The sequence below is a fragment of the Anas acuta genome, chromosome 4 (assembly GCF_963932015.1).
Source record: "Anas acuta chromosome 4, bAnaAcu1.1, whole genome shotgun sequence".
In the NCBI taxonomy this organism is placed as follows: Eukaryota; Metazoa; Chordata; class Aves; order Anseriformes; family Anatidae; genus Anas; species Anas acuta.
Window position 1 is genome coordinate 58,472,629 of NC_088982.1, and position 124,367 is coordinate 58,596,995.

General features: G+C 41.0%; 1 protein-coding gene and 1 long non-coding RNA gene across 10 annotated transcripts; one reads left to right on the forward strand and one right to left on the reverse strand.

Moving 5' to 3' along the window:
• Window positions 1-2,038: 2,038 nt before the first annotated feature.
• LOC137856271 (uncharacterized) lies at window positions 2,039-8,304 on the reverse strand. 2 transcript variants are annotated; one of them, XR_011096321.1, is made up of 3 exons: window positions 5,842-8,304; window positions 4,188-4,254; window positions 2,039-2,193 (listed from the first exon to the last, which is right to left on the reverse strand). It is a non-coding gene; the product is annotated as an uncharacterized lncRNA (long non-coding RNA). The 2 variants fall into 2 exon arrangements; XR_011096322.1 differs by having other exon boundaries at window positions 5,552-8,042.
• A 6-nt stretch (window positions 8,305-8,310) lies between these two features.
• Window positions 8,311-120,162, forward strand: MTUS1 (microtubule associated scaffold protein 1). 8 transcript variants are annotated; one of them, XM_068681473.1, is made up of 16 exons: window positions 8,311-8,510; window positions 35,286-37,517; window positions 39,141-39,330; window positions 51,307-51,489; window positions 55,948-56,082; window positions 58,108-58,212; window positions 59,467-59,514; window positions 93,185-93,402; window positions 104,402-104,468; window positions 112,415-112,629; window positions 113,144-113,249; window positions 114,211-114,284; window positions 114,390-114,485; window positions 117,387-117,503; window positions 118,509-118,606; window positions 119,479-120,162. In XM_068681473.1, the coding sequence occupies exons 2-16, from the start codon at window positions 35,463-35,465 to the stop codon at window positions 119,693-119,695; spliced, it is 3,924 nt and encodes a 1,307-aa protein (XP_068537574.1). In that variant the 5' UTR covers window positions 8,311-8,510; window positions 35,286-35,462; the 3' UTR covers window positions 119,696-120,162. The 8 variants fall into 8 exon arrangements, with proteins under 8 accessions (XP_068537574.1, XP_068537573.1, XP_068537579.1 ...); XM_068681472.1 differs by having other exon boundaries at window positions 8,311-8,460; XM_068681475.1 differs by lacking the exon at window positions 8,311-8,510 and adding an exon at window positions 8,532-8,707.
• Window positions 120,163-124,367: the final 4,205 nt, after the last annotated feature.

The window sequence follows — 124,367 nt, forward strand, 5'->3', positions numbered from 1 at the left end:
ACTTATCTTTTCCTCCTACTGTCCAGGACTACTGGGCTATCAGAAAAAGGAACTGAAGTGAAAACAAAGAAATAGACTGCCCAGACAATGTAATGTTTTGTAACTTCACGTTAGACTTTTCTTTTGTTACAGTTCATTATACTTCCAATTAATCCCTGAATCAGCACAACAGCCAAAAATAACATATGCCTAAAATATTACTTCAAAATTTATCTAGTTTATTTTAAACTTTGTTTATTTGCGCTGTCTTAATGGTATGAAATACCAATACCACAATTTCATAGTGAAATCCTACTGTATCTCGGGTGAAGAGTGCTGTACAAACCTAACACACGCAATACCTTTCTCATTCACCTGCAGTTTTCCAACAAGATAATATTCTTCTCTGTTTCAGATGTACCTGATTCAGCAGTAAGCCTTGCCCATTTTGGAAGGTCAAGTGGTTTGAAGGGAAATCCTAGACAGGACTAAATTTTTTTTAATGTAAGGCCTGTCCAGCCATTAAAACCACACCAAGAGCAACAGTCTTCCAGGCTGTTGCAATTAAGGTGGTTTTTGTTTGGTTAGTTGGTAGGCTTTGTTTTTTTCCCAAGCGACACTTCTTTGGTTAGTTAGAATGAGTATTGAAATGTGGAGCAAAAATAATACTTCATCAAACCTGTTCTGAGGAAACTAGGGATTGTTTCAGACATGAATTCACATAAGACCTCTAAGTGATCCATGCTGTAGGAAAAACATGGACTAAAACATAATAAGTGCAAATTAAAAATAAAAATTAAAAAAAGTATTTTTTTCTCCCATTGGATTATTTTCACTCTAGATTCCATCCATACGGATTTTCTCATTTTCTTCTTTTGGCTTGTCTTACTACCCAGGAAAGAAAAAATCTTAAAATTACATTTATTTTCTTGCTCCCATTGGATGCATACCATTTCTTAAAAATGACATCCACAGAAGGCTTATTTTGTGTTTTCTTTGCTCATTTTCCCCCAATCTTTTATTGTATATACAGCAACCTTTCATACATCCAGACCAGCATTCAGTTTCCCTCACAAAATCAAAAGCACATGCTGTCCCTTCGTTAACACCAGAATTCATCCATCCATGTTAGAGAGGGTGGGGAAAGAGAAGAGGAAAGGTTTTTATTCTCCAGTTGTCAGGCTTTTCACCTTTAACAGATCCCTTTTGAGCAAGTAGTGCAGAATCCTGCCAAAAGCTGCTGTAGTGCAGCTTCCTCGCAGAGTTGTTCTGTTGCCTCCTCTCTCATTCAGGCTCAAGTGGGGATATTTTGTTAGATATCCCCATAGAACTGGTTTCAAGCTTTTGCTCATTATTTTGTTGGGGCAAGTCTCTATTTTTAATTAACGATTTTTATGACAGTTACTCCCGTTACTCTGTTGTTTCTGCCCTGTTACATACAGTGTAAATAATTCTAAATAGGACTATTCCAGCTAGCATGAATCTTGGCAGAACTGGCAATATTAAGGAGTTGTGTGTCTAATGCAACACATATTTGCATACATAGAGATCTGAAACCCACAGAAGACAAAAGAGAAGAAAAAAAGACAAGAAGAATCCCACTGCTGATAGAGCAGGGCTTAAGCAAAGAGACATGTGTGTGGCACACTGAACTGTCTTGTGAGCTCAGAGGTACCATCAAGTTAGTGCATATTAACAGCTCATGCCTCAGCTGACCTGCAGAAATTGTCAGCATGTATTGCTTTGGTTTTGCTATAGGCAAAATGGGCAAGTTAGCTTAGCCTTCCCTCCTGTCAGTACAAGTCACGTCACCACATCTTTGCTGCAGGCTAAGAGCCTGTTCATCCCCATGTCCACAGTTGCCACAGTGCAAAGGATACTTGCTAAATCCTGCTAACCTAAATCTCACTTCCAAGCCTCACATCAGGGAGATGCTGCAATAGCAAGATTTGTTTCTTAATCGTAGGAAAGTCACCAAAGCAAGTAATTTTCAGCACCATTTAAACAGCTGACTTGCTATGGATAAGAATGGAATTCTCAGAACTGGTGCAGAGGCATAGCCCTCAGAGGCTGGGAACACCTGCTCCTGGCAAGAAACAGTTTCAGGTAGGTCTGCACAAGTGTATTCCTGGAATTTTATCTTCACCTTGCTTTCTACTTCATTTGCTTTCCCACAGACAGGTTCCTTGAACAGAAAGATCTTAAGGAGGACTTCTGGAAGAAAAGGTGTTTTATTTAAATGGAAAAACAAAGAAACAATAACAGAAACACAAAGGAATGATCAATGACAGAAAAAAGTAACAATATGTGGTGCTGGCTGCTTGTCACTCTGCACTCCAAACTAACGTCTCTGCTCCTTGTTTACTGTTTGTAAGAGTTTAGATCATCTTCCACTCTTCTTATTTCTCAGATGCCTCTACCAGCAACTGGTCAGGAGAGTTCCTCCATTTCTCCTCTAACTTGCAGTGGTTCCCACAGGAATTTGTTGTCAGCCGTCTTATCTTTGTCACAGCAAACAGTCCCACCTGCAAAGAGATCAAGCTACCATCTCTAGGCACTTTTTTCACACATCTCTACTCGGTCAGAGTCATTTCATTGAGCTAGTGCCCTCGTGGTAACTTAACCATCAACTCCAGTTCAACGTGGCTGAAAACCAGGATTCTTAATTTCCTTTGTGTTCAATCATTTCTTGACATCTACAAAGATCACTGGTCTCTTAGGAACTGGGCAAGTATGACTGGAAATCTTCATATTCTGGCAGTATATGAATCTCGCAAACATCTTCTGCATATACTCGATGATTTAACCTTTCCTAGTAGCTACCCTTCCACCCAGCACGCTTTTGCAAAGTTTAGCCACCCCCATTTTTGTCATAACCCTTTCTGTTGCCTTAATTGCGCTCATATGCATTGAAAATACCGCTATGAGGATCACTTTGCTGGGCTCTCCAGTTCACTATATAATCTTTTTTTTTTTTTTTTTTTTTTTTTTCCCCAAGCAGAATAGACAAATAGCCATATCTGGTATTTTTGCATAAATTTGCTTATATAAAAGTTGGCTTAGAAATAGAATACCTGGAAAATATCAAAAGGTAACAACGGCAGGTACAAAGTAGTACATCATTCTCCATGAGGCTATACAAGCTCACGATTATGACACCAAAGAAGCAAGGGAGAAAAACAGTCTTTTTTTTCTAACTAGAAAAAAAAAAAAAGTAGAAAAGTAATTAAAATAGTCTATAATATACAAATTCAATCATTAGTATCAGGAAGAAGAAAACAACTCCCATCTAGATTTCTCAAAATACTCATAGGAATAAAGTAGTTAAACTGTTATCTTAACTCCACAGAAGATAAAATTTACCCTTTTCCTTATTAATTTATTTGCCCTGAGACAACATTTCCAAAAATTACAGAGTTGTGCTTCAGAATTGTGCTAGAAGCCATGAGCCAATTCTTTAATGTGCATTTGGAAATAATGGAAGGAATAAATTATTAATAACACATACAATGCAGGGGGTTGTCTGACTGATAATGGCCTGGGAAAGGAAGAGTTTTATTACATTAGGGAATCAAGTGAACTCCAATTAGTTTAATGTTTAAAGCTTTAACAATATTTTCTAGTTCTCCACCAATGCTGCTTGTAGGTATAGCTCTGTTTTGGTGAAACCATATGAAGAAAATGTTTACTTAAGGGATTAATTTAGGGCAGAGATCCGTGATCTGTTCACCAGAACTTTTTGTGGGTGTGCCTACAGTCTGACTATTTTCTGAAGCGTGGATGAGAAATACCAAAGATTCTTACAGAGAATGACTTTACTTGTAGCCATTACAGGTAAAATCACCGCTAAGATTACAGGATTGAGCCCAAATTACCATCCAACAACATTTTCAACATTTTCAGGAGGGCTACTCCTAATGATTTTCTTTTAATGAACATCATTAGTGTGTTGTCAAAGCAGGAAGTACACAATTTTACTCAAACAGGCCTTGGGCGGAAAAGAAGTCATATGAACGTGAAGTGTGTGGTAACAAAAATTAAAGAATGCTCATTAGTAATTGAGCCTCAGAAGATAATGAAGACTTTCAGCTGTGGTGCTATACTTTTCTTCAACCAAAATTAGCACTGGCCTCCAGAAAGGTTTGCTTTATATTAAGCAGCACTTTAAATGTAGTCTGCATGGGCAAACAAAGGGGAACAGTACTTACCGCTTGCCAAAGAACTTAAATGCAGTTATCGCCATTCATTACATGTCTCCACTGGCCCTCTCCCCACCTCAAAAAAAAAAAAAAAAAAAAAAAAAAAGAAAATCAGAACAGAGGACATTCGCTGCCCACCCGCTGGAATCTTATCTGCCAGAAGTCAGCCTCGCCATGCCGCGAATTACCGGTGAGCATACCTCTGAAGAGGAACAAATCCACAGCACAATGCTCTCCCAAACACAGCTGAGATAAGACTTATCCCAGACTACATGTACAACAGGACTCACTGTTGGAGAACAGTCAGGAACCCCATGATCTGGCACCGGTTTCCTAGCCCATAGCTCTGAGCCAGGCACCCCCACATCCTCGCACCACGCCAGAAGTGTCCATACCTTGGACCAGAATCTTTAGCAGAGTGTGAGAAGCACCTGAGCTGCCAGCTCCTGATGCTGCAACGACAGCCTTCCTGGCACCTAACGCAATCAGTTCTTGCGTTATGCTGGAGCAGGGTCTGCCCTTCGACTTTGGAGTCTTTCAAAAGCATGCTGGCAGGAAGGAGAGGGACTCTCTTAGCAGCTCAGCAGGTAGAGCTTAGAAACACGGAGAGTCCTGAGGATGACACTGAATCCCTATCTCTCATGTCCCAGGGAATTCCCTTTGTCACCAGGCCAGAGGCTAGGTGAGAGGAATGCCTTTCATTGTGCCGGCTGAAAAGCTGTTATTCTGAGACAAACTAATCCACATTCATTGGGCCAGGGGAGCAAAGCATCATTTTGCAATGCAGCAATTAAGGTACATGGCTGGGAGCAGAGAAATTTGAATTTCAATCCCTGTTACAAGACTGCTTTTATAGTCGATTACCATAGAGTATTAAAGCACACAGCAGTCAAGCATTAAGAGCCAGGAGCAGAAACCAAGTGAGCTCCCTAATAACATATCCCAAACCATCCATTACCCTGGATACCAACAGGACACAGACTTGGCCATCCTGTGCTGCTGCATTTTTACTGCTATTGATACTCAAGTTACCTGGTACCATTTCAGTGTATTTACACCTGCTGCAATCATATCTATTATTAAAGACTGTCATGCACCCATGTCAGCAGAGTTTTTCTTCCCAGTCCTTTCAGAGGCACTTGTGGAGCCTAGTCTTGACTAACTCCTTTTGACAAGGGTATGCAAAACTGTCTGTCACTCCATTTCTGCCCATTCCCATCTATTGATACACAGCCTATGCCCTTTTTCACACCTTCCTCTGGTCTCTCTAATTCTTTCCCATGCTTTATTCCTCTTCGTAGTCCTGGGTGCCTTCCCCCCTACCATCCATGCTCCATTTCTCTTCCTTTAGTAAGTTTTTTGCCCTTTCTTACCTCTTCTTTCCTTTCCCTCCTTTTTCAACATTAAGAAACATAACACTTCATTCTTCTTCATATATTTATGAAGAAAAAAAAAGGACCAGAAGAACCGAGGAGGAAAAATAAAAAAGAGAGGCAAAAGTCATTTCATGGCTACTTAACAACAGAAGGGCTGTCACAAGGTTTTGATCAGAACAACTGTTTTCTGACAGTTTTTGTGTAGTATCTCAGGAAAGAGACCTTCAAGAGCAAACAATGCAAAAAAAAAAAAAAAAAAAAAAAAAAAAAAAGTATATTATGCAGACCTCAGTGGCCTTGCTGGTTTCTTCTTCTTCCTTGCATTGAGAATCCTTGGCCATTTTTTTGAAATCTTCCTTGATTGAATCTGACAAACTTTTCCTCTGTGTATTGATTTCTACTATCATCGTCTACCTGAATTCCAGCCAAGTTGAAGGTGGGAAGATTTTAAAGGAATGCCAGTACAACTGTTCCCAAATTCCCTCATTATTATCTCAGTTTAAAACAATCCAAGCCTCATACTTGTTTTTTAATACATTTTTTTTTCCTTGATTACTATCGTATGAAAGGCCTAGACAAACAGCAAAACCAGGAAAAATGAAAGCCATCAGGGTGGAACAGTTGCATGGTACACTGAGTGCACTGTGATCTTTGGTGGGATAAAGATCAACATGACAAGCTTTCAGCTGTAGCAATCAGTCGATACTTTCCAGACCATCCCTGCGGTGACAAAGACAGAGGCATTTTCAAGTTGTAATTGAGATTAGCCTCGATACATACAGTTGGAGCCATGCCGGTGAACTTTGCTAAAAGGCTGACTATGTAAACTATCCATCACTCAATTTCACATGAGCAGTAATCTAATGACACCACAAAAATCTCACGATGTTCCTTGCTCCACACGTCCAGCCACAGCAACAGCCTCCTGACAGAGTGCTTCAGCTGCAATACCAGAGGGTTTGCCTTCCAAGATCTGAAGCGCTGCACGGACCCCGCTTAAAGATAGGCATTATTCCCTCTCAGGGTGTCAAAGTCTTGTACAATGCTCAGCCCTGTAGTCTGGCAGCCCTCTTGCTCTGATCCAGCTCTCTAGATCTGCAGTCACATGCCCATTCCGAGCCCATGCATACTGCTACTGACTCCAGCACACTTTGGACGAAGCCCATAAAGATGGGCAAGATTGCTCCTCATGGATAGGAATAAAATATTTTGTTTGTTACTACTAAGCTAACCACAACAAAAATAAATAGTTCTCTTTCATGTGGTGATGGAACAAAGCAATCATGCTATATCCCTTTTTTTAATTATTAGGTTGAAAGATTCAGTGTCTTTCTGGCATGTGTAATTCTGAATCATATTCATCATATATAAATAGCCAGCAACTGTATATAGTAGCGGAGGGTGGAGGGGAAGGTCAGGGAATTAGTGTGACATCAAGAAAGCATTTCCTATGGAGTCACCAGATCTGTACTGTACACAGACTCCCATATGGGCACACCACGAGCCCCGGGGCTGTATGGCACCATGCACCAGACACGTCATGTAAGCATCTCCAGCCTTACTGGCACTAGAAAGCTCTTCCAGCCCGGACATTACATAGCAGAACTTATCTTTTGGGGCTTTGTAAAGATGAGTAAAAGATTTTCCTTCTGTCCCTCCAGTTATGGGCAGAACCGGTTGCAGATGCCACTTTTGTGCCGAATCCCAAGAAGCAGCTCCATGAGGTCAGGGCTGTGTTGTCCTCACTGAAACCTGCAGGGCACAAGGGGAACAGGTGGTGTTATTAACCCTGGGGGAAGGATTTGTTTGTCCAGTCAAGGTCCTTCACAGCAACAGTATCATTTCTGATAAAAGAGCAACTTTTCACTCAGGGTGGCCTTTAGACACAACACTCCTTTCCCTGAACTCCCTGAGCTGCTCTGTCAGATGTGGCCTCTCTCTCCTTCCCTCTTCCGCTGGGTTTTTTAGTCCCAGGACATCACAGGAGTTATTTTGACTGATGCAGTCCCAGGACCCCCGCTGGAAGGATGCAGAGGCTCTGGCTACCACTCGGATCCCGGAGGTTAAGCGCACAGAAGTGTCAGCAACACCAAGGACGAGGTGTGTAAAGGCAGAGTTGAAGTCGTAGCACTTATGGAGCCCATGGGCTTTTTGTAACCTACTCTGCACACCGATCTCTCCTCTCTGGTGACCAGCGACAGACCCCAGGGAATGGTGTCAGGCTGTGACAGGGGAGGTTCAGGCTGGACACCAGGAAGAGGCTCTTTGCCGAGGAGGTTGTTGCACACTGGAACAGGCTCCCCAGGGATGGAGTCACGGCACCGAGCCTGTCGGAGTTTAAGAAGCGATTGGACTGTGCTCTCCATTTTACGGTCTGAATGTCTGGGTGGTCCTGTGTGGAGCCAGGTGTTGGACTCTTTGATCCTTGTGTGACCCTTCCAACTCGGGATATTCCGATTCTCTGCACCCAGAGCAGCGCAGGTGCGGCACCACACACCTTCCACCGCCAGGAAAACCGAGGCAGCCCCTGCTGGGCCTCTGGGCTCGGCTGCACAACGTGACGGTGCCCTCAGGCCCGCGGCTACTCCTGCAGGACACCCTGCGCTTTCCACGTGTGGGACGGGGAGCTCGGGGCACGCCGGGGCCTGGCAGCATCAATGCCTGGGCGGGAGGGAGCACGGCCGGGCCGGGCCGGGCCAGGCGAGGCAGGGGCCCTGCCGGGGGGAGGCGGCCGCTCCCGTCCCGCCCCGCCGCTGCCCGGGGGTAAGCGCTGAGCCCGGGCCAGGCGGCGGCTCGGCCACCTGCGCCTCCAGCCGGCCCCTAGGCGGCCGCGTCCCTGCCGGGTCCCTGCCGGGTCCCCCCCGTCCCGTTCCCTGGAGCACCGCCCAGGGGCGGCCCGGCGCCAGGTGAGGGCAGCGCAGCGCGGGGGGCCCGCGGCGGGGCTGCGGCCGGGCAGGTGCGGGGCTCCGGGGGGACGGGACGGGACGGGGCGGGACGGGGCGGCGAGCTGAACCGAGCCCAGCCCGGGCTTCCACACAAGGGAGCCGGCGGCAAGTGCGGCTGCAGCGCGGCTCTGGCTCGGCTCGGGCTCGGGCTTGTCCTGAGGGCGCAACCGAGCCTTGAGAGCAGGGGGGGTGGCGACTGCGCGCCGGCGTAAGTACCCGTTCCGGGCTTATTTTATTAAAGTTTGCGTTTCTATTTATTTATTTATTTACTTATTTATATATTTATTTATTTTCCTGTTAACGGGGAGCGGGTGAAGCCCGGTGCCGTTTGCTCGCGGCTCACAGGGCGCGGGGCGCGGGGCCGGGTGCGTGCAGCCCCTGCGGCGGGGTGGGGGCACAGCCGGGCTGCACCTCGGGTGTCGGGGCTGTGTGGAGACAGGCTCGGCTTTTGCTCCTAAAGCAAGGTCTCGGTTCCTGTGCTGTGAGGCTGGTGACAGTCTGAAGCTGAATATAACGTAAAATGCTGCCTGTGCTGTACCTAGTGTAAGAAGCCCAGCGATGCACAGCGCTGGGTATTCGTGGTTGCCCTGTCCTGGCTGGGAGGAGGGGTAGGCTGTGCACAGGGCGAAACCCAGCTCTGTGGGAGCAGGAAGGCTTTGAGCTGCTCGGTTCGCATCGCTGAGGGTTTCGGAGGGGGTGATGACGAGCGGTGTGGATGCGGTTCGCAGTCGGGACTGCTGACTGCGATGGGCTTTACAAATAGTTGGTGCGATGCACAGCACAGTGGGGTATTGTGGTGGCAGCCGCACGGGACCCCACAGCAGCCCTTGGGACAGGCCTCGTCCTCGGCGCTCACTGTTGTGGGTGAGCAGTGGTTTGTCCTTCAGCTCTGCTGTCACAGAGGTTCATTGCATGTGTGGTGGCGAGGCCGTGTTTAAAACTCATCCAGTCCCTCTTTAAAAATATCGGGGAGTTCGCATTCCTTGCCGAGGGCAGCCCGCCTCAGAGCTGTGGCTGAGGTGGTAGCAATAATGAGGTGGTTCTGGTGCTGAAACTTTGGTTAGAGCTGTTTTCTACCCAGTACAAACATCGCCGTGCGTTTTGGAAAGCTTGGACCAAATGTTAAGCCTTTAAAGGATGCCACCTTAAGGCTGGTTTCATGGTATCGTTCAGGGCAATTGAGATTAAGGCTTGCTATTTGCTTAATATGGGATGCATAACTTGGTTCCCCATTCTTTTTTGTTTTGCTTAGTCACTTCTGAGGTATTGATTTCAGCTGTAAGACTAAGTCTGCGATAATGCGATGTAAAGGCCTTGACAAAGTCAGAAATTGACAAAGTAATGATGCTTTAAATGTGTTTTGGCTCGTATTTCTAACTCTTGCATTTTGTGGTTTCTGCAAACTTTTGTCTGCAATCACACATGAAAGAAGTGGGCTTTTTTTTTTTTTCTTAGGAGGAGCAAAGATTCTTTCATAGAGCTGGATTATTATGGAAAATGTCAAATATTATTTTTTCATAAATTGCAGGGCTTAGCATTGATCTTAGCTATGTGTCAAGCAGCTAACAATCTCAGCAGTCCAGCGAAATAGAAACTGTAGAATGCACTTAAGCTGTCTGACGGTAAGGGATTGATTTATGGGATTTTATAAAATGTAATATGTTACAGTCATATAAGATGTTAAAGCATGCCCCCATTCTATTACGATTGGGCACGTTTTGTAGCTGGCTGTTGAGGTACCCTCAGAGCCTGAGTGCCACGTGGGATTTTGATCAAGCAGAAATCGCTGAAATGGTTGCCTACCCAGCAGTCCCCATTTCTCTTTAGGTCATTTTGTTCTCTTAGTTCCCTATCACGATGTATCCTGGCTGCTGTTAAATCAGGAAAATTGAGCGCTTTTCAAGTTGACTGTATCCTGTGAATTCAGGGGATTACCTGGCAGGCTTCAGGGACGCTCAGGCGGTGCAGTAGTGGAGCTGAAGCTGGATGAGGTTAATGTCCTTTAGCTGGCTTTACTGGGTATCTTTTCAAAAGAGAAACAAGACTCGGTGCTTCTTCAGTGTTTACAAAGCGTATCAGGCTGTTGTACAGTTTCTCTTAAACATTCCCACTTTTATGAGAACAGTCTAGTTCTTTTCCAAGAGAATACTTGCACTGTGGAGTGTTGTCCTTTTCCTACCTTATATATTAAGATGTTTTCGGGCTCAGCAGTTGTTCTGATAGAGGCGTGGGAAAAGTTAAGCTGTTGACTGCTTTTGTATTTTCTGTAGTTACTGAGATAACTATGCACAGACAAGGTATTTTGCAGAATAATATTTATTACTCGGAGACAAAAAAAGTGCTAGTTGATATTTTTTTGTCCTCCAAGTGACAAAACAGTATCAATAATTATTGTAGTTGATTTTCTACATTGGTACTGGAAAATAGAAACTGCTAAAATGTTATTTTGGGATGTAACTTTCTACTGAACAGTACAGTTTTTCTTTTTATCCCATTGCTAGCACCTGTATCAACTCCAGTTTTATTCCATTGACTTTTCCTTCACTGGGATGAATGTCTTTAATCCTTAATTATTCTGGCACTTCTCCAGTTAAGTTACTTACCTCAAACTGCTTCAGTGAGTATCCAGTTTAGTTGTTGCATCAGGAAGAGCTCAAGCTGCTGTTAGGGTATGGCTGTGCTGTGGTCTGCGACCACCCACTTGTAGTAGCCCTCCAGTCTCCGTTTTCATTCCTCTTTGGTTTGGTTCCCCCCTGGCTCTGCTGTTCTGGTTGACTTTTTTTTTTTTTTTATCATAAATTTTACATTAGCTCTTCCAGGTTACTGAAGTCTAAATACCAAGTTGCCAATGTGCTTTCAGCAGTCTTCAAATACTTAGAGGTTTTGTGATTTGTTTATTTTTTTTATGTTTGTAAATACCATATTAAAAATGAGCATTAACATATTTTTGCACATAATGTAGATGTGGATTACCGTGCACGTATCCAGGAGAGAGCACGTGGGAATTTCACAGGGAAATGAAGCTGGTGCACGTAGAGCACTGGCAGGCAAGATGTCATGACCTGCGGTGGGTTTGGTGAACTGGCTGCTGCTGCAGGTTCTGCTGAACGTGCACTCAACTCTTGTCCTTCTGCCTGGACTAACATCAGCCATCGGCTGCACAGGGTCAGGCAGAACAACCTGTGTGTGTGTTACTTTGTTAACCAAGTTCTCTGATGTTAAAAAAGCTGGATTTAGTTTCATGTTTTGGTACAACTTCATTCTTTCACATGCTGCACATGGAGAGCTTTGAGGAAATTGGCCTAAAGCGAGGCATTGGTGCCCCCTGGCTCTAAAATTAAACTGGTCTGAGAAGTCATCCTGTCACTGTGCACTTCAGGAGAAGAGGAAAATGGGTGTTTGTCATTGTCTACCTTGTCAGATAGCAATCATTCAGCTCCTGTGTGGCTGTTGTAGCAGTCATCTAGTATGATGTGTGTGCCTCGTTATTTCTGACTCGCACCTGAAGCTCTCAATGTCCTGTGGGTTCTTCATTAATTCTAACAGTCCAAGCATAGGAAGAGTTTCCCACTGATGCTATACCCACCAAATCTATCGCAGCTGTGTTGCATGACAGCAAAAACCTCCCCTCTGACACTGCTGGTGTACAGCTATTTGATGCAGCCACCTCTGGACGTGCTGGCTTAGCGGTTCCTGGCGCTGTAAGCAGGCTCCATGTGTTGCAGCACTCCCATCTGGTTTGTGCACTGCGTTGCTTTTCTCCCATCAGTAGTCTGGGATCCTAACACCATTACTCTTTGCCTAGCTCTTAGCTGCTCTAGGAAACCTGTTGATTGTAATGCTCTGCTGTTGCAGTGCTGCCTAATCGTGTGGCTTGTCTGCTGGTTTTGCTTCTGTGAGGCATCTTCGGCCAGCTTTAATGCTGACTGTGTGGGTTTATTGCACGGGAGGTATGTAGGAGACTTCTGTAGAACCTTAATGGTTCTTGATGCTGTCTCCTAGTACTCTATGGACAACTCACTGCTTCAGCTATGCTCTCTGCCAGATGTTTGTACCTGGGCAGCCTGTGTGGTGCACGTATCAGCTCAGCTGTACTTTGGACATCTGTAAGTCTGTGGGAGCTAATAATGCCTACTGCAGTCTTCCACTAAGGAGGGTACTTTTTGGTATGTTTGATTTATTCCTCGCTTAGTGATGCAGGGCAGACTGTGACAGTTTATTCTTCCATCTTTCAAGCAGTGTGGGCCATGAACCTTTTTTATTGTTTGTAAAATCTCATCTTTTTCACATCTCTATTAGATTATCCAGCAGCTGCAATCAACAGCTGATGTGATTTATAGTTCACAGAGCAGCCTGTCTCATCACATAACGTGTAGCTCAACTTCATGAGTTGGTTGCCAGCAGTGCCTTTTTGAGCAGCTTTCTGCCCTCGTGTACCAGAAGACTCACCGTGCACTTGTTTGGATGCAGTGAGTATCTTTTTATTTGAGGCTTACTTGCAGATGATCTTTTTTTGTCAAGGTTTGTGTCTATAGGTGGATAGCTGGAATCCTTCCTTCACAAGCTTTCTCTAAATTAAAGGATTTTATTTCAGATATTTTGGTCTAGTTGAGTTCTTACCCTTACGTCATTCTCAGTACAGAAGTGTCCCAAAGCTACAGATCTCCCCTGCAGTGCATCCATTTCCCGTGCCTTGTTTTTTGCTCCTAAATAGATCCTAGGACCTGTTCAGGACTCGGTACAGCTGACTCTTATGAAACTGAACTGTCTGGGTGTTGTCTCTTGCTAAAATATTATAATCGGCCAGAGCCTTGATGCCAGGAGATAATAATGGCTGGTTCTGCAATCCACATGGGTTGGTGGCCTCAGGCAGCTGGGTGCCTTTAAGCAACTGCACTGTCAGTATCTGCCTGGAAGGATGGCAGAGGCTTGCCAAGCGCTTTGGGAGCTTGCTTATTGCAGGGTGCTTGAACCTGGAGCTGTAGAATAAATGTTCCTGCTGTGCACAAACTCTTCTGGTGAATAGCTTATTTTAATGCTCATCTGGGGTTGTGCAGAGCACAAGGTTTCTTCGCTCCTTGTAGCTCCCTGATATTGAGGCTACATCGAGGTTTGTACAGGTGGTATAAACCTCATGAGCTTGGCAGTTTTCTCAGCAAATTTTAAAGGCTGCTGGTCACGTGCTTCATAATGTATAATGCATGTGGTGAAAGCTGTCTTCTGTATTATTAGATAAACAGAGAGATTGAGACACCTGAGCTGCTCCTGTATTTGGTTAGGACTCATCACTACCTGCCTTCCCTTGCCCTGAACTTGGGTTTGCGTGCTGTGGATTTGGTGCAATACCGGCAAGTACAACTGGGATTGCAGTAAGCGGGCTCCAAAATCAAATACTCTAAAGCAAGTCTTTCATGTCACAAGTTTCTCATAGGTTTCCCAATGGTTGTATGGGGCATAACCAGTATTTGTGCATGCTTCTCTGCTCTACGTAGCTCTGCATCTCAGTGTTGAGGTTAGTAAATCTGGTTCCAAATTTCAGCTGGCTTCAAATGGTGGTTCATTTACCAGCTTAATTGCAAGGTGATGGCTGAATAGCAGCTATCTTCAGCTTCCTAGATGAGGGTGCTGCATCATTAGCCCTTCTGAAGTCTTGCGAAAAGCTGCCTCTACTGAAAGAGGTACTGAAGCTTTAGCCATCACTGTGGTATTGCGTATGCTTGGTTTTACTTCTTTGTGTTGGAATAGTGGCTGGCTGCTGCCAGGGCGAGGCAGTGATGCCTGCCATCTTAGTTAGGGTCCCTGTGTGGCTTTTTCTGCCTGTCCTGGCCTCATGACAGTATTTTCCTTCTCTCCTCTGTGCCCCATTGCCCATAGAGCAGTGTCCCCTCTCACCTGAAATGCCACGTCCCATGGGTCACTGTGCTCTCTTGTATGCCAACGTGTAGTCACAAGCACGCACGTGTGGAAAAAGACACTTTTTACACAAGAAAAACGCTGTGGAGCCCTGCGAGGTATAATCGTAATGTACCCCAGAGCTGCTTGAGAGGAGTGCAGGCAGTGAACCGCAGTGGTGAGAGCAGCCCCTCTGGCAGGACGCTTGGCATTTCAGCTGCGTGCCTTGGCACGTGGGCACGGCTCCAGCGTTTATTCTTATGTGGGGTACGCTCTAGGTAAGCGGTCTGCTAAATATAGTAAGCCTGGGGTGATTTTTTGTTTCCTTTTGTTCCCCCCCCCATCCCTTCATGGGTTATTTTCAGTGCCAAGTAAGTGGGAAGCCTTTGTTTTCCAGCCTCGCAGCCCTTCACGTATTTCCAGTCGTTCAGCTGTCTTACTCAAGACAATGTGGAAGCTGTGGTGGGCTCTGGGCTCACTCTTCTTGTCCTCTGATCTATAATGGGATGTGTATCATTGATAAAAGCAGGCTGGTGCTGTAGAGGTCGTTCCATAGTACCCACAGGAGTTATATTTAGAGCTTGTTTATATCGCATTTATGGCAGAGCGAAGCTACTCGTAGGAGCTGCCTGCTTATTTATAAACAGCACGGCGAACGCCAGCTTCCTGCAGAGGGGCAGCCTACAGCTTGGGTCCTGTGAAAAAATTGCAGGGAACAAGGTTTCTAAGGAAAAATATGTATATAAGTTGCAATATGCTCTTGAGAGCTGTTTTGTTTTGCCAGCCAGTGGCTTTGTGTAAAGCTAGGTTTATGCTTCTCGAATGTGAGACACCACTGAACAGCAGGCTTCTCTCTCCAGGTCTAATGGTCTCCAGACCATGGTCTCCAGATAGCAGAAGTAGGTTTGCAAAGCACTTCCAAAATAAGCCTGATGGCTTCTTCCCTGCTTGTCTTTTGCTGATCTTTCGACCTAATCGTAAAAAAAAAAAAAATCATATTTGTGTTTATTCCAATTGTTATCTAGCTGTGCATTTCAGAGAAATTTTAGAGGTCAAAACATATATATATATTTGGCCTCAGAATAACATTGAATAACTGGGTAATCATACAACTTATTACAGAGGGTAAATAGCAACACTGTCCTTGTTTATTCAGGTGTTAGCTGTTTGGTAGCTGCTTCTTAAACTTAGATATGAGGTCAGTGTTGTGGTGGGTTGTCTTGCATGTTTTTGTTTTGCTTTTATTATTTTATTTTATCATATTTTTGTAAGGGGGTGTTTGAGTCCTTGCACTGTTTTATTTTTTTCATTATGGGGAGATTTTAAATATTTGCTTTGTTTGACATCTAGCCGTGCAGAGTGCTGCTTACTTCTGTCTGCTATCTGGTTTTTGGTGTAGGATAAGCAAAAGAAAAGATGCCTGTGGAATTCTTCAAAACTTCTCAACTTTCCTAATGCCAAACAGTAGATTTTTTTTAAATGCAGGAGATTAACAGAGAGAGCCAGAGAGGAAAATGTCACATACTGTGTATCTACACTTCAAAAGAAAAGAAGGCTGAAGTCTGTCAGTGAAGCAGTTACAAATACTCCAATAACTTTTCCATACTCTTCGGCTCTTCCAGAAATCATTTTCAGAGAGTGGCAAAATGGCCTTTGCACTCGGGATGCTGGCTGGAGAATGAATTTAATCTCTCTGGAATAATGGCTGCCTGTTTTTTTTTTTTTTTAAACAAACTAGTAACTGTGAGGTTAATGTTTAAATATTTAAACGGATTTGGCATGTTGCCACTTAAGTAGAACAGCGTGTGCCTAACCCTGAGACACAAACCGTTCCCAGTGTGGCCAAAAAAAATAAGAATTGCTCAATAGTGCAGTAGTGCAGTGATCTGGTAACTTCAAAGACTATAATTTAAGGCTAATCCTGGACAAGGATATCCTAAAAGGGGACAATTGACTCGATTTTTCCTATTTAGTTGAGGGGAAGGGAATTCTTGCAGATGGTATCAGAACTTTATACCGAACTCTTTAGGTTAAATAAAAGCAATGGACCGTAAATCTAAATCCAGGAAAAAATAAGCTAGTGTGGACTCTAGCAAGAATAATCCTGAAAGATACCAATCTGTATGTAGCAATTTAAAACCCTTTGAAACCTGGGTAATGTGTTAAAGAGAACAAAATATAAAATTACCTTGTTTGGACTGGAATGCCAGGGCGAAGCAAGGGTTTGATAAGCGTAGAGCTCAAACTTAATTTGGGAATCTCGGTACTTAAGGCTTGAAATGGAAAAAGTTGAAGGGACAAGCCAAAAGCAATTGCACTGAAGTTGGTTTCCAATGCTCTTTACCTTAGCCCAGAGGACTGTGTTGCCTATCCCTGGAAGAGAAGCGGGGGCTTTGACCCCGGGACTGTGTCTCTAATCTGCTTTTATTCTGACCTCACGTTTACTGAGAACTCTGCTAAAAGCATCCCCCTCCCGGGAGCTTTTCCTGACTGTCATGCCAGATGATGCAAACCCCGGTTTTCTGCCAAGCATTCTGAGTATTTTCTATTAGCAGCCTGGTCGCAGCCACGCTACGTTGGTGACGGGATGCTCTCTGTACTTGAGGGAGTGATGCAGCGTACAAGGCATGCTGAGATAAGGCTGGTGGGGCAGAGACAACTCCATGTCCTCATCTTGCTCTGCTTCACAGTTCTCATGTGCAGGTTAAACAAGTACGTGAGTTTCTCAACATGCAGAGATGCGAAACCTGACACTCTAAGAACTCTAAAATCATCACAAATCCCTTAACTTCAAGCCTATAAAACAAATACGTAAGGTTCCTAGACAGCTAGTGTTTTGTTCTACCCTGATTAAGTTGTGGAGTTGTGGGGTATTTTGTGTTTCAAGCACAGAAACAAAATACTCTGGGCTACAATTACAGGTGAGTGCTTGACCTCATGTTTGCATATCCCAAAGAAAAGAGAAGTACTGCAAATGGCGAGCACAGAAGTAACACATAAATAAAAATATACTTAAATAGCTGTTTCACTTGCTATCCCATGAGGGGAAGGCAGATGTGCTTCCGAGTGATCAGCTTCTTCCTTCACATCATTTGATGGTGGTTCAGAGGAGAAGGCCCGATCAGGCTAGAGAAAGAATACAGAATTTACTTCTGAGTGCTCCACAAGTACATAATAAAGTGATAATCTGTATTTTGGCCACGAAATAAGAAAACTTGAGGGAATGTAGTGGTCAGTGATGCCTTTTCTGCCTGAAGGTGTTTGAACTATAGCTAAGTAGAGTGAAAGTGTGTTAGTCCTCATGAGGGCCATTCTTGTTAGTGAAGGGAGGCTGATAAAAGAGGAACATCTGCACACAGCTCAGGGCTGAGGGGGTACATACCTCAAAGAGCAGCTCCATCTGAATGCCCTGTCTTTTCAAAGAGACCCTTAATGTCATGAACAAGTGGTAATGATGTCTTTGAGCAGTGATCCAGGAGGGTCAGGTAATGTTGAGGAGATGGCCAGCTCACTGTAGCAAGGGAGGAATGGCCTGGAGGTGCAAGCTTCAAGTGGTTATTTTGGGGTTGGTGGTAGCACATGGTTGTTTTAGGGTTACACTTATCCTAGTATCCTGCTCTGTCATCTATGCCAGCTGAGCAAATGCAGGATTTACCACCCTGGAAAACTGAATGGAGAGTGCCTGTGGTGCTCATGGGATCTTTTCCCAACTGGATGTCCCACTCAGTGGTTTATTGCTCTAGTTCATTCTGATTTCTGTGTTGTTTTCTTGGCTTTTCCAGTGTTCTTTTCTTCCACCAGTAACGTAGTGGAGCTGTTGTGTGCTCTGTCAGATGGAGTCTGAAGCATGTTGCTGTCCAGCTAACTTTTGCAGGGTTCTTCCAAAAACAGAAAAAGGCTTGGATTTGCCAAATCACTTTGACACCTGAAAGCATTTTAATGCTATAGAGCTCATAGGTAGAGATTGTTATCTAGGAGCATAGGTTAGCCTAAAGAATGCTTGTTTGCTGCTCTGAGAGTAGGCATTTCATTCAGTCAGTATCTGCTAAATGCTGTGGTGATAGTATAAGGATTTTCATGTATTTTTTTGTTGGGGAAAGAGTTAAATTATGATCTTTTAAGGATGACCATCTTTTAAGGATGGTCCACTGTGGATGCCCCATCCCTGGCAGTTCTCAGGGACAGGCTGGATGTGGCTTTGGGCAACCTGTTCTGGTGGGAGGTGTCCTTACCCATGGCAAGGGCCTGGAACTGGGTGGGCTTTAAGGTCCCTTCCAACCCAAACCATCCTATTACGATTGCATCACTTACTGTAATACTTACATATCGTCAAGAGTACACACATTACATTTTGTATATCTTAGGTTCTTTTCTTTGTATTTCAGGAAGTTACTTGTAACAATTCCTGTCTGTGTCATCTCAGTCACATATGTAAGTTCAGTTCTTACCAAACCCAACTTCCATCTAGATTTGGATGCAGTTTCGACTTCTGAATGGAATTGGGGTCGAACTTAGGAAACTGAGCTTTAAAAGCAAAAAGCAAAAAAAAAAAAAAATCATATTGACATATTGAAATTGTTAGTTATCCGGCATATTTATTATCTTGTTTGTGTATGAGCTGTTAAGCAACTTATTACTATTATTCTAGTTAAACGAGTAGAAAACTGAAAATTTCAGAAGTATTAGAGGCTGTTTTTTTGTTTTCTTTAATTTTGTGACCTCGTATGAGGCTTCAAATAGTTTTCATTTTCTATGCCTTGCAAACCTAGTCACGGAATTGAACGATTTAAATATACACGGAGAAAACCCCGCTTCTTCTTCACAAAGAGAAATTCTTCTGAAATGCTTAACTCGTCAACTCGGTGTGCCCAAAGCCAGTGGCTTGTCTGTTTAAAATGTTGGCAGCTCATGCTACTTGGATGCCTTAATTTGAATGATGAATATGTTATAGTAGAGGCATTTTTTTTAATACAGCTGTCATAATTTCACATTTAAATTGACTTTGGTAAACTCTATTTGTTTGCTTATTGCAATTCTTTTATACCCCGAGGAAAGAAATATTTCAGAGGCTGAAACTATCTTATTTTACATAAAAACCCAACATTTTACATAGCTAGTGTAGCTTTTTTCTTCTTTTCCTGTGATGCTGAATTAACTGGAAAAGCTACAGTAAGGAGGTGTAAAAGCAAATTATGGACTTCTAGGGTAAAGGTATGATGTGGTTAAATGGATTGGAGGGAAGTTTCCAGCTTGGCTTTTTGGAAGTATTGTCTGCTTCTTTCAGTGCCTGTAGCAGACAAGAAGAGGCTGCAGTTTGTGTCGCTTGAAACAGGTGAGGGAGAGCTGTTATTTCTCTAGGGGAAAAATGAATAATTGCTTGACATGTTGTGACATGGCTTTTCCAAATGACTGTTCTTTCCTTGGGCTATCTTCAAGTAGGCTAAAACTACATTTGTCCAAGCTGCTCTGCAGGCTATTTAATGTAAAATTGTCTCCCAGGGTAGGTGTTTGCTGTGACTCGTGGTGCATGGTGAAAGGACAATGTGGGGAAACACCTGCGTGCCTTTCTCCTGGAGACTTGGAGCACAGGTTTCCTCACCCTGGTGCTGGTTTAAAGTTAAATTATTTTTAACTTAAACTATTTTAAATTGAAATAACACGATGTTACAATCATACAGGTAGGTTTTTTGACCTTCAGGTTTCTTGGGTTTAAAGCTGTTCTTGCCCCTCCAGCCACCCGTGGCAGGGTTTCCTGGTGCAGTGGCTGCCCAGGCTCTCCAGAAGTCACCAAGTAACAGAAAGGGAAGTTCGGCAAGGCCGGCTTCCTTTTGCTCCAGGCATGGCCAGGCAAACTGACTGCTTACTTCGCTGGACAGAGCTCTCATCCCTAGCCATAAATACGATCTGAACCATTACAGAGAATACGTCTTTGCAAATGCCACCTGTGAAGTCCTCTTCAGATCTACTCATACGACGAATGGCTAGCACATGGTGAGCTTTGATGCGCTGCTGGCAGAGTCCAAGGGAAATTCTTTAGCTGGAGCCTATTATTGCTGCATGACTGAACTGAGCTTTGAAAGCTGACATCTCATGAGAGAGCTCGATATAGTCCAGTTTCCGTGTTTTATTATGTTTGATTTTAATTTTTTCCCCCCTTGGTCTTGCTGTTTACTTGTCTTCTGGCATATGGCACTGAGGAGAGCTTGTGGTGACTAATCTCGGCCTCAACTCATCTCTTTTTAAAATGTTTGGGCCTTGACTTTGGTGAGAAGTTTGTGCTGATTCTTTTCTACCCCCGTGCCTTTGTATGAGATGCTACTGTATTCTCAATAACTTCCCAGATTTATTTGGGTGGCTTATAAGAAATTGCTTGTTCGTTAAATGCAGGAGCATACACTTGTATATGGCTCTTACTCTTTCTTGTTTACTACACAGTGGATAATAAGATGACTTGTAACTAAAATGTTCGCTCTGGACTAGATTTAGATATACGACTTCAGAAAGTACAAGAATTATTTAGGAGCTGATAATCCTTGTGAGGGAGGTTTGGTAAGTTACACCAAATGACAACCACATACTGTCATTGGTTTCAATGTTCCCCCGGTGTTTTAAATTTAAGAGCTAAAACAGAAGTATTAGTGGCTTCCACAATTAATGCTAAAAACATGCCAGGCTAAGTTAGAAATGCCAAAAAAAACCCTGCAAGTGGTTTCCATATGTTGCTGACACATTATTTCCTGGAAGGCTGGGGCTGATGTGTTGGCAAAACTAGTAAAATGTGCCATTTTCTGTGGAAGTTTGGGAAGAACCATCAAGTTGCAGTTCATAAAATGGAGAGCCTGAGATAATAGGGCTCCACTTAGGGACTTTTTTTTATTATTATTTTTATTCTCAATATCTGCGGTGATCTTTGATCTGTGATCTTTGTCACGTTAAAGCATTTTTTCCCCCGTCTGTTGCTATCTTTAGCTAAATTAAGGTCCTGAAATGGGAGCTATCAGTGTTTTGATTTATAAATAGAAGGAAAGATCAATCAAACCTTGAAAGGTGGTAAAGGAAATCTAGGCAGCTTCTCTGTAGGAGGGGGGACCTATACCTAGAAGGGGGGAAGAATAGGAAATGAAGTGTTCCAAAAGGTATTTACATATTCAGCTAACCAAGTTACTGATTTGAATGTATTATCAAACTGTAATAAATACTGTTTTAATGGAGCTGGACTCTAGGTATGACTAACTAACCTACAAACGAGTACCCAGCACTTGGGAACAGAACCAGTATCAGGCACAGGCAAGCTGTGGACTGCTTAAAAAGCCTCAATTCGGATGCCAGTGGGCTGTCTTAGTACTGTTGTCCCATGGTGATTCAGGTGATTTGGGTCAAATGAACAGGTAGCCACGGCTTTGCCTGTACTTCTAGCTCTGCTGTGTTGTGCATGTTTTGTTGTTGTTTGCTTTATTTTATTTTATTTTATTTTATTTATTTTTTTTTAAACATTTCTTCCTGAAACAGATACGCAGGTAGAAGGACTGGATGTGGGAGTTGGGTCTGAATATAGGTCTCTGTTCACAGAAATTCCTGCTATTTTTATCTACTCTATTTCTATTCTAGAGGCAGCTTTTGCAGGGTTGTAATGCAACAAATAATATTTTAAATTCACAATTTCTTGGGTTGTCTACTATTTTCTTTTTACAATGTTATTTCCAGTGTCCACAATTCTAATTCTAAAATAATTATAGATTTCTAGTTTCATGCCTGTATTTCTGCCCCTCACATCTTTACCTCTGGCTTCCTGCTGATGTGGAGTAGGACTAGTAACAATACTTTTCTTAAGCTTTTTGGTTACTATTTTTTTTTTTTTTTAATATATAAAATATTTTCATCTTCTTTGCACTAAGAGGTGAGAAGTGTGAGGATTAGTGTCTAAAACAGTGGAAACTGTGACCAGAGTCAGGTGTCCAGCAGCACCAGCAAGGGTTAAGCTGTAGCCCTGTGGGCTGACATCTCCAACCAGCAGGTCTGGAGGAGTGTAAGTTGGATCTGTTTAAACATTTAACCAACTGGGGACAGTGAAACTGCTGTGAACTCTGCTCTACACCCCTCTGTGTCTGAGCAGGCATATTTTTTAAACTGAAAAGGAGAAACCATTATCACAGCTGACTAAGCCATTATCACAGGTAACTAATGTGCTGCTTTCCATTAGTCTCCCAGCTTGTCTTTTCCTCAGCAAATGGAGGGAAGGAGTGCAGCTTCATGGGGCCAGTGGGTGCTTAGGACTGCAAGCTCCCTTTCCCATTTAGACCTTTATCATGGTCTAAATGAGCATGGGATCTGAAGTGATCACACAGTGCTGGCTGGTGCCCAGCAATGGGCTTTGAGCCAGGGGAACAAATGCAATTTCATGATCCTTGCATATCTTGTGCCTTTCCAAACCTCAGATCAAGCTGTGATACTGCATCCAGGTGCCTGAAAAGCAAATGTGCCCTCCTCTGTCCTGCAGCCTGGGCTTCCTGACTTTCAGCTGTAAACTGGCTGTGCTTTGCCAGTGAGGTTTTAGCTGGTGAGAGCAGGTGATTTGTGTTTGCATCAGTACAGCTGCTGAGCTGTGTGCTGTGTAGGAAGTTGTTTCTGCCACTCAAAAGTATCTGATAGTCTGCAAACACCTCCTGTCTGGAGAAGGAGCTAGAGGCTGGTATTTCTCTGTATATATTCTTTCTAAATAATCATGACAGCATTGACATCTTGTTTCTTTCTGAATATGCTAGCTATTAAGCAGAAAGTGATCTTGTGACTCTCATGCACCTCTTATGCTTTTTTTTTTTTTTCTCCTAGTTGGTATTTTAAAAGTCTTCCCTGCAGTTCTGCTTTGGATAAGAACTCTTATTCAAGTACCTTTTACAGGCAGGATCTTTTTCTTCCTGTGCTGACTAAAGCTTTGGTAAGGCTTGAGCCAACTCCTAGGGCACAAGTAAAGAAACTACTCAATGAACTAGTTTGTAGATGGCAGCGTAGATTTTCCAGTGGTGGTAGAATAAAGTAGGACAGTATAAACTGACAGACTAGATTGGATAGAAACTGAAATCTGTGATTTTTTTTTTCTCCCCATATTTCTTTTCAGGCATCCATAGGTTTTTAAGGCTGTGTGTTTGTGAACTTGTCAGGGCTTGTGTGCCTCATGGGGAGGGCTGGTGTCAGTCAGGAGAGTCTGCATTGGGGTCCTCCCCAGCCTTTCTCCCCTTTTGCTGCTGCAGTCCTTGTAGCTGTTACTGCTGCACCTGAGCTTGCAGCTCTTATTCCTGCAGCTGCATTTCTTCAGCTGTTCCAGGCTGCTGAGGTGGTTCCTCCTGTGCCTGCTGGCTCTGCTGGCCCCCAGCTGGCTCTGTGCATCTTGGCAGAGAGATGGGATGGCATGAGAGGGTTGTCACATCTTGTGGCTCGTGTAACATGAGATGCATGAAACTTGGCAGCCTCCCTTTGAGAGAGGTCTGGTGGCAAGACCCCAGGAATGTTCTCTAAGTTGGCATTTGGTTTCCTGCCCCGTAGTGAATATTTTGAATGCATTGACCTTTTGGGGACAAGCAAGGTGAATCTCTCCAGGCTGTGGACTCCACAAATGTGGACTCCTGCACAGTGAGGTGTTGATGCTTGTGGTTGCTGATGCTCTAATTTTGAATATCACAGCCTGACTTTGAATTTGTTATTACATTGCTTGCTCAGGATAGAAGTTCTCCTGTAGTTGGTGTGGGATTTGAATTATTCACTGATCTAACTGTTAATTTGCATGTGTATTTTATATTGGATGCTTAACCCAACATATATATGCTTAGGACATATAGTTGGTGTTATTTAAAGAACTAGGATTTCATAATTCTATTACCAGAACTGGTATGTTCTCCTTGTGGAATACAAATGAGCTACCCTTTGTATCAAAGAATAAGGCAGAGATAGGCATCTGATTCATCAAGTTATCCTAACACTAAGCTCCAGTGTGTTACTGCACTAAAGCTGTGGCTGTGATTAGACTTGTGATTGTTTTGTCAAACAGCTTTTAAAATACATTTTTTCTAGTGTGTGGTTTTATGAACAAACATGCAAGCACCTGACATATAAATAAACCTGAACAGCGAGGTTTGTTCATTTTTTTTTTTTTTCTTCTGCATGTGGAAACTAATGCAGGCTTGTTTAAGTAAGCCCAGTGGGCTAGTGCTGTACCTTGTGTTCAGTCCATTCTGTGCAAAATAACTGACTCAGATTGTGTGAAATACTTCAGGAGGTTTTAGTACAGTTTAATGTTATGAAAATGTGTGTTTTTCTGCTGCCTTCCTCATCTGCTGTTCTCTAGTGATTTGTGAAAAAGTGGTCAAAGGACTTGGGCTAACAATATTTATCAGTGTGAAGACTTGTCTGACTTGCTGAAAACTCGATTTTTAGATCTGTGTGCATACCTCAGTAGAAGCTGTTTACCTGTCATGTGGTTAGTTGAGAATTTAGACCTCTCTGCTTTTTGCTTCAAGAAAAGTCAGAGACCAGCTGTAGGTGTTCGGGTTTTATTTAAAGACCGTTCTATACAGTCAGAAATGCAGTGCCCCGGCAGTCTGTGATATGGAAGATGAGAGAAGCAGAACTAATTTGAGCATTTTGCCTACAGTACCAACTGAGCTTTGGCCTTCTCCGTAAAGTTGTCCCAGGGCCCCCTTGCTTGTGGCCTACCTGGTTTCGAGTGGGAGCTTCTCTGTGGGTACAACAGATCCAGGCCAGGGCAGCCATGGTGTCCGGCGCCATCTTGTATCCGTTTGGGCAGACTGGTGTCCCTCAACTATTCAGAAGTCTTTTGAACAGTGATAGGTCTGACCACCGAATGGTACATGTTGTGCAACTCCGAAGTCGTGGATGTTGATGAACTTTCCAGAAAACTAACTGCCAGCATTCTACATGCCAGTCCCTTCTATCCCTGCTTCTTGTGAGGCGGCTTCCTCTGGAGAAAGCTCCTCACGCAGCATTAATTGCTTGCAGTTGACATTTGTGAGCAGTATACAACCCAGGGATTTGTGCAAACACCTCTGGTATGTTTGACTTGGCCCATGGAACAGAGAAACCCGACGGTGTGTTTGAAGGAAAAAAAAGGCAAGGTGGAAACTCTCTTCTGTTCGGTCTCAAGACCTGGTGTAGGAGGGACAGAGAGCTCGAATGTTTTCTGAAATTAGATAAATAAAAATGGGAGCACCAGCAAATGGAAATCTTGTGTAAGTGCTTCCTGTACGTTGTGTTCAGCTCAACCTTTTTTTCCCTCAGCATTCGGCAATTAGGCCCATGTGCTTTCCTACCAGGAGAAGCTTCGTAATTTCTCTATTTCTTTATTTTCTTGGATTACTCAGCACTGGATGTGTGTTTGTAGGTTGGGGTTTTTCTACTTTTATTTTTATTTTTATTTTTCCCACCCTGTCTAGGCAACTCATTTCAGTTTAGGATTACCCAGCATTTTGGGATTTCATTTACCAGATTACTTCAGGAAGCTGAGCTGGACATAAAAGCCTTGTTTGTGTACTGTAAATTGGTGGATTTCTAGAAGGAAATCTAGAATCTGCAATGTTCTTAACATGCTTTGAACTTGATGCCCACAGATCAAATAATTCTGTCCTGCAAATTTAAACTCACTGCAATTATTTTTTTGGGGAAAAAAAGTTGGTCACAGTTCACAGGACAGTTCAGTTCACTTTTGTATCAGCACCGAAGCAATTTTGGTGGTTAGTTATTCAGCAGTCTTCATTCCTCATTTGCACAGAAGCCTGCTATGAAAAGTTTAAATATGAGAATTATTTTCTTGTGTCTTTGAGCTGAAATGCAGGAAGCAGTTTCTCATCTACGTGCTGAAGTAAGATCAGTTGTATGAAGTTGCTTTAGTGCATTTATTTGTGTTAGCCCCCTGTGGAGTTCTCCACCTGCGTTACAGAGTGGTGCAGTGCTTGCTGTGTGAAATGCCGGCGTTTCTGACTTACTGCTGAGGTGAATGATGGTTTCATGACTTTGTCCTGTCAAGCGACTGGTTGACCCAGCAGCTGCCATTTGCCGCCGTTCCTTTTCCTCATTTGACTTCCCAGAATTAAATAATGTAGGTCAGTGACCAATATAAATCCAGAAATAATGTTCTGTCTCTGTTGCCCTCCTAGCGAAGGATGTCCTTGAAGGAGCAGCCCAGAAAGCACAGCTTTGGAGAAGTTTGCACCTAGTGAAGCTGTACATCCTGTACATGCTCTCTACAGTTTTGAGCAGGGGGAGATTTAAACTTTAACTATAGGAAAATAAATCATTTAACTTGAAAGTTTGTATTGCCTGACCTTAGGCAGAATCTGTAGAAATTGCAGTATTTCTTCCCACTAAAATGACTTAATTTTTTTCCCCTCATGGTAGTAATGGAAGATCCCTTTATTTTTATGTTCTCCTAGTTATTTTCTAAATTCAGGTTTACCTGTCAAAATGTAGTTTAGCCCAAGAAATAGTATTTTATAGGTTCCTGCTATGCAACTGGATGTGTGGTGGTAGAATGATCACTTAAAATGTACTGTGACAGACCAGTGTCCCTTAAATAATCACACTGCTATTCTTACTCATATGTAATTCATGTTTTCCTCTATTGGGCTTATAAAACTGGTGAAGTCAAAGCCTAAAGGGTTAAATGTGAGGTGAGCTGTGTTGTAGGCTGAGTAGTTTTTGCATGGCACCAAGTCCTAGAGGCTTCAGAGAGCCTATCCATGTGTGTGAGTGAATCACTTGATGGAGGATAGCATGTCTAATGTGTGATCAGTCCTTGCAAGAAAAAAAAGTCTGCCAGTTATTGCAGAGTTATGACCTAATTTTATAATAAAAGTAGGGTGCAGCTTTTTACCTCTGTAGCCCAGCAGCAGTACTTTCCCGGCATGTGGAACATCCTCTGCACTCCTCAGCTCAAGGGACAGCCGCAGCAGGAGCTGAAGCTCTCTTGGGAACAGCAGGTATGGATGTGGCGCCAGGTGTGTAACGCTTCTGTCACTGCCCCTTGCATCGATTTTGGTCAGTCTTAAAATGAAATGAAAGCTAATATTCTGGGCCACGTGAAGCTGTATTTCCAGGATGCTTGTCGAGATCTGGTTGTGTATTTACTCTTGTGGGACCTGCTTTTATCTTTGCTCTTTTGGGAAGCTGCCAAGTCAGCTAAGTAGACGAACAGGGAGAATTGTTTGTGAGGTTAGTATTTTGAAGTTGAAATAGTGTTTCAACTATCTGAAAGTGCTGGTGTAGAGGTTTGGCTGTACTGTAGAAGCTATAAAAAGCATTTGGATTTGATCTTAACGCTTCTCCTTGAAACAAGTTGCTTAAAGTTAAAGTAATGGGTTTGCATCTCCTGCATTTTAACAAAGAAATTATGATTCATTGCTAGACTGCAGCATTCCTGAGCAGTCACTGAGGGACTGATGGGACACTTTCTAGGCTGTAGCATCAAGTCCCACTGTTGCCCAGTGGATGCAGAACCCTCCAGAGAAGCGCTGCTGCTCCATGCTCAAGTGGAGCCCATTCCTTGGAGCTGAGGGCATCTGCAGAGAGCAGGGCGGCAGGCTGCACATCTGTGTCCAGCCCAGATTATGCAGGTCAGACAAATAACCCCATCCTGTCGGTCTTGCAAGCAATTTGTGCCCAGCTTCCCCTTCTCTCTGGTCCTGCCCCTGTGAGGGCCAAGTGGAACCTGAGCTCTCACAAGGCTGCCTGCATCTGTGGTGAAGCTGCATGTGGGAGTTCGTGCTTTCCAGAGAGCACTGATTGTTGTCCCCCCTGGCCTAAGAGTTGTGTAAATCAAGCTGTTTTCTCAAAGCAGCTCTATAGAACTGTCACGGCATCTTTGTTTTTGTAGCTTTTCTGCTACAGAGGTAGAGGGCTATGTTTTTGCTCTGCAGGGCCAGTCCCTGTTGGATTCAGTGTTCTGAGACCAAAAATAAACAAATAAAAAAATGTAAAAAGGAGTAAAATATAAAAACAAACTCAAGCAGCAGAACTGATCTCACTGTGGGAAACAGTTTCCTTTGTAGGAAACATAGCATTTTTTGAATATAAAAACAATATGATAGTTTTTTTTTTTCCTCCCTCTTGAGACTACAACATTTGGAACAATGGTTGTGATTCGCTCAGTTAGTCCAGATGTCAGTTATGCAGCACTGCAGGTGAAATATCAGTGACGTTGTTAGGATTTACACGTATGTGGTTTAAGAGAGTATTCAGCAATACTTGCTGAAAATCCTCAACAGCTGCTGCACCTTTAGGACTTCCAGTCATTGGGTTGGAGCTGTTTCCTATTTGGCTAACAAAATATTATTTCTGTTAACCGATTTGTTGAAGTGTTAGCAGATTTTGTTCCCATGTATGTAATCAGTAGCCTTGAGTATGAAAAAATGCATAGGAACACTTGCTCTTTAATTTGGTAAATAAAATCTTCAGAATTCAGTTCTGCTGTGACGCTGTTGCTGCGCAGTCCTAATTCAGTGATAGGATTTCTTATAAGGGAAGTGGAAACTCTTTCCTGGCTGGCTGTAGCCTTCCTTGACTGAATGACAAGTTCTGCGTAGTAGGCATCTTTGAGTCTGCAAAAACTGTGAGCTGATTAAACTTCTGACCTGGTTAACTTGAGAAATCCTAAGCATCTTGACTAATAATCTGTACTGCAAAAGGATATCGTGACAAGGATGCTACTTTTTCGGTCATTAGAGGATGTGTTGACCTGCTTTTTTCAGGTACTTAATTGGGTTACAGATTTGTTGCACAGAATAATCCACTAGAGCTAAATAATACTGCTGGACTTACTGTATCTTACTTCACTACAGATTATGTTGGAGGTATTCCAAATGCTCAGTAAACTAGTTCATATTGTATGTCGGTGTTAAATATAGCTGGTTGCTGAACTGTCTCTTGGTTTAGGTGAAGATCTGAAAGGACACGTGCATGGGAGCAGCTCAGTCTCCCTGTGGCCTCAACTACCTTATTCTAAGGACACAATTTTTTACTTGCCACAATACCAATAATGTCCATTAAATGTTGTGTAGTACTCACACTAGACACAGGGGCACAGATGCTTCATAAACAGTTCAGGAATATGAAAAATTTCGAGTCCACATATAACCTGAGGTAGTTTCAGTGTATGCTGCCTGGCATGTTGTGGTATATTTGTTGGCATCAAAACTTGAGTGCGAAGGCAAATATCTAATGCAGGAGTTATTTCAGTGGTAATGGTTAAAGCCATCTCTGCTCTGACTTGCCACGCATGACTAAGTTGTGGCTCACTGGTAGGAAACAAGAACTGTTTTCTTTTCCCCAGAGTTATGACTGGCATTTGAGCCACCACCTTTGTAGTGTGGTGTTCTGGCTCTCGCAGAGTGCTTCTGCCATTTTGGTTGTGTGCTGCTTTGTGAAGGCCTTGTATTCCTCAGTCAAGAGGAGACAGCAGCAGACAGTCTCTATTTAATCACAGGTTTGTAGACTTAATACTTGGAGGTGATTCTTTTGTTTGGGCCAGCAGCTGCATCCTCCCTCTCCGCTCCTCAGGTTGTAGTGAGAATCCAAGGTGCAATAGGTATTCTGGTGCCCTGTGTGCCTGCTTCTGGGTAAATGCACCTCTGCAATGGCAGCGATGGAGGAAAGATCAGTTTAGCTGAAATCCAGGCAACAGACGAGGTGAGCAATATTTGTAAGTACTATTCAGTTCAAAAACTCAAATGCTGGATCAGGGTTAGTGAGCATCAGGCTTGGCTGGTCCCAGTCCTGTTTGTGCTCTGCTGCTCAATCAGATCTCTCAAAAAGGAGGACTTGAACCTTGACCTTCCCGGGAAGTGTTGTAATAAACGTGCTATTTTCTTGTTTGAGTTTTAGCTCCCTGCTTTCATTTCAACCTGAAAATCAATCCTTATTTGTATAGGAACTTAGGTTGCTGCTGATAAAAATGCCAATTTTGATAAAGCTGGAGGGGCTTGGAGGGGAAACACATTAAAAACCCAAAAAATCATATTGAAAAGTTTGTGACTGTAATTTAACTGGGATGTAATAACAATGTCATTTTTACAAGTTTCAAAAGTGACAGGCTGAATACTGATCTCATGGAAAACCAGGCACAGTCCTTGTTCCTAGTAGCATTTGCTAAGCTAGTGCTAGATAAGTATATAATAGACCGTGTATTGCAGTCATGTATTGCACCCCAGTTTGAAATCCCTGTGCTGCTTGTAGCAATGAATACTGTCTTAACGAAGCTAAGAATGAGTGCCTGGTTAAGTCCCAGCAATGGAAAGTCCCAGAATATCCAAGTGAGAGGTTTGCTGGGATTCTGACCTGCATGTTCAAATAGGTGGCTTTGGTTTTGTTTGATCATGCGCTTAATCTCAAATAATAAAATACATTTGCTTACTTGTGCTGCCTTTATAGCTAGGGTTTGTCACCAGCTTGTGTGTGCTTATCTCTTACTTCCGCGAGTTTCACCTGGCCTGGTGCTGTTAAACACCAGGGAAAGGCGTGAATGTGCAGAACTTCCTCGTCAGGCAGTTGTACTTCCAAATACCCCAATGCTAGATCCCAGTTTTAGACTTTTTTTTTTTTTTTTTTTAATGTCTTTAGGTAACTAAGTAAGAGAGGCATTTATTTTACTTTTAAAAAAAGTCACTGGACCAGTCTTCCACTTCTGAATGCAGAGTTCTCCCAGAACATACTTTAATAATCCCCAACTTCTGATTTTTATTTTAAAGGATGCAAAATTCTCTTACCAAGATGCTGTATTGATCCATTGGAATGGCTGATTCTTCTTGCTTACAAACAACAGCCTGAACTTGGAAATAGAGACGGCAGCCTAACTGAACTTGTGCGTTATTTCTGCTTACCGTGGCAAGTGTCTCACATTGATCTTGATTTTTCAAATGACTTTGACTAACGCATAAAGAAGTTGCTTAGCTCTAGTGCCAACACTGATGGTATTGTGAGTTCTTAGGCACGTGGTGATACTACCAGATGAGCACTTCTTGTAATTCATTTCTAGGAGCATGTTGCACTTGTAATGTTATAAATGTTTGGGTGAAGTTGTTCCAGAAGCTTAACATCCTCTTTCCTCATAGCATGAATTAGCACAGACCCAGATTCATCAGGATGGGAAATAACTCAGGTTACGCAGGGAACACTTCTAGCCTGCCTTCCTGCTCGTAGGAGCACACCCTTGACTTTCAGATCTTCCCCCCCCACCCGCTGTGGTACAGAACATGCCAACATAGCTGCTGGGTTGGCATGAGTGCTAGGAATACGTGGCTGAAAGCACCCAGCTCCAGATGGAGCACCAGGAAAAGCCTAATTGCCTTGCGAGAGTACTGCAAGCTGACTTGCATTCTTGTAGTAATTTGGAAACTTGCAGCTTGACTTATTTATACTAATTGCTATGGTTTTGGCTCCGATTTACCCAGCACTGAACCAGTCACTGTCTGTCCCCCGTTACTTTTACAGTGCACATGCAAACTGCCCTAGCCTTGTAGATCAGTAGAAGCTGCAAAATCGTGCTCTGAACCCTGTTCTGCATGTTGTAGTGTACCTCTCCTGAATCTGGGGCCACTGGCAGCTGGTCTCTTGTCTTTTTAGAATTTGCTTGCCAAGCTCCCTTCCCTTATTTTCCACAGCAATGCTTCTATTCCCACAAGCTCTTCTATGTATGTTGAGGAAGGGAAATAACTAGAGGCTTGATAAATAAACTCAAAATGAGTTTAGTAGTAGTATTTAGTTCAGGTAATTCCCTAAGTCCATTAGTTTGTCAGGACCAATGTATTCCTGGGAAAGAATATTCTTGGGAAGGACAAATATTTTGTCTGCCTATTTGCTACTGACCACTCATAGAGGAAGCAGTTGCTGTGGTTAACATCATTTGACCTAGTGTAGCAGGTCATAAATGTAAAGAACTTCTTGCCTCCAGGAAGCTTGTAAGCCTGATGAATGTGTTTTGAACATATGAACCCTGCCTGCAGAGCTACAGAATGTAAGTTTTTTGAGGAGTAATGTTAACTTATGTTACAAATTGTTATATGCTCTAGTTAAGCCTTAGAAATGTCTCACTTTCTGTGAAAGACACTTTTGGACTCTAAATGTGGATACGAAGCAGTATTTGAAGCTGATTTAATGGATTACTGAAGTGAGAATCAGCTTTGAAATAGTTAAATCAGAAGTATGTATTTGTATATGTTGTAGTTAATGGTGGACTGAGCAAACAGAACGCTATCTGTGCATGTACACATATGTATATGCAACTTAAACTCACTTATTGATTTTTCTATTTGGTCTCAAAGCTGCTTTTATTTTTCTTGGAGCTTCTTAAGCATTGATTATACCAAGGTTTACATAGCTGCGTCTCTTGTGTTTCAAATGTTGGTGTCTTAGCAATCCATAAGGTAAGCTAAGATGTCATTCTTTAAATTCTTGAGACCTGAGTCTTGCTAGTTGGCATAGTGGAGTTCCCCATTTTCTGTAGTGTAGAAGCTTTTGAGAGAGGTGAGAATGCTCTTTGCACCTGAGCTAATGCGAAAGCAAAATGGAATCTCAACTTCTTGTTGCATGACTAGGTGAGCAAGCTGCATTGTGTGTTATGGGTTTGTCTCCAAACAAGTAGAAACTAGTTTGTGTGTCAAAACAACGGTGAAAGCAAAGCTTGCAAGCATTTTACAGAAGTTGATTCTGTGATTGACTTAAATCAATGGAAAAATATTCAGGAGAGGTTCTTGTCCTGCCTCCAGGGACGACTTTTGTGGACGAACTCTTGAACCTGTCTTACGTTTCATAATGGAGGATTAAAATAAGGGTGCTACAATTGTTCATGCGTCTGTGGGGACTGAATAATACTGGGTATGCAAAGGATCTAGACCAGCCATAAGGAACTGGGAGAGTTTAAGCAGGAGCTGTCTAGTCCAGCATTTCATCTTCAGTGCCTTTTGTTTTGGAAATGGGGTTGGAAGGAAGCAGAGAGAGGGCTGCTGTCTTATTTTGGTGGCTTGTTTTCCCCCTTCTATAGTCCTTAAGTATCTGTCTCAGAGTGAAAGTAAAAAGTTCCATGTAAAGAAAAGGTGGTGGGCTAGACGCATCTGTGTTTGGTCTGCTGTGAGCACACAACCTTCTGCAGATCTAGAACAGACTTACCTAGAGTGCTGCTTTTATACTCAAGACTTTGTGGGCCCTGCAAAGTGAACTCCAGATGTGTGGAGATGTTCAACACCTGCCTAATTTCCTTGTTCTTCAGCTGGGAAAAGCTGCCTTACGACCTTTGTCAATGAATGAGTCTTCGTCCTGGTTCCCTTGTGGATCCAGTGAACTGTCCCTCACCATTAGACACTGTTGCTCTGAGAGAGTCAGTTCTTCCTGACTGATCTGAATTTCTGCTCCACATCTGCACTGTCTTGCCTACCTTTCAGCTGTGCTCTGGTCTCATTTCTGGTACTAGGGACTTCTCATATGGACTCATGTTACAGAGCTCATTGGACTGCTTTGGGTGCTTTGTATTTCGTCTCTCAAATCTGTCTCCTTTTTTGGCCTTGTGGTTTTGGTAGGTACATGCAGTCTCAGCACTTTCTAGGCACTTGTCCTTATAGGTGCAAGGGCTTTTCTTTAATCTTGTTTTCTTTTTGCCACATCAGCCTTCCCCCTGCTCTCCCCTGGAGATCTCTTTCCCTTTCTGTAAGGTTTTAGGTGATGATATGCAGCTCTTCTTTACTGTAGAGGAGCCATCATTGGGATTGTTCCTCCACTTTGCTAGTCTTGTGTCTTCTTTATTGAAGGTGGAGGCTGTTGCTACATAGGAAATTCCTTTCCAGGGACTCTGAAAGTCCTCTGTGCATCTACCTGTTGGCTACTTCAGTAGTGCTGGGGTGTAACACTAGAGCTAACTAGGAATCTCCTTGTCTTCTCTTCAGTTCAGCTCGGGTATCTTCGGAAAACTCCATAAAGACCTTGAGTTGCTTCTGCTGTTCATGCTTCCTCAAAATGCAGGGAGAAAGGCCTTTAACACAGTAGAAAAACACTGGGCTTGTTACTGCTCACTACCATCTCATCGAGGGATGAGCCCTGAAGCTCTCTCTTCACTAGGATTCTTAGTGTTGCTGCTATGTTGCTTCTCTGGTATCTGCTCTAAACATATGCTTACACAGCAGCGTTTTGTCATTATTACAGTTTAGATCCCTCTTAATTTTCTATGTTCATGCAAATTTGTACATAAGAACACATGTATATGTGACCATGCTTGGTCAGACTGAAGATTTGCCAAACTCTGTCCTGCCCCCAGCAGTAACCAGTGCTAAATGCTGAGTGTAAGAACAGGCTAAGTGCAGAGCAATTCTTCCCTGGAGTTCTCCAAGCTGCTTGCAACTTGTGACTGAGAGGTTCTTCAGTCAGTCTGGTGCTCAGTTTGGGCAGATTTTTCTCTATAGAATCTTATTTTGAGCCTATGTAAGCTTTTGGCTTCCAAACACTACATGCTTTATGAGGAATCGTGCCCTGTTGTTAGGTACTTGCTGTTGGAAGAAGGAAAAATGAGCAGGCATTTGAACATCTGGTGTCTCAGCAGGAAGATGGTATCTGGACAGCTTAACCTTTCTTGTTCCTTTGCTTGTATAGAAGCTGAGAATCTAGGAAAGCAGCCCTAAAATCACACTAGATTGCAGAGGACCAAAGAGTTCAAAAGTTGCTTTACACCCACGGGAGGAGAAATGGCTGGAGAAATGAAACTTTTATGGTTATCGTCATTGCAAAAGCCTAACTTCCTAAAGGAAGTTGGTCAAAATGCCTGCACTTGAATCAAGTCACAAGTAATAAGAATGTATAATGTCTTAAAGTTCTGGTTTGTCTAATAGTTTTTTATTTCTTTTTAATTCTAGAACTCTTGAATCCTCTTGGAAAGTATGAAAGCAGGGAACTGCTTTTTAAATATCTTTTTGGATAGTTGACATGATCCAGGGAAAAGCTTTTGTTTTCTGCGATATTCAGTAGAGTCTGCATTCTCTGGGATCTTAAATAAGCATAAAATGAAAATAGTTTAAAATTTATCCTTCAAAATGAATATTGAAAAGTCAGATGACAAAGCAAAGAATGGCTTGAAGTCTTCCATACTTATAAGGGATGAAAATGGAAATAATTACGCATGTGACAAAGCTACACCTTCCTCAAACAATTGTGCCACCAAATTGCATGGTAATTCAACTGACCAAAATATAGCAACTAAGCATGAAGATGATACTGTTCTTGAAGATAAGAGTGACTTTGGAAGTATTCTTTTAAAACAGCAGCATATTGACACACATCATCTACAGATGATGCCTGGTAAATATAACTGCACAGGAGGTCTCTTGGGAGATACAGATGCTGCATGCAAGTCTTCTGTGACGGGGCAGACCTGTGTGTATCCTTTGAACTGTGACTTGAAAGAAATGGCAAACTTCTTGAAAGATAATGTGGCTGTGGCAGAAATGCAAGATCAGAGTCTTGAACAATTGGTGCCTTACAGTCAGTCTGACTCAAACTGTGCATTACCTCTTCCTGCTTCAGAGCAGAACGTGCAGTCCGTGATAAAAGACAGCGTACGCTGCCACCTGAGCACATTGGATGTTACTAGCGTTATAGGTGGAACTGTGGAAACTGATCAAAATGATGATGTGCATCTGAGTGAACGCTCTTCTGATGAAGTATTTACAAGAGCGAAACTTGGTGCAATCAGCTCAGAAAAAATCCCGAATTTCTCCTTTACGATAGTGGCTTCAGGAAGCCCAGATGTCTATTCTGAACTTGAAGTACCTTGTCCTGCCTCTGTAGGTGTTGAACACTACATAGAAAACACTAACAACGTTGACAGAGCATCACAGGAAGCAGAAGCACCATCTGGAAAACTAGCTGCTGGATGTATAGATGCTTGTACGCAAGATCCGTGTGTTAATACATGCGAAGATCAGCAAGCAAAATCCTCGCAGAATACTGCTGGATGTGCTGAAATTGGGAATTCCACTGCTGAAACATGCAAGGATGGTTCTGTAAATAAGGAGCACCTTTTACCAGTAGATAACGGTGATGGAGAACAAGTATCAAAGAAAAACAGTGAACCCTTAACCAAAGAACAAAGCATCTCTGGAAATGCTGCTTTTCAAGATATGCACAACACCCCTTCTGTGTCTGAAACGACACCTTGCAGCGTACCAAAACTAAAGAGGGCTGCTTTGCCTGAGCTGAAATGTGAAGCAACTTTTGTGGTCTTCAGTCCTTTGGCTGATGAAAGAGATTCTGCTCTATTTACTTCAACTCCTAAGGAGAAATCAAAAAATACAACTTTTTCTGTTCCAGCTGTGGCAGAACTTGGAGACAAGTCTACTAAACTGCGACCAAATGAGGTGTTCATAGGAGTACAAAACAGAAGTCCTTTGCTTAAAGCTAATTTAGGTCAAATTACAGGAAAAACATCGAGCAGGTCTCCTGTTGCGTCAACAATAACCAAAGCGAGGAAGTCTGAGATTGTTAGTTTTCCCAAACCTAATTTCAAGAATGTCAAGCCAAAGGTTATGTCTAGGCCTGTGCTGCAGCCAAGAGAGGCTGCACCCTTAAAACAGTCTCCTCAGTCCCCCCAGCTGTCAGCCACCTCCTCATCCTCACTAGCTGCTTCCCCAAGGCAATTGTCCCCTTCTGTAAAAGTCCTGAAAAGGAAAATAGATCTCACTAAAGATACTAAAGTGGAATTGCCTGTGAATAAGCCCCATAAGCTACATCTTAACAAACACCTCTTCGCTAGCCAAGTTGTACACGCCACAACACATCCCCGAAACGCTTCCCACAGGGCTTCAAAGACACCTGTGTTGAAGCAGAACCCGGAAGACCTTGGCAAGGCAGGCGCTACCGCTTCAGCATGCTCCTCGCTCTCTGCCGCGCTTCCAACATGCGTGGAGGGCTCCAAGGAGATGCGGAGCGATAAAATGGAAAGTTCAAACTTGTTAATGCAGCCCTCTGCTGAAAACATCCACCCGACGGGAGGTGAAAAGGAGCAAAACGACAACATGGGAATTCTTCCAGAAGCACCGTTGTTAAAAGATGTGGCAAATGAAACGTTTGACCTGTGCTCTGTTCCTGTGGTAAGCTTTTAAAATTCAATTATTTGATGATATGTTTTGTACGTTTGGGAAAAAAAAAAAATAGAAGGCCGGGGGGGGGTCTGCATTGCACAGTGCTGAATGGGAACTGAGGGATGGGTTTTGTGTCTGCAACAGCAGTTGTGACATTGATTTCTGGGCTGGAATATCTTCCTGCTAAAAGGAGAGAAGAAATACAAATTTTTTACAAACTGCTGAACTTCTATCTAAACAGTAAGCACTTAACCATTAAGTGGCTTACTTTAAGTGCTTTATAGTGTCTGTAGCCTTCATCTTCTTCCATAGTATAAAAAGCTTTACATGAAGTCTCAGTAATGCAATGCTGTCAGTAAGATTTCTAGTAAAAGCACACATCTAAATTACAGTCTAGCTAGTAAAATCATGTAGTGTTACTTCTTAAGATTTCTACAAATATAACTTCTAATATAACTTTTATCAAGATAATTCTAGTGGTACTGTAATTTTAGATAGATCTTAGAGATAAATTACTGTTTGCAGTAATATTTTTTCTTTCAAAGCATATTTTAATTCTAAAACATACTTCTAAAATTTACATATAGGAATGTCTGCATATATTAACAACATCATGTAACACAAAACCCCACGACCAACAATTTGGCGAAGCATTTTTAACTTCTAAATTTCACTGTCTGCTTTGAATAATTTGGGAGTTTGTTTATTTGAGTAATAATGGGACTCATTAGAATAGTTGGAGTAGCCCGGATCCACTCTTCATGCAGAAGGTGGATGCCTTTTTTTCGGGCAGTTGGCCAACTGGAAGGTGCGAACTTCCTGGCCGGAAGGTATGTGTGCAGGACGGGTTGGGAAACATTTTCAGACAAGTCAGCTACCTGTCAGGAGCAATGTGCTGCTTTCAAATACCTTGGAAAGAGGTTTCAAAGAAAAGGAATTGTAGGAAAGAAAGGAAGAGCTTTGGGGTTGGGTTGGCAAAAATCTCTTTACCCAATGTAACCTAGGCAGGGTATGGTACAGTTAATGATATATAAGAATTTGTATAAAAGGTAGAGGTAGGAGAAAACAACCTATAAACCAGTTGTTTTAAACTTGTCCTGAATTGATAGTTTTTGGCACCTGAATGTGAAAGGGTTTACATGTTCCTCTGCCCAGCCTTAAGATCTAGGCCAGGAAACCTGTAACAGTGGCTGGGAAGTTTTGGGTTGTATGTGACAACTAACATTTTAGTGCATTAACTTGTGTAGATGCTTGGTAAAGAATTCGTCTTGAGATTAGGTACAGTCATACAGTCAAATGGCTCAATTAAAGCTTGGAGGGGCAAGGAAGGAAGAAAGTGATATTAAATAGCCTCTGTAAGCTCTTTAACATGTTGGTCATTATCAGTGACTATCTTCAAACTTGTAGTTTTGTGTCACTGGAAGCCATTTAAGAGAGTCGTTGAAGTTCTGAAGTATAGGTGATGTTGCTGACTGCTTCTTTGGTGGACCATGTAGCAGCAAACAGCTAAGCACGTCCCTTACCTGTGGGGTCAGTTTTTCATTACAGATGCTAGAAAGGGAAACAGCTTCTCATAGTGGTCATGTTTTGTGTTTTGTTTTTTTTTTGGGGGGTTTGTTTGTTTTAAAACAGATGTCTTCTGTGAAAGACGGGACAGCAGAAGGGAAAAATACACCAAAGAAAGTCTCAGTCATGCCACGAGCTGTATCAGCATCCAAGGTTAAAATGGTGCCCTCCGTATTGAAGAGAGGAGGTGAAAACAAAAATACCTGCACAGTTAAAGCACCTTCTCAGAAAGGAACTGTTCTATCATCAAGCTCTGGTAAGACAATTTTTGACTGGAATGCTACCACTTTGACAGTTTCTTAAAGTTAAGACATTACATGCAATCTTTGTTTTGTTTTTGTGTTGGAACGGATCTGCTTTTTTGGTGTTAAATGTGATTCTATCTAAATTGGTACTTTGAGGCTTAAAACAAAGGTAGGTTCTACCTAATCATCTTAAAATCTCATCTTTTAAGGAGTGTGTTTAGGGATGTGTGGTTCTATTAGAAGAAACAGTATTGAAACATTATTTGTAGTTTGTTTATATACCAAAACTTAGTGGAAGTACAACTGAAATTCCTCAAAAGCTATGAATGTGAAAAGGAGATAATATACAGCTCAGGCACAAAGCTTTGACAATAAGCAACTGTATGCTATTCCAAGGGGAAGGAGCCCTATTTCAGGATGTAACATTTATCAAAATTAGGTTGGACAAAGTATCTGTACAGTTTCTAGGAAGGGTAGAACATGATTAGCAGCTCAAGCAGTAGTCTCCAATTAAGCTCAGACTGATTTATACTGAGGTGGGAAAAAATCTCAAAATTACTCTGTAGGCTGCTGTTCAGATCTGGTGACTGCAAGCTACATTCTGTAATTGCACTGTAGAGATTCAGAAATGCTCTTGTAAATTATGTGCTTTTTTAAAAAAACAAGTGTGGCAATATATCTAATTGCAAAGGTAGCCTGGCTATAAATGACTACACTACAAGACACTGTAATTTGAAAAGTGTGCACACCCAGCTATACCCAGCAAAACCTGTTTTTTACCCACCCAATCCAAGATTATACAAGAGTCCAAAATACTCCCCTTAATTGCATACAGGTGGTGAAATGTGATAAAATCTGTATCTGTCGTACTTTATGGTATAAGTCTCTCAAACAAAGTGGATTTAGTTCATTCTCTGATTTAAGCCTTGCTGATGTGAAGGATTTGCTTAGTGAGCTAGGTACCTGTAAGTCACTGAGTTTTTGGAAGATTTGTGGCCACACTTAAAATTTCAGTTTATAGTTCTATCTGTAACCATAGTATTAGAAGAAATTAGATGGGTATAGGTATATTTTTGTCCCTTAGGTTATTAATCCACAGCAGCTTTATGACACCATTGCTGTACATGTAAATATGTGTAGAACGGCTGGTTTTAAGTATGACTTCTGCTTCTGAAAGTACACCTGTTTATTTTTTAATGAAGGGGGGACTTGTGCTATTGGTAATAAAAACTTCTTCTCCCCGAGTTTCATTAGCTAAAGAATGTCTCTCTATAGCTCACTGTATCTTAGAATTGCAGTATTCAGTAGAGTACCTTCCAAGTTTTTCCTGTTGGAAACTGTCTGCTTAAGATGAAAGCATGAAGCAGCACTACAATATTTCAGACTTGTGCATTATGATCAGAAAAGACTGGAACCTCAGTGTTGCTCATGAGGGTAATTTTTCTTCAATATCCTTTCCTATCCCCCTGCCAATGCCCACAGCTCATAGCACGTATCGTCCTTAATTTTGCTAATGCTGTGTTTTGGTGCTGCAAAGTTGGATTTGATACATTAAATTGTATCAGGTTAACTTGCCATGTCAAGGAAACTTCCCTTGTCAAATTCTTAAATGTTTTTCCTTGCTTTCTGGTAAACATGGTACTGGTAGAAATCAAATGAGGCAAGCAGTGGTGGGGGAAGTATGGATGAGGAGAGGAAAGAGTTGCTTGGTTTTGCTATCAAAGCCCTGCTGTGTTACCAGGCCTTTCAGGTGATCAGGCCTTTCAAGATACCTTTCAGGTGAAACCCTGCCCAGAGATGTGTACCTCCATTCATTTTTTAATTTTTTTGAGGTAAAACCATACAGACACTTACTGTGGACGAGAGGTACCTTGTAAATGAAACAATTCCCTGTTAGTTTAGCTTGATGTAGGGAATAACGATTTATCCAAGTTCAAGCTATTTGAACACTTCAGTATTAAACTTGTACCTTGGTAATGTTTCAGCAGCACAGATAAATAACTTGTTCTGTAGCTGTGCAGTTGTTTGCTGTTAGGCTTTCTTCAGGCTATAGCCAGGCTAGCTAAATCCAGGATGGAAAGGACTTCTGGAGGTCACCTAGCACAGCTTCCACTGCCTGTAACTGGATCGGCACTGAATTCAGACAAGGTTGTTCTGAAGTTTGTCAAGTTGAGTCTTAAATGTATGAATCCTAGCAACTTGGTTCAGCTAATTCTTAACCAGTTGCTGGGTGTATTTGGATAGCTGGGCAGGAAAATGTGCTCTGTAGTGAGTCCATGGGATGCTTTGAACAAAAGAAGTGATGGTGTAGCTCACGTGTATCTCACGTGTCATCTCACATTTATCACAGAATTTCTAGGTTGGAAGAGACCTCAAGATCATCGAGTCCAACCTCTGACCTAACACTAACAGTCCCCACTAAACCATGGTGCGGGAGAGCAGCAGTCAGTCTGTCCAAAATGTATTTGTGTGTATTATTCTCAGAATAATAAAGAGCTTGTGAGCAATAGATTGTCATTTTGACTGGGAAGCAGGAAACTTCCCTACTACCAAGAAATAAAAGAAAAAAATGCCACCTGTAATATGCCAATTATAAGATCCTCCTTACTTGGCAGGAGTTGACACTTTAGTATTTTTTCCGCTTGTGAATAAAATGAACCTTTTGGAGGTAGCATAGTAAACCAGTAGGAAAAGTGTTCTAGGGAAATTCCCTGATCCTTTCCTGGACAGGAGACGGTAGAGGGGAAAACTCACGTTCAAGCATTATATATTTTTGGGGTTATTTGAAGAGCACATTAAGCTAGAAATAATTTTAATGACATTTTCCAAAATGGTTGATGACTACTGTTTACCCGTATTAGTGCATCTTGACTGGAATTTTGAATCTTTGATGAATTAGAAATTGGTTCTTGTTTCTGTTGGTAAAAACACATACAAAAATTGAAGACACAGAATGAAGTGTTGGAGTCCCTTGGTTCTTACTGGAGGGCGTGGGTAATTTCGGAGTCTTCATTTAGGACTTTGAATCAGCCAGAAATGAAAGCAACTATTGTTTTCATTCCCAGCAAAAGCACACAGCCTTCTAATTGGATATCCATAACCACCACAGTGGTAGAGTAATATCCCACTAATAGTCGGGGTAGTAGGGTTTGGGAAAAGTTAGGTCTGTCTTTGACTTGAAGAGAGGTCTGGGGAGACTGGAGAAGTCAAGGAGCTTTGGTGTCCCATGGAAGGTCACTTCAAATTGTACTGCCAGCTGCTATGAGCAAATGCACGTAAAGCACTGTGACAGTCTGAGTTTTAGACCTAAAGCATAAATGTCTAGCACTGCATTTTTTTCTCATAGTGCTGACTACATCGACCAGTAAGTTTGTAAAGGAATTGAGCTTTACCTGCACATATTCTGATTTTCTTCACCTGTATTTCTTCCCTATAATTACAACATGGCTTTCAGTTATTTCCCATTGTGTGAAACCTTACGTTGTTGATGATGTCTTAGCTATGAGAGCTTTGTCATGCCTTATGCATAATTGGAACTATTTGGGGATATCAGAAGTATTATTTTTCCATTTACTGTTAAGACTTCCTGAAATGAATGAAAGATGTGTAAATCACTGTTGTAACCAAATTCTTTTGTCTACTTTTCTGAGGTGTAGGTCATGATCTGACATTTATTTCTGATGCTCTAGGTACATTTTTTTTTTCTCTGATTTTATGTCAGTACCATCTAATTAGCAGAACTATTGTCCTGTTGTTTAGTTGTCTTTTGCATGGATGTAAGCCAGTGCTACTGCTTCCTCCTCTCTTGCATAATGAAAGCTTGGGTAAAGAGAAGCTTAACATTGTGAATTCTATTTTTCCTTGAAGATCTTGGACAAATGAGTCCTTCTTAAAAGTTGGTCATCCTGAGAGATTTTCTGAAGTGCTGCAAGTAGATAAAATAATTCCCCGTGTGCTACAGCAAAAGTACTTAAGTCGCATTAAACCACAGAAAGTTTTAGTGATACTTTGAAATACTGATTTGCTTGTTACTTTGTAATTGCTAAATTCCTTCTATTGAATTTTTGGCTTGATCTTACACTTAGATGTGTAATTCAGAGAAGCTTCCAAGTTAAAACTAGAACAGGCTATAACACATTAAGACTGCTGCCATTTATTGCACAAAGCAGAGCTTTTCAGATAGAAAATTGAAACCAAATGGCTTCAGTGGGTTTTTATGCAGCTGGCAACATGGATATGAACTTGGTAATTCAGAACTTCTTGGTGTAGCCTTTCACAATACTAGTGAAGCAGAACCAAAACAACTTAGTTTCAGAAAGCATTCCCGCAGTCCCTGAATTTCTTTTCTGACACTGAACCAGGAAATAAACCAAACATAGTTACTGCAAATTACTTCTCAGCTTTATCATTCCTGCTATCTACCATCTGACTTGAAGTTGTATTGACATGCTTCCAAGGGGAAACAAAATATTTTAAAAAGCAAACATAACTTCCAGGTTCTCTGCCCTGAAACCCTCGGGACTTTCTCAAAATGCTGGTACTGGGGAGTTAACCTGTAAAGGTATCCATATACTTTCCCATGAGCAAATCTGCAAATAACATTTAAGATGTAGCTACAGTCACTCTTTCTTTATGCTTCCCTCCATCCTCCCGCTTCCAAACAGTCAGCCTCTTTTTATGGATCTTAAAAGCAGGTTCCCTGTACACTAACTTGAACAAGATCATCATTTGTCCGGTTTAATTGGTCCCTTCTTCTTTCTTTAATATGCGTGGTGCTCCATTATGGTAATTAAAGCCTGTGTAAAATGAACTTAAAACTCCCATATCCTCCTTTGAAAGTGTGGGAAGGGGGAAACTAATACATGGGTTTCTGTGGAGTATAAGATGTGTCTGTAGTATCACGTGAAGCTTGCCTCTGTCTGAGCTCAGTGTTATCCAGCCAGAGCCTGCTAACAGAGGGGACCTTGGGGAATCCTTCCTGCTGGAAGGACAATGCTGTGACATGTCCATGGGGAGAAACTTGGTTTGTCTGTAGCAGGCTTATAAATGACATGACCTGCCTTGTGTTTTTTCACCAAGAGCAGGTGACTTCTCTGAGCCATTCTGCTTGTTCCTTTTCTTTGAGCTCACTCTTCTGTAAGTGATTTGGGGAAGAAGGCATCTGGTTTGATAGAGAAATCTTGTCTATAATAATAGTCTTTGGTCATCTTCGCCCAGAGAGTCCTGCTGCATGGTGACTATGTCTCATAACCAGCTATCTTCTAATTTTCAGTATAAAATGGCTGAAAACTTTAATGGACTTGAAGGAACCTTTTCCAGCTGATCAATGCATGAGAGGTTAGGAAGCAGCATTAGTTGTGAGGGCTTAGAAGGTGATACCTGCAAGATTCCTGCCTTTTGAAATCTCATAGCTTGAGATGGGCTTTTCTACTGTTTCCTTTCCACTTTGCCCTCCATTCCTGATCATCCTCAACAGGAATGGTTTGCTGGAAGCTGCCCGATGCAGTGTGTATCCTCACGCCAGTATTGATCTCTAAGCCTCTGCTGCAAGTGTTGGTTGTTCATGTACAGAATGGTTGGCTCTCATTTCGAGGCCCGAAAGGAGACGTAAAATGATGTAATCTGAAGTACACACAATCGATTTCCTTTTGACTATGACTAGTTTTGACTATGTACACTAGTGGAAAAGCTTGCTATAATTTCTGTATTTATTTCATTTCCTTATATTTCATGAACGAGGTGCTCTCTTACCGTGCAGTAAATGTTATTAATACTTCATAAACCTTATATAGGATTCAGCATAAAAACACCCATTTTGTTATTTCCTAGTTTTAAGTCAAATGGTTTATGAGAAATGAGCAGAAACAGAAGTTTTTTTTTTGGCTTTGAAGTAACATGGGATCTGTTACAACAAATAACTTACAAACAAGTTGACTGATTTATTTCTGGCTTAGTAGTCCTAGAGATGGTGCTTTGAGGTTTGTTTGTTTTGGGGAGCAGGAGAAGAAGTGATGGCAAATTTTGAGGATAAACTTAAATGATCTTTATTCCAAAGACTGATATTTCCAGTATTCTGTTGAATGCATTACACATCTGTTAACTTCCAGCTTCCAAAAGGGAGCATTTCTTCTTGTCAGCTTTGTTTCTGGTGCCAGAGTGACCATACATAAGGAGTTAAGTTTTCACATAAGTTCCCAGGCTTTTTACACATAACTTGTGACTAGCCACGTTGGGATTTTAATGAGTTATACCTGTAGCAAGAAACATGATCATACCTGCAGAGACTGATACTACCAGTCCACATGTGAAGGCTGTCAGAAATATGTATGTATCTATAAGAATATTCTCCTCTAGGAGTAAGGTGTGCACCAGTTCCCTGCAGGGGAATTTCTAGGTACCTAGTCATTTACTTGCAAGGACATGCTGAGGTGTCTTCAAATAATTCTTCACCTTTACTGGTTAGTTCTGAATTCTCTCTGGGTGGGGTAAAGGAGGAGAGAAACAGAAATCCTTGTCATCCTGAAGAAAATTGTATTTACATTTTGCTGCAGTGAGGTTCGTTCTCATGCAAGGTATGTACTATGTAATTCCTGCAATAGAAAATTTAAAATATTTATAAATAATGTAGATTTTTTTTAAAAGTTGTAAATTATCAACAAATGTTTGGTGCATAACACTAAGGGGTTTATGATACAGGCATGAAGGAAAATAATGAAAAGCATGATTGGTTGTGGTTGGTGGCTTTCTTTTGGCTCAGATTTCTTCGTATTATGTTGCTTTGACTCTTCCCTGTGCCCATTACTACTAAACAGCTGAAAATTTCCAAAAACTGCTAGTTGTTTTTTTGCTTAAATTGGGATGCAAACAACTTCCAGCAGTCTCTTGGTACAGCTGAAATGGGCAAGTCTGGCCACCACCATACAGTTGCCTTTGGAAGCTGGCATAAAATGAACTGTTTGGAGGCTGGTTTTGCCTGTGGTCATAAGAGATGACAGTGCAACTGCATGGATATGATCTTTAGTGGGTCTTCTCTAGTTTAGTCTATAAAAATAAAACCTAAAAAAAAATAAAATTGAGTGAGTATAGCAGGTAGCAAGATGGCAAACAATTCTGAAGTTGTGAAGTGCTTGAGAGGGTGAAAAGGATTGGTTTTATTATCAGTTAACAAGAGCAAAATGCTTTACAGCACTAAGGATCGCTTTTCAGTTTCACTCTGAGATTATTGGGCTGCAAGGGGAGAAACATGTGAATACCCATGTGACTGCTGGCAGCCCAGTTTTGGTTTTGGCACAAACTTGTTTCTGGCTCGTTGGTATCTGTGCCAAAGAGGAGCACATTCCTGGTGATTAGTGATGGAGGGAACAACGCTGTGGGAGTCTACATCAGATAGGGAAGTGGGTCTTGCCTTAATGTGTGAACTGTTCTCTGATCAGTTGTTATCCCCTAAACAAATAAATCTCTTTTATATAAATACTTGAAGACCCAGCATGAACTTAACGTTCCCTATCTTCGTGTTTGTGTTTAGCAGCTGCAGTATTACTAGCAATATAACATAGCTGTCTTCTACCTTCTCTTTTGGTAGTAGCTTGATGCTTTCAACGGGGGAGAGAACTAAAAAGATTTCTACCAGTAGAAAATACACTACACTACTGAAGTACACTATAACCAGTTATTATTCCTCAAAGGAACACTGACTGGTGTATAACAATGTAACTAGTATTGCTGAATGGCTGATGAATCTTACAGCTGTTGCTGCTACTTGGCAGTGTTAAAAAAAAAAATCACAAACACTTATATCTATCTAAAGATCAGTCTACTGCAATGGAAACAACAGCAAAGTCCAATTTGTCTTTGCATGATTTATTTGTGCCTATCAATAGACACCCAAAAAATAGTGTTCTCTTAAAGATTTATTCCCCTGGCTTTGCAAAACACTTGTACCATAGACTTAAACTGTTTAAGTTTATTAAGCATAAAATAATTTTTGAAAGCTGAAGTGTTTAGCACTTTTGAAATGGACCTCTCTGTATTTTTATACTTGTAGAAGAAAAGTCAGAAAAGCATAAGACAAAAGTCTAAAATGTAATGTATTTAGATAATATGGCAATGAAAACCCAGAACTAACTGATGTTATCAGCTTTAGCATTAAAAAACAAAAGCAAAAAGAAAAACCCTCTGAAAACCTGTTGTGAACTAAGTCTGCCTTAAGTTTCTGTTTGGAAAAGGCTTCTGACCATTCATTTCCAAGTGTCACATAGCTCCCTGAATGCGATTTGCTGTATGCTCAGTTACAGATCTGAGATGGGTCAGTATGGTTTGAAACAGTGAATACTGAATTTCAGAACTGGTAAATGCATATTTACCTTTAAAATCTGCCTGTTGTGAGTGTTGTCCCAAGCTACTCACTACAAGCATGTGTTCATTTTCTTGACGTGAATTTTTTTTTGTTCCAGCGCTATTTAGAGGAAGTCTTAGTTTATTCTGAACAATAACCATCTATGTAGGATTCACATGAGAGCATTGCTATTTGAGTAAGGATGTGAAATCCGATTTCAGAACTACTTGAAAAATGGGCTATGTTCCTTGCTTATTTCCATTCCAGTACAAAACCACTTCACCGTACTTGATATAATGTAGTTGTTGCGTAGAGATTTTTTTTTCTAAAGAATTGCCAGTTTATTATTTCACTGTAGAGGAATGTGATATTTTTAGTGTTCTACTTCAATGACTAGATTAAATAACTGATGAAAGCCAGCTACTTTGATGATACTGCTTGTTGTCTTTATCATAATGGTTCACTAAATATCCTGCTTTTGTGTGTTTCCAGTACTTCTGTTTATAAACCATATCTTACTGTCTTCATCTTCAAAACCGTTTCATTTAATTCTGTGCTACTCCTTGCTTAGGGAATGGTACTTTTTAAGCTACTTTCTTAAAAACATTGTTACAGTTTGAAATAACACCTAGAGTAACTGCTTAATGATCTTGTATCATGACTTAAAAGAAATTCTTCAAGGACAGCTTTTGAAAAATGTATTTGTGTGCTTGAGTACTTATTTTAACAGAAGCCTTATAGGAAAGCAGCAAGCAGCAAAACCAAGGAGAAAACAAAGGTCGTCTGTTTGACTTGCTTCTGAAGCTGGACATCGTAGAGCTGGCTGTGCTCACTTGAAGGCGTTTGAGTTCACAGCTGGTTTAGAGCACTGCCACATTCCAGCTTCAGCAAAGAAGCTGAGCTGGCTGGAAACCATTTTTTATATATGGAACATGCTGTACAGGAGGAGACTGAGCATTCTCACATGCTTGCCTCTATCCCTCTTGAGTGAAAATCATTGTACAGAAAACAGGATTTCTTTCCTGTGTCTTTTGAAGTGAATGAATTTAGAGCCTGTCACTATAGCAATTGGGCATGCTGCCCTCACCTTTAAACCATAAAATGCAGCTTAGCAGCAGCATTTCTTCCAAAAGGTACAAATGTAAAAATGTAAACCTTTAACTTATGGAGTCAGACGAACCTAACCTGCAGTGTTCGTGCAGCAGACTTTTTGTGTTTTTTTTTGTTTTGTTTTGTTTTAGGGGTGGTGACAGTCAGGAGGGATTGGTTGTGTAGTTTAATTTTTACCTTATTTCACTAAGAGGCTATTTAGAAAAGGAATTTTTGACTGGACTGGATTAGTTAGTTTTCTGGTATGTTGATCCATTAATGGAATAAGCTGCTGTTTCTGTGCAAAGTTTGAAAGCTGTCAGACTTGTTCTGTGATGTAGTGAAATGGTTTATTTTTTAATCATATGTTTATTTTTTCATCAAATGAATGATTTCAGAGTTGTTGCCTGGAGCGCTGGTTCAGAGGTGACTTCCGTGAGGGTGAGCTCAAGGTTCATGCTGTGCTCATAGCATCAAAAAGGGTTGGATGCTCTGTGCCAAATTGGATGTAATCAAATGTCTATTGTAATGAATTACACGGAATTCTAGAATATGGCTGATAATTTTGTCTTGTATTTAATACCAGGCTACTGTGGCTAAATCCATATACCACGTCACAGTTCTGCACAGTAATACCAAACAAGTAGTAGAAGTGCAGATCTTAAGGGAGGTCTGATGTAAAGGATGTTTAATGACTCACTGATGCTTGTCTGTCCTTCTCAGTGACCGGTATCACATAAGATCTAATTGTATCTTTAGCCTATATTGTAGATAGGGTTTATCTCTTTATTACTGGGTTGAACAGCAGGGGATAGCACGGGTGCATCTTCCTTTACTAGTGCTGTTCAGCCTTTTGTGTACTTGACAGAGGATGTTTCCAGGCGTAACCTAATCCTGTCACACCACCTACTGTTGAAATGCAGACATTGGGCATAAGTGCTTCTGTTGCCTAAATCTTCTTGTAATCCCCTTCGTGCCACGCTTTCTAGGTCTTGGTGCAAACTGATGGTTTCTTAATCATTGGTGTTCAAGAGCAGAGTCTTTGTAGCAAAACTGATGTTGAATAAAGTGGAATTACTAGCAAATTTTGTCATGTTTCAACTCTCTCTCTTAGTTTAAGCATAATTGAAATAGGGTTATAGTGGCAAGAATAAAGGAAAGAGTATTGTATTTAAAGAGAAGATTGAGTATTCAAAGTAAGACCTGAAATGCTGTAATAATCTCTTCTTGAGTAAGATGAGCTATGTCTGTCAAACTTGAAAATGGCAATAATGTCAGAAGTCAAGATATTTTGTATATTAGATTTTTGTATATGAATAATACCTAAGTCTGTCTGTCTTGTCTCTGTTCTTGTTTCTGTACAAGAACTATGACAGCTTTTCCATGGTTATTTGGAGTACTATATAAAGATATTGGCATCTAAATTTTAAGTCAGAGCCGATATTAGTCAACTCAGTGCTTGCAAGACAAGCCTGTGTATACATAATTTCTTTTGGACCTTTGTAGTTTCAGTCTGGGTGTATGCTTTTCAGGAATAAATGAAGTGAAATAAATCAGCTACACTTTCAGGAAGAAAATTTCAGTTCAGTTCATTAGTAGTACAAAAGCCAGCTCCTGTCTGAAGATGGCACACTTCTCAACTTAAATAGGTTGATTAATTTAGCTATTGGGCATTTGTATTCAGGAGCTCAAATGCAAACAGCAATTAATGCAAAAATGTGTCTGCAGCAGCTGGCCATTGAGAACTTGGTTCCAGGGAGTGCTGTTTAACTAGTTTTGCAGAACTAGTCGGTTTTAAAGTGTATTTATGTGCATACAGCACAATCTGATACTCTTGTAAAGCAAACTGTCTTTTAGCACTCTGACAGTGCTCTGTCAAAGGGGAAAAAATCATTTCTATGTTTGGGTGTGGAAAGAAACAAAAGAATCTTTCTTGGATCATCTTTGAGCCAGAGATAATATTTTATGGGATTGCCAGTACAGCTAACCATAGTCCACAGAGGTGTATGTTCAACGTGAATGCAAGAAAAACTTCTATGTGCATGAAAATGTCAACCTTGAAGGCCAGTCTATATAGAATTTGATTTAGTCCTGAGTTGAACATGCAGGTAAAATTGAATTCTTATGTCTTCAGAACAGTTTTGCTGATTTACAGCATTTTTTTTTCTTCAAGGAAATCGGGTGACAGAGCACTGGGAGAGGTTGCCCAGGGAGGTTGTGTAGTCTCCTTCTTTGGAGATGCTCAAAACCCACCTGGATGCTATCCTATACAACATGCTCTAGTTGACCCTGCTTGTCAGGGGGGTTGGATCAGATAATGTCCAGAGGTCCCTTCCAACCTCTACAGTTCTGTGATTCTGTGAAGGAGCTTAAAAACTAGAAGGCATTGCTTTTATTTACTATGTAAATATGGATTAATTACGTCTTCTTTGCATATATTTTTTAGTATACATAAATACTTCTTTTTGTAGGCATATATGTAGAAGAGGCAACTGCTTAAGCTTCTTTTCAGTTTTGTTTTTTGTTCTTCTCACCTCTCCCCCCAACTCCTTCCCCCTGACAGGCGTAGGATCTTCACCAAGAGAGAAGCATGTCTCCATGAAAAATTCTTCAGCCTTCTGGGCTGGCTCTAGTAAACCTCTACCCAAATCTAAAGTGCCTGTCAAAAGATCAGTGCTGGAGAGGACACCTAGCATCTCATCGCTCAGCAGCACTCAGAGTGAGAGAAGTCTTTTCAGCAGTAATTGTAAGTATCTGTCAGTGTAATGAGTTGTAATTGTTACCCAGCAATAACTGTGTTGAAAAATCCCATTGAAAGAAATCCTGAATTAATTCTCATCTTACTTCTATTTGCTTCTTCCATTTACTTCTTATTACTTCTAGACCTTACTCTTTTTGCCCCTTAGCTTACAACTTTCCTTCTGCAGACATGTCATCTGAAGGAACTTTGAGCCTTGGATTTTTATTTGTTGAATAGAGATATCAGTACAGCTCCTCTTCCACCATGAAATGTCACAAAACTAGCAGGTGTTCCTGAGTGGAAGTTTCCTTGTATTTACATATAGTTTCATACTTGTCAGAATATTTGGAACAGCACATTACAGGTTTGTTTTATACTAAACACTCTTGTTGAGCTAGATCATATCTACTTCTAGAGTTCTAGGACAAAACGTGAAGATGAGATCAAAAGCAGGTAAGTGAAATTGCTGTTAGAACATATAACTTTGAATGGCATTTATCATTTTTATTGGAACTGTAAGCACTGCTGTATGACCTGAAGCAAATCTGTCTTGATCAAAACTGGGGAGAAAAAAGAAAAGAACTATCTTTAGTTTGAAGCTCTACCTAGGGTCAGTAACAGCTGTTGTGGGAGTTACAGGCTTAAATGTGAAGGAAATAACGCACAATTAACTCTGTCAGACATATCAGTATTCCCAGCTAGACATATTCAAATGAGCACGTTCAAATATTCTGTTACTATTGCATCATCTGTTTCATCTTGGAGACTGGGCAAAGGCATTTCCTTTGTGCCAGCTGTCTTTGAAATCTGTCTTCGATGGACTGGAAAAAAAACCTTGTGCTTTAACATACAACTGCAGTTTATGTATGCGCATGCATGCATGCATATGTAACAACAAAATTTTCTTGTGTTCTTTTTTTCCCTCAAGTGTCTTCATTAAAAATGAAAAGCTAACTTATTCCTCAAAGGAACGAGTATCTGTAATAAAATATGCACTGCATGTTTTTCTGTCATCAGGCTGGTTCTGTTGCCCTGACAGCCATGTTGACTTTTGCTGCTGTTCAATTGTAGAACTGTATCTGGAATTCCCAAGCAGCTTTGTCCTTTCTTCATTTTACTCTCTCATGTAACAAAGGAAAGGGTCATTGCTTCATAACAAAGAAATGTATGCAGATTAAGCATCCAAACTGATGGCTCCTTATTTAGAGTGATTTGCTAGCTGGTTTAATCTGTTTTGTCCACCGCCTCGAAGCTTACAATTTTTTCCACTCTGATTCACGAAGAGCAAGCAACAGCAATATGAGAGGTTGAACATGGCTGCAGTCTTCTTGGCTTCAAGCTTGCTTTGATTCTTTTTAAATGACTATACCAGGAGGACTCCGCAGTTGCACAGAAACTAATTTTTCTCCTGATATTTTCATCAATTCTACACTAACACCACCGACCGATTCAGGAAGCCACTATGATATTACCTTACTGACACTGCTGGTAGTGGGATCTTACAGCTTTTGTATTATTCCTTTGTTAGCCTCGTTTACTGGGAAGAGAAGTAGGTTGTGTTTCTTTTTATTTCTCTTTTAAAGCATGTAATCTGTTTTACGGATGTTGGTAGATTATATGAAATGTTTTAATTTTCTGATTTTTTTTTTCCGTGAGATGACTTTCTTTGGTTAAATTGCTGAAATTCATAAGAATGATTTAAGTCTGATAGACAGTTTTTGTGAGGATAATGAATATGGGTTCTATTAGATTCATATGCTAGAAGTTTATATGACTTTGAATCAAATTGTAGAGAGAGTAAGTTTACTTTTTACCCTTATGTTTTATGTACAGTGCTGTTCCTTTTTTTTTCCTAGTCTTTCATTTAGTCTACTATGCAATAATGTCAGAAAAAAAGTCTGTGTTTGTAAAAACTAAAGTGGTTTTATTAGATTGGCAGAAGACACAGAGATTGTGATGGAAGATTTATTCTGTGAATGTAATGAAATTCCTAACTAACTATTGTGGTCCTCACGACTACATTAAATTGACAAACTCCTTTCGCTTGTTTTTATTAAGGAGTTTGCCTCTTGTTAGCAGGAAGAAACTTAGAAAAGAGCATGTTCCTCCTGCTGTGTCAGCCTAGCCCTTTGTTATGGGATGTCCTTGGATTGGTTGTTTCCTGTGGCAGCATTAGTTTCTTTTGTCTAACGATCACTTGAGTTTTATGATTCTTTCTCTCTAGAGAGACTCTTACTGTCTGAGAAATTTAGAAATAATGAAATTTGAAGTTTTCTTGATATTAAAAGCATATTTTGCATACAAGCTGTCAGTTGGAACCTCAAAAATGTGTTTTTAACAAGCTTGGTTTTAGTCGTGAGCTGAAAATACTATGATTGAACATACTGAAATGTTTAAACTCTGAGGTTGAGCAAGAATTCAAACTTGAATTGCATTAGAATAATTATATACAAAGGAAGTAGTATTTCAGAAGTTAAAAAAGCTGATCCTAGCAATTGACCTTGAGCTTCATTTCCATATTGCCAATACTTCATTAAAATTCTGATAGTGAGTGTTTAAACCCTTTAGCTCTTAACTCTTAAACGAGACCGTTTCAAGTCCGTCAGTATTTCATCAAGATTGCAATAACTACTGCTAATTCTATGAGAAACCATCTTTGAGTCATATAATAATCAAACTTTGCAAGTCTCCCTCTTTTTTTCCTGCTCTTAGCTCTTTTTAGGTGACTCCAGAGCTTCTAATACAACAAGCAGTGCATAAGTAGTCCTGCACCAGGAGTGCTCTTACCCCTAAAGTGATTATTGAAAAACAGCACAGCAGTTTGTAGGCAGTATTTAACTGCTTGCAGTGAACTCTGAGCAAAAATCCTAGATTTTTAGAAACTCACAGAAAAGTTGAGGACTGTTTCAGAGCTGATGCTTTCCTAGAACAAGTTAGTTTGAATCATCTGATGTAGGTCAGGGTCAGAGCTTACCAGAGTAACTTCAGCATTGATGTATTATGCAAATTGTTCCTTGTGTATAAATAAATTTCTTTTGCAAATGTTTAGCTTTTGTGCTTTCGGAGGGAGACCCTTTCTCAAAGAGGAAGAAAAAGCAGCTCTGTCCTTCCTTCTGATGTAGATGTATTGATTCCTGGCCAAGAAGCACTTTTCTGAAGCAGTTAATTATACCGTTTATGCTAGTGTATTTAAATTGACATTTAAATAATCTCAAGGCTGTTCCATCTTTTGATGAACAATATTAGATATGTAGTTCTCATTACCTTAAAATCAGCCTCATTAAAATATGAGGTAAAATGCAGTATTGTATGAACCCCTTTTTCAACATGCACCCCTTCTGCTCCCAACTGACCTGTGAAAAAAGCAATGGTGTGACAAACTATTCCAACGTGAGTTAGTTTTTGCTTATTCTCTGGTAAATGTGATGTGAGCTTCTTGCTTTTAATCTCAGTATACCTATTTTTTGAGTAGCTGAACCAAAGTATACTCAATCAGTATTTCAGAAGTCTTTTCGTATTTTTTACTGCAATACTAAAAGAATGCATTGACTCTCCCCAAGTTTCAGTTTTCTTTTTTCAACTAAGTTTTCATTGTGACACTAAACCAAACCTCTCCCAAGTTCCTCTGAAATGGAATAAAATGTCTTGTGCAGCATCCACCCTCTGAGTTGGAAACATGATTTTGACCTGAGGTACAAATTGGTTATTGTCCTATTTTTCCTGTTTGGGTCTGCGTGCCCCTCTTTGTGTGGATTATTTATTTATTTATTTATTTATTTATTTTCTGTATGACTTGTACTCCTCTCTCCAAAGAAAAGTTGGTGTTGGGGGATCATCATCTGAGGCTTGCTGTCACTGAGGAGGTGACTCTTACAAATGCAGACTACAGGAACCCTTCTTAAAAATTTTTCGGCAGCTGCTGAACGGAGTTGGGGTCACCCATTTTTAGTTCCTCACAAGGAGGATGGCAGGAGTGCTTGTGGTGCATTCATGATATTGCTGAAACAGAGCTCTTTACACAAAGGACAGAAAACAAGGAAAGAAGTTGCTTGAGACAGCTGTCTGAGTTTTTAATTTGACTTTGTTTTTTAAAAAAATGGCTTCACATACTGCTGATATTCTTTCTTGGTTTACTCAAACTGAAATGTGCTCTGCATTTGCTTTATACAGCATACTTAGGCTTCTGTTTGTGTTCCTTGATCAATATTCTTTTGCATATGCCCACCCCTTTTGCTAAGTTCAAAGCTATATGCCCTGTTCAAAGAAATATTTGTAATGTCTTGAGACTAATCTGATATCTTCTGTACAGACTGATCAACTGTAGCAGAAGTGTTCATAATATTTTTATTCCAGCTTGTGTTTCTTGTAACTTTCGCCTCAAAGTAAAACAGGCTTACTTTATGATTTAATTTTCCACAAGGTAGAGACTGCCTAGAGCAAATTCTCTGTCATTCTGTGTTGTAGCTACAAGTGCCACGATCATCATCAAGAATGGAGAATGGCCTTCAAAACCAGCCTGCCAGAATGGTGCTTCTGGACCTGTCTCTTTGAAAGCAGTACCAAGACCTAGATTACACTCATTAAAAACAACTCCAAAAGGTATCTGGATCTGTTTGTAACTAGAGTGAAACTGGAGTTACCACTGTTGTGGTACCTTACCTTTTGCGCTTGACTGTGTACTGAAGCAATGCTTATTTTAATAAGCAGTGTTCTGGGCAGATGCTGTGGGGAAGTAAAATCACGCCAGTGGGGCCATAAGTTTTGTAAGATCTCATAGGATGGCTAGAATGTCCTTTGAACTGTAATTGATTGGGTATGTAAGGCAAAAGAGAAGGTCTGCACTGTGGTATGGACTTACTCAGGAGCAATATGTCTGTTTTGCATGGAGACTAAATGCACTTTGTTATGTTGTACATGTCATCACTTGGGTTTTACATTGTTCTAGTGGCTTTTTTTTTTTTCTGTCACAAAGCTCAGGCACAGGCTCTGTAGCTGCTGCTGACCTGCAGGGTAGACATACTTTGAATTTATCTTCAACGCATTGTTCTTTTCATCATGCAGACTTTAGATGATCTTTGCCCCTTTTGGAACAGAAAACGGATGGGGTTATCACTTTAAATGAGGTATTCCTGGATAAAGTATCTTGTCTGGATGTCATTGTCACACTATTTGAAGGGAAGAATCACACAAACAACTCATTTCTCTGTGATGCTTTTTCTTGATATTTTTCTGACCGACTGAGGGGGAACTAGACGTCTGCTCTCTTTTGTGGTGGAGAAAAGGCAATTGTGCTTCTTCATCTTATGCTAAAGGAAACTTAGTTTAAATGTGGCTGTTTGTTGGCTGATAGAGCAGCCCTGGCTCAGTGCTTTTCCAAGTCAAGCCACAAAGAGCAGTTGACAACTCATTCTCTGACCAAAATTGAAGACGTAAAGGGAGGAGATAAATAAGCTTGTGCTCTCTCTCTCTTAAATCCTAGTTATAATCAGCTTGCTTCTGACCATCTTTGTGGTGTACTGGTTATTGTAATTGGATAAACCTAATTAAATACTATGCTTCTGCTTTAGGCTTAAGTTTTAAGCCGTCCAAATGTCATGCTGTAATGACATACTTTAAAATGGTAAACAATGAAAAGAAACAGACCCTGCCAGAAACTGTATCACTGAAACAAACAAGAATTATATGGCTGCCTGACAAGCTGTCTTTTTTGTCAGGCCCAGTATCTGCAATGCAATTATGCATTGTTCAACCTCTTCAGTGACCTGGGTGCTAGAAGCATGCCTTCAGCACCTGCAGGAGCAGTATGGCCAGAAGTTGGTGTTCTTCCTCAACTTGGCACTGGTGAAGGCTCCACCTGGACTGCTCTGTGTTTTGGGGCTTCCCCATTTCACAAAGGCTATTTGGAAACAAGAGACTTGGGAAGACAGGGTCTCAGAGCACATCATCTGTGAGGAGAGTTTGGAGGAGTTAGGCTTCTTCAGTCAGGCAGAAAGAAGAGTAAGGGAAGGTATTGCAATAGTCTGCAATTTCTTGAACAGTTGCAAAGATGATGCCAAACTCTTCTCGGGAGTACCAGATGATGTAGCAATAAGAAATAAACATAAATTGTGGAGCAGAAGACTCTCCCTTTGGGGAAGGAAATTATGAGGAGGATTGTATAGTACAAGAGCAGGTTGTCAGCAAGGCCGTAGAGTCTCCATTTCTGGAGGCTTTCAAGACAAAGCTAGACATGGCCAGTTGACCTTGCCTTGGTGATGACCCTGCTCTGATTTGGAGGCGGCTAGCTGGTCTCCAGAAGTCCCTTTCAGCCAACTTTTATGTACCTGAGTTGTATTTGTTGCTGTTCTGAGACTTAAGTAATTTGATCTTAGTGCTAAGTTGAAATTGACCTTTTCTTCTACCTACAAGCTTTATTGAAATTATCTTTTATTTCCTCCACGGTGAGTTCTGGTAAAAACAATTTTAAAATGTAACTAAATTTTATAGATAATGTCTCTTTTTGTATTTGTGGTGCACAAGTGGACTTGTGCATCTGGTATTGAACTGTAAATATGTGCTGGTAGGCATGTCTTTACTTACCGTCATAGCTGTACTTTTAAACCTGATCTAAGCCTCTACTTCTAGGAGTCAAGTCGAGGTCTGCTTCCTTAAACCAATCCATAACAAAATCACCCGGGCCATTGCACCCAGCAAGGAAATTCAGCGAGGCTAGAGGCAATCAGCTGTTGGGTAAAGTAAATTTTTCATTTACATTCTTGAATCCCTCAGTCTTGAAAAAGAGCAGCTATGCTCTACAGCTTTTCAGAGTAATTAAGATAGTCTGCTGTCTTCACCTGTAGCTCACAGGATTGGAGACTGGCTCTGCAAAGTGTTTCTTAGATACTTGTTTATCAGTGGGTAAAAGTCAGGACACTTCATGGCTGCTTGAAACTTGTATCCCGTGAGGACTTGGTGCACTTGATAACATCGGTTAAATGCTTTTACGAAACCTGCTTTATAAAATTGTGTACTTGCAAGACAAATCTCAGACTAGCTTTCCCAAGCTTTTGTTTAAGCTTGCTTGTGAGAGCTTGCTGATCAGCTTTGGCTATTTAGGGTAACATGTACTTGACTTTCCATTTCTGTATCAGGTGTTTGCTTTATTTTAATTTTTATTTGAAATTCATAATTAACTACCAGAGTGAATCAAAAGAATAGATCTGATTACTCTGAAAAGTTCCATAACACAAAATTTTCAGTTTGGGAGCAAAGTTTGATTTGCATGTTTGAGGTGAAGGGAAACAATTACAATTGTGCTACAAAGCAGAACATTCATTATTGGTATACTTGCTGTGGGATCACACACTGTTTCTGAAGCGTGAAGAAAGCTCAACCTGATAGGTGTTGTAAACAGACCTTCTATAAACTTCTGTTCATTACTTCTGCACTTATAACTAGCAAAAAGTGCTTTCATTTAATTCGTATCATTCAAAATAATGAGGTTCTTAGATCAGCTTTCACATGACTCTGAAACAATACAGTAAGGGTAGATTAACCTTCTCTGTTTTCATTTCTATCCGACTTGATTGGTACCACATCTAAGAGTGCTGTTATTTATAGCTGCTCTATGCAAATAAAATAAATGAAGTGTATGACTTTAAAAAAAAAAGTTAAAATGATAATGGTACAGATAATATTTGTTTTCTTCTATTACTTATTAATCACTCTACTGTGCTATATGAATGAGTAAAACGAAACAGTGCTACCTGGCTTAAATGAAGTGTGATAATGGTAATGGAAAAAAAAAAAATTGTTAATAGGAATTCATCATCCATTTTCCAGATAGGTTAACCTTATAATGCCAAATCTTTCTGTCAAACATGCTATCAGCCATCACAAGGAAGTAACTGAAATTGCAGGAGGTTACGTGGAAAGAATCTCAAAAGATTTGCTCCCCTTTACTGGCTTGAAGTGTAATTCTGCTTTCTTTTCCGAACATCATAGGTACTCCTGGAAGAAATAGACACCAAAGCCTGTCGTCTTTTGGTTCTGGTGAGTATTCTGAAAGTATTTATACGTACTCTGTAGTGGAACTTAAATTAGGTTTATATGTTAGATTACTGCATTGTTTCCTTTCTCGGAAAGACGGCTTTGCAACAGAACTTCTGTGAACTTTCATTGATTTTTGGTTTCAAGGAGTACAGAGAGAAGCCTTGTTTTTTTCTAGTTGATGTCTTCAGGTTACCCAGCACTTGGAGTACGTAGTCTGTTCTATTTGTTTTCCAGTGAAGCATAAGTAGGTTTTAACAGTAACAAAAAGAAGTATGGCAATGAAACTTAGATGTAGTTTTTACTGTTTAACCACGTTGAAGTAAGTAATGATTAAAGCTCATGCGTTATGGCTTTAAAATAAATAAATAGACGAGTCATGCAGAATAACAGGTTTTTCTGGAAGGTTCGTGGTAGCTACCCTTTCAGTGTCAGCTGTCTTTGTATTTCTGTCACTGTAGACTATGCTTGAAGATGAAATTATCCAAACTTGTTAGTTTGTGTGTCTGCATGTATGGCAAGGGAGGAATGGCAACGGATTGTGGCAGATGGTGTTCCAAAATCTGGCAGTGTTTTTAAGGACTTCATATTGGGTTTGTTTTCCTTGTTTATGCCAGTCAGGGCACCTGGTGCTAGTTTGTCTCTGCCAGGAGACAGAAGAGTCTTCAGATGAGGTTTCTATTCACAGGAATTTCCAGGTCTTTTTCAGGAGGGTTAGAAGCCTAATTTAGATTCCTAAGAATCAGTGCATACTTGCTGAATTAAAAACCGCTTTTAATTACTGAAAAGCCCTCTTTGAAAGATACTGAGAATCACTGGGAAGCCCTGTGTCCCCTGAGTGAATAGCAGATGTCTTTGTGAAAGAGGTGCTGTAGCCAACCAGATGTTATGAATTTGAGTCTGGAATTGCTGAGTAAAACAGTTCTGACCTGTCACTTGGGTACTGTGGCAGTATGTTTTTAATTTCCTGCACTCATAACACGAGTCTAATGTTTTGCCTCCTGCTCTTTTGTGTGTTAAGTGTCTGCATATCAATCATGACTGGGTGCTTTGCTCGAGATTTGCTGTCATAAATCAGGTCTTCACTTATACAAGTATTAGATGTAGTATAAAACACTTGCTCTGTTTGTTGCTTTAATTTATATTTGCCTGAACTAATGTTAGTTTAGGTGTAAGCTGACAGTATTGCATGAGCTTATATATGACGTTTTTTTTATATAAAATTGTAGAGTGATACTGCTAGGAACATAATGCCTTAATTAGTTGGGTCAGGGGAATTTGTGATAAGAAATAAAGTATAAACTAGAAATTTAAATGTAATTGTTTTCCTCTAAATCTAGCATGGCACCCTCACTTTCCATGCATTAAAGTACTTAGTGCTCCCCCACCCTTTTTGCAAGTTTAACATATTTCTATCTTGTGATTCATCTTTTCCAAGCTAATAAAGAATGTGGCTGTGTATCTTTGAAGTATATTTGCTGCTATAAAAATGTGGCTATAACTCCAAATTGGCCATAACACTTAGAGTGATTCTTTAACAAATTCTTTAGCATCTTATTTTTGCCAGTCAAATACCTGCATTTCAGTATTTGTCTTAAGAAACCTGTTTCCTGTACTGAATCAGCTTCCAAAATTGGGTGGTATGTTAGACTTTTGAGTTAATAGCTTTTTAACTTATACAAAGCATTAGTATAATGTTCCATTTACACATGCAAGCTTTCTGATAGAGTAATTCACTGTTTTAAGAAAGACTTCTTTTTTTCTCATCTTCACATTTGCAGATAGTTTTTTAGCAATACAATAAAAATATTGTTTGGCTGTTTGGCTGTTCTCTGGTATGATGTCTTAAACTTGAAGAAAAGACAAATGATCTTTTTTCTTTTTTTTTTTTTTTTAAATGAACTGCAATAATGCCAGCTGGTACCATGTAGAATGGGGCTCAGTAATATCAGGGCAACGAAGAGAATAAGAAAATATAGTAGTGCTTTGTTCTAACGATTGTATATAGTTAAAGCTTTCGTTCTCTTATTTCGTTGTTAACTAGTTAGTCTACAGTTTTAGGCTTGTTCAATGAGGCAGTTGTACCTCACTTCTATTTCTTGCACACATGCTCTGCCTGAAGTGTCAGAAATGTAACTTGCAGTGGGACTTGGGGGGAGGGAGAAGGAATTAATTACCTTATTAATGCATTAATTGTCTAGCTCGGTAGTTAATGTTGCTTCTAGCATCACTTCAGGAATGAAATAATAGCAGACATTTCTATGATATGATATCTGTTCTCTAACTCTGCTCTAACCATTTTCCATTCACTTAAAGCAATGACTTAAAACCAGAATACACTTGACAAAGTGAGACAGCATACTGTTGGTACATCTGCAGAACTGGAGACTTACGTATTTGCAGCTGTTCATTACTTTTTTTTGTGTCAAAGCATTCATAAGGCTTCTTTTTCTGACCTTGGCATTTTTCATTGATGATCTTCCAGTGGATCAAGGCATTTCTACAAGTTTTATGGTTTACTGGTTACAACAATGTCTTTACTGCTAAGAAAAAAATAACTTATTGCACAAAATATGTTTTGTTACTTCTTAACTTGCTAACTACATGTCAGAATGTACTTGTATCCTTCCTGCAATGCCTTAATGTGATTATGAGAAAACCAGTTACCTTTCATGAGGTGTAATTTTGAACTAGATGTGCAACTTCCTCTAAAATGCTTTTGGTTAGTGCTCTTTCGTTTATTTCTCTTTGGCCTCCCCGTAGAAAGTGACCCACCTCTAACACCTATGCACTATGTTACAGTGCAGTGTATATACACAGTGAGTATTTAAATCTGTAATACCCATTCTTGACTGAGGGTTAAAGATAAAGTACAGTATAGTGATCCTTTTTTACGAAACAAATACCTGTTTTGGCAGTTCCAAAGGTAAAGCATACGAATTCTCATTGGGGACCTTAATCCTGGTGTTGAGTGACTCTGAAAGGGACATGTGGTGTACTATGGATAGCAGGGGACACTTATGCTTGTGGCAGAGCAATGTTGTCAGGAAAGCTGGGGCAGTTTTTGGATATACCATAACATATTATCAGGTAAGAACAGTATCATTTAGGTCATACCTTTCCAGTATGCATTACAACCAGTTGTTAAAGAAGGCTAGAGAAGCCATGAAAACCAAAGAAGCTTCATCCAAAAACCGTACATGCTCTATCAGGAAATATAGTATTCTGTTTTCTTACTCTCTTAAGAGGTTAAAAGGTTGCTTGTTTTAGTTTAATAATCTGTGAGAAATGTAACAAAGAGGTGAAATGGCTTCAGTTAGATGGCTTATTGTAGTTAGATGGCTTATTGTGAAAGTAATAGTGCTGGTATGGTTGTAACAGCTCACAACAGTGTCTCTTTAAACAGGCTGTTAAAGGTGCCTGCTGGCTTCTCACTGAAATTTTTACAGTGAGATAGGATGTTTTTACTAACAAAATGCTCTAGTTCAAACAAAAGTTTATAGAGGGATACTTTTGGGGGTTTATTTAACACCTCTTTCTTTCATGCCCTGTTGAAACCCAGAGAAAACAGAAGGTAAACATCTGTTTCTTCTCATCCTGTAGATTCCTTGGTAGAATCAGTTACCTTCAAAGTGCTTGAGCTTTCGGTGTCTGGAAAACAAGGGATTAATCTAGGTCACACTCTGCCTGTGCTTTTATGACAACAGCAGCAACAACAAAAAACAACCCCACAAGCAAAACAAAAGCTTGAAGATCTTAAAACGTGTTGTGATACTATATGAAAATGTGTAAATTTTCTTTAAAAATTGGGAGGATTACACCAGAGAGCTGATGAATGTTGTTACGAATGTCACATACTTAGGTCTTCAGTGCCTGTTTTCATCTAGTTTGCTATTGGTAGTCTTCAGTGTGGTAATGGCATGTCACACAGTGATGAGACGCTACTGTCCTGTCAAGCAGCTTATTAGACCTTTCTCCTTTGTTTCTCCTCTGACTGGAAGGGCTTTCTTGGTGTGTTTTTGTTTTTTCTTTCTTTGAAGAAAAGCTTTTGCAGTTTGTAGGAAAAAACTGTGCAAAGAGTTGTATGGAAACTCAAAAAGACCTTGATGCGTTTGTGAACAGTGCTCATGTGGTTGGTCATAGAGCACCATAGAGTAGATTGGGGAACTTGTCTGAGTTAGAAACAAGTCAGTAAGAATAGTGCTTTTGGTGGCAGTTGTAGCATAGGTCACAAAGTGGTGAGCAAAACATGCAGAAGACAGAGCAAGCCGCTTGTCTTAGCACTTTGAGCGGCTATCCTTGGCTTTATCTTAGTGTTTGCTTTCAATGCAAATTTCCAGCTGTATAACATTAGAAACAATGCTGATAACAATGCTTAAAAATATAGATTGATTTTTTTGTTGCTGTTGAGTACCTAACTTTGCAGGTGCAAGGTTATTAAATGTGAAATTGATCTCCACTTGAGAAGAATGTCTATTTATATATACATACACATATATATGTGTATATATAAATAATCCAAAGGTCTTAACTTGCTTTAAAAGACAAATAAAAATTTAAAAAATATCTGAGAATGTTGTACAGCTCTATATGAGAGTTTATAACAAAGTTAACCTTATTGCAATGCTGCCACCAATTAAGTTTCATGTATCCATTAAAAATTCTGTGGTAGTCTGGAATTTTGGTATGAAGTAAAACTTCTGTTCTTGAATCAATTCAGCCTTCTTTCAGTGCCTTCTAATTCTGTTCTCTGGGCATTGGAAGTAAATTACGTTAAAAATAATTCAGGAAGCACTTTGATATGTAAGTATCTTAAACATTGGGAAGTTCTTTTCTCTTCTGCACGTGGATAAACCAGGCACCTTCTACAGTGAGGCTAAGACCAGGAGGAAAGTTATTTCTTAACTGGGAGACAGTCTAATACTTAAAGGATTCTGGGTATGTAAAAACAGTGTTTAAGTGCCTGTTAACACTGGGCAGAGCAGGGAGGGTATTGCTCAATGTCTTGCACATTGCAGAACTAACATTTCTGACTAGTTCCAGCCAGGAATTTTGGTACAGATGAGTTGAAACTGAAATTTCAGTCTCTTGTGTTAAAAGCTTCAGCTTTTGTAAGTTGGGTTTGTCTATTTTTGTAATTTTTGTCATCCCTCTCTACAACAGAACATCCTGGAAGTTTTCCAGAAAAGCTTGAACGCTTTTGTAAACTTTGTGGAATAAAGCAGTAGCAACAACTTTAGATTTAGTATTTGTTTAATGATCATAGATAACGTCTTACAGATTTGAAGTTCTAGGATTTGAATAATATAAATTGGTCTCTCTCCTTTATCTCTTGACAAGGAACAAGAAGATCAAGCTTAAACTCTTTTGCAGATATTAGTACTGTTCATTGGACTACTTGTTGCCTTTCTAGCTGCAAGAAAGAGCCTGCTGTAGGCTTTTTTTAGATGTTTTCCATCCGTGTGAACAATGAGGACTATCTGAATGACTCAATTGTCTCGTGATCTAGCCCTAGAATACTTGCAAGCTAATAAAGAATGTTCTTATAAACAGCCAGCAAAACTGCTCAAGTGGCGTAGCTATTACATGTGAACCACCTATAAAGTTTTGTTACCTCTATATAAATAAGTTTAGAATTAATCTAAACCTATGTGAATTCTTTCATTAAAGGCCTTCTGTGGTATAGACCAAATGGCTTCCATGCTATGAGATCTGTTTCATCTGTTAGCACTTCTAAGCAAGGACCTTTTTTCTAAATTGTAAGTTGGATATGTTTGTTTAATTCCAAAACTTCTGTGAGAAAATTGCTCTCTAGCTTAAGGCAGCCATATTCCAAACTCTTGATGACACAAAGCAAGCAGACGTTCTGATGAGGGCATGTTTGTAGTTCACTTCTGTGGTGTTTGTTCTGATGTTGGGAGGAATGTCTGTAGTTCTCCTCCACGGTATTTATTTTGATGTTTCACAGTAATAATCCATACAACAGAACAGCACAGAGCTGCAGTTTTCTCACAGTTGTTTAAATATTGAAATATTAATTATAAATATTTAAATATGGTCAGCCTCTGCATTAATAGAGGGGGCAGCTGAAACGGACATCCACGGATTGTATCAGTTCAGTCCACGCTGGTGCCTAAAGAACATTTTCCAGTGTTGGGAGATGGAGTTCAAGTCTTTTCTACCATGGAAGTCTGTCATATTGGCTCTAGATTATACACAACAGTATTAGGATTGCCCAAAGCTGATGGTTTTTATTACTGCTGTCTGAACTAGTGTTAAAATATCTAAATTCTCACTTTTTTTTCCCCAGTAATTAAGAGGACAGTAAGTTTTTATTTTGTGAAGAGACTGGAGGGCTTTGACTGACCATCAGGGGCAGTGGAAAGCTGCTTTTGTTTTGTTATTCCCAGCTCTGAATAGCTATATGCTATGCTAAACTGTGCCACCTTCTTGGAAATGCCACCCTAAAACTTAGCTCTTTTGGTAGTAACTCTGTGTCCTTCCCTCTCCAGTTAAATATAGGTATCTATCTATCTTGGATTATCTCAGTAGTTTTTTTTTCTTCTTTGACTTTGTGGAGGCCCTTAGGTTATAGACAATGTTTTATGTGTTTGCAGTGGACACTGCCAATAACCAGGTGTCATTGCACTGGGGTTCTTTATAGGAGTCTTGATTTTGATGTTATCTGATGTAGCCCAAAGCTGACTCTTTTTGTCCTCTTCCTTTTTTTTTTATTATTATTTGGAAGCCTTCTGAGGCACTGTGCTGTTCGTTCTAGCTTTCTTTAAGTCCTTTCTTTCACCAAATTCTTTAAGATATTTTTTCAGCAGATAAAGTTGCTGCCAGTGTTGCAGTCGTTGCCCCTTATTAAGGAAATAAGTTGACATAACATTGGAAGACCATAGAACGGTCCCAGAGATATGAAACTTCTGGATTTTGTATCAAAGATGGCTAGACAGCTTGTAAACTCTGATCTTTATTATCACACCTGGGGTTACAAAGAATGTGTGAAGCCCACAAAAGAGAAGTGCAGCACCTGTGATGAGCTGACTTGCGTTTGCTCAGTGAACTTGCGCATTGATAAATCAGTAGTAAATCTTCAGGGATGTATTCATCTAAATTATCCATAGTTGTGCTGCTTTTCAACAGAAGTTGCTTGGGTACTGGTTACTGTTGTTGTGAGGCTATAGGTGAAGAGCAATTGCACAGTGTGAATAAATCAATATTTGTAGATCTGTAAGCTGTTGTTCTAAGGAAAACCCTTGTTTTTAATCTGTTCCTTGGTGCTGCAGTTTACAAGGCTCATGTATGCTCCTAGCCTATTGCTGAATAGCCAAAGTTCCTAGCAGAGAGGCATTTTTTTTTCTTTTTTTTTTTTTTTTCTAGGAAGTCTGCATAGATCATTAAAGTTTCATATTTTAAGGCATGTTGTCCTAATATTAGTGACATTTTTCACTGTAGGCTAGAAGCAGTTTTGCTTTGAAGCACCATAGGATTTTGTCTGAGGGAGTCTAACAAATGCTGTTTTGTAAAGGACATCTTACATATGGAAAATAATTTGCAGCTCCATTATGTCAGAAGTTAAAAATGAAATTATTCTTGTGATGTTTTGTTGCCATTCTCTACTCTGAAAGAGGGCAGATGATAAAAATGTCACCACTGTTGCATGAAAGAAACGCAGATTAACCTGATTTCGGTAGCTGTTTGCTTGGAAGTTCACTGCAGCATCACCTGCTGTTTGAAACACTACTGAATTTATAATGGTTAAAAGCTTCTGTGTCCTAGAAGAAGCCTAAATTATTTAGGATTTTAGTTCTTGCTCTGAGATGGGAAGAGAGTTGCTATTTTCTTCTTTAGGTGAGGATTTGAGCTTAAAATGTCCCGGAGCTGCAAGCTGTGTGGAGCACGGCAGCGTGTTGCTGCCTGCAGGAGGATCAGCTTTTCAGGCCGGGCACTACAGGAGGATCAGCTTTTCATGCTGGAGCACTGGCTAGGGCAAGGTGGTCACAGGAAGCTGGGGAGAGCGTGCTAACTTTCTGGAAGCAAAAACTGGGGCACAGATGACACTTTTTCTCTCAAAGGCCTTCTTTTCTCATGGCATAGACAATCACCTCTCAGTTCTTGCTGAATTAAAGCATGCCAGTAAAAACCATCTGCTCAGCACTGCCCGTGCTGTCTTATAACGTGGAGCCAGTTGTCTTCTGCCAGGGCATCTTGGGTCTAAAGGTCTAGCCTCTGATTTAGACTTGCCCTGCTCTGACAGCTTTCTTACTGGTTGTTGAATGTGGGAAGAGGAACAGAGGCAGCAGAAACACGTCCAGATACTGGAGACTTGGCCTCACAAGGCTGAATTAAAGAGCCTACAGATACTTGTGTCCTTTGCTCCTTTTTTGTCATACTGCTAGCTTCCCCAGGGAGTGGCAGATGTACTAAATCTGCCGGGATTAAAATAGGTCTAGCCCAATCATCCATCTGACCATGTCATCAGGTATTAATGCCTTTAGCAACCCAGACTGAATTACGTGATTGTAGCGGTACAGAGTCCTTTGTTTTACCCAGGGAGGGAAGACAGCAGTGAAGTGCTAGTAAATAAAATGTCAGTCCTTTTCTCCTGTCTGTGCTGCGTATCACTTCCTATTTTATTCAGCTATTTTCCAGTGTTATTTTCCATCGCCCTTATCTGATGTCAAGACAGAAAAAGACCTCTCCCCGTATTATGCATGAAATGCAGACAGTGTGTGTTCCTGGCGTGCTGCTCTGGATCCCATGGAGCATATTCCTGGCTCTGTACCCTGCTGGCACCAAGCACGGGATGGTTGGAGGAGCACAGATACAGACTTGGAGGTGCTGTTTCCCTGAGCTGAGGAAACAACGTTGACGGATACACGCTCACCTCTGTGCAGGTTTTGGTGGGATAACACAGAGCCCAGCAAATATTGCACTGTAGGAACCTTTTCAAGTTTCAGCCTCTCCTAGGAGGTATTCACGTAGGGACGGGCAGTCCTCTTGCCACCTGTCAGAGCTCTCTGAAGGTTGGATGCTAGATGAGCCTGACGTGCCTCTGTTGACCTTTATTAATGCTGTCAGGTTTTCCTACTGCATAAAGCAGGCTTGTTTTAGGGTTGTGGGAATTAACAGGGTTCCTGGAGCCTAAAAAAGTGTTTTCCTCAGCTAAGAAGGGTCTTTTTGTTTGTGTTTTTTTGTATTTATTTATTTATTTTTTTAACAAACAAGAAAGCACTGATGTCTCTGTTTCTTCATGGCCTGTTTCTACTCAAAGCTGGGAAAGAGGAGGCAGTGAAAGTATTATTTGTGTCTCTCTGTAGGAGGCGTTTTGGTCTCTCCTACAAGAGCTTTTATGTCCATGTAGAGCTTTTATTTGCTCATATTTTGTCTTGTGATTCATTCCTTCCTCAGTTCGAACTGGTTCATTACATCATACTTGCCCTCTAGAGGTCCTTTGTCTTAGCTCCTGCGCCGAGGAAGGAAGTTAGGGTCTCACTGGGGTACTTCGGCCTCTGTGGTTTTACAGGCTGAGGAGGAGTTCTTGGGCATGTTTTCCCAGGCGCTGTTACAAGGACTGGGAGAGGTGGGGTTTGGATTTTTTGGTGGATTTTTTTTCTTTTTGAGCCTGGTTATACTGTTTCTGTGAAGAAAGCATTGAATCCAGATGGGGAGAGAATACTTGCTTCACGGAGCAGTCTCATCACCAGGGGAGCTGCGGTGGGTAGGAGGAGAGCAGAAGGGAGTTCCTCCAGGTGCCTTGGGAGGAGATAACCTGGTGGGGCCGGGTGTTGGCTGCTGGTGGAAGGCTGGCCGTAGGCCAACCCAAAATCTCAAGATCCTTCAAGGGAGGGTTTGGCAACAGCGATCTGATATTTGCAGAGGAGGGCTGATGAACTGTGGTGAATACACAAGGCGGCTGTGATGTGCTGTGAGGAGCCTTCTGGCTCACTGCTGAGCACCATTTCCAACGTTCGAGCCGATAATCTTCCAGCATCAGCTCCTTTGGTGGTGCTGCTGGATTAGGAAAGAGTCTAGAGTTTCTGGCCATGGCAAAGATAGATGAACACATGTTGTTAGTGCCAGAGCTCTTCAAACTCAAGGAATCCGTGAAGATTTTACAGCAGTAATGTCATGCGTGCCCTGCTGTTTGCAGAGGCTGCCCTGGGAACAGAACAAAAAAGCTAATTTACTGTCTTTGTACTTATTTTGAATAGTTCAGTGCAGACTGAAGATGTGTCATAGTACTTCAAAGCTGGTGGTGCATTACCATGCCTGGAAATAAATATTTTGGTACACGGTCATAAAACATTCAGCAGCACTCTCCTGCAGCGTGCTGTGGAGGTTGGTTTAACAGGTCTGACTGTCTTGGCAGGGCTGCAGCTCTTCTGGTGTGCTTACAGCGAGCTGCTCTGCTGCCACTGCCCTGGCTTGGGCGATGTCAGAGATACCTGAAGACCAGAATAAAACAGCAAAATGCTATTTTTAGTTCTAGCCGGTGCGGTAAATACACACCGGATAATTTAAAATGTTCTGCATCCTGAGCAAGTAAGACATGTTATTAAAATGTAATAGGGCTGTGTTAAGGAGAGGACAGGTAAGGTACCACTGGGACGAGACCTGTCAGCATGATAATACTTGCTTTGGGTGATACGTGCTTCAAAACAAGTTGGTGTAATGCCTTCTGGAATTAGAAGGGCTATCAGAAGGCTAGGTGCTAGAGCACATCAGCTGTGGCTTTGTGAAATGGTGGAAGTGGGGCATCAGTGAGGAAGGAGCTGATTTTGTCTTTTAAAACAAATGAAGGGAAAAAAACTAAGACAAACATATAAAGGCTGTGGAGGGCAGTTCTTCAGCAGAGCCTGCAAGGAACCTGAAGAGGAGGTATGAGCTGCTGCTGCCTTGCATTCTGGATTGGCTCAGGTGGACCCTGCTCCAGTGGCTGCCCAACAAGGCAGAAATATTTCTCATCCTTACACACAGGAAAGTAGACAGTGCAATTCTGTGGTGCCTTAGCAGCATATATTTATAGGTCATAGTTGTAAGTGAAAAATGTGATGTTTTCTCATCTGTGTAAAACAGGGATTCCTTTTCTAGTTTGGTTTGTTTGTTTGCTAGTGGGACCAAGCTGTATGCAAAACTTTGAGCTCAGCAAATGGGGGGGGGGGGAATAATTTTTGAGGGCTAGTTAAATATGGAGACCACACTTATTTTTAAGGAATTCCTATAATGCTGCTTGCTTGTTACAAAGACTGGGTGCATTCAAACTCCAGCTGGCAGCAATCTGTTTCGGTACAAAATTGATGCCTGCTTGCTTGCTCCTCTCCCGATAAATTGAAGCATCTGCAGTGCTGAGCTGCCAAGCTAAATAGTATTTTTGTTAAGCAGATCTCAAATACGGGATTGTTCTCACAGAATGGGTGTTTGTTGGTTTGTTAAGGCTTGAAATGTTGACATAATATTTAATGCCAAAAGAAACTCTGGTAGAAAATGCTTGCTGATAAAATCTGTTTTGATACATTCCTGTCAATTGCAAGAAACTGTCTGAAAAACGCAGCCTGAAGTGATCCTTGCTAAGGAGAAAAGAGCTGACAAACGCCTCCGGGAATATTCAAGTAATCTCCCTGCTAGTCTCTAAAGAACAATTACATGGTCTGTGACACTGGATGATATATTCAGCTGGGGAGACCACCCACTTCCTCCTCCTCCTCCTCTTTCTCCTCCTCCTCCCTTTTCTCCTGCTGTAGCTCCCAGTCCCACAGAGTCCCATCGCAGATTAAGCGTGAACACTGTGATGTAATTCAGAGGCTGAGGGTTTTTCAAATCACTAAGTCGATTTTAGTCTGAGGACAAGCTTTGTTTCTACAACATCTGGCGGGGAGAAGCTGCCAGCAGCACTTACGCTGTGGATATCTGCTTTTTCTGATTGTGCTCATCTGTGCATAAGGAATAAGGGCAAAGGAATGGAGATCTGATTATTTCTTCAAGGTTGTTTTCTTTAGCAAGAATCGCTTGACTTCTGCCAGCGGTGATTTAAAAACATAGTATGTTACACTACATGGAGGCTGTTTCTTCCTTGCTTATCTTCTAATTGCACTGAAGACATGTTATGGTCCCCGAAATTTTCCTTATCCAACATGCGTGTACGACTGACAGCGAAGGGGTTGCTCCGAAACATTCGTCTACCTTCTGGCTATAAGAAAAGCACGGTTATATTTCATACAGGTTTGTATTTTTAACGTGACAGAGCATGCATTGGGTGATATCTTGTTTGCTTCAGCAGCAGTGTATTTTTAGCAAATAAAAACAGTCCTGGGCATAGAAGTTTTAGAATTACATATAGAAGTCTGACTTACAAGCATAGTTTTATAGTCTGTGTAACTGGAAAGCCTGAGCTTTCTGCATGTCCATGCATCTGTGCAGAGCTGTTTGTTGGTAAGATGGGTATTCTGTTTATGAAATGCAAATCAGAATTTTTTTCCTCCTACAGGTCCAGAAATAGAATCAGGAAGTCTGTGCCCATTAAATATGTATCTAACCATTTCAATGATTATCTGCTGGGAGCTCTGTCTTTTCTATATCGTGAATGAGAGGTGTGGTGGGAGGTGGGAAATGAGTATGGGCTGTCACAATGTGGCTCTCTGTCTGTCTGAGAAATAGTTGAATACTTGAATGTAGAAATCTGTTGTCAGACTTCTCACATTAAACATCTTATCTGCAAGTATGACAAGCAAACTTTTTTGCTGACTTGTGTTGATAGAAACCTAAAAAGTCTGAAGTTTTCTTTCAGGTGTTTTAGAGACAATCAAAAAAAAAAAAAAAGCTGCATATGACCTGATTTTCGTTTTAAGTGACAGATAAAGCATATGCATGGATTGGGAATGTAATTACGGATGCTGACCTTTGTTCCAGGGAATACATGCTGTTTTGATGGAGGGTGGTGATTTTTATTTTTCTTTTTTTGCTAAGGTGGATGATATTGGAAAAAATGATGGCAGTCTACAGATTACATAAGTTTTTACTGTACTATTTGTCGTTTTCTTGCATTTTTCTTAAAAAGGAGCAAGCAGCTATATAAACTAGTTCTGCACAAGCTCTTCTTCTCAGGCATTTCCTTCCTTTCTTGAACACCCCCATTTCTGGCTAGTACTTCTTCGGAGTTCAGCTCCAAGTGAAGTTTTGGAGTCACCTTTCCTTCCTGTCCTGGCATTTCGCACAGCAACCTAAACCATTTGCCCTGTCATTACTTATCCCTGCTAAAGTAAATTCAGTTTGAGTTCCTTCTGGATGATAAATTCAATTATGAGTATAATATAGGTTGATTATCCAAATATAATATAGGCTTCTGTTTGCAGCTTGCTTGCATGGCTTTTAAGCTGCAATTAGAATACCTTGATGCTAAAACTTCTTACATGAGGGAGTCTTTGTGCATACCTACGTCACTGATGTTGCTAAGAATATGAAATTTTCAGGTAGCACATATGCCAGGAATAGAAATACTAAAAGAGAAATGGGGAAATAATGTTCAGTGTTCTGTACATTCATTAACTACTACTGAAGTTTGGTATCATTCTAAAAAAAAGAAAATAAAAAAAAAAAATATTGAGGCAGGTATTAAGGTAACTTTATAGTGGCAAGAATCCATTTGTTTTTTCTTTCATTTGAGTGGATGTGAAAGTAAGAACTGCCTGCAGGATGCCTCTGTTAGATGCAGCATGCAAACTAGATTGATAGCCATGTTCCAGTTAAGCAGCACTTTCTTAATTAAGAAGTGCTGAACAGACCTTCTGCTTGTTCTCTTTAGCTTTTGCATAATACACACTAAAGGTATAGAACTGGAAGTTCAGAGAAATTTTCACCTGGTCTCCCCTTCTGCTTTACTGTCACTGTGTCTTGCAGAAAGCTGCCCAGCGGTTAGCTAGTGCTGAATATACCGAAAAAAAAGTAGGGCATCTGAAAACCAGGTCATATTCCGTAGTGGAAACTGCAAGTACGTATAAATAAGCTGTGTTTTTAAAAACATTGAATGCATTGAAGCTTGACTGTGATTATTTCTGGTTCATAAAAGTCAACAACATAAGAGTTGATCAGGCAATGACAATGTATATCACAAGTCTGAAAGGCTGATGCCAGGAGGAGCCATATTTGCTTTCTGCAACATCGGTTTGGGTATCTTTGCTTGTAGTGGTTTAATTGGATTAAAATGACATGTGGCTTCTTTCTAAGGTCATGTAAGTGATGAGAAATAGAATATATAGGGACTGTGTGAACAAATAAGGCAGAGTAATTGAAAAAGGGAACTTCAGGGTTCATGCATGAATGTGAATATGTATGGAAAAAGGTGTTATGTAAGCATCATTCAATTACAGTTTCGGTGTAGATTGCACTCTTAATGAGCATTATCATGGATTTAATCCACTGCTTCCTTTCATAGTAGGATAGACTGCCTTGATGACTGTCTTGAGATAGTTGTGACAATTGCTCAAATGTAGAGTTTTAAAGTAGACTAGAGCACTGGTCAAGTTGGATTTTCCTATACTCTGGCTGACTGTAGAGGAATAGATTTGTGGATTTAGGATGTAAAACACTATTGAGAGGAAAAGGATGGATCTTGTGAGTCTCCCATCTGATTTGAGGATGTTTTGCAACAGCTTGCCACAGTTTCTTCATGGTATGTGGTTATGGCTGGAAATACAGTTTACACTGGTGTTAAGTTAGTCTAAATTAGTCATTGCATGTATCGTGGAACAGATCTTTGCGATGAAGAACGTTTGCACTGCTTACATCTTGTCCATACGGAGTTGTCAGAGTGGCTGGAGAAGTTCAAATATCTTGTAAGCATTGCAATCAAATAAAATCAGATTATTTTTTAGGAATGGAATAAATCTGGAGGAAACTTGCTGTAAAATTTGGTGTATATCAAGGTTCTCCAGCTTGCTGCCTTGCTGTGTCTAACTTCCATTATTGTGTGCTCTACATTGCTTCGGGGTATTTATATTCAAGGGTCTCTTCTCCCTTTAAATACAGGCAGACATCAAAAAGTGTCACTTCCTCAGCTATTGGAAGTATAGTATACCTGCATTGTTACCTATGTATGGTTTTTATACAAGCAACTACAACAAAAAAATCAACACAACTGCATAAATATGAGCTAAACATGATCTAATTTTTCAGTGATGAAATACAAAGTTTGCTTCCTTTGGTAAACCATTATGGATTTTTTATACCAAAGAGTGACTAAAGTGCTTTTTATGCTTTTCATGCATCAGTGGTGTGACAGAGTAAATCATCTCTGTGTGATTCTGTAAAAACTGCCAGAGAAAGACATTCCTACACGAATGATTCAAAATATTCATTTTGAGTTATGTACGTTTCCTTTTGCATAAAGATAAAATTCTGCACAAGGAACCAGTTTTGCAAATGGAGATCAAAGCTCTCATGCCTTTTGTTCCCAGAGTTTTTCCATAGATTGTATAATGAGCTGTACTGTTGCTTTTGTGGTAAATTTTTGTCTCAATGTTTTTGCCAAGCCCTTGATGGCGCTAGGTTTCTTCTTCCCTTAAGCAAGCTGTACTTAGTATTCTTACCCCTCTGGTGGCTTTCATTGCTTACTAAACCTTGTTACTCTCTTATTACTTTGGGAATAAGAAGCGTCTCTAAAGACACATGATGTCATTACAGCAATGTCAGTTTAAAAAATTTCCTTTTCCCCTTGCTAGCAACAAGCAAACATCACAGACCTATTTTTTTGAGCAGGTAACATCCATTTCCAGTACAATTTCTTCTCTACATCCTGCTTCAGATAACACTGACAACTGTATGAAATTGTGTATTGCAAAGCAGTGCTCTTAAAGGAAATGAACAAAATCTTGATGATTTTGAAAGCCTCGGGTGTCATGAGTTGCTTAGCTGTTCATATACCATGCTGTTTTTTCCTAAGGGTAGCTAAAGTAATGATTATTATCCAATGTCACAGCTTTCTATGGAACTATAGGAAGACACCCAACATACTCAACCTTACTAAGTGTTTTAAATCTGAAAGTCTACTGGAGATATTTGATACAGGATGAGTAAGTTAAATGTTTGTGTTACCTACCAAGGAAAAATATAGTTCAGAAGTAAAAACGGCTTGTCTGTTCTGAGCAAAAGAAGTTGAATAGCTGGAAACCATTAATCATGGGGAGTTTAGATTTAATCATGTTCCTCTTGAAGTCTGTGAGACTCTTAGCTCCTGACTTCACCCTTTCAGGACTGGGTACAAAATGAGCTGCCTGGCATGCTTGATTTCAATCTTAATAGGTCATGGCTTCAGTAAGTATGTAAATGATAGCTAAATGGAGGTTCTTTTTCAAGTAGTGGAGCTCTTTTGTTTGTTTGTAACACTTTGTCTACGCAAGTTTCCTATATCCTATGTTTGTGACAGGTATAAAATGAAGATAACATTAGTTCTCCAATGAACCCTTGATAGCAAAAAAATAAAAAATAAAAAAATCTCAAAAATCAAAAAACAACAACAACAAAACAACTAACCACCCTACCAACAAAAAACAAACCAGAGTCAAAGCAGTAATTTATATGTGATGACAACACTTAAACTGCGTATGTATTTTAATAAAGCATGAAAGTGGATGCAAATGAGGAGCTATGCTCAGAAAAACTTGGGAGGAAGCAGAGTACTGTGAAAAGCAGATGCATGGCAGCTTTTGCATTCTGGCCCTATGCTATAGTGAGTGATGTTGGGTTTTATTATTCCTTCACTTACACAGATTAATTACCTGTGAAGAATGCCTCATGTATTTGTCAACGTGAAATAAGTAGAGTTAATGTTTCAAGCTCAACTTCACAGAAGAACAGTTAATTGGAAAGTAAACACAAAAGACCTAGCAAATTATCTGTGCTAATATTACTGCATATGCTAAATTTATTCCCACTTGATATGTCTAATAGGTGAAAGTGGTCTGGCTGTAACTTCTATTGCTGTGAAGTGGGTTGGGGTTTGGAAGCGACAAGCAGCTACAATTACAGTAAAAAAAAAAAAAAACAAAACCAAAAAAACAACCAGCACTTTAATAGCTTTTAAATTTCTTTGGGGGTTTTCAAGTGCAATAAAACTAGACTTAACCTTTTAGACTCTGCCTCTACTAGTTTGTGTAGTTTATGCAAAGGAATCTGTTACGATAGTAGAAATGGCTTATAGCGATACCATGAAACTTCTGTGCTAGAATACAGTGTTTTGAGTATTGTAACCAATTGGTTCATTGTTTTTGTAGTGCTCTTCTTCCTTTGTAGCCACAGAAAACTGATATAGAAAGGGATGGTGGAATCTTAAAATCACATTTGATCAATTGATGTTAAGTACTGTGGAGGCAGTACTGAAAAAATTGAGACCACTCTCATTGTAATTCACAGCAAGAGATGTTAATTTCTGCTTATAGATTTGTTGTTAGTTTAGTGTCATGTAATGAAGTTTTTCTCCAAGGTTTTATTGTTTTAAAAAATAAATCTCATCACTGAGTGTCACTGTACGTATGAAAGAACTAGGTCCATAGTTGTTAGATTTGATGCTGCTGAGGAAGGTGGTGGAGTTTGAACAGTTCTTGATGATTTCACTAACTATTGTACCCAAATTAACTTGTTTGGAAAGCCATTCTCAAGAAAACATTCTCTTGTGGCTTGCCTTCCCTCAGAACAAAATTTGGTGAAGGCTGTATCAGTCGAGCTGCTTAACTTGCAGCTGAGTTCACCTGTATCTCTTCTATTTGCTCACCTCTTGATATTTCTTCTGTTTATAGTTCAATAGAGTTGTGTTGAAGTCAAAAGATTTAATTCAATCAAATCTTGTTTTTAAGAGGAGGTTTGTTACAGCAATTGTTTTTATCATAATAATACAGTAAACCAGCGCTGCAGAATTCTTACTTGGTGATTTAGATTGTACTTAGTGGGGTCACCAGCATCTTTCCAAAGGTCTCCACAAATTGTGCTCTTCCCCATTACTTTTTCCTATTTTTATTCTTCCTTGAAAAGAAACTAGTATTTGATCTTCTGAAAATCAACCGTGTCAGGAATATAACTTACGGCTTTAAATACTCCTTAAAAAAATACAAATAAATCCTGTTTGATTTAACTGCCAACATACTCAAACGTAGAAATAACCTACCTCAAATAACCTGGCTTGTATCTGGCTGAGATCATTCTTCGCAGCTGCTATTTATGAACCTTCCATTGGTTTTGTCTTAACTGATGTTCAGTAGTTGTGGCAAGGAAGCTAATAAACCTGTGTTCAGTTCTTGGTTAATTTGCTTTTGCTACTTCTTTGCATGGTGATATGCTACTTACATTTATAGGAAGTAAAGTTTTTTTCTCAAGATGCTTGTATGAACATTTTGTATGCGATGTTATGGAAATACTTCTGCTTAGGCAGGAAACAGGACAGCTGGGGACATCTGTGGGGGAATTCTTTAACTGAAAGCTCATCATTTTCTTAAAGAGAGCTTGAAATCCTTCAGTAGAAAAGTCTGGAAAGTATTACAAATAATATTTATTAATGAGTTGACAGTTTCTAAGATATTTCAGTAGCCTTCATTTTTGTCTGCTTGTGAATGTTGCTAATATCAGAAACACTTAAATTATTAAAAATGGAATGTTTATACTTATTGCAAAAATAGATTGTGCTGTATTTTTTTCAAATATTAACTAGTAAAACAGGAATATAAGAAATGCTTCCAGTTGGAGAATAAGGACTGAACTTAAAATGCCAGTTTCAAATTATTCTGCTCCAAATAAAACAGCAGGCTTGAAGACTTTGCTTTTTTTTAGCTGTAAACACGCGCTACTTGTGTAACCAGTATAAAATCAAGGCTTACTTCTTTCTGCAAATAGTACTGCACAAAACACCTCCTGTTCTACCAACTTGTCAAACTAAGTTTTGTCACTTTTGGAGGGGAAAAAAAAAGTCCTTTGTGCTGGGAAGGACATCTTGGCTATGAGGTAGGTCAAGGAAGTTGAGATGCCTATGGAAAGTGCAGTGAATGTTCTTGCTGCATTTGTTAGCAGCATAAGTAGGGATGTTTGTAGTCAGGGATCTTACATAGGGGTTTTAGTCTTCGCAGTGTGTTGCAGGTATTCCCTGGAGAACGCCACTGTTATCGGCGGTATCGGCTCCTCAAGAAAGTTCCTGTTGTGTTTCCCCTGTCCCCACCCAGCTATGCAAAATGGAAGTCTGCTGCCTCCGCAGTGGTTTGTTAGCTCAAGGAGAAGAGACCTCTGGGAACACCAGCTGTGGAGAAAGATGCATGAGTATTTCCAACCCCACTCTATAGGAATTACTATATGGGCCCGCAGCAGGCAGGGCAAACACCTCATGATGAGAGCAGTGGTGCCTGTCAGGCAGCCTTTGCCACAGTGGTCTTCAGTCGTGCGGCCTGGTTAGGAGCCATGGGGACGAGAAGCCCCTTGACTCCCAGGCCTGTGCAGCCAGGAGTGAGAGGGCCGCGTGCCTCTGGAAGGGTGGGGACTGATGTCTTGTGGCTAACAAAAGCCCTGGGCGCTGCCCTGTTCTGGTTTGTTTCCCCTTGGCAGGACTTTGCATGAGCTCTACTGGCTTGCCTTCGGGCCCGATTCAGCGGGCCAAGACAATGGTGTGCAATGTTCTAGGCATGTCCCCGGGGAGCAATGTTTGCTGCTTAATAACAGGAAAACTGTTTATCATAACAGGAAATACAGAAATAGTTCCTTAACTGTGACATGGTGACTGCTTCTAATTGTATGATAAGTGCATTTTTGTGTGTCTTCGGAGAAGAGGACTCTGAGCAGCATGTTAGAGCTGGGCTGTGGAGCCTGGCGTGCTGTATTGTGCCTTGCGCTTTCACTGAGGCACAGAAGATTGAATTCACATGGATGATTTTATCTGGAGTGGTTCTTCTGAGATGCTGCTTTATTCTGTTGACCAGCAGATTGAGTTTTATCAATGGGGTAGCTTTAAAGTCCTTTTTCGAGGTTAATTTTACCCATGCTTAGCTATGCTGGTATTCATTAAGGCATGCTATGCTGCTGCTACCGCCTCCTAAAAGACAGTCTTCTAAAGTTGTGAGCTTCTGTCTGATTTTGATGGCTTCTTAAATTTTCCTTCTTTCTGCAGAGCTGTCACTTCATGTTAATCGTGTTGATAAGCGTAACGATATAGATACTGACCAAGTATAACGTACCTTCCCTTACATGGTCTTTTAGACTTACCAGGGCAGTCCTCTGTAATATGATAAATGTATGTCTCTATTCTGTTGTTAATCTGTACTATCATTTTCATCTACTTTTTGCCCAGTAACTACTCATGTGGGTTTTCCTGAGTTATGGGAAAAGCCTAATTTAGCACTGAACCTGAGCTCATCAAATGAAGTCAATGAAGCCGGGGAGGAGCAGTGTGCTGGGCTGCCGGTTCTGGGCTGTGATTAAAACCAACCCAGATACTGCTTGAAACAAGGTCATTAGGTGATGCTGTAGGGAACAATGTTAAAAATGCTAGCATAGCATTTTCTATCTGGCTCCTAAGAGCTCGAAGATTGATTCTTGAAGGGATTTGTGAAGTCGAACAGCTACTGTAACCTTTATTTTTCTCAATTCATTTTTAGCCTAAGAGCTTGATCATGCTTATATCAGCACTGATTTATTTATTTATGGGCAGAACTCATGTTCTAGCTTGATCTCTGAGTTGTTTTATACTCTTTTTTTTTTTTTCTTTTATACTGAAACATTAGTGACTTCTCTAAAACATGAATCTGCACATTCCAGAGTAATAATCTGGGTGCTAGCTATTTATTTTACAATTTGAAGCTGTGAACTGTGCTCATCTATTTTATAAGAAATATATTAAAATTGAACTCTATGATCATCTTTTGGTAGGTAAAATATGACTACAAACAGCGCAGCAGTCACTGTAGTGCTTTCTGTGTGCTCAGAACTGCTATCACTTAGCTTTTTAAAGAACAACATCAGTGAATTTGAGTGTAATCTTGGATGTGTTTGTCTTTAAATGAATGTAGAGTTTCACAAACACAGGAAGCTATTGCTGGATATATTCAGAAGCAATCTTGGCACAAAGACAAGAATACAAAATATAACTAACACTCTGGGGGCTCTTTAAATCCCCATTGCCTGCCCTACTTTTTCTTCCATAATATCCTTTAGGCAGCGTTTCAGTGCTGTGCTCAAATCCAGTGGCATTTGTTACAGTCATCTAACATCAGTTCATACTAGTGTGATTGAATAAATAGCTTCTGAGTTCACTTAACAACAAAAGTCCTCTCTCTCCATCCCAGATAACTGCAGATACTATATAAGAAATGATGTTGCATATTAATGTGTCCGTCCTGTGGTGAAAATGTATTTTGCAGGTCTCTTCTATACAGTCCTTTTCAAGAAAACATTATCTTTCCCTGCAAGTTACTGAGCCTAATGGGGACTCTGAAAGACTTCAAGCAGTTCAGAAAAACTAGTGTGAAGTAGCAAATTCTTGGATCAAACATTAAGCTGAGCTGATAAATGTTCTGGTGGTTAACTAATCCTATGCTGGTGTGAAGGAAGAATTGCAACTTTAGTTGTGCCTGCCACTGATTCAAGTTTGGTGATTCATTTTAGGTTCCAAATTCATTACAGGGTTTTTTGTTTTGTTTGCATTTATGGCAACAAAGTAGAGCTCTAGAGTAAGTAAGCAGAAAGTGCCTTTCATACTTAAGGACTTAATTCTAAAAGCTGTGAGACCTGAGTTTGGGATTTCATTGAAGTTCTTCCTACAATTGATTGAAATGACCCTAGGTTTTAAAAGCTAAGTTTGACAGATCTAGAATAAATTTGATGTCAAAAATTGAGCCTGTTAGTTTATTACTTACAAATCCAAGTAAGAGAGTGTCTCTCCCAGTTACTTGATATGTTTATCCTGAGCATGCTTACAATGCTTGATAGCCCTTTGGTTTGGAATCATTTTAAAAATTATTTGAAAAAAAAAAAAAGCTGTCTAAATGTCTGGCTTCTCAGCACATAGCAGACTACTGTATGTATGTGAGAACAGAAGAAAAAACTTCCCCTGCTAGCTTGTTAGTGTCTGCATGAAAAAACGTGATGTGAAGGCAATTATAGGCAGGGATCTAATCTATGTGAGGTCAGATCAGGTTTGAACTAGAAGAGAAGGTACCATGACAAGCATGCAGGGGACTGTGCTATGGTGAGACTTGAGACAGTCGAAGTATGGCAAAGTGCTTTTTATGTCTTGGTAGCGATTACTTTGCTTCTGCAAGGAATGATGTAAATGGTTTCTGAAGTTTTTTTTTCCAGTCCTATATTTGTGATGCTGAGCATCGCAGTCAACAAAGAGCTGGACTCAAGCATTAGGGAAGGAATGAGTTCAGGCATTGAAACTCAGATAGCTCCTTCCTTTCTGGCTGCGTTTCAGCCCTTTCACTCCCTGGCGTGTGTGAGAACTTGGAGCCACAAAAAGGGTGGACTTGTCATTTTTCCCTCTGGTATTGTGTGAGGGTTTCCTACACACACCTACTTGCATGTACATATGTATAGCAGGGCTTCTTTCCGTGACCCCACCCTCTGGAAGTCTTTTCCCAGATGTGAAGTTATCTTAATGTCTGCAAACAGGCCAGCTGGCAGTCCTGAACGTATTCAGGAAGGATGCAGAGTTGGGGAAAAGGGATTGGGATTTCTACTAGGGAGGCAGTTAGTGGGGTCTGGGAAAGATTTGCAGGTGGTGCGAACTAACCATGGCAGGACTCCTTGTTCCAGTTGACTCTGGGGCCTGACTTTGCAGACCCAAACTGAAGCAGGAATGTCAAAAATACGTACCTATGGCGAAACAGTAGAGGGCACCAGACAACAAGGACCAACGTCTTGTACAAGTAGAAATGGAGAGTGAAGGTTGTGGTGAAGAAACGGGAGCAGAGTGTGAAGAACACCAGTCTTCCCTTTGCTTGGCTCTCTGGGCGTTTCAAGGATGACAAAGCACAGCTGCAGCTATAGGAAGGTATGCAGAAAAAAGAGGACTCCTTCAAATGTCTTTTTGCTTACCTAGAGCAACACCTGAAAAAGAAACTTAATAAAATGTAAACTCCATACATAAACATAATTGCTAGCTCCTAAATGTAGTGCTTTCTTTTCTTTGCTTCAGAAACTGGAGAATCCAATGATTTATGGTTGACTGTGGGGGGTGTATGAAGAACTGGTTTTAGCAAAATACACATGCCTAAACCAAGGATAACGGAAAGAGATCTGACAAGCTTTGACTTGGTCCTCATTGACCAAGACTGCAGCACACCGTAACACATCTTCATGCAATTGCTTTCCATCATGTTGTCATCTTTGTGCTTAAAAATGGATGACTCCCTGCATTTTTAATGTGCATCAGGGCTTGATTTATCAGTGTACATACAGCCACTCTCTCTCAGGTCAGAATACATATGCTCTAGGCGTTAGGCATTGTTTTGATTTTTATTTCCCCCCCACACCCCACCCACTATATGCCTAACTAGCTTGTGCTGGATTTTGTCCTAATTCAGAACAAGCTAAAATATCAAGCGTCAATATTGCTCTCGGTTATTTAAAATAAATAAATAATTAACCACAAGAAGCCTGATCTACTGATAGCCTAGCGGATGTGTGTTAGAGTTGTCTTCTATAAGCTGCATATCATTTCAAATTTATTTAATTTGCAATCATCTCTGAATGTACAGTCAACTTATTGATATCTTTATTTTTGTAGTTGATGTATAATTGTATTCATGCTTGATACAACTAGCTAGATGAAAATCTTTCAGTTCTAGATGTTGCAGTTCCAGTAAGCTTGGTGACTAAATATATTATACATGCAATGTTAAGACACAATATAAAAAACGATTCTTCTCAAAAGTCAAGTAGTGTTTCTGTAAGATAGATCTATGCTTAATAAGGTAAAAACTGTTAAAGGCACAACACTGGTAGTCTTAGAGTTTTTTTCTATTTATTTATTTTTTTTAATTTCCTTCCATCTTCACTGACTTTGTCAAAGCACCATTGGTAGGGCTGACAAAATGCATGGCCATTTGACATCATCTCACCCACTGCTGAATGTTCTGTCATGAAGACTGGAAAAGAAACAGCTACTGAGGAAGTGAAAGAAACATAACACCAATGCAACATAGGGCACAGTTCTAGAGAATCTTTATCTCCGAACTTCAATTCAAAGCTTGCTCTTTTAAAAACAAACAAACACAGGTTTGTTGATCAAGAAGTTGCACTAATGACATTTGTGTTTCATTTGGGAAGCCACCAGCAATTTAGAAGATAATACATCTACTTAGTTTAGGTGTCTTTACAAATGTCATAATCCGCTCTCTTGAAACACTTCAGTGTAAGATTGATATAGGTTTTAAAACATTAATACTGATCTTCAGAAATGTGAATAAAGCTAAGGCAACATGGAGATTTTCTATGCCTAATCTATATGGTTTTAAAAAAAAAATCATACCAAATTACTGGCAAACTGAACTGTGATGTTAACACTCTTCATCTAGGGGGAGAAATACTGTGTTGCAGGAAATCATTAGTGCATTTGACAATGTCCTAGAACAGCTCAAGAGCTGAATTCTATAGGACTAGTGACACCTTAAGGAACAAAAGACACATTGGTGTTAATCCCTTGGGTAAAGAAAGGCATGTTTTGCACTTGGAAATACTGAGGCTTTGACAGGTGGTCAATATTAATGGGTGAGTGCATACAGGGACCCAGCACAAAGGCTGCCATGGGTGAGAGTCTACTGTATTGGGGGTAGGAACTTGAAAGATGATATACTGAGGAGCCTTAGTGCAGTGTTACACATCACTGGCATTTTAGTTGCTTTGGTTTCGTGGCTGCTTCCTCACTGCAGGCAGAATCCCTTCTTCCTCACAAAAAGACAATGGGAGCATCCTCCTAGCCCAGCAGCAAAAAGCATCACCGTGTAGGGCAAAGGCTTCACTGCACACATGGTTATCACTTGGAAGCCTGAAAGAATGAGGTATGTTTTGGAACACCTAGCAAGGAATAAGCTGACAGCTGCCTGCAAAAGATTAGTTAAATTTTGTGGGGTTTCTAGGCCTTTGGTGGACGTCACGCAAATGCTCGGTCAGGAAAATTGTTTGCTCTGTCTTCCCTCTGTTGCATGTATTTGCAGGTTTCCTCTTTCACCCATGTTACTGTGTGCTGTAATGAACTGGCGCCCTTGTTTCACGCTCGGTTTGTTGTGCCAACAAGCAGGATGCTAATGAGCTGCGTGCTAGATATTCAAGTTTCCAGGTAGCAGCTGTAGGCTGCGAGACTCCAGCGTGGTCTGTGAGAGACATTTGGTTTCTTACCTAAGAATCAACGCTGTAGCGGACAGGAGGTGTTTGACATGCTAATGGTTTGACATGCTAATGCTCTCTGCTTCAAAAGAGACCTGCTCCTTTCCAGCTGAGACCCCAGGTGGCCAGCGCTGAGACACGTGGGCTCAGCATGCAATTAAAACATCACACAGGCACAGAGCTCTTTGAAGTGCAGGAAGACAGCTGAGACTTCTTTCCTTTTCACTGCTATGTGAATGAGGACAGCCAACCACATGCTGGGAAGGGAGGAGCAAAAAGGGATACATTTAAAATGCTGTGTCGAGGCTAGAAGTTAATGCTATAACACTACATCAGCGGCTGAGTTGGCATGAAAGGACAGGTACAGGCTTCGGAAACAGTGCTTCAGACTGAACGCCTGGAATAATACGTGGTAGCTCTGCACTTTTCTCCCAGTGCTGTACCAGCACTACATAGACATATACATCAGTGCTGAAGAACCTTTGTACCTCTGCAAAGAAAGGCAGAGGCATTTCTGATGTGCAAGTTTGAATCCTGCTTAGTCTCATTAAGCAGCGGTGTCAGGTTTTGCCTGCTCGCAGTTAAATTTTGTTCAGTTACTGCAACCGCTCAAACAGCCTCGGTGGTGGTGGTTTTGCCCAGAACAATTTGAAAAGGATTTGATGGCAGCTAACCTAAGCTGGTGTTCCTTGGCATAGGCTTGGGCCTGACCTTGAAGAGAAATTCGAGAGGTTGCAGTCAGAGCAAAGGAAAGGGAGCAGCACAGTTCTGCTCTGGGAAGCACGCAGCTGTCTAAGGCTGCGGACAGCGCAAGTGAGGGCTGCCTGCACAGGTTTGTATGTAGACAGGCCTGAGGCAGCGCTTAAAAGCAAAGCATTTCTTCAGCAGCCCGTATTTGTACACTCACTAAGCTGGACCCTGGGAGGCATGGAAAGCTTTCACCATTTGCCAAGCTGAATGGAAGCAAAATTTGGAGTTGACCAAGCGGTGGAGCTGCAAGGAGGGCTGGGAGACTTCCACCCAAGCCCAGCCTTTCAAGCCATCCACAGACACTAATTTAGTTATGTTCTTGGGGACCATTTTCCCTGTACCTTTGTGTGAAAGTGCTTTCTGGGTTCATAGCCTACAGCGTGAGTTCTGTAAGAATTTAGGATTGCAACTTACAGCTAGCCAAATTTCCAGTTCCTCTCAAATACAATATACACATGGCTCCAGATTAAATCAAGTAGCTTCTCTATTTGTAGGGATGTTCTTAGGTGTCCCTCTCTGGAATGTCATAGCTTCTCACTAGGCAAACGTGTTAAAATCAAAGTGGTGAAATCAAGTGGCTGGTCAGTCTTTGTTCTATTGCTTAAATAGCTTGTCTGCGCTGTGGGAGGGGAGAATTGCAAAGATTATTTTGAGGCTTCTGACTTAGCTGCGTGAAGACTAACAAACAAAGTGAAGTTGTGTACCCACCTATGGGCTGATTCAGATGCTAGGCTGAGATTTGGTAACTCCCAAAGGAAAAATCCTGGAATCAGGCCCATGGATCATGCAGCACTGCATCTGATGGGACCAGCTCTGTTATGGGAGGGAACGTTTAAGCATCTGGAGTAGAGATGCAGTGTACATCTGGTTCTTAAGCTTCTGCTAAAAACAGGTAGACCTTCAAGCTTACTTCAGTGTTTTTTGGTATACTTGGAGAAATTTGATCCAGTTGCTGATTTTTCTTCAATTTCATTGTTATAGTACTTCTAAAGAAATAAAAATAAAAATCAGCAAGTGTACAGTTAGCACTTACAATTAGGTGTAAAAGAGACCTTTTGGAAAAGTGAAAGTCTGGTATACCTTCTTCCCTCATGTTTGGGAAGTGAAAATATCCGATTGCTGTTTCAAGTCTGAGCCCAGTTGGGGCTGTACAGAGCACGCCATCACCCTGAAGGTCAAAGCAGTTGAATTTTTTGTATGATTCCCAGTAAGCTTTGTGTAAAGGTTTTTGTTTAGTGTTACAAATATATTTTACAGTGTTAAGTAATACACCATAGTTCTTACTATGGTTTAGTGAGCTTGGTAACTTCAAAACTACGGTTGGTGTCTTCTTTTTTTTTGTTTTGTTTTTGTTCATTTTTAACTTAAATCAGTGTCAGGTACAACTGATAAGATTAAACATGCAATTTTCATGAATACCCTCCCTCTTACACAGTGTGACCCGTTTTCCACCTGTATCATCGCTGAAGCAGTGGGTATTAATGCAGCTGGATTCTCATGAGCTGCCAGTAAGCATCAGACAAGGTCTTTGCAAGCTCTTCACCTGTATTACTGAGAATTTTTGGAAATGCTAAGGTCTGGTAAAGGCTGGAATAAAGTGTTATACTGCTGAGCTGAGTTACTGCAGGTATTGGTCTTGGGATGCAGAAGTACTGCCAAGTGCTTGTAACTGGCTCTTCTCACCTGCCTGATCCCTTTTGTCAAGGATTTTGTTACCTGGACTCAAACATCAGGTTGTGCTTCCGCAGTCTCTTCTGTGGTCCAGTCTGCAGCGAGGGCTGTGCGTGGTCAATAGCACCTGAGCTCTCAGGATAGCCATCCAGCTAGAAATGGGGCAGGGTGCTGAGAGGAGGAAGGCATTCCTGCAGCTCTGCTGGGAAAGTCCCCTTTCCTGAATATAGAAAATGTTCCAGAAGAGTGCACGTCTGGCCTTCTGGCAGGTGAGACGCTCAGAAAAAAGCTCTACCCCTGGTGTTGTGCCCACCAGTGGGCTGTGAGAGTGGGCCAGTTGGGCAATATTTGCAGGCTGTGTGTGGAGGATGTGTCTCTGATCCCTTCCCATGAGTGTGCCGGAGCTGGTGTGGGAGGCTAACTGGAAAGTGAGGAGTAACCTTGCGGTGCAAGCAGGACTTGCTGGGTCGGTTCTTTGGCTCTGCTCAGCAGCACTGTGGTGAGGTAGAAATCTTGCAGCTGTGCACACACAAAAATCAGGGTTGTTTGTAATGCTTTCCATTCCCAAACTACACTGATGGGATTATTGCAGTTTTCTATGGATAGCATCTTCTGCTCTGGGATGTTCATGAGATCATCGCTTCAGAGAGAGCGTCCTGGAGGCATGACAGCACGAAGGTGTGTGTGAAAGCCTTGACCTTCAGCCTGTGTGAGACCAACTCTGAATGCTGGGCCTTACTCTGAACATCAGGTCACCGGTCTGAGGGCAGGCACAGATGCTTCCTGCAGGGGAATATATATTGGGTTGGTCATTTTTTCAAACTGAATCCAATGACTGAGTAATTAAATCACTTTGTAACCAAACAACTTAACAACCTGGTATCATTAGTCTTCCTGTTTTTACATGGAGCCTAGAATTAACGCTGAGTTCTGTGTTTAAAATTGGGAAGTGTCAGCTTTTAAAAAGAAAAAATAACACTCAGAGCTGGTACCTGAAAGACTGTGCCTCCTTAACCTGCCAGAAACGTCTCATTAGTCAGTTTTCCCATGTTGCTTTTGTAAGTGTTCGTTGTTTCTGAAGTAGAGGATTTCCTCAGGATCTGGGTTCTTCCACAGATCACTAAATGAGCATTCCTGGTAGTAATGAGCTGTGCTAATGAGGGGGGTATTCAGTGGGAGAGGAGCAATGGCCATGGCACTCACCAATTTATGCATCAAGTCTCGCTGCAGACATTAGCAGAAGGATGGGTACACAACCACCTTGTTTGAATATAGGATTGAAATACCTGAGTACTGTCGAGCTGTTGCAATTCACATTCTTTTTGAGCCTTTGTTGAAAAGGTAGGGCTGCTGTGTTCTTGCACTGTTTGTCTGCATTGCAACAAACCTGGTAACTGATGCCCAGGCATTTTCTATTGATGCACAGATCAAATGACAGTGGGGAGTGGCTTTCTGGGTGACGTCCCGTGTACAGTGATGTCAGCCAAAGATTTAAAAAATTCAGGTGTGGCATAATCTGCCAATTAAACCGATTAGTACTCAGGCTAACTCTTGAGAGGGAGCACTGTCTCTACAGCTCTGCTTATTGAAGTATTTTATTTAGTCCCTTAGCCTTACCTAGTACTAGACTTCCACCTAGTACCTTCACTGAAGCAAACTGTAAGCTGACGTAGGGCCATGCTGAGGGCTATGTGCTAGTTCTCTGGCCATCTGAGAAATCTGCTGCTGGCTCACAAGTGGTCCTGACTGCTTGGAAGCTGTGGCCCTGGAGAAGTTCTGCGACCCCCGTGGGATTGGGATGGAGTGCCTCGCGGCATTGCTGGCAGAAGTTAGAGCTAGTCAGGAGGCGATGGAGGCTGGGCAGAAGGAGCTGAAGCGTGACATGGAAACATCTCAAAAGGAAATCAGAACAGTGTTAGCACTGCAGAGGAGTCAACAGCAGGTGAAAGAGGAGCTGAAAGCAGAGGTGAAGTCCAGTCACTTGGATATAAGAAATGTGCTTGAGGAAATCCAGAGAGTAAGGGAAGAAATGGAAGCTCGGTTAAATACTCAGGCTGATCTGGTCTTACTGATCAAAGAAGTGAGCACCAACCTGACATGCGTAGACAAGGCTTTCCAGAAGATGGAAGAGAGGCAGAAAGTTCTTACCAGCCTGCACCTTCCTACAAGAGAAGACATTGAGCATGGATTTTTCTTTGAGAAATGCTTGCACAAGATGCATGTGAATTTTCAGAAGCCCGTGGAAGCTAACGGTTTGGATGAGGAACATGGAAACATGGTGCTTAGGGGTAAGACCATGGTGATCATAGCGTGGGGACTTGGGCTTGTCATGTGGTTTCTTTTGGCTATTTGCAATGCTTGTAAGAAATATAATTTTTTTTCTTAGAAATTAAACTTCTTGCAGGCCTTCATAGTATATGGTAAGCAATGGGAGGCTTTGATTTGGCTCTGCCAACCAAAAAGTGGGTGCCGGATGTTTCAGCTGGCAATTTAGCAGCAGCGCACAAGATCGAGAGGCTCAGGAAAGCAGCAGGACCTGGCAAGTTGAGTTAGGCAGCTGCTCCAGTACTATGCCAAGTGCTGTGCAATGCTGAGGTTCCTAAATGCAACTGTATGGAACGCACCCCAGTGTGTGAGTGGCTCTGTGTTTTTTGCGTCTGATTACCTGCTCCCCAGAGAAACTATGCATGGGAAATGGTTCTCCTTATGGAAAAACTTGGGATGGGCCTAATAGTCTTCCCAAAGAAAAGTCTCTCCAGCTGCTGTCCATGCAGTGACTTCAGAGGGAGTGGGAGGATTCCTGGACCTTTTTCAAGGTCATAGGATGTTCTTTTTTGCCAGCAAGATACTGAATTTTCTGTGACTGATTCAGTGATCAGAAGGCTCAATCTTGACAAAACTACTGCTGCTATTTTTATGGATTAAAAAAAAATAATAGTAATAGGACCCTATATGGTGATTGCGTATGGTTGCTGTGCTGCAGGTAGTACTTGAGTATCTGTGACTTACAGTCTTCAGAAATTGAGCATTTTAAATAGATTGGGTACTGTGTTTTCTAGACTGTTGGAGAAGAGTCCACAAGGGGAAAATCTGTTTTACTTTACAAGTCTGACTTGCGTAAAGGTGGCAAGTAAAAATGGTGAAGTGAGGAGGACTTAGGCTGGTGACTGATACTGTCCTTAACTTAGAGTCCATCGTTGATGTGTTGTATCCATAATTAGACTTGATGCCTTTGTTCTAACGAAATCATGGCTTTTGTTTTGACATCATAGTATGGCTTCTATACAAATCTGGAAACAATCTGTCATTGCCCAGGGGTACGCAAGCCATAAATAAGCATTGGAGTGCTGCTGGCGTTAATCCGTAGAGGCAGCTCATGCTACAGAGAGTTGATGCTAGCAGAGAAATGCTTTTCAACATCTAAAGTGGTTCTGCAGAGCACATGCCTGTGATAAAATTGTTAACAGGAATGTCACTGAATTTCTCTTGTGCACGTTTTTTTTGTTCAGCTTTTTTTAGTTCAGTATCCATGGTTGGCTTGGATGAACATTTGAAGGAGCTTCTCTGAAGAGGCTTGGTGGTCTGGGCACCACAATAAAAGCAGTGGTGTGAAACTGGCAAACTGATAAAGCCAGGCTGTGGAGACAGTGGGTAGTTGGAGTCTGTTGTCACTTGTGGTTAGCTGTTGTATCAGGGTACTTATTTAAACAAAATAACTTCAGTATGTAACAGTATCTGATGTAATTTTTTTCCCTTAATAAAAATTGTCTGCAACTCTTCGTACAGATGGGAAGCAGCTTTTAGTGCTCTGTTGGGGTCCTAACAAATAATGTTAGTCACTTCATACAGTGAATTAAGTGTTGACATTACTATCTTTATTAGTAAATTTATCCCGTACCCTTAAATCAGCAATAGTGCTCCAATTCTCTGTTTATTGTAAGGGAAGCTTTTAGGGAGGGAGATGGAATAAATGAGAGAGTAGGAGTACATGAGCCAGTTGGGCAGGGAAGGACTGAATGTACGCCTTTATTCTCTAGCCACTGCCCTGTTTTGCTTCCTTTCCTCCCCTTGATTATTGCCTCTTGTGATTTTTTTTTAATTTTTTTTTTTAAGAACCTTCAGAAGGTGACCAGTATTTGCTGGAATGTTGCTGGGAATCTAACAAGATAGCTCTCAGATCTGAACCCTCTTCCATTTATAGAGGTGTAAATGAAACAATGTTATGTCTGCACTGAGAGAAAAAAAAAATGTCCCCATTAGGTAAAATGGTGGTAAAAACATACCTGGAACTGGCAGCCAAGCTTGGTCTGTTTGCCCTACTGATTAGAATTTGCCCTACTGATTAGAATTTGGTTTTTGATTTGGGTTATGTTGATACCTTCAACAGCTCTACTATTAAACAGCAAGGCAGTATGTTTCTAATAGAAAATACACCCTGTAACAGTCAGCATCTCCTGAGCAGGAGTGCAGTGAGATCTCCAATAATGCAAGAGTGCCCAAACATTATAAAGCAGTAATGCTGACATTTCTCTAACTAAGGGAGGACAGGAAATCTTGCCTGGAGACGATTTATTTGGAAAATTCATAGTCTTAGGGGGGCCCTTCACACGCGGCTCAGCAAGAGGCACAGATGACATCAGTATTTTGAACAGAAAACTTTTTCAAATGTTCTGAAAACGAGCAAAGTCTATGCAAGACTGGTGTATTAATGCAACAGTTGATGTGTCAGACTAACATTAACTGAGAGTCACAGGTTTATTGTTAATATTATTAAGTTATGTGATTGAGGCTTTCACTGCTGGCAATATGCAAGAGTCACTTGACAACCTTCATACCAGGGCTTCAGAAGGGATTCATTAGCAGCTACTTCTCGTTCATTAATTTGTCCCTGTTTTTTCCACATGTTCTTGTTTTTCTTTTCTCAGAATCTCATCTCTCAGGTTTTATCGCTTTATCTGGAAGAAATCTTGTTAAGTTGACACTGTACAAAGTAATCTGCTCCGATGTCTTCATTAAAATGCCAAGGGATATTTATGTATTGCGTCAGCCTTCTATTGCGAAAGTGTTTGCTTGTCCTGTGTGTGATCAAAAGACTGGCCCTATCTGCACTGCAGTACTGTATCTTTTTGGTCTGAAGGCAGCAGAGAAACCTGTAACCTCGGCGGTGTTTACGAATCCAGGGCTGGGTTATGTAATGCGGTTTCCTCTGGCACCACACGATTGTGTACTGTGAAGGGACTGAGGTTGCAACATAACTGAGAATATTAAGTGAGCTATGTAATTCTTGGACCGTGAAAAGCAGCAGGGCAAACTCAAAATATGTTACATTTTAGAGCATTTTTAAGTATCATCTGTGAACTAAATTGCTGATGCTAGAAACTTGTTGGAAGACCTTTGGGTAATGGAGCTCAAACCTGAGCTGTAGAGTGGAGTTCTTGCAGTAAAATTTTTTTGGAAGGAAGAAAGGAAAAGATCAAGGAAATGTGGGGAAAATGGATTTGTATTCAGTGCTACCTTAGAGTTTAGAAAATATGAAATACATGTTGCAAACGGAAGTGGTTAACTCATCTTAAGGTAGAAACAAGTCAGTGGATGGGTATGATTACAGAAATCTTGCATTTTATGTAAACGTTTATTAAAATCACAGAATGAAGATTATGCTGAAAAGAAAGCCACAATACACGAAGGTAAGGACAAAGAGCAAAACATTGTACATGAGGTTATGGTTCTAGAACCCAGCCTGTCAGATGATTATGTCTGATCCACAGTGCTGTGGAACAACCCTTTCTCCTAGTTAGTGTTTCAGGACGAGTTTAGATCTATTTTCTTTTGTACCTGCCTTTAAATTTTCATTAGACATAAAGTACAGATTAACTTGTTGTTGTTTTTGTTCCAGTTGACAAGGGCAAGCAGCGGAGTCCAAAAAGCTCGTGCATACAGACACAGCCCTCCACAGATGTGCATTCACCTGGCACAAAAACAGCTGAGTTGACACAGTACAAGACAAAATGTGAGAACCAAAGTGGAATCATTCTGCAGCTGAAGAAATTCCTGTCAAGCAGCAACCAGAAGTTTGAAGCATTGACAATTGTGATCCAGCACCTGCAGTCTGAGGTAAAAAAAAAAAACAAAATAAAACAAAACAGAAGTCTTGCAACTAATCCATTCTGACTTTAATTTGTTGGACTGTTCTCAACAATGGCTTCTGAATATATTATACACTGATACATAATGTCTGCATTTCCACTCCAGTTGCTGCATTCCTGTATCTTCTTTCTCCTATGATTCCTTTTCTAATGCAATACATTGCAAGTTCCTATATTAACTATATGCCTTCAATTAATGGTGTTATTATAACAGAATGTTCTCATGTTACTGCCATTTTAAATAACCTTTAATGTGTATTTGTAGCCTAGAAATAATTTCTAGTAAGTTGCAAATAAATCAAGTACAGATGTGGTTACCTGTATTTAATGAAATAAGGGTGGCCACTTGCTCTATAGTTCCTATCCGTCTTCTTGTGGAACTTCCAGAAAACTTGCTCCAGGCATCAGTTGGACAGAAACAAACTAAAAAACTCAATGTGTTTGACTGCCTCTTTGCAGCTTCACATCTTTTTCTGAAAAGAAGTTTCTAAATGTTTGTATTCCTTCAGGGCTGAGCACCTCTTCAAGTATATACTTGAAGTTCTGCCCCTGTAGGAAAGTCTAGTTTGAAGAGAAAATCTGCATGACCTTGCTTTGTTATCTGATATTGGAAAGAAGGTTAGATAAAGAGTGGATATGCTTTTCAAATAATTGAGAATGAAGTGCAGGGTACTGACTATTGAATCCTGCATTATTGGTAGTATCTTTACAATTATCAACTTCATAAAAAAAAATAATAATAATAATGCACCTGTAAAAAATAATAATAATAATGCACCTGAAATTTAGTGGAGTTCATCTTATGTGTGTTAGTGTTTGCTTGTCCTAGTCTGTTCGACATACAGAATGACTTCAGAAGTTTGATAATGCACTAGAGTGTCGGTCTGCTTTGAAAGATTTTGAGAGAAGAGAAATCTCAAGTTAGGGGATAACAGTTTTGGATTTATGCTGCAACAATCGATGCAGACTTTACTAGCAGTTCATTTTGTATTTATAGCTAATGTTCCAAGATTGATACCAGTTGTATTTTAGCCATTCCCATATGTAGTGATTTCATCCAATGTATAAAAATCACTGAGTTGTCTTAGTATGCTGCCAGAAACATAGCATTCTCTTCTGCTGGGATAATATCTGTTCACTCTCCTTTCAACTAAAAACACTGCATTATTGTTAAGTTCAAGTCTGGTTCAACTCAGAAAGAACAGTTGCTTTTACTGAGTTTTGTGAGGTTGGTTTGTTTTAGTTTTTTAAACTCTTGATTGGAACATTTTTCTCTAATATAATTTAAGATCTTCAAAGCAATTTGGTTCAAGCTTTTTGGGTGCCTGTCATCTAATACAAACTTGTGAAATTTGGACTGCTAAACTTCTGTTCAATCTTCATGATACTTTATAATAAGCACCTAGATTTCTGGTAACTTTTATAATTAAAATAAAAATCTTGGCCCAGGTTCTTTCAGGTATTTTGTATTGCAATTTTATTTTATTTTTTTTAAAGAATACCTAACCTGTGCATCTTTACCTGATATTTTAGTAAGATGCCTGTCATATGTACTTCTTCCAGGCTGTTTTATGGTGTATTTACAGCCTAGGCATTTTTTCCAGGGATAGTTATTGAGGGGAAAAAATAAAAAAGTATGTAAGGTTGAGGGAAGATAAAAGAACTTCATGGGGGAGAATAATTTTTCTGCCTCTACTTTTTTGTTATTATTTTGCATGTGGAAAGAAAAAAATATGTCAATTATATAAATTAAAATCAATAAAATAAATTATAATCATTAAAATAATATTAAAATAAAATTTAATTATTAGTTTAATTAAAATTAACAAAAGCATATCAATTATATAAAACCAATAATCTAGGAGTGTTAAGTCAAAGCATTTGTAACTGGGCTAAAAATTGATGTGTTGATGTACCTGCATTTGTTTCAGGTATTGACGTTCTCTTCTTTCCCAGGATAAGACAAGTCCTAGGTGAAGAGGCAATGTCTTACTGTACTTAGTGTAGGACTGAAGAGGACATTTCTGCCATGGTTGGTGTAAGCAGTACTCAGAAATCTGATGAGTAGCTAGGGGAAATATCCTTCAAGATTTCTGTATTTTAGAGAAGACTGAAGAGTGGTCTCGTTGTGTTTTGGTTGTTTTTTCCTTCCTTTCTGAAGTGTGAATTTTGGTCTAGCTAACTTAATCCAAACTGGCTGTGCATTTATTTTTTGGAAGTGTATCTCAGAGATTGCTTCAATGTAGTTCTCAAATTTTGGGGGTAAATTCAGGGAGAAACTTAGAGGGTTTAACTCAAGCTGAAAATCACTGCCTTAACTACTGCAGAGCCAGCAGAAAGTAGCTTCAGCTTTTATGAAAGTAGTTTTCAGTTTTTTGGGGGGGAAGAAATCGACTAATCATAATCTTTTTTATTATTATGTGAACAACAAGGCTGTGCTTCCCACTCCTCCTACTTGAGCAAGTGTGAAGTAACACAGTACAGCTTGAGCTGATAAAACAGTATGCTGTCACCAGAAGAAGGTCCTGCTGTACACTCCTCTGGTACTGGTCTGTCCGTGATTCAGCTTTCAGCTGCCAGAAAGCTACTCTAGCCATAGAGAGAGCATTTCTCGTCCAAATTAGTGACATGGACCGTTCTTCTGGTCAGAACCAGTGCAAGGGGGAGGCAGGGTTGAGGACAGGCTGCCTGGATAGATGGAGAAAAGAGCCAGGGTGAGCTGTTGTAGCACTTCAAGGCTGTATGTTGCAGCTAGAGCCTCTTGACAAAACCTGCCCCAGCCTTTCCTGTATTCCCCGCGGGAGGAGGAACTGACAAAGCTGAAGTTACTGGGAGAAGTGAATCAGCTGCTGCTATTTTTTTCTTCTCTTCAAGAGGTCCCAGATGCAATTCTGCACCAAAATTTTAAATTGCTTCTTATGAGCTCATGTGAAATGGGATAGCACTGGCAAAATGAGAATTTGCTGGCAGTGACTTCTGTCAGAAATGCAGCCAGCCCTTCTGGAGCAAAGTCATGAGGCTGCTGTCTAAGGGTTAAACAAAATTGTGTAAGGCTGCTGTGCTGTTTCCAGCTGAGCTCACAAAACTCTGTGTGAGCTCAAACGTGTTTGTTACAAGCATTATCATGGAGCTGTCAATATTAACAGCTGGCTCTGATAATACCTCTAACACTAGAGCTGTTAGGGTTTGTCCAGATGATTTCAGTGGTTAACTGCTTCTACCAAGACTGTTCTGAATTTAAGCCTCTTAAAGGTGGGCCAGTCCACCCTGATAAAACTGTAAAACCAGATTTCAACTGAGCAGATCCTGTTGCAATGAATTAGCACTAGATTGAAACCCTGGTGGCAACCTGAGTACTTAATGGTAAGGAACACCAAGTCCGATGAGAATGTCAGACTGTACCAAGATTTTTCTTTGCTAGATAACTGTGTGTACGCTAACTGAGCGTTAAAAGTATGTGTCAAGCTGCAATCTTATCAAAACAGCAAGCTAGTCCTTCTAGACGTCTGTTTTCCCTCTAGTCCCCTGGTAATTCCTATGGCTCCATAACTCTTTTCCTGTTTTTTTAAGTTCAGACAAGAGAGGAAAAGTGACAGTACAGTGGAAATGGGCTTACTGAGTGCAAAGGAAAGCCGGCTTCCTTTAACCTTTAACTACGTAAGCTCTGAAATGTGCACTAGACTTGAGTGTTAATTTTGCATGTTTTGACTTTTTTTCTTGTCTCTTTAGTAGTAGATGCATTCAGAGAAACTCTAGAGATAATATGGTTTAAGACTTCTGGTGTAGGTGAGGCTGTGGCTGGCCGTGGTGGAGCCTGTCAGGCCTGCGGGCTCGCACTTGTGTCTCTGCGGCCTGGTGCCTGCAGGCCCTGGGGAGAGCCAGTTCAGGAACACCATGAGGAGCCCACAGAGAGGAATCGGTCTGTCCGTACCTGAAGTTTTATGGGCATGCTCTTGTGAAGTGGTTAACTCTGGGAAGGAGTGAGAGTGAGAAACCAGCAGCGCTGGTGTGAGGCAGGGATGTGTGCCTGAGAGGCCCTCAGCAGCACAACCTCTGGTTAAACCACCCCAGCTTTGGGGTTGGGAGATGTTTGTTTTGTCTGCACAGTACTGGCTGGGTCTTATATTTGGTTTTGGTCACTTCTAAAGCTGTTCAAGAAAGATTTAGCTTTGAAGTGAAGAGGACATGTATTGCTGTTGTGTGACTCAAACTGCTTTGTGAGTATTGAAAGTGTGAATTGACAGCTGCTGCCTTCATATTTTCGTATTTTAATGCATACGTTTTAATTGCCACATTTGGAAGTACTCAAGTCATTAAAAAAACAGTCAGTAAAATGTTTTATTAATACCCAGTTCTGTTGTTTTTACTTTAAGAAATTAAATCAAGTCCTTAAGTCCTTCAAGAGCTTTTAAAAGACTCAGGCATAGAAGCGAGCTTCAAAATTTTGCCAGTGCCATGGAGCTCCAGAGATGAACAGAAACAAAGCTTTACTGCTGTTCTTCTCTTGGTGTACTTGAGAAGACTGGAATTTACAATTCAAATTTTACTTTGGAATGACTGGGGCGACTTCTTCAAGAAGTCACCTTCACAGAGGGAATGTGATTTGCAAGGCTCCAGAGCCTTGGCAAAATAATATGGGGATACCATTAATTGTGGATGCGATACAGGAAGCAATGTAAGTAATGAGCTAGAAATTGTGTGGCTGAGATGGACTTCGGTATTTCTAGGTGGAAATAAAAATCCACCATTAATACATGAGCTACTCTAACTGGCATTTCCTGACATGTAGATGACTGTGAGAGTCAAGGTACTAGTCTTCTGGGGAATTTCCTAGCACTTATTTTTTTTTCCATCTTGGAATATGCAAACATGTTGATCGGAATAATTTGTGCTGGCCTTCATGGAAGCTCAGCAGAAAATATTTATATTTATTATATGAGGAAATGCATACCCAACTTAAGGAGCAGAAGTACATATTGCATCACTAAACCCCAAACCCTTAGTGGTAAAAGAAAGTTTTGGAACAGTTGGATTTTTGGCATGTACATCCAAAATACATTGGCAAGGCCATTGTTAAGCACAGCTGTCTGAGTTTAAATTTATAGTTTTGACTTTCCAGAACCTAACATCAAACCTGTCTGGTTCTCATTAAGATTCTCATCCAAAATGCACTTTTGCTCATTAAATCTGGCTTCCCAGAGTATAGATATCTCTTTTTACACGAGACAGAATGTAAGGATATAAGATCATGTTTGTTTCTTCAGATTGAAAAATAAACAAACAAGTAACCCAGTCACTTAGAACAGAAATCAAAAGATAATATCTTGGTTCTGAGGAATTCAGATATATTCTGTTCTGTAAAAGATAGCATTTGAGAGAGAACACAGTAGCTTACCCTTTATAGCAAACTTAGGCTCTGGCAGCTTGTATCTTACAGGTAGCTGTTGTGGAAAGCAAGGAAGTTTAAAATTATTCTCAAGTTCTTTGTAGCATTTGACTGCTAATTGACAATAACATTTTTGGCAACATTGAAATTTTGTGAGCTATTAACACCCAGGAAATTAACTACTGTGAGACCTGGCTCTGGTAAAATAGCCATCCAGCTCTTAGAAGACACTTCAGTTACCAAATTTATTGGGTACTGTTGGGGATTCAGAAGGGGTGATGGAGAGAACTGAAAGTTCAGCCCTGTAGCTAGTCCTAGCAAAAGGTGTGCTGAGAAAAATACATCTTTGACTTGATTTTAAAGTTTCATGTTTCAGGTAGCCAGTATTGCCTTCCCTGACAAAGAAACTAATTCCTTGTTATTTCTCCTAGTTCCTAATTTTTAAGGAAGATGCACAGTTGATGACAGTAGCAAGCTAGATGTAACTATTGCAGATTTGAAGTAAAAGGGAGGGGCTCATGGGAGAAAGAAAATAACATCTTTGCTTCTTGTTTTCCTCTTTTTATACTGCATTTTCAGATGAAATTCTAAACAGCCTTAAAAACAGAAGGCCTTAGAACAAATACTGTAGTGTTTTGCTCAAGCGTAGGATCTCTTATCCTAACCTTTAAAATTTTTGATAAAGGTAATTATAATTCTATAGATGCGAGAATTTAAGTTATGGCATTGCGGTTTGTCAAGCTACATCATATCTGTTCAAGACTTTGACTTTGTCATATGCTCAGATGAGATGAATTGAAGCAAATTTGGGAAAACACTGAAAAATTAAGTAATTGAATTGGTGAACTTGCTTATGAGATGAGAATTTTAACAGGGAAGAAGAGAGTCATTCTGTGTGACATAAAGTTAATATTACAGTTCAGGAATCTTATAGAGTAGGAAATGGGCTGTAAAGTTAAATAGCCCATCTTACTACTACATCTGGGCCTAACTTTGTAAAGCTATTGCATACAGGTGGCCATTTTTCAAAATGGGAAGACAGATGCTTATTCTCTCATATGAGCATAAGATCCTGCCTAATGTTTGTACAAGTGTAGAGCCCACAAGTTCAAGATCCATATTAAATATTAAGTGACTCACAGGAATCCTGTCTGGCTGGTTCTCTGCTTTACTGTTTCCCATACTAAACATTGGGGAACAAACATTTGATGCTTCATAAATGAGAGAAGTCAAATGTTGGAAGTTACAGGGAGTCCCTCTTAGCTAATTGTAGAAGAGTTGTAGTCTGAGACTTAACTGGGTTCTGTTTGAAATAAGAAGTCAAGGGCAGGTGAAAATTGATTGCTTATTTTGTCTGATAAGAAGGCAGCACACTAACAGTGTCAAGAGTAATTTGGAAATAGTCATTTCACTGTAGGTTGGTTGATTTGAGATGATTAATGGCATTTTCACTTTACTGCAGTAATAGTCTGGTCCTCCATTCAAAAATATACCTGGAGAAGGTGCTTAAAGGCTGTGTGTTGTGATACCTGGCTAACTTTAGCTTGCTTTTGCCTCTGAGTACTGTGAAAGAGATGGTATTTCAATATTTAAGTGGGTTGAGAATGGGCGAGTTTAAAAATAAATAAATAAATAAATGACAATTTCTAAAATTGCTGACTTCTAATTAGAAGACTTGCTTAAAGGACGAGGAAGGAACAGGAACTGGTAGAGGTAGTCTGCCATAAGGAGCAAAGTAATCAATGCAAATGTAATTTTGCAGAGCGGATATGAATGGCCCTTTTGTTACCCCCGCATAACTACCTCCGAGCTATAGCTGATGCCACGTGAGTGACTGGAGTTTATACAGAGACATGACTCAGCTTCCACGTTAAGGCCAGTGATCATACTCATCTTTTCACTTGTGTTGGAGAATTGCTTACAAGTAACCTTTGGGTATCTTGAAATAAATAAATAATGTTTCTCTCCGAATTTGGTTTAGGAGTAAGTGCTTATGGTTTGACACTAAACAGCTTTCAAAATCAGGCTTTCTTTTCCCAGAATAAAATTAATTTGACCCTATATCTGACAGTGAAACACAGTTGGGTGCTTCCTTTCTTTGCTGCACTCATGAATTTCTGTCTTACAGACTCTGGACAAATTTTATTTAGTCTGTTTTAACAAATATGTTTTTAATATGGAACTTTGTCCTCCTCTCACGTGTGTTGACTCCTGAAATGACTTGTTTAGGAAGTGTATCAGTGATAAAATGAGAAGGCTGATCCGCAGCCTTGCAGATCAGAGCTCTTTCCACCTTGCGGTTCTGCCCGCAACAGGTCTAACTGCTGCTGACTCAAAGCCTCCTGCGCATTTGCTGCCATGGGGTGCTTTGTAATGGCATCGTCTGAGCCTTTCTCTCCCTTCTGTTGGCAGGGACCACTCCGTATCTCCTCCTTAAGAGGAGAACACCCCAGTATAGGCAGGATATGTTCATGTCACAGAAAAAGTCCCACAACACAACCTGATTTTCTGAAAATACTTCAGGACCTAGAAGTCAGTTGTGACTGTTCCATGGGAAACGTATCGGCACTTCGCAGAGTGCAGCTGGAGCTATGCGCCAATAATACTTGTTCTAAACCTGATAGGCAATATGTGGGAGGGAATTTGCAGCGCGAGGCTTCTCATGAGAACAATTTGGAAGATTTGGGGAACACCGGCTGCTCGGGAAATGCTTGTAGCTCAGCTCCTGGGGATACCTTGTGGCTCTCACAGGCGAATATTCGGCTTAGGTATATGGTCAGGAAGGTTGGCTGCTGGCATGCTCGGTGCTAGATACCTTTTGTGTTCATTGTGGAATGTGGACGTTTGTGGAGCTTCCTGCTTTTAAGGCACAGGGATGGCAATTTCTGAGCCATTTGTGTCCTCACTGTTGTCCTTCTCCTAAGATGACACCGGGCTGGTCTGTTGGAATTTAGAGCTGCAGCAAAACCAGCTGGCTGCCAGGAAAAAGCACTCTTGAGCCTGTAACTGCCAGTAACAAAAGCATGAATAAGACATCTCGTAATTTATTCCATTCCTGACTTGTCATTTTTGTCATTTTGAAACTGTCACGATCTCCACCCTTTACCTCGTACCTTTTTTTCCCCTGCTTTTGTGTTTCTCCCTGGCTGCAGCAGAGCACATCTCACCTTCCCAGGTGTCCTTGCTGTTGGGCACACATCCCCCTGGAGTTTCCTGACAAATACTCAAAAGCTGCGAAGGATTTTTTTTTAACTGCTTAATCCCTCACATAACAGGAAATGTCCAGGTCTCCTGCTTTATGCTGAGCATCGTTTTACAGCACCTTACAAGAGAGGTGCACCCGAATGGTACCACCTGGGGCAAAGCTTTTGTCCCCGAGCTCTGTTCTTGTGGCTGCCCACTGTCTCCATGTTTGTGGTAGCATAAATGCTTTTGCTAAAGCTAGCCTGGCTGCCTTGCACAGCTGTAACAGATTCTTTTGAAATAAGAGAAGTAGGTACCCAGCCATCCTCCATCATCTTGCCATAAGCTCATAAATTTTGCCAGAAACAGCTTTAAATTGTTACTAAGAGCCTCCTTGAGTCTGTGACAGCTAACTGAGGATTGTGCTGATGGAGAAATCTGGCAATGATAAAATTATATGGAGAAATGAGCAAGGCCAAAACTGCTTGATCTTGCCTTGTGGAGCTGTTTTTTCGGTTTCTGGTGTTGATTTTCACTACAATCTTGTGAAGTATGAGCTCGAAGGTACCTGCATAGCTGTCTGGGAATGAAATACTGAAGATGGCCCCTCCTGGATTTTGGGAGTTGTGTTTGGCATTTTACCAGGTGGCTGGCAGTCCCGATGGGAAGCCTTCTCTGAATGTTTTCTTTCATGGGGGTCATGGGGCATGTCTGCGTGGATTTCTTGCTTTGGGAAACCACGAGTGGGCGTGTTGAAGGCTGAGAGCTTACGGATCAACAGCACCAGGAAAATGAAAAACGGTGCTAGAGCAGTGGGAAGCAAGGAGCTCCCAAATGAGAGATTGTGCTCAGGAGAGCAGTGTCTCCTATTCTGCTTTGAGGTTTTGGCTTCTGGTTGGCCAGTCGGTTAATTTGATGTGGAAAGGACACAGAGATCAGAATAGCTTTAATTAAAACCAGACATGAGCCATTCTGTGGGCCACGAGGCAGGCCTTTTGGAGGCACCAGCCCGAACGGCAGCCTTCCCGAGAGGCCTGCCGCACCGTGCGGCCACCGGCCCGAGGGGGAGGCAGGTGGTGATCAGGTCAGGGATGATTTTTTGGGTGAGAATTACAATCAGGGATGAGTATGTGACCCAAGAAGTGGGGAGAGGAACCCCCTCAGAGGCTCCCTGTGGCGTGCGCCCTCCTGGAAGCCCACAGAGGCAGGCGGAGCGGGGCTTGGCATCGCCGGGCTTTGCCCCGGGGGCTCTCTGTGTGGAGTGGCTTTGTCCCCCAAGGTTTTAGTGCGGCGTGGCCGGGCTCTGCCCGTGTTTTCACCCCGAGGGGGGCAGCCACCGGCTGCAGCACAGTGGTGACAGCAGCAGCTGTGTCCCGGAGGCACGGCGCTGTCACTCGTGCGGCTGCGAGGGGCGCCGCCGCCTCGGGGCGCCCGTGCCCCTGCCTGCCCGAGCCCCGGCGGCTCGGGGCCGGGGCGGGTTTATTTTCTTTTTCTTTCCTTCTTTTTTTTTTTTCCCTCCCGGTGTTCCCTAGCGGAAGCACAAAGCCAGCGGCTCCGGGCCTCCCGCTCCTCTCTCTCCTCCGCGATTTAAAGCCCGAAAAGCGGCGGCTCCCGGCTCCGCCACCCCCCGCAGCTCTTCCCCCCCTCTCCCTCTCCCCTCCCTCCCTCCCGCGGGCGGGCACCGATCGCAGCCCGGGGCTCGGCAGCGGGAGGCAGGCGCTGCCCGAGGGATGGGCTGCTCCGGCAGCAGGCTCTGCACCTACCCGCCGTGCGCCGCAGCCAGGGTAACGCCGCCGAGCTCGCCTGGATCGGGCGGGGATGCGGGGTGCGGGGTTTGGGGGCGTTTGGGGGTTTTTGGGGTGTTTTTTTTTTGGTAGTGATGCTGGGGAGCTGGGCGCGGCGAGGGGAGGAAGGAGCTGGCAAAGGGACAGAAGAGGGGGGTCCTGTGCGCCCCTCCTGGCTCTCTGGGGGTGCGGGGCGATGCCCACCCCATAACGCACCCTGCAAGGTGCCCTGCCCGCCTTGGGCACTCCTGCGCCCTTGTCAGCCATCGGCTGCCTTGTGCCCAGGGCTCTCGGCGCTCCACCCATCATAAAGTGTGCAGGCGAGTGCTGCGGAGCAGGATTCAGATTGCTGTGGTATCCTGGAATAAAAAAAATAATAATAAAAAAACAACCAACGGAGCTATTATTTCGTTTTAGAGTACAACTTCCTTAGCGACAGGAGAACATCTGTGTGTTTGGGAACGGTGGGGCTGTTGTCCTATATGATTCATGTCTTGGCTTCTTGCTCCTGCCTCTTGTTTTGCTGCAGAGCACATCGAAGTTGATTATTGGAAGGTGCCCTGTCCAGGTCGCTAGTAACTGGTGTTTGGGTTTGTTTGTTTTTTCTCCTACAGAGGGAGGAAGCACTGAAACAACACAAAGAGTTATCTCAGGAGCTGGTTAACCTTCGAGGAGAACTGGGTAAGAATTTATTTATCTTATTAATCTCAATGAAAGCACAAATGGGGCAGACCGGATCTCTGCAAAGACAGATGCCGTGGCGTTGTGATGGCAGGTATTGAACTCCCTGCCTGAGTCCTGCTCAGATGCTGCATCGCTGCATTCGGAGCCTCGGCAGCGTGACCCCAGGTTCACCGAATCCCTGGCACAGAGCTGCCTGTGCCTGGGGAGCCTCCTCAGGAAACACACATCTGACGACCACAGAACTCGCTTTCAGAAGATGGGGGGTGTCTGGCAACGTGCGCACTGTCTGAGCCCCCACTCTAGAGGTCTGCAGCAAAAATCCATAAAGCTGTGCAATACACTGCGCAAAATTCGCATTTTGCATTAGTGACTTGTAGGTGAATGAGTGGGGAATTAATAGAAGGCAGTGGTGTCGGGCTAATGAGATTACATCTTTGAATTCATCCTAGCGGACAGCTATAATATGAAATTGAGTTGTAATGTGCAAGGGTTGCTTTTGCCAACTGTGAAGCTTGATTTAACTGCATTAATGGCAACTTCATCTAACTTGTTTGAACTCAAAGCAGGATCAACTTGTGGAGTGCAAAAAGTCATTGAATTAAACTGAGGGTGCTTCAAAATGAAACTAGAGTCTTATAAAAAGCCCACTTCTGTCAGGATGAAGCCCCTTTAAATAGAAAAAAAAAAAAAAAAAACAACCTTCTGAAAGCAGAAGTGAGGAGTGCAGTGGTTTCAGATATATCACTTATTACTGAGGAGCCGAAGTGTTTGTTTTCACATGCTTTGGAAGTTGAGTGTTGTCTCAACCAAAGTGGAGGGTAGGTCTTGTTCTGTGCAGGTGGTGCACTTACTGTTCAGATTTATTTATTAGCACTGATTAGTAGGGCGGGCAACTCCTGTGACTAATTAGAGTTGAAAGCTTGATGGGGAGGCTACCCCCAGCTGAACCAGCAGAGCACAGCTTCTCCTTGTCACTGTTACTGGTGTTCAGTTGAGAGCTTATTGCAAAATGCAGCTTTCTGGGAGCTTTACTTGGTGTTGTGTGAATTTGTGGTGTGTGAGCAGCACAAGCAGCAAGAGCCTTGCAGCCTGGGTAGGTGCAAGAGAGTACCAAAGGTACCAAACACACCACAGAAACATGTCAAACTTTCTTTCCTGAAAGTTCAACACTAGAAAGCTGGGGCTTTGCTAGAGCTTAGTGCTCAGCAGCCTCTCCCATGCTGCAACCTTTCACCTTTCTGCTGATGAAGTGTCCAGGTTGCACTGTAGGAGCTGCTTTTGAAGGAGCCTTGGGTCCCTCTGGCCTCGTGTCCTTGTGCCGGTGCCTGCCTGGAGCCTGCTGAAGGCTGGGGGCTTCCAAGCAGCCGGGCTGGAGGAGCTGGGCTGGGGCAAGGGAAGGGCAGAGGGCTGCGTCCCGCAGCAGCCAGCACTGTGTCACCCCACAGTGACAAAAGCAGAACTCGAGTCATAGTTGAGGAAACTTCTTGGGTGAACTACAGAGTTGTGTTGTGAAGATAACATGGACTTATATGTATAAATTTTATATATGTATATTGTTTACATGTGTATATTGCATATTATATCGGGTGCTGGCTGAGCCCTGGCTGAGGTGACGCTCCCTCAGGCTGGCTTCCCTTTGCACAGTTTCCCAATTTTCCCTGTGATTTCAGGGAAACATTTATCTTCACACAGCTCCTCTAGCGTAGCCACGTCACGCGCCCGGCCTGCCTGTGCTTCTCAGCACAGGTCTGCAGTGGCAGGTCTGCAGTTCCATCTGGCTTTTAAAGATTTGCTTAAAATAAATAAAGCCAGCCGGGCCTCGCTTGTTGACCAGGTTTAAGAAATACATTCTTGTAATGTTAGCTTTAGCTGAAAATAACCTGTTAAATGCACACTTGCTAATCAGCTCTGTTTCCCCTGCTAAATGGGTAGAGCTGCATTTAAGATTCCCATGGGTTGTTTGGAGGTAAGGATTGAGAGCTTTGGTTCATAGCATCATTTAGGCACAGGCTGGTTAGACAGTTAACTTCAGTTTCAGTCTCCTTTGGGCTGTATGGACACCCTGCCTCATGCAGTCCCAGGCTGACGTGTTTTTAAGGCATGTTGTTTCGCAGTTTGGGAACGAGCGGTCTAGGAAGAGGAACCAGGTGTGTCCAGCTTGGCATAGTCTGTGTGTTAGATGTTGCCAAATTCGAGAGGAGCATGAAATCTGCAGCATGCACCTTGCAGGTTTGAGTCCTCAGTTTCTGCCTTTGAAGTTTAATTGCATATGCTCCCAAGCTCCTTTATTTACCTTGCAAAACCAAATTGGCTTGCTATCAAACTGTCCGTTTTGCTGGATTATGCTGCAATCCCCTTTCTACCCAAATACGTTCCTGTTTAATGACTGCGTGCAAACATTTTGGGGTGGGGGGCTGGTTTACATATGCAGCGCAGTCCCAGGCTCTCACTCTGACAGCCACCGTGTCACCAAGCCACGTGCAGAGGACACGTACCAGACGCTGTCTTCTTTCAGTAGCTGGAAACGCGTGTGAGGATTAGCAGTGATGATGTATTTGGGGACAGGCTTTTCCAAGGAGGTCACTTTTCATTCTCAGACATGGCTTTCCTTAAAACCGCCAGCCACAAAGACTGAATTGGTGGTTTGAATGTAAATACCTTGGTTCTGGGATCCCAGAGCAGATACAAGTGCTGTTTGCCACCTGTTTCTCTCCTTATTAAGATACAGGCCAACATGTAAATTATTTCTAGTTACCTGTTTAATTACATAAGTAGAAATCATGAGTTGCATTTCCTCAGAGGTACGAAACTACTCCCCAACATTAATTGTGCTTCCAATTGTTTTGGAGTCACTTTGGAGCCCTGCTGGACACAATCCAGGCCGGTGCTGCTATGCACCAGCTGCTGCAGAGCTGACTCAGCCGACGTGTTGGCCCTTCGAAAACTGCAATGCAGGAGCCTTTCTCAGTGGGCAGGAGAGACCTGCCCGCATCCCCGACAGCCAGACATCTAACCCCTCCATACTGCCACTGGTAAACAGTATTTTCTTCAGAAATCCCTTTCTGCTGTTTTTTTTTTTTTTTTATTTTGTATTTTTTTAATTATTTATTATTATTATTAAATGACCTTTAAAGTGCGCTTTGGAGGTTGGGATAAAAAGGCTGTTGTTTTTTACTGACAGATGGAGTGGGTATGATTTGTTTTTCAGGTTATGGTAATTCTTGAGAATAGTTAACAGCAGCTAGACATTTCCATCAGCTACCTGGGGGAGGGAACCTGGCTTCCCATGCTTTTCCCTGCCTGCTGATACTCTTAGCATCTGCAGTATTGTAGGACAGGAACTTTTTCCTGGCAGACACCTGAGTGTTTCATATATGTATTCAACCAAACCCACTTAAACATAGCTCAAAGCATGCTTTTGGTTTACCTGCCTCGTTTCATCTTGCCCAAGAACAAGACTGTGGCACTTGGCTTAGCACCACGTGTTGTGAGTCTTGTTACAGAAGTAACGCCAAGAGAAACGTGGTCATGAACAGAAAGCGTGCTTGGGTAGAAGGATTTCCAATATTGAGAGTCTGCCAGAAATGTGACCTAATTATTGGGTAATAACAACAAAAAATCTGTAGGGAAGGAAATGAGCTTGTGTTCCTGCAGTAGAGTCACTGGTCAGTGGAAGGTATTCATAAATATTCCTGCATGAAAGATGAAGTTAGAGCAATAAAACGTTATGCGCTGTGGCATAACAAACACCGTGCTAAATACTTGATGCTTTCTGGCACTTACCGGCTCTTCACATCCCCCATACCTATTAAAATGCTGCCCGTTTACTGAGCTAGTGACCTCTGTTTTGAAATGTCAGACAGTCTAATGGGTTTTCATTTCATAAATCATAACTAGGCCAGTGAGTGACTTAGACAACTTTATGAAGATAACTTTTGCTTCAAAGTAATTCAATTTAGGATTCCGAAAAAACAACATTATGTTTTCTCTTCTCTGAGCTATGGCTGTGGTGGCTTTTAGGGGGAGAGTAAGCTGAGCAGCAATGTTTTTATGTAAGCATTTGAGCCGTAAGGACTGGATTGGTTTAGTTACAATGAATTGTTATATAATTAGAGTAAAACCAAACTAAATTTAGAAAGGAGGAGATATTACACATTTGTAAGGGCTTATCCCTTGTTATCCCTTGGCTGCTTTTCCTGGGAATGTGCAGTACTCTTCTTGGGGTTTCTACAAAACAGGGCAACTTCTGGAGCCCTCTCCTTCACCTGGGGCTACGGTTGGTGCTGTTGGGAGCTGCCGCAGTTTGTGCTCTTGGAGGGAGCTGCCGGTGCCTGGTTCTCCACGCCTCTGTTTCTAGGTGGTGGCTGATGTTGCTGGCACACAGAAAGCTCTGCAGTTAAATTTGTGAGGTGGAAGCGGCCACTGTTAACAGCTATGTATGGATGTTAATTTTACCTGTCGAAAATGAATGAAGAATGTCTTCTGAATGAAGACATTTGGCTGTTACCAAATGTCAGGAGCTTCCTGCGATTGCTGGAGGTAGTGGTTCCACCCAGAAGAACCAGGCTCTTTATGGGTAATAAACAGGTGTTGAGCATTAAAACATGGATTAATCTTGCTCTGTGTTGTAATAATACAGAGGGAGACTGTCCCAGGCTGGCTGGGATAACCAAGTGGGGAATAATATGAACAGATTTTCTATTTCAGTAATGAAGCAGATCTTGCTTCTGGCTGCCACGTCCACCATTCTATATATTCTATAAGCAGCCTGACAGCTTAAAACTATTTAGTGTTAGAGATGTGATTGAGGAAATGTAATGGGTGGATGGGTAGTGCACTATTTCATCTGATTTTTCTTCCAAATGCCATGTGACCATTTGTCTCCTGTTGTTTCTTCAGCTCAGTCTGTGGTCTTCTTAATGAGTGGCATAATAAAGATGTGGAGTTGTTGAGGGAAGTGCTTCAAGGAGGCAGAGGAAGCACAATAGTCATGTATAAAAACTCCAAAGCATGCACTTCAGCTGTCTCTGAAGTGGGAAAGAAGCTGAAATAGAGATTTTATGCACTGCTGGAAGAGCACACGTTCCAGTTGCAGATTTTGCTTCCTAATCAAGCATCGGTTTGATGAGAAAACTCTTGAGTAGTCATTAGCCTTGGTCAGTCAGGAGTTTTGCAGCGTTTCCCTGTTGTGGATGAGCAGCCAGACCAAGGGATTAGCTGCAGTTTTGTGGCTCATCCCTTTCTTAAAACAAGGCAATGTCATTAATTATATTATTCAGCGTGGGGATGGATAGGCTGTGAAAAATACTTGCTGCCAATACCTGAATTCTGAGTGTGGGGACAAAACACTTTGGTGTACAGAACTTCGCATAGTTTGAAATAAATTCTTCAGTCAGAGCTTTTGCTGAAACATGGCACGCACAATTTCTTGCCCCACCATGATACTGGGAGCTCTCTTCTCGTGTGGTGGTCCTGCTCCTTGCTTGGATGGCAAGGATTCGGGTCAGAGGAGCACTCTGTGAGGACGCGGAGCAGCCTCCAGCTTTGTGGAGGCCAGACATCGCCTTCAAGGTAATGCGACGTTCAGCTGCCAGTGCAGGTTTTAAAAGTTAGTTTTTGTTTGCCCTCGTAACACTCGTCTTCTCGTAAATCTGAACTGCAAACTGGCTGAGCGAGAACTGCTGTGGCTACTCTCTTTGACAAAGGCGTGGTATGCTCTTGGACTTTTTTCTGAGGTGTTTTGCATCATCTGAAGTTCTGTACACTGACATTTAAAGACAAGACAGGGCCAGGCAGCAAATTCTTTTAGCTCAAATGTAAAGGCAAATGGATGGCTCTGCCCTTACAAATACGAATTGGATGACTGCTGCTTCCCCCCTTGGTTTTAGAGGAAGTGGTTCTCTTGAAGCATTTTGCTACAATTATTTCAAATGAGGCACGTGAGCTGCTTGCTGCCTCTCAGCTATACTCCTGTTGCTCTGCGGTAAATGGTCAGATCAGTTCTGCACGGGGCTGGTTGTCTAATGCCTCCATTTGGCTCTCTGCCCGTTTCTTTGCATTATATAGCCATGTCCCCTGCCTATCGTGTTTCCTTTTCCCCCAAATGCAGAGCGTACACATTCAATAGCTATACCGATGTGATTGATATAAGTGCAAATGCTATATTTTTATATATATATATATATATATATATATTTTTTTTTTTTTTTCCCCAGAGGAATCATAACAGTAGTTCATGGAAGGAATTAAGATGGGGAAATAAAAATCTTACTTGGTGGTGGTCTGGAAAGCTGTGAAATCGGCTTCAGTTGCAGAGAGTGCTGCGGTGTATTTCTGTTTGGCCTTTAGTTGGATCACAGCCAGTCACAGGATGAACGACCTGGCTTGAAACTGTCCTGATCAGCAGGCCTTTCAAACAGAACTAGCACAAAGCTAAGCCTGCTCTTTATTGAAAAATAAGCCCCAAATCACCACCAACAAAAAAACACCACTAATTCACACAGATCTATGCACAAGTTGGTTTCCATGCAGCACAGCCTGCTGTTAAACTTCCTTGTTCAAGTGATGTTCAGGGTGATTGCAGTAGGGCCAAGACTTCATTACCTTCTACTTAGACGAGAGTGCCAGTATCAGTCGCTTGTTTTCTCGCTCTTGATGAGAGGGGGGGACCTGACACGTGTCTAACTTCAGGCACTCTACTTGGGAAGACTGCTTGCTTCCATGACAGCTGAGGCCAGGACTAATCCGGGAGTCAGTCTTTGAAGATACTGCAATTCACGTATCTTAAGGCTCAAACAAAGCTATGATAAGAATTTCCTGCAATGCTTGTACAAAAAATATGGATCTTCCAATGCTTTTATAGGGAGGTTCTATTTGTACCGTTTGGGCAGTGTGCCAAGCTGCTATAACGTGTGTGTACGCATGGCTTGCCCTGTATTTCACTCAACATCACGTTGACATTCAAGTTGATTTTTTCTTTTAAGTAGACACTCATCTGACTGATCTATGTATTGAAAACCAAAGCAGTGAAGTCTGCACAGCAGCCGTGCTGCTGAAGGTCAGTGACCATGCCCTTCTGTTAGGGGTTCTGCTCCACTTTGCTTCCAGCCTTTTTGGCTACATAAGGTGCTTGCTCCTCTTGTATTAGAAGGAGAAAATGGGAAAATGGTTCTTTCTATTCTTCTGGGTGGAGGTGTGAATGCTGAATTTCACACTCAGAAGTACAAGTTACTAGTTGCTATTTTGCCTTTTAATCAGCTGTGTAACCACAGAGAGACAAACTGAGGCAGTCCTCTCAACTTACCTGTATTAATACAGGTGTGAGGAGAGCGGCCCAGCATTTTGGTGTTGGATTTCTGAAGCTACTCCGTATCTTGTATTTAAATACCTCAGGTCTGTGCATGTTGGTAGCGTGTCTCAGACTGGTGGTGCTGTGCCACACTGTGTAGGGCAGTCCGTGGCAGGCTGCAGTGCTGAGCGTGATCAGCGTGCTGAATGGGTGGCCTTCAGGATACTAACACTTTTAATCTCAGCTAAGTGGTTTATATATCAAAAAGTGAAGCACTCTGAAAAATACGCTTCCGAAATGGGATCAAATTAGGTGAAGTAGCAAATCCAATTAATTTTTTTTCATTAGAGCACTCCAGTATCTCTAGTGAGACATTCATTCTCCTACATCATGACAAGCTGTCACAGCTGTGCTTTCTGCGTGGGCTCCTGATTTAACTAGATTCAATTAATTCTCAACATACAGAGTGGTGTATTTGGTATTTTATGAAGGTTTTTTCGCGTGTCCTTGGAGGTGGCACTTGTCTCATGGATAAATTATATTTGTATAACCCTATTGCTGTGCAGTGTTCCCTATCTTTAATGCCTGTAACGAGAGACTGTGAAATTAGCGTTGAACTTGATCAGGTAACTTTTTTTTTTTTTGACATCCTCAGTAACCACTTCTGCAGCTTGTGAGAAATTGGAGAGAGACAGGAATGAACTGCAGGTTGCTTATGAAGGATTTCTGCAGAAATTAAATGAGCAACATCACAGTGATTTAGCTGAACTGGAGGAGAGGCTTAAACAGTTTTATACTGCAGAATGCGAGAAGCTCCAAAGTATCTGCATCGAAGAAGCTGAGAAGTACAAAGCGCAACTCCAGGAGCAGGTCTGTGATATTTAAGTAGGAATATTCTCTAGTAATTGTTTTATGCTATAAATGAGTCTTCAGGTAATCCCAATTTTAGCTATTTTTGAAGGTGTTTTGTTTAGTGTGAAACTCCACTTCACTGCAATTAAAAAAATGTTACTGCATTAAGCTGTCCAGATCGTAAGCTTGTGTTTAAACATGTTAGAAATTGGTAGTGTGCTGCACGCTTCAATTACTTCTGGAGCTCTTCTGGCTGTTTGAGGCAGCTTGAGCTTTAAGATTTATAAAACCCCACCTGGCTTATGAATTTGCTTTGCAGCAACTCCATGTGTCTGATGTGCACACATCCTTCTGTTGGTATCAGTGAACTGTAAGGTTTTGTTCTCATCTATTAAAAGTTTTATGTGGCTTAGCTTCTCCTGTGACTATATGTTAAGTAGACTTATGCATGGCCTAAAGCCACTGGAACAATACTTTAAACAAGGGTTAAGTTCACACACTAAGGGGAAACATTCATCTTGTCATATTGCAGGTGGACAATTTAAATATCACACATGAAAACTTTAAGCTGGAACTTGAAAACAGCCACTCAGAAAAAGTAGAGGAACTGAAAAAGGAATACGAATCCTCTTTTTCAGGCAAGTATTTTGTGTTCAAGTACCTACGTTATAGTGCTGCTAGTCACAGACAAAAATCCCTAAAACACATCAAACCTGAATAAGGACGTTTCGTTGTTCTTGCTGGTCAACTGTCTTTACAAATGCTGGCTGAATTCCTCCTTTTCCTACTGAACAAGTCCCATTTTACACACTGACATAACCACAATCCCATTATAGTTGAAGGAAACTTCCAAAACTGCTCCTGAGCAGAGATGACTTTTTCTTTCAGTAAAAGATGTGTCTAAGGTGTAATCTGCCCTCAAAATGTCAAGGTAATGAGTAATTGCTCTCCCGCCCACCCTCCCCGTTTCTGTATGGAGCACCTCAAAATTGAAATGAAGGATAAATAGGGTGGTGTAGTGTCCAGATTGACATGGGAACATTTCTCAAAAATAGTATTGCATCTAATTGATTTAAGAGGTGGTGATTTCCATCCTCCCTCCAACTCCACTTGGCAGCCACATTTCCAGCGATCCTTTCACCTCCTTAAAATTGGTGACACTTCCCCTGCAATTGAAGAACTAGCTCTTCTGGTTGATATTTCCAGAGTAGGAAAGATAATCATTTTCTATAAGTTCCTGGAGGAGAATTTTTTGTTGTTGTTGTTGCATTTCCCTTCAGAAACTCAGCTTTTGTCAGATGTGGATCTTGTGTTCAATTCATCCTTCTGTTGCGTGTAGATGAACGCTTTCAAACTTGACTCGTCAGCTAATGACATGTGTATGCCAGGCAGGGGACAACCAACAAAGCTGAAGCAGCAGTAAATAAATCTGATGCTTTGTATAGGCTTTGGAGCAGTTTGTGATAAATGAGCTTTCTGTGTTGTCACTGACTATGCACATGTGCATTACCTGTTTTGGCTTTTTGTGCTTTTTCTTTCCAAAAAGAGTTTTCATTTTGGATGTGGTATTAAAAATCTGCAAAAAATAATTTGTTGCAGAGCTCAAGAATGCCCATGAATCTGAAAGGAAGTCACTTGAAGAGTCCTTTAAAGAAAAGCAGGAATTGCTTGAGGTATGTTAAAGGTTTGCATCGTTGCAACAGTCTAAAACTTACAGAAAGCATTTTGGGGATGAGCAGTGAATTTTTGGCCTAACTATGCCCATTTTTTCATTTCAGAAAAAAATTGATGAATTAAAATGTGAAAACGAATCTCTGAGTGAGAAGCTGAAATTAGAAGAGCAAAAACAAATAGCCAAAGAAAAAGCCAATCTTGTAAGTCCAGATCTTCAAAAGTAAAGCAGACGGGGCAGATCTCGTAAGCCTGGGTTTATTTTATTGCATAATATGAAAGGTTTGCAATCAAATCTGATAGAGCTCTGATACTTACTGATATTTTATCTAAATGGATCGCCTACCAGAAGTTTTTGTCAAGAGCTACAGTATTGTTTATTAACCTTACCATTATAAATATATAAATTTGTAGAATGTGTAAGTTATTGCCTAAGTTAAAGACCTCACTGTATGCCAAAGGTGTATCACAGCTTGCTGCTAGTCAGTCGCTAAATGTTCTGCCAGTACTATGATCAGGGTGTGGGCTGTCTTGTGCCACTACAACAAACCTCTCTTCGTGTACTTGAGTCTTGAATGAATTTGATTCATACTTGTTGCTGATGTACCTTTTAGATAAACTTTTGTTCCATCTTGCTTTCCCTCTGAAGGCTGCTGTCATCTGTGATGCTCCTGGGATTAGAAATGTGCTCTGAGAGGAGCCTTTCAAGCACTGGGAATGGCTAGATATAAACATGCTTATCTTTCTAGTGTGACCTATAATACTGCTGCAGTACTGCACGAAGAGAAATTCTATGCTTAAAAAAGTATTTAGGATGCGTTGTTACTGGCACTTCCCAGATCTTGTCAGTTTTGCTACTTTACATGGGCAGTCTGCGTTGGTTTCCTGGAAAGCAGGGCACGTGCAAGTGTAATTGGTCTGTGTTTTACATGACGGGATAGCGTTAATTACAGGGGGGTTGGCCATAGCTGATTTGTATGCTTCAGCTACTTAATTGGAGAATTGTCTTCCAGCACACTCCCTGTTTTAAGACTTGGTCAAATATTCAAGTCAGAAATTGAAATAGAGGGACAGATACGTACTTGGAAAGAGTATAGTGAGGTGGGACCAGAAGGTAAGAAAGTGGGATGGAGGAAGAGCTGATCGGTCAGAAGAGAGCAGAGCAGAACCCCAGTAACGTGACCTCTGTCCAGCTACAGGGAGCCCTTCAGATGGAAAACCATCTGTTGGGCATTCACAGAGCTTTGGGAAAGGAAAAAGCCAGAACAAGACATCTGCTTTGTGTGTGAAAAGTGCAGTCTTACCTAGGAGAAGCTGCTCTAATTTTCACTGAAATTTAATATAGTTTTTTTTCTCTCTTGCTACTTATCCTAGTGGCAGGGTAGAGCTGCAGCCAGAAGGATCTGCAATCAGTGTTGCTGTGAGTGGGAGAGGTGATAGCAAACAGAACATGTTATGTTGCACACTGCACTTAGCAGTTTGAACTGTATCCCACAGCTATGCTCAGATGTAATTTCAGTTTGGAGCAATAGTCAAGTGCCTTTACGCAGCTGCAAATACGTGTTGCATCCTGGCAGTGTACGGTGCTTCAGAAGCTTCTGTACAGAGATAAAGGTTTGACACAGTGTATTGCTATGCAGGAAGCACACATGCTGCACTGCCAGAAATCCCACTAAGCCTTTGAAGATAGAGGTATTTCCACTATTATTTAAATAGCATCAACTTGATATTCCTATCTTTTTTTGCTAAAATCTTCTTGGGGCCTTTAGTCTTGTTATCTGGCTTTGTGTTGTACTATGAGTAGCTAATACGGTGGCTGAGATGTAACTTTAAAGATGTTTCAAGGCTCTTTTGGGCAGAAAGGAAAAATGTTCAGGTTTGTTTTTCTCCATAGCTTGTAGGTTCCATTCAAAGCCATAAAAGAGAGGAATTACGTTGAAATTGTCTGCCTCTTTCTCTGAGACAGTACTGCATACACTCACGCTGACTTATGTTCAAAAGTAGAAATTGAACAAGAATCACAGATGCTACAGTCCTTAAGAACAGGCAGCAGAATGGAAGATAGACAATTGGGCCTTTGTGTTACCTGCAAAATGTGTTGGCTCTGTACCTTACAGCCCCTGCGTCCCACAGAACTACAAGCATCTCCCCACGAGTCTTAGGTTTTCTGATGTGGCAATGAAGCTGTTACTCAACGTGGTACATCAGTATTTTACCAAAATGTGCTAAAAGAACTTCTGTTTGCTTTAAAGATAAACTTAGTTATACAATACACTTGATCACTGATTAACCTCTGTTTGTTTTCCACTCATAGTACCTGGAAAGGGACTGAGACTTGTTCTGTTTCTGTATTTTTGCTTGTGACTTTGCCTTTGAAACGTTAAGAATGTTTTACTCTGCAGCGTTGGAATGGCTCCTTACTTTGGAAAAGACATCCATGAAGAAAACAGACCCTGCTCTGCCCCATTCCCCCCTCCCCCCTGAAAATCCAAGTGCTGGCTTGCGATATTGTAGATAAGTCATAGATGTAAAGCAGTGTAATATACTGTAATAACATAAAAGAAAAAATGTTTAATTTCTTCTTACAAGCTAGCTACCTTCAGATACAGAACAGTGAAAGTCAGCTACAGCCAAGTTCATAGCTGTGTAAACTGTGTGCGCTTTTTGAACTACTTCAGCACCTGAAAACTCTTTGAATGTTTATGCTAATTACTTCTTGGGATGGGTTATGAGTAATACGAAATAAATTTTGGAACTCCTAGCCTTAGAGGGAGCCTTTCGGCACTCCTGCAAAACAAGTTTGGCTGTGACAGCTTTAGTGGTTTCCCTTGACTCACAAGGATTTTTCATATCTGTACAAAATGTATTTTCTGAACACCTGCTAAGAAAAACTGTAACTGCCAATGTAAAATGAAGGACAAACCAAATCAGATTAAAAAGCAGTGCTGGATCTTTTTTTCGTTCAAACCTGTCTGACTTGATTTCACTTAGAAAAACAAATTACAGCTGTCATTACAATTTTTATTTTCTTGCTCTGTCTAAATAGAGAAATAGATTGTTCAGGAAATTTAGGGTAATAAGGAAACTTTGTGGAAATCTTTCAGAAAAACCCGCAGATTATGTATCTGGAACAGGAGCTGGAAAGTTTGAAAGCAGTGCTGGAGATCAAGAATGAGAAACTCCATCAGCAGGATATAAAGCTAATGAAGATGGAAAAACTGGTGAGTTTCCCTTGGGGTCTGCCAGTTTTGGACCGTGCCCCTGCGTTACTTTCTGGTAATGATTTCAGGCTGGTCAGGCTTGCACACAAAGATCAATTCCTGTGTTTGTTTAAAAGGAAACATGCGATAATAATGTGAGACACTGCAGGTACAATCCCATTTGTATCGGGCTGTAAAGAGGGGGCAGGAATTACCAGATGCTCCAAGTAGCCTTTCCACCTCTTAAGGCAACTGCTGGGTTCTATAAACTCTAATTTGTGGCAGGACAGGGTCCTTATCCTGGGCGGAGCCTTTGAAAACTGTTGTAATATTTACTTAGGCAAGATGTTAATGAGGAAGTATAGAAAGAGGTTTGGGTACAAGGGAATACATTCATGCCAGTTTTTCAGTGGTGCACAGCATCATGTGCTGCCCAGTACCACTGGTCTCCAATTACCAGAAAATTACTTGTAAACCTTCATCTCTTCTGACAGAAGTTTGCCACAGCAGAGAAGCCCTTGGAACATAAACCAGTTATTAAATGGTTGTTTTCCTTAACTTTTGGTAACATCTTGGTAACAATGAAGTGAAATCAGAAATAACAGGGAGAGTTGTTTATGTAGGGGAGCTCTTTGATTCGTCACTCTAGCATGTTATTTCTAGACAGCCTTCAGTCTGCAGTAGCTTATAAAACTGCTGCCTGTAACTCATGGAAGTTACTAGAATCTGCTCATGGAGCAGCATATACCTTAGCCAGTTCCTCTTTATTGGCATCTAATCAGCACAAGTGGCAAAATGCCAGCGTTACGCAAGAGTAAGGCAAGTAGGCCTACCTGGCTCCTACAGAACATCCAGCCGCGGTAGCCGGTCAGTGTCGCATTGCTCTGCGGTCACTGTCTGGTTTTGTGCTTCTTGCACCAAAGCCTGCAACCTGGGGACTAGGAATGTCTGCTGTGTGACAGTTAAGTCAGTAACTTGAATATATGCGTATGGCTTTTGGTTTAAACTGTGACCTTTTGTTCTAAGGTGGAAAACAACACCATCCTAATGGATAAATTAAAGAAGGTTCAGCAAGAAAATGAAGAATTAAAAGCTCGGATGGACAAACACATGGAGCTTTCAAGGTGAAAAAGATCTTGGGAGTTTTAGATGGTCTTATTAACCTGGGGAAGGGCTTCCTATGAAAGAAAGAGAAATCCATACAAATATTAGTAACCATTTCTTTGTAGTTGTCTGTAGAAGAACACGCTCCTCCCTTCCCCACTTCTATCTTTACAGATGAGCTTTCTTATGTAGAAAACCAAGCAGAAACAGACGGTAAGGAAGTAAAGGCTCACCCTTCAGTTCTCCAAAGCAATGTTTCAGGGAGAAAAAGCCACTCAGAAATGTCATCTTACAATATATTGTTACAGGTTCTTCAAGAACTACTGGCTTGTAAGCTAAACCTGCCTTTACTTGTAACTATTTCAGCTGAGTGATTTATGCCCAACTTAGATTGGGGGAAAGCCCAGCAGATTGTAGTTAGCAATGACAGCAACATTTAACTTGGATAAAATGTGTCTGAGGTTCTCCTAACTTCAACTGCTACTTTAATGGATGGGAAAACCCTTTTAGGTTGAAGGAAACTACAGAAATGCAGCTTCTTTGTAGAGCTGAGCCTGAAACAGGACCAAAAGGCTCCAGTAGGGCTGTTTATAAGTATTGGTCACTGTAAGTAGGACAAGTCTCACTTCTCAGGTGCTTTTTCTGGCCATCTTCACTGGCCTTTAGGAGTGCTTCTTATTGGAACTTTCTCCTGCTTTTTGCAAGCTGCAAGGCTAAATCCAGCAAGGCTGTAAACATGCTAAATCCTTCTTTAGTTCTCACTTTAAGGAAGTAATTTACTTGTAATCAAAGCAAGATTTTATGCAAGCTCAAACTGTCCTTTAACAATTAAGTTCAATACTGTAACCTCTAACTTTGGTTATGTTCTCTGATGTAAATTTGTCTTTTGCAGGCAACTTTCTACTGAGCAAGCTGTTTTACAGGAGTCACTAGAAAAAGAATCGAAAGTAAACAAGCGCCTGTCAATGGAAAACGAAGAACTTCTATGGAAGTTGCACAACGGTGACCTATGCAGCCCAAGGAAACTGTCTCCCAGTTCTCCATCCGTGCCTCTTCAGTCCCCACGGAATTCTGGTAACTTCTCTAGTCCTACAGTATCACCGAGATGACATCTCTGACAGAAAGGGGATTGCATTTCCTTTGTGATCTGCAGAACTGATCCTAACTTTAATCACAGGAGCAAAAGCTATATTAGCTGAGGATGACGACTAAACATAACTGGAAACTTTGGTGCAAAAATGACGGTAAGAGACTGAGAATATGGGAGTAAGATGCTCACGTTGCTTCTCCCCAAAAGACTTGATTATGACCTCTCTGGACATCATTGCACAAAGCACTTACGGAGCAAGGAAAGACTTGTTTGTTGCCTTTTCACCTAACTATAAGAAGAAGCTCAGGGGCTTAGAGATAAAGATCACAACCTTTATAATATGTTCCTTATCACAGACACTTTTTTAAAGGCTGTGTGTGTGCGTGCGTGCGTGCTGTGGATGGAATGGATGTAACACACTGTGCGTGTGTCTAATGCTGCCTTCTTTGCTGTGTATGTAATAAAGGATAAAAGCTGAAGACTATATACATTGACATGTACTTCCTTAATAATGGTGTCAGTATGCATGCTTTTAGCAAAGAGTACCTTCATGCAGAAACGAGGAGAAACTGCCACTAGTACTGTAGGTCAGTTTCCTCTGTCTTTCTGGCTTCAGTTCAGTACAAGAATGGTGTGAAAAGCTTTATCAATTCTCTCATTAGCGTGTTGGCCCACCTGTGTATGCTGTTCTGAATGAACTTGAAGAACAAATTGAATCGCAGCCATGTTACGCATGGATTCTTGGTCTAATATCCATGCACAGCTCCATCAATTACAAGGAGACTTCTTTTTTTGCAGGTTACAGTGGATTTTGGCTTTCAAGTCTACAGGGTCATAATCCGAATTAGAACCAGGGTATCCCCAGAGGTCACGAGTTCTTAGTACAGTTGCAGGTTTAGATGTCCAGACCTATCATCTTACCTGAGGAAAAGGAATCACTTACCTTCCCCAAAACAGCATGTCCATTGCTGAGGAAAAACACGATTTGAAAGCCAAAGAGAAAAATGCAATAATTGTTAGGTGCATGCTTAACTTGGTTCTCAAGAAGAATCTTAGGCTATCTGTGAATTTCAATGTATCTGGTGACATGTTTGCTTTTCAAGCATTAGCATTTATATTAACATACATTGGGGTTGGCTAAATTTCCCTGTGGAAGAGGGGGAAGGGGGTAGCTGTGAATAGTTATCTTGCTAATTCTGCCATACCTTCCCTTTTAGACTGCAGGATATCGAGTGTTTTGCCAGTTCCTTTGGCAAAAGATCCTGTACAAGAGATTCTGTAGAGTAGGTGAAAAAATTGTCCTGCCTGCTGAAACTGGAGGCTGAGGGTGTCAGCATTTCTGGAAATGTTGTATGCTGAGCTTCAGCTTAAACAATCACATAGCTTTGCTACTCCCTTGGTCAGACCTGTTTTAAGATCTCTGCAGTGTATCTACTAAACACAGGTTCCACTTCAAATTAGTGTTACAAAACTCTCTGTGCTTACAGTAGCCTGGGTTTTACAGTGCCACTTCCAGAACCATTGTAATACTTGTTTTAGCTAATGCTATTAACAAGCTCTACAGTTAACTGTTATGGTAAATCGCATCTGAGTTTCCCTGTGTTTTCTAGTAGCTTGACAACAGGAATCAAGGGGATAGGAAGAGTTTAGGGAACTGAACTGGAGAACCACTTCAAACCATGTAACCCAAGACTTGAAAAATCTTGGCTAGTAATGACAAACACAAAAACAAGACTGTTAACAGTGCTCGTACATTAAGTAAACATGTAATAAACTTGTGGCTGACTATTACTTAATTTTACATGATGTACAAATTAAGGGTGCCGTTTTTATGAAACATTATGCTCTCTTAACCCTCTTTAAAGCACTGTACATGCCACTGTTAGTGGTGTCAGCACTTAAATTTGAAACCCCTAGAAAACAGTTTAACTATGAAAATCCTCTGTGGGCTAAAATTTGGCTTAAAGTATAGCTTGGAACATTCTTATTTGTTATGGTCAAAGAAATTTGATTATATGTATTTGAGCCTAATGCTTAAAAAATAAATTTTTGTACTGATTGAAGGCTTTTTTTTTTCCTGCTTTTATTAGTCAAGTGATCTTTAATCTAAGAAGGAACATTCTTTTAAATACTTAACATTTCTTAGCACCTGTTCAGTACAGCGGAACAGCAATAATGCAGCTTCTCTGCACAAGTTATTAATGTTCACCTAACCCTTAGAAAATTTTAACTATGCTCTGCCACTCTGATGTAAACAGAAATTATACAGAGCTTGTTTATGATTATTAGTTATTCAGTTTGAGGTGGCTGTTCCAAAAAAAAAAAAAAAAAACGTAGATACCATCACAGAATTATGCAATAATAAAATACATGTACTTGAGTATGTTTGGCTTAATTTATGGAGCCAATGTGTATATACCTGGTAAAGGCATCCTAAAGCATTCCTCTTACAAAAATACTCACTTTATTCAGGATTTATTCAGGATTCTGTAAGAAAAGCCACACAGTTTAGCAATCTAACAAGTCAAGTCACTAAAATATATGCCTAGCATTAAGAACTTTACCTTAGCTGGGATGTCAGAGCCTCAGATAAAACATTCAAGAAGCATACATTCAGATGCTTGGAGATACAGTCTGCCCCTTCATGTAATGGAGAAGGGGAAAAGCTTTTCCAGCCTACCAGTACAGAGCAGTAAGTATGGCACAGTAAGTGATACAAAACTGTGGAGGTCAACTCTAGGGGTAAGTTAATGATACAGCTTGCAGGTAGAACTTTTAATGCTGTTAAGAAGAAATGGGTAACTCTTATATATCAAAATCAGACCATGTAAGTACCTGCTTACTGTTTGTTGGTCAGAAAACTAAATATTCTGTTCATTTCAATATTTATCTCCATTTAACTGAGTATTAACATTTCAAGCTTCAATTTTAATACTGTATGTTAGTAAAGGCTTTATTTGGGTACAGTAACTTTTACATATTTCTGATTTCTTTAGCACAAGTTTTCTTTCATAAAAAGCTAGAAGCCTGCTTACTTAATGTATTCTAAAGGTCTAGCACTATCTGAGCAATTATACAAGTGTTTTTCTTTGGCTACTCCACCTTAGCTATCTTTAATGATAAGTTTCATAGGAAGTCACAATGACACTTGTAACTGTACCAAATAGTCTGTTGTCATCAAGCTATCCATACCATGTTTCATGCCTCTGCAATACTTTTCTCTCTAAAGGTGTGTTTTTTGAGTTACACCATACTTGCAGTAAAATTTGAGTTGAATCATTTCCTTATGCAAATTGAAGACTGGTTTCTCATGACATATACCGTGGATACTTGCATGCAACCTGGTATCAGGCGACTCATGCAGGAAATTCCTTCTAGACAGCAAGTAACCACTGCTCTTCAAAACTGCAGTTGCCTGACAACAAGGAAATAACTTAAGGCTGTGCTGGAATTTAAAAAAAAAAAAAAGTCATCAGAAAGTTGAAATAATAATTGAACCCTTAAGATTAAGAAAAATACCAGCAGTATACTGCTGCTGCTTTGCTTTAGCAGAGTAATCACTAGGGTGGGGAAATAGCAATAGTGGCAGGTTTAGGTATATGACATTGACAGATCACTTAACATTTCATTTTCCAGGCATCATTTTTTTGCCTTGTGTCACTATTCATTCACGTGGAAATGTGCATTTGCATCAAGGTAGAAAGAATTAGGCCTACCAATGAGGCTTTGGGGGAACTATGAGCTATGTTAAAATACATGGTAAAATAAAGACATTTTCTCATAGCTTCTGATGATAAGGATTATTTCAATGTTTGCAGCGAAGAAGAAAACCCACCAAGTTCTTCCTTAAAGGTCCTGCTCCTGTAGTTATCAGGTCTGAGACCTGTATGTGGTCAGTACGTGTAACTATTAAACCTACACCGACACTACTCATGCAATAATGCAGCAATGGCTTTACTTAATCATTTTCTTTCCTGCCAAACTGTCACCAAGAAAATGATGCTACCACATGAAGCGACATAGTATTGAACAAGTCTGAACAGGTGACACTATCCCCCACTCACTAAATATTTTAAAGGAAATGAATTGTTCAACTGAAGGCTCAAAAGCAGTTTGAAGTTTAAGGTGCTGGCACAGCTCCTGTAGTTCAAAGCATTTTACTTTTCTGATAAATTAAAGTGTTAAAAAGGAATGAAAACATTACACGGCCTCATCCAGAAGCTCAGGGATTATAAAAGTTACTTTGGTCAGATTAAAGGCTTGCCTAGGGAAGAAAAAGAGAGGGGGGTACAAAGTCCTCATTTGGGTATTACTCTAAAATTATATAATACCTATTTAATCATTTGTGGTAAAAATGCATGTTCTTGATCTCTTTTAAAGGCACTAAGAAAGAGAGTTATCAAAGAACTACTTCTTACACAGTCTAAGTTGGTCCTACTGCTTGCTACATGGACTTTTTTTGTAGCTACCTTATTTCCAGAGGCCAACTATATCGTAGGCATCTAGGGCATGTTCTCTGTGAAGCCTATTTCCTGAGACTTGCATAGCCATTCTAGTCTTTCACTGACATTTATCATATCAGTTATGTTGGTTTAGGTTCCTGCACTATGAAGAAACAACTTTCAACAAGTTTGTTCAATGCTTTAATTAGTTACGGTAATAATCAGATTAATGACATCATAGATAAACTG

Excerpts from the sequence above, each read along its gene's own strand:
- MTUS1 (XM_068681473.1), top strand. The coding sequence starts at position 35,463 with ATGAATATTGAAAAGTCAGATGACAAAGCAAAGAATGGCTTGAAGTCT. Across the intron at positions 117,504-118,508 it reads TAATGAAGATGGAAAAACTG|GTGGAAAACAACACCATCCT; the intron begins GTGAGTTTCCCT and ends TTTTGTTCTAAG. Across the intron at positions 118,607-119,478 it reads AAACACATGGAGCTTTCAAG|GCAACTTTCTACTGAGCAAG; the intron begins GTGAAAAAGATC and ends TGTCTTTTGCAG.